At 41.0% G+C, this 116,859-nt stretch overlaps 2 protein-coding genes across 7 annotated transcripts; both read right to left on the bottom strand.

Moving 5' to 3' along the window:
• Positions 1-10,974: 10,974 nt before the first annotated feature.
• On the bottom strand, positions 10,975-64,750 carry Zcchc4 (zinc finger CCHC-type containing 4). 3 transcript variants are annotated; one of them, XM_023564065.2, is made up of 13 exons: positions 64,588-64,750; positions 63,475-63,593; positions 62,196-62,278; positions 45,306-45,581; positions 44,791-44,871; positions 32,300-32,372; positions 28,667-28,817; positions 27,476-27,576; positions 18,299-18,420; positions 17,984-18,059; positions 15,763-15,814; positions 14,821-14,965; positions 10,975-11,482 (listed from the first exon to the last, which is right to left on the bottom strand). In XM_023564065.2, exons 1-13 carry the CDS (start codon positions 64,712-64,714, stop codon positions 11,332-11,334), a joined length of 1,557 nt encoding a protein of 518 aa, XP_023419833.1. In that variant the 5' UTR covers positions 64,715-64,750; the 3' UTR covers positions 10,975-11,331. The 3 variants fall into 3 exon arrangements, with proteins under 3 accessions (XP_023419833.1, XP_063096632.1, XP_063096633.1); XM_063240562.1 differs by lacking the exons at positions 17,984-18,059; positions 18,299-18,420; XM_063240563.1 differs by lacking the exons at positions 62,196-62,278; positions 64,588-64,750.
• An 11,038-nt stretch (positions 64,751-75,788) lies between these two features.
• Positions 75,789-108,658, bottom strand: Pi4k2b (phosphatidylinositol 4-kinase type 2 beta). Of its 4 annotated transcripts, none has more exons than XM_063240718.1 (10): positions 108,203-108,657; positions 103,078-103,217; positions 100,448-100,648; positions 99,618-99,749; positions 97,517-97,670; positions 96,401-96,456; positions 93,385-93,484; positions 91,491-91,624; positions 89,273-89,332; positions 75,789-75,937 (listed from the first exon to the last, which is right to left on the bottom strand). In XM_063240718.1, the coding sequence occupies exons 1-10, from the start codon at positions 108,459-108,461 to the stop codon at positions 75,812-75,814; spliced, it is 1,362 nt and encodes a 453-aa protein (XP_063096788.1). In that variant the 5' UTR covers positions 108,462-108,657; the 3' UTR covers positions 75,789-75,811. The 4 variants fall into 4 exon arrangements, with proteins under 4 accessions (XP_063096788.1, XP_003467444.1, XP_013005446.1 ...); XM_003467396.5 differs by lacking the exon at positions 75,789-75,937 and adding an exon at positions 78,268-80,350 and having other exon boundaries at positions 108,203-108,654; XM_013149992.3 differs by lacking the exons at positions 75,789-75,937; positions 100,448-100,648 and adding an exon at positions 78,268-80,350 and having other exon boundaries at positions 108,203-108,658.
• Between the last annotated feature and the right edge of the window lie 8,201 nt (positions 108,659-116,859).

Here is a 116,859-nt window from a genome sequence, read left to right as displayed (position 1 = left end):
ACTTTCAGAAGTTTAGTTTACAGGCCCAGAGATGCTGTAAACTCCTTAATAGTTATCAGCCCTGGTTGCTCAGCAGAATTAAAAAAAATAAATAATCCTCCTGTCCAGGCCACACCATAGACCAATTAAGAGAATGAATTTTAAAAATGGGACCAAGGTATTTATTTAATCTTTACGAGATTCCAGTTTGCAGCCAAGATAGGGGGTGCTGCTTAAATCTCTACTGACAGAGGCAAATACTGCTTTGATTCTGAATCCCATTTAAATGTACACCTCACAACTTACTGGAAGTAAGAAATGAGGACTGGGGACTCAGGCTGGGTTTACCCTACAGCGGGCTGAACGTTTACAATGTGAGAGGAGGAAGGCTACATAAATGCTTGCGACATGGACTTCCCTAGGCGGCTCCGGCCAGGTGGGGAGCGTGTAAATCAGAACCCATCCGCCGCTCCTTTGTGAAGAGCACACCGGAGTGTGAGCGCATGTTCAGCAGTCCCCGCGGCTCCCATCCTGCGGAGAGAACGCAGCATCCCCGGGATTCTTTCGCTTTCTGTTAGGAGTAAACAGGCGGCAGGACTTGCACCTTTCTGTGACCCGATCTCCCCCCTCTTTGGATCTGGACTCTAAGAAGTCGGTGCGGAAACAGATCCATTGTCTCAGTGACAAATGTTCAAGCAGCTGTTTAGTTCAGGCACTGTCCTTATCTGCAGACTTCATGCTCACCCTACTGCTCAGTCACACTTCTTCCTGCTTTGCTTGACCGTGCTGCAGGTAACTCTTGTGTCCCTTGCCTGTTGGCAGGCAGTGAAAAGTGCCTGGAAATGATCCAAAGTTGCCACAGGAAAGAGCTAATAACACTTAGTGTCACAATCCTTGTTCTTCGTCTGTCCTATAAAGGAGATTTTGGCTTTACCCAGTTTCTTTGCCATCTCCATCCTGAGAAAAATACCGTGTTGTCTATGATGGCCACATTTGTGTTTCTGTGGAACAGAATCAGGAGGGAAGGAGAAGGCCTGAGATCAGACAGCGGTGGTTTTAAAGGAGGGAATTACACACACACACACACACACACACACACACACACACACACACACATATGGAAGAGGGGTGGGCAAACAGAAACTAGACACGTAAGTCCATGCTTTTTCTATCCTCCTCATGTCTGAGGGGAAAAAACAATGCAATAGCTGGCTTTATAGAACAAACTTTTAGCTACTAGGCTGTTTCTATCACAGCTAGCTCACACCAGTTCCTATAGCTTAGTACATTTACCCTCTAACAGTATGGGATTTGCTCTTGGAGGGCCAAGTGGCTCCCAACAGGTTGGGAGGGAGGGGAGAATGTGACAGCATCACACTGGTTCACTGGTTATTCAGGACATGAACTCTTATGGTAAGGATGATGCATTAGAAAGAACTACCGGTGTAAAGATGGCACAAAGACTAGCTAAAGCTGGAGAACAGAGCCCCAAAGTGTTCCCGAGCAGGGCAGGAAGTGATTATTGATTAGGGTAGGGAAATGAGAAGAAAGAGCTGAGACTCTGCGGTAGGGCTGGAGAATTTGTGGTTGGCTGGGGACAGGGCTGGGAATAGTAATGTGTTCCAATGTAGACGTGGAAAGAACCTACCTTGACGGCCATCAGGCAGCTAGAAAGGCAGGCTGAAGGGGGAAAGTTGATCTAAGCAAAGATTTAAGACTCTCATGTGCAGGAAGAAAGGAGTTCTCTGGGATGTGACTGTGTGAGCCACATTCCTATTGCTGGGGCAAAATACCAGGGGAGGTTTATTTTGGTTGACAGTTTCTAGTGGGTTCAGTCCATTTTACCTGGCCCCTCGGCAGAAATGGCACAATGGAAGGCTATGACAGGGAACAGCTGCACAGTCCATGGCAGTGAGGAAAGGAACAAAAAGCAAAAGGAGGAGCAAAGGACAAGAAACACCCTTCCAGGTCATGCTCCCAGTGACCCTCTTCTTCTGACCAGGCTCCAGCTCCAAATACGAGATTTGGTGGGGGGGGACATCTTAGATCTAAACCATTCAGCCCCAAAAAGGCTTGTATTCACTTCATTATGCAATATGCATTTAGTCCATCTCTTAAGAGTCACCAAAATCTTAACAGTTCCAGCATTGCTGAAAAGTCCAGTGTCTCCTCTTAGCTGTGAGCCCCTGTAGAAATCAAACGGAAAATTAAAAACATCCAACCTACAATTCCACAGGGTAAATGTTCCTATTTCAAAAAGGGAGGAAAACAGGGATAAAAACGAATCAGATCAAAGCAAGACCAAAAACCAGCAGGACAAACATTAAACCCTGTAGCTCCATGCCCAGCACCCAGGGCAGGTTTTGTTGAGATGTGAGCTCCAAAAGGCTTAGGCAGTCCAAACCTTATTGCTTTGCTGGTTACATCCTACATGGTCTCTCTCTTGGGTTGGCTCTGCTCAATATCTGCAGTTTTTTTTTCTCAACTGATGTTCCACATTCCAGGCAACTTCTTGGAGTCTCCAGTGAACCCTGGCTTTACTCTCACAGCTTCATGCATTATGCTTTCAGGCACACTGGGAATCTGGATGGAAGCCTCCATGACCCCACAACTCTTGCAAATAGCATATTTGGAAAACCACGTGGACGATGGCGAACTCAAGTGTTAGCCAAGTCCCCTAGGACCATGGCTGCAGCTGCGTCTGAGTGCTTAGATGGCTGAACTCAGGGATGCACTTCCATAGGTAGTTATGAATGAGCAGGAAACCCTGTGATAGGCCAGACCCCACCTATTTCCTGTATAAGTACCACATGCTAACTGCTTGCATCACTAGTCCTGGTGATTTCCTGGTATTCTCTAAAAGAATCTCTCCTGATGTCTTGATGCAAAATGCTTGGCTTCTTCTGAATGTCAATCTTTTCACCAAATATGCTCTGCTTAGCGCCAACTTTACAGGTGCTTTGTTTCTGGCCAAGCTGCAAGTTTTCATATCATTCTGCTCTGCTTTTTGCTCCTGATTCTAACTGCAGACCAAGCTAAAAGCAGCCAGTAGTATCCCTGGTACAGCCTGCATAGTGGAATACCTTGAAATTTCCTCCACTAGATAAACTAGGTTACCATCTTTAAATTTAGCCTTATATAATGTCTTAATACAAGGACAAAAAGTAGACAAATTCTTTGCCAGCATGAAATACACATGGCCTCTAGTCAACTTTCCAATGTAATCATAATTTGCGTTTGAAACATCCTGATCCTGGCCTTTACTTTTCATTCATATTAGCATTCTGGTCTCCTAAGCGCCACCAGAATGACCCATCAAGCTTGACTTACAGTTTCTCTGGATAGTCTTTCTAAATCTTTCCAAACTCCTCCCAAAAATCATTTCCTAAGACTTCTAAATCACATGGTAATTAATGTAGTCACCACAATTGTCTCAATTCTCTGGTACCAATTTTCTATATTAGTCACTTTCCTGTTACTAGGACAAAATACCTGACACCCATAATTTTAAAATGTTTATTTTGACTCATGGTTTTGGTAGCTTCGGTCCATAGTTAGTTGGTTCCAAGGCAGAAATGACGTGGTAGAGGAAATCTGCTGTATCCATAGCAGCCAGGAAGCAGAGAAGGGAAATCTGGGAACAAGAATACACACTTTCTGGTCACATTCCCAGTAAACCTGCCCCTTAAACCAGGTCCTAGTAATGAAAACAAGACTTTTGGGGCAGACTAGACTTAGAACAACAGTGACTACTTCAGCCCATTGAAAGACTTATTCTGAAATTACAGAATAGGTAAAGATATGAGATATGCAAATTATTACACAAAAATGTGATAATTGATGTTAGGACATTTTTTTCTACCATAATTATATTCATTGGGCGCACACACAAAACTTGACTCAATCTGCCAGAAGTAGGAGTGCTGGGGGGTGTAATTCAATAGTAGAGAACTTGCCTAGCATCAGTGAGACCAGATGTTCCATCACTAACACTCAACAAATAAAACAACTGGCACACATAGTCACTACCATGTATATGTATTACCTTATGTACATTAGAAGTGCAGCAGTGGGGAAAACTTCAGGATACGCTGAATCCAGCATCATCAAGTCTTAAGGCTGGCTGCTCCTGTAGCCACTGGAAGACTATCAACAGCAGCTGGAGATGTGTGCTTGCTTCTCAGCAAGAGAATGAGACAAAACTAGGAGACACAAACCTTGAGCTGCATTGTAATTAGACTCACCCCTATCACAAGCCTATAAATCACTGTAAGTCACAGACTTTGATTGGTTTAGGGTGATAAAAAAAACCCTTGTCACGAGTGACAGCATGTAAATCACCCTCTCACTCCCCTCCCATGGTTCATGATAGGCTAATGTTGTGGAATAGTGTTGCTGAAGGAATCACAATGGTCAATATATCAACCCCAAAGACTGAAGGGAATAGCTTTAAATATGACCCATTTTACAAGATGGGAAATGCCCCATCTGGCAAGCTAAGGCTAAATTATATGGATTTATGGTATTTTTGTCTTTGTCCCTGTTGTGGATTAACAACTAATGACTGACATGTAACAGCTGGACTGAATCAGCATGGTTCTGGCTGTGGAAGGCCGGCCTGAGGATTGTTACCAACAGCATAAAGCAGAACTGGGGGGGAAGATGGTGTGCTGTTGATTCTCCTGGAGAAGCTTGTCATGCTGGCTTTCCTGATACCAACGTGGCAGCTCCCACTGTTGAAGGAGCTCAGGTCCTCGCTGTTGCTGAGGATGGCTGCAGTTCTTTTTGGGGGAGCTCGGGTCCTTTCCTTGAGCCTTGCTTCCTGGCTCCAGTGCAGATCCCTCAGCCTGCTGGCACAGATCCTTCATCCCACTGGTGCACTTTATAGCTTCCACCACTGACCTTTGGGCCTTCCCAGAGATCCTTGATACAGACTCGCATGAGACATTGGGTTCTGGGCCCCCAGCTGGACTCATGCAGGACATTGCCATGGGATCCCACTCACCTGGATTCTTTGGGTCTCTAGAGTGTGGACAGACCTCCCACACTCTTGCATTTGACTCTTTGGGTGAATATTATAAAATAATACTATAAATTGTGTGTCCTGTATTAGATCTTTTTCCCTTGTAAACCTAACTACAACATTCCCACAAGCCTTTCCACTGTGTTCTTGGAAAGAAATTCAGAGACCAGGCACTAGGGATATGACCTCGTGGCAGAGCACTTGCTTACAGTGCCCTGGGCCTAACCCTTCCACAATGCAAGAGCTAGGTACAGTGGCACACCCCTGCAATCTCAGCTACTCGGAGGTGAGGCAGCAGGATTATAAATGCAAGGCCAGCCTAGGCACACTGGCAAGACCTAGTCTCAAAACCTACAAAACAAGCTGGGAGGTGTAGGTCAGAGGTAGAACACTTCCCTAGGAAGAGCAAAGGCCTGGATTCAGTTCCCACAAACTAACTGAATGTATACTGACTCATGTTTGAGCTACACAGCCAGGATTCACATGTTTAGGAAAATATATGCAGCAATGTATTAAACATACTAACAACATTATTGTAATTACATGTTAATTAATATGAATTATATACCCTTAGAAAATTAGAAATGATTGGTGTAAGTTGATGTTTACAACATATTTATGAAGAAGTGTTGGTCACAAAACTGTATTTCCAATTCTTTTTTTTTTTGTATCAGGGATCAAACTCATGACTTCACAGTGGCAAGGCAGGTGCTTGTGCCACTGAGCTGTATCCCCAGGCCTCCAATTCCATTTTTGTGAGGCAAATTTTAGCAGAAACCTGCATACCTATTTATGCAAGAGCCCACCACTGAAGGAATAGGGTAGGATTAGAGGTATTTTTAATTTCCTTTGATTTATCTGGCTCTTGTGTTCACAGGCAGCAACCTAGGTTCCTTCTGTCTTTCTTAAGCAAGTAGGTCTGGGCTGACTTCCTTTTGTTTTCCCTGGGGTCCAGGCCTGGTGGGGGAAGGGGAATAGCCCATCCTCTGGGCTTCCTTTCTTAGGGCTCACCCACTGTTCCCCCTCGGCTAGTCTGAAGCATATCAAGCAACTCAGATTTTGAGAATCTGTGGACTCTCCAGCTAATAAGAAAAATTACCTCTAACAGCTTGAGATCTTCTAGCTCACTTCTGGTGCTATTTTCCTCAATCTTGCTGAGTTAACATTTATTCTAAACTGGCTGAAATCAAACAGTGGAGATCTTATCTTCACTTGATTGCAGTGACCTTCTTAGCTGACCCGCAAGTAATTTAACCCATGTCCTAATGTTCCAATTAAAATCACATCAAATAAGTGAAATTAGATTTCCTTTACATTTTGGGGCACTTCCCTTACTTAGGTAGTGCTAGGTGTAATAGGACATTAAGCTTTTGAGGTATAAAGCAGTCTATAAAATGGCCTTCGCACGACTGCGTTGGTATTCAGGAGCACCCACTGCTAGAAAAACCCATCATCTGGGCTACCGGCTTCCTGTTAACTGAGGTCACGTGACATGCGTGCCTCTCTGATGTCACCACGTGCTCAGCACGGTTCTGCGAGCCCCAGTGAGTAGAACCAGTGATGGCCAGGCCTCAGCGGGCGACAGCTTGTAATCTGTACAGGGAAGAATGAGTTCATGGCGCCCTCCTAATACAGTTGGGGAGGGGGGTGTTAAGCACTTTACAGAACTGTAAATGAAAATATGCATATACTTTTATCTTGCCAGCCAAAGGTCTCCCGTGGAAACAAGGACAACATGGCCACTGTGGAGGAAGCAGCAAATCAGCTTTATAAACCGTGGCTTTGTATTTCAAAATTTGTCAGATTTTTCTCAGATGCTCAGTATTTTAGAGATTACTCGGAAGGGGCCAGATATCAATGTAAAGGTTTTTTCCCTTTTTCCCTTTACTGGGCATTGAACCCAGTGCCTTTACTTTGGGACATTCCTAGCCGTTCTTTTAAAATACCATATGAACTTTATTTACTTTTTTATTTAGGTACTAGGGATCAAACTCACAACCTAGCGCTTAGCTGGGCAGGTGCTTATGCCGTTGAGCTAAATCTCCTGCCACCCTAGTCATTCTTTAAAAAAAAAATTTTTTTTTTTCTAATTTTGAAAAATGGTCTTGCTAAGTCACTACATTGCTGAGGCTGGAGTTGAACATGGATTCTCCTGCCTCCGCCTCCCAGAGTGCTGGGATTATCAGTGTGTGCCACCATGCCCAGATCAGGCATTAAGATTTCTTAAAGTTACTCTACAAGCTGAATTTTGTAAGCCTGCAGACTTGCTTCCAAGGCTCCCAATCTTCTCCGGGCACATGGCCACTCAGCTTCCACCTGGGACAGGCCCCCTGTCGCTTCCCACCTTTCCTTCCTTCACTGTCTTGAGGGAGCAGACCAACGCAACTGAACTCCTGGCTCGGGCACACCTATCATCTGCTCTAGAAAACTCCATTCCTTTGTTGGATTTTTATGAAGTACCTACAAGGAACAAGAGATGGAAGAATGGATAAAATGGTACTGACGCTGAGAATCTTAAGTCTTTCAGAGGAATGAGGTCTGTAAATAAAGTCATAAAATACTACATGAATTTAAGTGCTTCAGATGGAAGGAACACAGTTGGCCAGGATCTGAACTCAGGGAATGCTTCCCAGAAAGGAATGGGACCCGGCCACAGCCTGAAGACCCCGAAAGACTTCAGAAAACACCAAGCAGAGGTGTAGTACAGATGAAAAGAATGGGATAAGGCCAAAAGCCTCTGGGAGGCTGAAGCAAGGAGATGGCAAGTTTGAGCTCAGTCTGGGCAACTTAGCAAGACACTGTCTCAAAATAAAAAAAAGGGATGGGAATATAGTTCAGAATGATGGAGTTAATCTCCAGCACCACAAAAATTGGGGGTGGGAATATAGTAAGCCCCAGTAAGTCCCCGGCTTACTTCCACAGCTGTATATAAGACTTACTTTGTTGATTTACAGACAAATCCAACTTAGGTTCTCCCAGAACAAAACTCGTTAAGTTGGGACTCACTGTGCTGAAGAAATACACAAAGTATGGGACTAATCAAGACAAAGAAATCCTGAAATAGGTTCACTGGGGCCTACAAAATACTTTGATCTCACTAAATTTCTCATATAGGCAAGAAGATGCAGGTAATGGTGTACACCTGTAACCCCAGCAATTCACACAAAGGATGCAGTTACCAAAGTGCCTATTTTTAATTTTCTAGGAAGGCAAGATGGATTTAAAGCACAACATCCCTGATGATAACTAAGTCTATTTACTCAATTCTAAAATGTGCTTCTTCTGCACTTCAGTATTCCTAAAATCAGAAAATCTAAAAATTATTTTGTGCAATTAATGAAACTGTTTCTTTTTTCTGCTTGGCAGCTAGCAGCTGTGATAAAATCAATCAACGGTACAATCTTTTTTTTTTTCTTTTTTGGGACAGGGTCTTACTGTGTTGCCTACATGCAACTCCTGAGCTGATGTGTGGTGTCCCAGCTACACGCACCACTGCTCTGCTGGAACCGCAGCCAACTGGGATTGTACTCAGCACCAGTAACGGACTAGAGATGGAGTTTAGAATAAAGACAGGAGGAGGTGGCAGATGGCTACTTTGGAGTAGGGGCCCTGGAAAGGTGAATCTTCTTTGTCGCGTTTCCTTTTATTAGGACTGCTGACCCTTCCCTTTCGTGGGCACCTGGAACTCGCCACCCTCGGGCTGGCCGACTCCGGCTGTCTTTGACTCGAACCCAGGCCCTTCTGTCTTGGGAAGTGTGGGGCAGCTTTAATGTCAGCCATCTAATGCAGAAATACGGTGACCCCAGAGTGAGGATGCGCATCTGTGAATAAATGTACAGGCAGGCCCGTACGTTTATACCCTAAGTGAGAGCTTGTAGGCGGCCGCCCGTTGTCTCCTTTGTGTTTTACTGGAGATGTAAGGGGGTTGCTCACCCTGGGCTTCCATGTTTCTGGCTTCATCCCTGCTGTCCACCCTTCCTGATAAATTCTTACGTTAACTGCTTTCTCACCTTTGTTTTTCTAATCACTGGACTCTTAACTGCAGAAGTAAAAGCTGCTTTTAGTAAGACGCTTTTTAAATCAGATTTTACTGTTACATTTTAGATGTACATAATGATCACATCCATGACATCCATGATCACATCTCGTACCTGTACGTGATGATTCTTCTTTCTCCCCTTCCCCTACCCTCCTCCCTCTTCTCCTCCCCACTTACAAATCTTTGTTTCCACTTTCCCTTATTAGTAAGATTTTCAATTAATTCCTTAGTGAGGCCCTTATTTTATTCCTTCCCTGCCTACTGACACCCTTTCCCTACAACAGGTCCCCTCGGTCTCAGCCTCCCACGTAGCTGCGTCTGCAGGGATGGACTGCCAGGTCCAGATTCAATGGTGCATTTTACGATTGAGGTTATTTTAAAGTTGAAGAATGGAGAGCTGAAATAACCACTGAAGCTGGGTGGGAGGGTAACTGCCGACAACCTCAGCACCACGGGAGGCAGAGACCGGAGGATTGCAAGTTTGATGTCAGTGTGGGCAACTTCGTAATGCAAGAACCCATTTCCAAACTGAAAAACAAATTCAAGGGCTGAGGAATGAAGCCCAGTGCCAGTGAAGACACAGTGGGGCACAGTCCTTGCTCACTGTGTGCAGGGTCCTCGGTTCATCTCAAGCACCACAGAAAGGAAACAAAAACAGTGGCAAAACAACATGTCTGATTTTGAAGTCCTAGAGTTTGTTTCATCTTTGAGGTCACCACTGCCCTACTGGTCTAGGCCATCCTTGAGTATTCTGCATCATTTCCTGGCTTTTATCCAGGCCCCAAAGCTTAATTCATCGTTTTTTTTTTTTTTTTAATTGGTACCAGGGATCGAACTCACGACTGCCTGTTTGCAAGGCAGGCACTTATGCCGCTGAGCTAAATCCCCAGCCCCAATTCATCTTTTGATGCTGCATAGTATACAACACTTCTCTGATTAGTTGGGCCATGTATTCCATATCATGCTATCAAACAGCCCTTGGCTCACCTGAAATTTAAGTACCAGATGGGGTATAGCATTCACAGAGCTCCAGCCCACGCCAAAGACACCTCCACACTGGCTCTACCCAGTTGTTTGGGAACCAAAGAAAGTCACTATGCAAATTTAAGTTATTTACAACTATTCAGTCCTAAGGAGGTCAGACACCGGGCAGAGAAATGGGGACATAACGGGCTTGTTCTGGGAATTCAGGGCTGTGGCCCTGCTAGCTGGCCTCCCCCATGACACAGCAGAGTGAGAACCAGGGTGTCTCATCTGCATCCACCACCTGCAGCTATGACAGTCTTTATCACGACAGTGAAGCGACGGGTCCACCTGGCCAGTGACCAAGCCAAGACCATGCAGCCAGGCCTTTCGGTCAGGAAGGGAATGAGGAGCTGAGTCAGCATCCCACCTTTGTCACCAACTACATTTACAGAGACAAAATGACAGCACGGGGAGAAGACAGCGAAGCAGGTCCTAATTCACAGTGTCTCATCCGACACTGAGGGAGTCTACCCAATCAGAGGACAAGAACTGCAGAAATAAATTTTTAACAGTATAACTGTGGGACTGGGGATTTAGCTCAGTGGCACGGCATTTGCCTGGCAAGCACAAGGTCCTGAGTTCAATCCCTGGCACCCCCCTCAAGTAATAATGTAACTGTAATTTAACCCATATACATATACATACACATGCATATATATTTTTTAGTCTTTTTGAGACAGGGTGTCGCCATGCAGTTCAGGCTAGCCTTGGGCTCACTTTGTAGCCCAGGCTGATCTGAAATTTGCAACGACCTTTCTGCCTCAGCTCCATGAGTGCTGGGATTTCAGCATGTGCCACCCTGTCCAGCTAATCTATATATATATATCTATCTTTAGAGTGTCTTTGTAAAAATTCTTTTCATTGCCTCCAGATTCAAACTAAGAATGATAGACTAGTCTTCAAAAGAGGGGTTTAAAGCACTGTTTAGTATTTAACATATTTTTGTGTTCAATATGAACAAACATCATAGGTTTCCATTTTCATTTTCTTCGACACTGTAAATGGAAGCACGGGGTCTTTTTTTCAGACAAAAAGAGGCCAAAGTAGTAAGGCTGGGAAGACTTGAGGAGGAAAGAGCTGGTGCGCCAGCGGAGGAGGAACAACGCCCAGGCTCTGAGGCAGAGGGGACGATAAACCAGCCAGTGCCACGTATCTATTACTGAGCTCAGGAAGGGGCAGCACCTGTGAAAGCCACTGAGTTTCAGTCCAGTGTGGCACTTGCAGAAAATGGCATCAAAGGCTGCACTATAAATCTTCCTTATTCTCAAGTCACTGGACATTTAAGCGCAGAGATATTGATGGGCTCTTTCCGTCCTCTTCTTTTTCCTTGTAACAGATTATAATTCATGGGTTGTCCTTTAGTGGTCTCCATTTTCATCTTAATACTTTTTCTTTGCTTCTGCTTCTTGACAGCTCTGAAAAACAAGGTGCTAAATTATTTTCTAGAATGAGCATAGTGAATTATGTAATTACGCTGAAGTTTAATTAACTAGCTAACCAAATAAGAAAATAGAAGAAGAAAAACAATTTGTAGTACTGTAAGCATAAATCCTCAGTATCCTAACCATAACAGCAAGGAAATGGAGGCCTGACTAAGCCAAATGCTGGAGAAAAGACATTTCTATAAAAGATGGTTGCTATGGATTTAGAACAAAGTACCTGGGGACAAACACCCCACAGAGGTAAATAGCCACACCAATGTGTTTGTTTTGGGATTTGTTTTCCCTTTTTTGTTGTTGTTTTTTTTTGGGGGGGGGATATACTGCTCAATTAGGCACATCACTCTCCAAACCCCAAGTCACATTTTTTAGGACAGGAATAATACCTGTGACAGCAGAGGTTGTAGGATGAAATAGCACAATAGAAAAACCTGACCACATAGAAAGGGCCCACTTCATAAGCCCAGCAGCTAATTGCCCTTTCTTCTGCAGATCTAGGTCCTGGCAGGTGACACACAGGATGCCCACCTTTTGTGATCCTATTTTCTTGAAGCCTCACTTCAAAATGAAGTCCATACTCTCTAAAATCACTACACCTTCCCTGAACATAAAGAGATTCCTTTTCCTGGTGCTCTCTGAACTAAGTTACAGAGGCGCCGAGCCTGGGAAAGACACTGCTCTGCTCAGCCAGGGGCTCTAGGCGGCGGGTCTTGTCACTGACCCTAACAAGAACCCACCAGCAGGCAGCACAGACGGCAATGGCACACGTGGGCACCTCCCTGGCTTTCCAGGGTCACCTCTCATGTGCAACAAGCTTGTCCTTCTGCTCTGCCCAGGACAGAAGCTGGGAGCCTGTGACCCTCTCATGGACACAGCCTCACTTCCTGCTCACCTGGCACTGTGCGTTAGCCTTGTGAATACAGAAATTGTGACAAGGAGATGGGAGACCAGGCAAACACATCCCCAGCTGTTGAGTTTTTTTGGTTCAGAAAGTGAGGCTTTCTGTATTACTATGATCACCAGGAAGAAAGTGCCCAGGCCAGCTGGATTCCAGAACTCACTTTTAATCGCCCCATTACGCTTGAGTGTAAGTTCCTCAGTTATGCAAAATGCCAACTGTGTAGTAGTCATTCAATAAATACTGGCTATGACTAGTAGTTTCATATAATCATCATGCAGAACTTTATGCAACAACTTTGCATTTTTCTCTACTTAAGATTTTGCATTGTGAACTGGGGTACCTCGTAAAATAAAACTATTAACTTTATACTGTGTTGTGCTTCTTCCTTCTCCAGCTGTTTTGTTAAAGTAGGAAATTTACTGATAAATAATAACTTAGAGAATTTGATAAAGTAAATTACAATCTGTAACAGGAAAGTCAATGAAGCTGTGTATCCCTGTTTACATTTTACTTCTTCGGTTCATCTATTCATAAGCAGGTTCTAAAGTATATGAGATTTCACTAGGGGACACAGTCAACAAAAACGGAAGGAAAATAAACAAAATTTTCCAGAGATAAAGTCTTTGAATTGTGATGCACTGACTGAATACATGTCATTAACTGTTTTATTTTGCCTTGCACTTAAACTGACCTAGGGTTTGTCAGCTACAGTAGGACTTATGTAACTGGTAAAATGATCTTTCACCACAAGAGGGAGCCAGCATCATTCTACTCGGCACCTAAAGGAAAATTACAATGAATGAGAAAAACAAAATAAGACAGCTGTAAAAAGCATGAGATTGAAAGATTTTTCATGGTACGTATGCTAAAATGTTAATTTTTTTTTTTTTACCATTATCAAGAAAAAAAATGGCCAGGTATGGTGGCACATATTTGAAACTCCAGCACTTAAGAGGCTGAGGCAGTATTGTTGTGAATTCCAGGCCAGCCTGGGCTACAAGATGAGCTCCAGGTCAGCCTAAACTGCATAGCAAAAATCTTGTTTCAAAACCAGAAAACCAAAAAACTAAAAAAAATTTTTTAGCCAGGCATGGTGGTGCACGCCTATAATCCTAGCACTCAGGAGGCTGAGGCAGTAGGATTGTTGCAAATTTGAAATCAGCCTGGGCTACAAAGTGAGCTCAAGGCTAGCCTGAAATGTACAGTGAGAGCTTGTCTCAAAAAGACCAAAAAAAAAAATTTTTTTTTAAAGAAAAAAAATACTTTTGCAGGAGCAATTTCATTATAAAAGTATTTTTAAAGCACCGTTAACAGGAATTTAGCAGTCTCTGGAGAGGAAAAATAATACTATTTATATTATCAAACATCCCACTTCTTAAAAGATAATCAACTGGAATTAAAATTGGTAAAATCTGAGCCAGGTGTGTAACACATGCCTGTGATGACAGCACTGTGAGACTGAGGCAGTAAGATCTCAAGTTCAGGACCACCCTGGGCTATGCAGCAAGACGGAATCTCAAAAAGCCAGCAAACGGAACCTGATAAAATCTGATACTGACAGACACTAGGTGACTTCCTCTAAAAAACAAAAACAAAACCAATATGGCACTACCAAAGGTACTGACTATTTGAAAGCAAGGAAGAGGCTATACTCTACAGTGTCACCATGTGTGACTTCAGTTTCCATGTGTCATAAATTCCCCAGAACTGAGGGCTGAGCATGTCACTAACTTATTTCTACTCCAAATGACACTGCAGTTGCAGCAATCCTAGGCCAGGAAGTCTATTAGACTATACGCTAAGTTTTGAAGGTTTTAAGGAATATTTGTAAGATTTTTCATTTAGGGGCTGGGGATCCAGCTTAGCGGCATAAGCGCCTGCCTTGCAAGCGCATGGCCGTGAGTTCGATCCCTGGTACCGATAAAGAAATAAAATAAAATAAAATAAAAACAAAAAAAGATTTTTCATTTAATTGTTTACAATTCCACTTCTACTTTGGATTACTTAGTGTAAGTAATTAACAACAGTGACAGTTTACTAGAAGGCAAAATTCAAATGGCTGGACTTTAATGAAAAAATATTTTTCACTGGCCAAAAAAATAAACATAAGCAAATGAAAAATAATTGTAATTATCAAAAGTTATGAAAGCCTCAAAGACTAATATTAATCTACATTTTTAAAATTACAAATCACTTGATGGTTCAATTTTTTCTCCTAACCTTAATTTCCATGTAATATTAAATCTGGCCATGTGATAATCTGCAAATAATCCCTTCCCCATCTATGTGACAGTGAAAATGACCATTCACTCAGCATGTCTCACTCTCCACGTTCTGTGGACCTTCGTAGATTGATCCATACAAAGCACACAAGGAAAAGTCATTTTATAGCAAATAAAAGAATTCGACTAACTTGCTGGCTTTCTTCGAGATGCCGATGTTAGGGCAAGAACTGCGTTTGTGATCCAGCTCACCACAAATAAAGCAGCCATCATTAGGGCCCTCACACGAGTGATGTGAGACAGCACAGTGATTGCAAAATCTACAGTGGACCCAGGCTGTAAAATAAACATTAGGTTAGAAGTTCATTCAACGCCATTTTTCCTTTTACTAACTTTTAAGGTAGCACACATGGGCTCACGCTTACTTCATACACTGTTTGCCAGGCATAGTGGTGCACACCTGTACTCCCAGCACTTGAGGGGCCGAGGCAGGAGAATCACTAAGAGTTTGAGGCCAGCCTAGGCTACATACTGAGTTCACGGCCTGTCTGGACTGCAGAGTGAGACCATGTCTCAAAAAACAAAACAAACAAACCCTAGAGAAACCAAAAACACTGTGGCTGGCTGGCTTGTATAACTGGTTTTTTGGGGGGGTGGGGGGGGCGGGCTACCAGGAATCCAACTCAGGACCTCACCCTTGCCAAGCAGGCTCCATGTCACTGAGCTGTATCTTCAGCCCGCGTTGCTAGTTCTAATTTTGCTACAGAGACCAAAATAAAGAATTTGGAATCTGATGTAAACCAACTAACTTTGTTCAGTTACAAGGCAACAAATTCAGCCCTTCCTTCCCCAAGACATCACGAGCTGACAGCCACTGTCACAACAGAGGCCGTCAGGGCAGCACAGTGTCCTGTTAACAGTGAAGGCAGAAGTCACCCTGACATAGGGCAGTAGGCCTTCTTATCAAAGACAGAAGGTCCGTGCAGGTAAGTATGAAAACCAGAAAGCAGATGAGCTAATGCAAGGCTATACATTAATTATTTTTCCTTTATAAATGCAAGTAAGTAAAAACCCTATGAAAGAAAACCATCAAACATGTTTTTACAGAATCTTAAACAACTCTTAATACTTACAAGGCTTTACACACTTTTTGCAGAGAAAGCAGTGCTTCCATTTCCTGCCATCCTACAAAAATAATTTTAAATTATGTTTAATTTGTTATTAAAAATCAAGTCCCACAATTAAAAATTAAAATGTCTTATTAAAATCTGTGTAAATTATTCATTCTTATTTCTCCCCTTCCCGAGCTTCACAATTAACTACTTTGATTTTAATTTACTCCTTTCTCCACTCAACTCAAATGCCTCTTTGATGGGCCTCGATTGCTGTAACTGCGAAACGAGAAGATTATCCAAGTGATCTCGAAATGCCGCTCCAGTTCAAGCAGCCCAATACGCACAAGAGACTCAAATGAAAATTTCAAGGGAGTTAATGATTCAGAATTTTATGTCTACACTGCACAACCTTCATGGAATTCAGGTTTGAGAGCTTCGGTAACTTAGAAAAATAGATTACAGTTACCGCTTGAGTCATTTTAAAAGTCAAATAAAACATCTAAAAGAGCGCAAGAATACAGTTCCTGGGACTGAGCATTACACAGACCAGTGAGGAAGTAACCAGGTAAAAAGCAGACACCACCAGCCTGCAAAGTCCCCTTCCTGTCACACCCTTCCCACCGCCTGACACTTATTCCAGCTTATTTATTTTTCCCATCTATGTATAAATAAAGTTTTGTTTTTCCCAATTATATATATTATATATTCTGGGCATACCACAGATTATTCCCCAAATAAATGAAAGCATATAATCAGAAGTGTTACCAGAGTTAAAAACACGTACAAACAGTGCAACTATATAATCATAAAAAATGTGCTTTCTAATATTTACATAAACGTGGCCTTTTCTTTAGAGAATTGTGTGTAAAAGCCAAACTAAACACCACATGCACTCTCTTACTACATTTCATTAAAATAAACAAAGCAACTTAAGGGACATTCTGCCTTCCTGAAAACTGAATAAGAGGTTTATTTGTAATTGTTCAAACTTGGAAGCAAGCAAGATATCCTCCGTAGGTGAACAGGTAAATAAATGGTGACCCAGCCAGACAATGAATATCATAACAAGAATGAGCTATGAAGCCATAAAAAAAGAAGGAGGAACTTTAAATGCCTAAATGAAAGAAGCCAACCTGAAATGAACTCACATATGCTGGGTATTCCAATACATGACATTCCGGAAAAGGAAAAACTACAAGACAGTGAAAAAGATCAGTGTTTGCTAGCAGGTGGAGAGGCAGGAGGGATGAACAGTCAGAGCAGAGTTTTAGAGAACACTGTAAGTGGTACAGCACTACAATGGTGGGTGCAAGTCCTTGTACAGTCATCCATGCTCACAGAATGTGCAACACCAGGAGTGCGTGTGAATGAAAACCAGGGACTTGAGTGTCAGCACGTGACCACGGAGGTCACCAAGCATCACAATGCAGAGCCCAGCATGGTATTCACACAGGGGAGACAAGGGAGGGGGAGGTGGGAAATCTCGGTACCTTCCCTCAACTTCGCTGTGAACTCAAAATGATTTTCTGGGTTTTGTTTTTTTTTAAATTAATTTGTTTTGAGACAGGGTCTCATGATGTAGCCCAGGCTGGCCTCAAACTCACGCAATCCTCTTGCTCAAGCGCTAAGAGTAGTGAGATTATAGGAATGTGCCACCACACCCGGCTCAAATTGTTTTTAAAAATGTTTATGAAAAATAGTGGCTAAATGAATAAATAGATTTGCCCCACACAGTTCTTCTTCATCTGTGAAAACACAGGGAGTAACTGGGTCTGTCTCACCAGGCTATCGTGAGGAGTAAGCTAATCGATGCACAACTCTTGGGAAAGGGCCTAGCACTCACAAAGTGCGTGGCGCATGTTATGAATTTTTACTCCACCGGAACAGTGATGCTATCTAACAGTTCAATGCCTTATTTAAAACACCATAATTTTGCCCTCAATAGGGATATAAATTTAGCACTCATTTAGTGGCTTATTTGAAACACTCCTAATTTTAGCAGTCACAGAGCACCACATGGAAATGAATTCAAGGAACTGTTGATGATGATGAAGGAAGTACTTTAACAAGCTGCTGTACTCTATAATTAGAAATGAAGTACTATTATATTAAAGTATAATTAATGATGGTGATACATATTAACACAAACTGCAACAGAGAGTTTTAAAAAGCAATGACTAGTAAACTAAAATATAACTAATATATTTAAATAAAAATGCACTAGACAAGAAACTTCTACCTTGGATGTACAAGAATTACAATGCTCACAGTGCTGATTTTCAAGAGAAACGTATCGTTGACACAGTGGACAAAATCTAAAGAGGAAAGACAGCAAAATCAGCAACATATACAGTGTTTATTGAGTTTAACAGTACAGTTAAGTTTACAAGACAGTTGTTCCAAAAGCTAGAGGTAATCAGAATTCAATTCAATATAAAATCGTGGACTAAACTTAAAAAGAATAGAACTAAATGACTCAATACTGAGAACACTTTATAGTTAGGTAACGCACACTGGGGGACTTGTGAATTTCTAGGTCTTACTGCGATCTTACCTGTACCCTTCTTCAGTGGGAAGGGTTATTTTGTTGGGAGGAATGTTGGTAAATATACGCACAGGAGACTGCTTTCGACCTGTCTTTCCATGTTTATAAAGTGCATGGTTATCATAATCTACCTAGAAGGTTAAAAAAAAAAAAGCAAAAAGAAAACTTACTCAAGCCATTCACTAAATGCCTTTAATCAATAAATAAATGTAATGGTTAATGTTGAGAAGCTTGATAGCCACCTAGGACATCTGTAATGCACACTTCTGGATGTGTCTGGGTCATAACCTGGAGGGTGACCTCGGGGACTGCATCTGGTCCTCTCTGGCTCTTCCTAGCTAACCCTGCTTCCTAGCTGCCCTCAGGTAAGCAGCTTTTCTCTGCCATGCCCTTCTGTGATGTTTCTGCCTTTGAGCCAGTGAAACTTTAGGAACTGTAGGCCAAAATAAATTCTCCTCTCCTTTAAGTCATCCATGTCAGGATTCTCTCCTAGGAATGAAAAGTGACTAATACAATAAAGAAGCCGATGATACAAGCTAAATCAAAGGATTTAATAAATTCTTAAAAGTAAGAGTTTTCTATTTTATTTTATTGTTATTATTTTTTGCCTTTCTGAGACAGGATGTCACTATGCAGTTCAGGCTGGCCTTGAGCTCACTTCGTAATATAGGCTGGTCTTGAACTCACAATGATCCTTCTGCCTCAGCCTCTCGAGTGCTGGGGAGTTTTCTGTATTAATGAGCAGCCTCGGGGAGGCCTCTATGGCAGTGAAATTTCATTATAAGAAAAATACAAGTTGTTATGATAAATACGTGTTCCAGCTATTAAGGGGACAACTCCAATCTTGTATCCAATACAATAGATTTTGTAAGATACTGTATTATATAGTTAAGAAATTAGATTTTAGGCCAGGCACAATGGTGCATGCCTGTAATCCTAGCTACTCAAGAAGCTGAGACAGAAAATCACCAGTTTGAGGCCAGCCTGAGCAACTTAAGGGGACTCTCTCAAAATAAAAAATAAAAAAAGAGACAGGAATGTAGCTTACACTGTGAATTAACAAACAAACAACCCCAGCATTGTATTGGTAAAAACAAACAAACAAACACACACACACCAGACCCAGGGATCAATGGAACAGAATAGAAGGTCACCAGCCTCTTTGACAAAGGAACCAAACATGTTCACTGGAAGAATGGTAGCCTTTAATAAATAGTGCTGGAAAAATTGGCTCTCCATATGCTGAAAACTAGGACTAGACACATGTCTATCCCCATGCATTAAACTACAGTCAAAATGTAAAGATCTAAACACTAAAACAGAAACACTACATCTGCTGGGACAGAGAGTAAGTAGAACTCTTGAAGACATCCAGGTAGGCAAAGACTTCATGAACAAAACTCCAATCACACAGGAACTATGTGATCTCCTCTTATTAAAAAGTTTTGCACAGCAAAAGAAACCACCAAGAGTGGAGAAAACCCACAGTGGGCAATAATTTTAGCCAGCTGTTCCCAAGACAAAGGACTACTATCCAGAATATGTAAAAAATTTATACAAACTGATCCTCTGCAAAATTTTAAGACCCAATTCAAAACTGGGTATCTGAGATGAACACACATTTCTCAGATGAAGAAATACAAATGGCAAATAAATACATGAAAAAATGTTCAGCATCACTGATCCTTTGAGAGATGCAAATGAAAACAACACTGAGAGTCCACCTCAGCCCAGAAAGAATGGCTATTATCAAGAAATCAACCAGTAACAAACACTGGAGAGAAAACGAACCTTTCTCCACTGTTAGAGGGAGTGCAGACTGGTGCAACCAGTGGTGCAATCAGTACAGAAATTCCTCAAAAACTAGGACTAGAGGTTCCTTTCGACTCAGCTATTCCCCTTATTGGTATCTTTCCACAAGAATTCAAAGTATCATACCACAGAGACATCTGCACAGTTTGTAATAGTTAAAAATCTTAGGAACAACCCTACAGGCCTTTAACTGATGAGTGGATAAAAAGTTTTTTTTTAATACAGTGGAGCATTACTCAGCCATAAAGGATAAAGTTGAGTCATTTATAGCTAAGTGGATGGAGCCTGAGACCATACTCTTAAGTGAAACAAAGCAGACACACATGTGTAAACATCATATTATCTCTCTGGTGTGAAAAACTGAAAGTGTAAATAACACCAAAATGTGAAACAGAAATTCTGAAAGAAATTGTTCAAAAGGATAAGGGAACTAGGGCGACATGAAGGGGAAGGAAGAAAAGGGAAAGAAAAAAATGAGAAAAAGATAAGATGGAAAGAAAGCTTTGTAAATAAGGAAGGAAAAAGGGATGAAAGAAGGGGAGAGGAATGGGAAAAAAGAGGTACAAAGATGTTTCATGTACAGGTACAAACTCCCTATGATAAGAATGATCAATTAGATAAGTATATCTAAATTGTACCAATAAATTTAATTTAAAAAAAGAAAGGAATTTAGGTCAGTAGGGGATGTGTCCAGGTTCAATCCCCAATTCCACCACCAAAAGAAAAAAAAAAAAAGAATTTAGGTGTTACCAGCGTTAAAAAGCCACTCGTGGTGTGGTACACACACCTGAAATCCCAGCACTCAGGAGGCTGAGGCAGGCAGACTGCCATGAGTTTGAAGCCAGCCTGAACTACATAGTATAATCCTGTCTAAAAAAAAAAAAAAAAAAATGCATTAAAAGTAAGCCCTGAGCCATTCCTGTGCGCATGTAAAGCTCCCCAGCCCCACTGCAGCCTCAGGCTGGCTGTCCTCTATCTGCCCTCTCTCATTCAGGAGGAGCACTGGTTTGGGGCCAGGCTGTCGCCCTGCCACTTACTTGTTATGTGACCTTAGGCAAGTTTACAAGTTTCACACCTGTAAGAAGAGGCTGGCCACTCCTACCTTAGCTGCTGGGAAGCTAAGGTGCTAAACGGCACCACGCATGTAAACTGCTGAGTCCAGGGCCTGGGATGGGGTGCAACATGGAGGTGAGGAGAGCACGCCCACTGCAGCTGCTCCTCCATAATGACTATTCCTGCACTCACCTCTTCTCAAGATCCCTACTTCGCAGTCTCAGCAGAGTATCTCTAAAGCTAAAAGCAAGATCTCCATCAGCATCTCCCCCACCTCCGCCGCTGTCCACACACATTCTCAGCTTGGCTTTGGCTCTGCTAGGAGCTAACCTGGTCACTAACCCATCCTTAGATCAGTAATTCCCCAGGTGGACTGGCAACACCAGCCTCACCTGGGATCTGGGAGAAATGCAAGTTCTCCAGCACTGGCAGAGGGCCTAATCAATTAGAAACACTGGGAGCAGGGCCCAGTTAACAAGGCTCCTGGCACACTCAAGTTGGAGAACCACTACTTTAGATCATCCACAAGAGTATCAGGAGCTTTGTGTGGGTCCAATACAGGCAGATCTCAGCTTTCAGATAAGGTGGGATAACACAGTTCTCTTCTGAGGAAGAACATACACAGGAGCTGACAGCACCACTGGCCGGCAAGCTGGCTAATAAGCAAATCACAGAAATGTAAGCACTTGGTGATGAGGGCGAGGCCTTTGGTGGTGGAGCCTCGGTCTCTCCAGGACCCCACCAGTTCCCTGTGAGTGCCTGTCACATTTCCAGGGGAACACACTGAGAAAGGCTGGTTCCTAAGCTTCAGCTGTGAATAAGGAGGGCCAGGGGACGGGTGCACAGCTACAGGAGTTTCCAGCTGGTGGCACAGTGCGCGCAATGCCTGTTCCGGTGTGGAAGCCACGGGCTCCCAGGCAACCCCTATGTAAGGACACTGTCCCAGCCAGAAGGGCTCCTGCCAGACCCCATCTGCACCTTGTGCTCGGTCTCAGTTTAAGAGAGACACTGATAAACCAGGTCATCTCTACTGGAAGTAACGGGAAAGAATGGGATTTCCAGTTGAACAAATTGGGGATGTTTACTCAGAAAAGAGAAGACTTGGAGGAACTGACAGCTTTCCTAACTGGGTGTCAGATGGAATAGAAATTAGACTTATCCCTTATTGCTTCAAAGAACAGAACTAGGACCAATGGTTAGAAGTTAATGGGGAGCATATTTTATCTCAATATGAGAAAATTTTCTAACGATTAGAGCTATTAAATAAATTGAGTTGCCTTGTAAGGCTGTAGGACTCTGCTCACTGAGAGCATGCAAGTGAAGCTTGATGACGGCTTGTCATGAATTTAGCAGAGAGGATTATTACATTGGGAAGTCAGCCCAGGTTACCTCTGTTGCTTTCCAACTTTCAAATTTCTATGAATATATGTTACCTATTAGAGACTAGTAGACAAAAATAGATTTTACTTCAAAATCACCTTAAAATAGTACCTGAAGTAGTTTCCTTTTAAAATGATTTAAATTTCTAATTTTTTTGCTAATGTGCTCCTTTGTGCACTCAAATAACTACATGGACCCTTATTAAGTTCAACAAAGATTTTGAACATAAATTTATGAGTATAAGGAAAACAATTCTTCTCATGAGACTCTTACAAAGATTTTCATATGTTGGAAAATAATATTGTAGAAAGACTTCTAATACATGGAATATTCCATGCAATATAATAGATCACAGATGGAAGAGGGGAGAAGAACAATGTCTTTATGGTTACCCAAGGAGTGGAAGAATGTTATATGTCAGGAAGGTGGCTGATTGCTTCATTTTGCATAACCTAATTGAGATTATTATTATTTTTAAATGTGGATTTGTTGTGCTAATTAACTATAAACATATGGTATGTAAAATGCATGCTGCTAGAGTAAATTAATGTACCTCTAACATACATCCATATTTCATCGCTTCATCCACACAAATAAACCTCCTGTGGAAGTGCTGTAAAGCAAACACAATTTTGCAAATTGCATATCACTGGCGGTAGAGCTGATACACCATTTCCCCATCATTATCCCTGACATTTCACTCACAATGATGATGAGAGGCATTTTCAGATAGAAAATTTCTCCCATGGAACTGATTAATGTGATGAAGTACTGTATAGAAATGAGGGAAAGCACAAAATCTCTGCAATTCCCAACTTTTAATTAGATCTATACACAAACACTTCTGGTAGCACGAGACGGGAACTAGTTACTGGGAAGAACCAAGACATTCAAGTCAGCAAACCTATTTTGTACCTACTATGTTTCGGGCAACGTGCCAGGGCCCACAGGTTAAACAAGACCGAGTACGAGCACCCCACAGCTCTCTCCTGACTGCTTTCTGTTGGATTTCAGTATACAAAAGTCCCCAAGTGCTCCATCAACCAGCATATGCCACATATCCTAGTGACGTTTTATTTACAATTCCCATGTATTTCTTATTTAAAATTTCCGTATCTCTTATCTTCCTTTTCACTCAAAAACCTCTAAATATTCACTACAAAGTTTCAAGAATTTTGGCTGCCATCTTGAATGTACAATGATTTCCCATAAATTCCTGTCCAAATATTTTTCCCTTCTGACCATGGAACTAACCTTGAAGAAGTTTCCTATACAGGCTGATTTTTAAACATGACAGCTCAACAGAAAAGACATCTACTTTTAACATTCCAGACAAGCAGCCCATGTTATGCAGAAGCAAGACGATGGCATGTGTAAGGGAGGAGAGGTGAGAACAGACGCAGTGCCCACGGGACATGAAGGCCACCGCTCCCGGCCGTGCGGTAGACACCACTGCTCAGTCACGTTCCTCGCCACTTGCCCCTGGTAGCTCAATGAAGTCTCCGAGGTCAGCACTAAGAGGGAAACTTCTCTGCCACCACAATCTCCTCTCTGGTTCAAACATTTTGTTTTATAGGGAAGGAAATAAGAGACTGGAAAGATCAAGCAACTTCTCCAACATTAGACAGCTGCTCAAAGGCAGTGGTAGACTCACACAATTCTGACTCTAAATCAGCATTTCATTTCATTACCGCACCTTTCCTCTCTAATCTGGCCTTAATAAAACTCCTGCTTTCCTAAGCCTCTGATAACTACTTTATTCTGTACTTACCAAGTGCTTCATCACCGAAGAGTCTACATAATTTATACTTTATGAAGATCTGCAGCATTTTTGCCTACTTTTTACCTGAAAAGTACTTTCAAAAAAGACATTTCAAGACTTTGTTTTGGTTTTTTACTGCATTATAGATGAGGAGTTTGATGTCAGAGAAAAAAAGCCTAATCAAGGACGATGAGAACAGATCTGTGAAGGAGAAGAGGAGACATTCAAATTTTTCATTTGATGAAGGCTAGCATCAAGGAAAAATGTAGAAACTGAAGTTAAAATAACAAAAGAAGGAAAACAAAGACCTGTTTTATTTTGAAAAATAAAAAAAGCAAGACAAAACTTGTCAAAGGAAGGCAGCAAATACAGTAAGTGTTCAGGTATACGGTTATTATACTCATTTAACAGGTTAAGAGGAGCTTCATCTAGGTTAAATAAGCAACTGAACAGGGTTACACCCAGATCCTTTCCACTCTAGAGTTCAGGCTCTTTTCCATTTAATTTTGTACTTGACACACACAGCACCTACGATGAGCCACACATTGCGCTATTCACTGTCAAAAGCAGCGGGTGCTGCTGGAAGCTGGAACCTTTCACTCAATTAATGCCTTTAGAAGCTGTAAATTATTGCTGCATCACAGCCATCATCTTAATTATTTTTCTTTCATTGCTGGGACAAAATATCTGACACCCAAAATTAGGGAAGAAAAGGGTGATTTAGCTTAAAGTTTGTGGAGGTTTCAATCCATAATCAGCTGGCTCCACAGCAGGAAGGCATGGCAGAGGGCAACACTTCATGGTGGCAGAAGGCAGAAGCAAAAACAACCAGAGCTAAAGAGGCAAAAAGGAGGAGGGCAGAGAGAAGACTCTTTCTGTCTCTTATGTTGTATGTAGGTTATCCACCCTAGGGTGGGTGTAGCACTAACACCCATAATGCCAGCATAGGGGTGAATCAATAACAAACCTAAAAGTCCACAACCGAAAAGCGCCTCCATGACTGCATGAGGCTTTGTGGGGACATCCACACACAAACCATAATAGACATCAATTCTAGAAGAATCCTCCAGATAAGAATCCAGAAAACAGGATGCCCTAAAAGAAGCACCATTTTGAGAGGGTCCACATTGAAGATTAGGTCTGAAGCAGAGCTCCAATCAAAGTTAAAATGACTCACTGCATACTTTTAGATGAAGCCTATTAATATGGCTCATAAGCCATAAAAATGTCCATTAAATTTGAGAAGGTAATCTCAGTTTTGGAAATCTATTTTAACCAAATTATGTAAGCTCTGAGAAAACTACATGCAAAAGAGATGTTTGTTGCAGTGTTCTTCATAGCACCTAAAGGAGAGAAGCAAACTGAAAGGTTCTTGCCGTAGTATAAATTACTATACAATTATGGCAGTGGTCTAACGTGACAGAAGGCCAAAGCAGGAAGGGTTACCACTTCCTCCTCCTTCTTCAGCCCTAATTGCAACTCCCCTTCCTATTTGCATGCAAAGAAAATCCCAGTCAGTTCCTCATACGTCATCAACATCCGCCCCGTGCGCCACTTCCAATCAGAGTCATGTAACCTCCTGCCTCTCCGTATCCGGTCAAGGAGACAGGCCAACCACCACAGGTTGTGTGCTTCTCTCTGCGTCCTCAATAAACCTGATCTTTTCATTTTTTTACTTTTTGCTTCTCTACTGCACCAGAATACTCTAACACAAACTATAGTCCAAAAAGAAGGGAGTAATAAAACAGCCCCCGAGTGAGATAATCTGAAGTTATTAAAAGCATAAGGATTATATGGTATCTTTAAAGAGCTGGGTGCAGTGGAACAAATCTGGCATCTCAGCACTCAGGAGGCTGCGGCAAGACCCCCTGAGTGTGAAGTCACCTAGACCTAGGGAGATCCAGGCCAACATGGACTACATAGAGTATACGGAGCAAGACCATGTCTCAATAAATAAATACATACGTAATAATTCATGTCTCAATAAATACATACATACAGTTATAAAAGTCCTAGAGAAGAAAGAATTCAAAATTGCCTTCTATGATTATAAACAAGCAAAAACTGCTTTTAAAACTGAACAGAAGTGAATACTGTACTTAAAAATTATAATACACGCTGTTTGGGAATTCCCTCCTTTTTGGCAACACTGTTTCTCCGTAAATTTTGAAATAATTTTCATTATGGCACATCCCTTTATAAGGTTAGAAAGATTAGTCTGAGCTGGGTGGCAGTGGAAGATCCCAAATTCAAGCCCTGCCTGGGCCACTTGTGGGATCCTGAACCAAAATTTAAAAAAAAAAAAAAAAAAAAAAAAATTAAAAGGCTGAGAGTGTAGCTCAGTGTGAAGGTTCAACCTGCAGAACACACGCACACACACACACACATACACACACAAGGCAGCAGACTAGACCCAAAGGGCTAGTTTGAAACAAGTAGTGGAAACAGTTACAGTCCTAGGGCTAACAGGCCATAGTCCGGGGCAGCTAATTATACGGAAAATTCAAACAGAAAAGTACCACTACCCAAAGAGGAAGCATTCCAGCCAGCTGGTGACAAGCACAGCAGGACCCAAGGAAAGGAGCGAGCCGAGGGACAGGCAGTGCGAATGTGGACCCTGGCCTGTTCTCACTGACGGCATGGAAACTCCCACAGCTGCGCCACGGGGAGGGGGCGACTCGCTTCAGTGAGTCATCCAGCCTCCTCTGTCACCCCACACCAGGACACCCCTCTTTCAAGTCCCTGGTATCCGCTGAGTGGCACTGAGAAGTACCTACCAGCAACAGCAGGGCGCTTCCACGCTACCTCTAAACAGAGAAAAGTGACACCGAGGTGCCAACCTGGGGCACAGGATCTGCGGCTGACAGAACAGATGAACTGGCTACACCCAGCGGCCTTCAGAACCGCCTTGGGAAGCTTGGTAAAATGTGGTGTGTTTTTTTGAAGTTTTATCCTCTGATTTTGATTTAGTAGGTTTCTTCTGCCGCTCAAAAGTCTGCCTTGGTAAGGAGCCCCCTGAGGGATTACTGACATTTAGTGACCACGCTATGTGAGTATAAGCTTAACATTTAATACAGCTCAAAGGTTCATGAAAGCCAATGGAGAGTATTTACTCAAATATTTACTTAAACAGAATCACTATTTTCCAAACACACCAGAAAACACAATAGTTACTATACCTGGTAATCCAGCATGCAGAAGCTTGGAAAAAACTGACAAATTCTGGCCTCAAAAAAGTAGGGGAAAATCCAGAAAATGGGCATTTCTTGGAGACTGTCACCTAATGGACCATAAGAGAAAACAAAAAGGAAAAGAGTAAGAAATAGATATTTAAGAATAAAAGATAGCTTTAATTGAAAAACTTCTAGTATTGATAAAGTCTCAGTCACCCAATACATTCATCTCACAATTTGACCTTTCCAAAGGCCAATGGAAAGGCTGTTCTGTTTTGCTGTTTTGTTCAGGTTGGCCTTGAACCTGCAGGCATTCTCCTGCCTCAGCCTCCCAAATGCTGGGATGGGCATTACAGGCATACATCACCACACCCAGCAGAAAAGTTCTTTTATACGTACAATAAAATATTGTATTTATCTACTCTGATTAGTGGTCTTAAGAATAGCAAACGGGGGCTGGAGAGATAGCTCGGTGGCATAAGTGCCTGCCTGGCAAGCACGATGAGAAGGGTCATGTTTTAACTTAGGTTTCACTTATATTCTGTTACAAAAACACACTACTTACATAGCCAAATTAATGGAGAAGCTTGATCACATGACTGCTGACACTTTCTTACAATTTACCAATACACAAGCTAGAGGCTGTATCTAAAAAGTGATCACACTGACTAATTACACAGTCACACAACACTCAAAAGTCCTAAGCCACTTTAAACTAAACAATTACCCGCAGCCATTAGGCTGCTCCAGGCTGGTGACCTGCAAGTCACTTCTAGCCCTGACTGGTCTGGCAGAGGTCCACCTTGGTAGGACGTGGTGCGCTGGGCCTGGGATCAGGTGCCCTCAGAGTTCTGGGACAAGACTTCAGGAAGAGGGGAATGTATGTGCTTGGTTTCCTCATCTGCTCAGTACCTAAAAAGCACCCACACATGCAGCCACTCAGCCATTCACAGCACAAATGTTAACAGTTGGTCACTGTTGTTTATAATATGCCACTGTCAAAACAGCCACTCTTTTTAAAAACATATGATGAGGACAATTCAAAGTGTACCACAATAATGAAGTTTGCTTCTCATCAAATAACCTTTTCCCCCCTAAAACATGTACACTCTACCAGTGTCCTGATTCACTGACCTTGGCTAAAGTGACAAGAAACAAATAGACACGTGTTTGTTTTGTCCTTAAATAGTTACACACCTTGGCCTTGACCTTCTTTCCACATACCAATCAACTTCTTGAATGTGACAGCCAAAGGTTCAACCAAGCCACCAAAAGGAGGGTCTGTCACCATAATGACTCCTTCACCTTTATCTTCCTGTAGAAATGCTCTGCACACTTCAAGGGCAGGCTGGAACAGACCGAATGCATTTCTAAGTTAGTACTGGAAGGCCCCTGGAAGGCTGGAGGGCACTAGGAGCTCTGACATCAGTCTGCCTGCAGGGTGCCTCAGTGACACTCAGGGGCCCTCCATGAGCTCTCCCCACGCCCACCCCAGTCGGATTTTATCTTCGGGTTCCCTGATGAGCAGGTTTTAAACTGCAAATTCAAACACCATCACTATCAGACAACTACACATTTCAAATAGTTAAATTAGAAAACTAAATTTAGTAACCTAAAAGAGAGAAACTCATTACCCATGGAAACTATCTAAAGAATTCAATTCAGGTCAACAAATAGGAACAGGGCCAGCGCTAAGCTCCGGGGACACAAGGAAGAATAAGACATGCGTTTTTCCTATCTGGCTTGTGCACCACCATGAGTTCAGCTTAATAATAGCCATAAATTAGCAGTTAAACATTTGCATGCTTTGGGGTATCAGGTAAATGACAGATACATCTGAACATGCAAGTAAGTAAATAAATGAAAACTCACAAATGACAAAGCTTATATCGTCCATGAAATTGTGCTAGTCACACATTTTTCCCAACAGGCTGAAATAAGTATTGTTAGTTAATACTGCAAAATTAACATTAACTAGGGTATTTATCATTTTTCACTTTGGGTGAAGGTAATAGGAGATACACTACCATCCTATCTCCAGTCCAGAAGTAGTTTTCAAGTATCTACAAAAGTAAATCAACACACTATATAAAAGTAACAAGCCGAGCAGGTGGTGCACGCCTGTAATCCCAGCACTCGGGAGGCTGACACATGAGGATCTCCATAAATTCAAGATCAGTCTGTAGTACATAGTAAGACCCTGTCTCAAAAACAAAATAAATGGCACAAGACTTTAATATCTAAAGATATTTTAATAAACCTCTATGTACTCTATAATAAAATACATATTATTCTCCACTAAATCACTTTAAAGAGACCAAACTGATGAGAGGGAAAATTAAGACTTCATGGTCCCTTTCCCTAGGGAAGAGCTCTTATTTCCCTGCTGGTCCCCACCTGCAGCAGAGGCTGCAGCCACAGGGAAAGCCAGTTTTCAGGGCTGCCTCGCACTTCTGTCCTGCCCACCTAAAGGAGAACTGGAGACACAGGTGAGGATTTTCAAACCCTTCAAATTCCTCAGAATTAAAAGCAGGAAAAGAAAATAAACAAGTAAACAACACCTAAACTCTTCACCTCATTTAGAAAACATGAAAGCTGTTTCCAGGTAAGAAGCAATGGTGTGTCAGCTGTTGTGAGCTGCCAAGCCTCCTGGAGGTGGCCGCCGTGGGAAAAGGTGGCTTTCTATGCTGCCAAGTGGGCAGAACGTACCCTGGCACTCACATCAGTTATCGCTGAGGGCACGCGTCCTCCTTACGCAGCCTCCGTGCTCATGTTCACTCCTTTTACTGCTGAGCACAGGACACTTGTTATTACTTAGACTGCCCAAATGATGAGGAGAAAGCCTTGTGTAGGAAACTCCTGCTCTTTAATCCAATGGCCCGAAGCTTGGTGAGGTGCTGAGACTAAATCTCGTTCCCCAAGCACCCCGCACAGCCTCACAGACGCCAGGCAGACAGCAGACGCTCCAACACTGATCAGGAGATGGCAAATCTCCACTGGAAAACTTAACTTTTTAGAGTAGGCAGACAAAGGGCAGATGGATAGTAAAATCATTACAGCATCTTCTGCAGATCAATCTTCATGCTGCAGGATGACTCAGAGACTGCTGCTAAAATACAGCAGAAGGCAAGTCTGGCTAGACAACTATTTTCTTGGGGCAAAGACAAAGTGGGGCTCAGTCTTGGCAGCTTATTCCAATCATTATTTTAGAAACTTAGAAAGTAATTCTATAAACTTTCTAGAAATGGCTACTGCACGTTACTTTTTAAAGAACACAGGCCAATAGGAATTTAAGTGTAATTCTACCCTTGTTTTCATTGTTCAAAATGAAAACAAAATCACGGTACAGTATTAAAAAGCCAACAAACAAAACAAAACAAAAAACCCCACAAAAATCACCAACAACAAAAACATCAACCTCTTCCTCACTCAGCATCAAATACCCCTACTCTCATGACTATGTCCCAGAGCCGGCCTTGTGGTCACATAAAGGTCATGACATCCCCAGGAGTACTCAAACTCCTTGTCCTCGGTCCTGAGGCTAAAAAGAAGCCCAGGCCCCTCCGAGTCAGCACTAGTTCCCTCCCGGTACATTAATCACGCGTCTGCTCTCCTTCTATGTGGGTCCTCTGTGCAGCCATCTACACAACCTGCTCCCTTGACCTCCTGCCCACCGCACTGTCTTAGCGAGAAGCCCTCACTATCACTCTTGAGTGACTTCAGCACCCTGCTTTCCTCCACACTCATCGAGTCACTTCTCAAAACCCAGCGACTACCAGCCACATAAACCCTCTGGGAAGCTGAACTACCACACCTAAGTCTAACTGCTGACAGCTTCAGTTCTTGGTTTTAATGCTACTGTGGCTGGGAAATAGGCACCCCAATGCTAAGTTGATTCTAATGGAAAGAGCACTCTATTTACTAAATCAGAAGACTTATTTTCAATCCCAAGTAATAATGCTTACTTTTCTAGGCTAGCTTGGGTTTCACACTATCTTAACTAATATCTCAAGGACAATGCATATTTAAGCAAATCACAGATTTTTAAAAAACTGATTTGTACAGATACATCCATGAGTAAGGATCAAGCTGTCTTCTCGATAATTTCTACACATTTTTGCCAGCATCTTGGCAGGTGTGATTGCCTGCTCAGTTATGGGTTTTACTTTGTAGTAGGACTAACCAAGAGCTCTAAGAATAAAAATGGTGGCGAATCTTTGGCACATGTTACTTGTTTTTCTTGTAAGACAAAAGACATTAATGCATGAGTTGTCTTTTCTAAACTAAAACCTCAGTATTCAGGTTCAATTGCAGTGTTGGCTCTTTACAACAAATAAGTGGGCTCTGGGTAGCAGTTTGGGCACTCAGTCTCTAAAAGGTCCACTGTCACTGGCCTAGGTGCCAATCAACAGAATAAAGAATAAAGCAAATGTGATATATACACAAAGGAATATTATTCTGCCAAAAAGAAGGACAAAATTTTGTTATCTGCAAGAGAACAGATGGATCTGGAGGTCATCATGTTGAATAAAATAAGCCAGATTCAGAAAGAGAAGTATCACGTGTTCTCACTATTGTGTGGAGTATAAAAAAGACAACATAAAAGCTAAAGGGAGACTGTTAGTAGACAAGAGGAGGGAGGGAAAGGAGAGTGTAAAGGAGAGTGCAGGGCAGCAGACATGATCACTGAAACTCAGTATTTGGTAAAATTAACAGCCACTAATAATAATACAAAAATTATAGTTAAAATGGTAGAAAAACAACAAAGGAGGTACTCTTGAATTTGTTATTTTGTATTAAGAGAAGAAAGATAATGGTCATGATCCTTACCTTTCCATCAAAGAAATGGTGGTTAAACATGTTATAGTGGCAAAAGCTATCCTCCAAATAAAACTGGGAGTACCTGTAAAATAATGTGCCACAGAGTTACTTGCCTGTTAGCCAGAGAGCAAACAAATGTACACTAAACTATATTTAAAACTGTACAACCACACTTTAATATGTTTCAGATTAGTTTTTTGAAATAAATACTTTACAAAAATTTCAAGGAATTTGCAGCAGTAAGTAATGAGTTTAAATGATTTTTCCCAGTTTAGTAAACCAGAGGCAAAACTATAGAGTACTCAGGTATAAACACACATGTTCCTACAGATCAAAAGGCCATTTCAGTGAGTTACTGACAGATTATTATACAATTTGATAATTAAAATATGTCTCTTGTGGTTAATAATTTTAAGGAAAATCCTAAAACAACATTTCTGCTCAATAGCTATTAATTATTTTCTTCGGTGGTTAATTTTAAAAAGTATTTAATGCAAAGTTTTTCTTGTTTAACGCAGATTAGTTTAAAATACGCTTCTCAGTATCAGAGAAAAATAAATATGAGCATCTTATTTTTACTAAATTATTGAATGAGGGTTATTTACTTAGTAAATGAACTATTTTATTCTTCTAACATACTACTTTAAAATGCCATTAGCAGTGAATGAGTACCAGTATTGGATATTAACATTTTATAATTTTTTGCTAATTTACTCAGCAACACTCATACCACATTAGTTTACATTTGTGTATTTGGTTATTTACAAGACTGAGCTTTCTGTATTCCTCAGTTACAGCAGTACTGCCTGCCTGTTTCCCCTATTCAGCTGGCTCTTAATACCTTTCTTGCTGACTTCTGAGTTTTGCACACAACACAGAAACTTCTGTGATCACCACATGGGTAACTCTGGCTACTGTATCAAATAATTAACATATGAACTCCATCACTGTTTCTGGAATTTATAACCCAGTAGAAAGGCTGGAAATCAGGGACACACCCTTATTGACATGGTTTCTTGAACCCAAATCACGTTGGTGGCTCTTCTTGGCTTATAACTGCCACTCTTATCTGTTTCTTTCCCCTATAACTAACTGACCACTCTGGTGTTAAACATAAGACTAATTTTGTCATCAAGGTGCAGCCCGAAACATGGGTCTGTTAGATCCACATTTACTGTTTTTTTTTTTGGGGGGGGGGTACTGAGAATAAAGCTCACGACCTTGCATTTGCAAGTGCTGTGCTGCTGGGCTATGTCCCCAGCTCTCCACATTTATTCCTTAGAATATTTCCATTGATGAATTACTAATTTTACTTTAATGAGTTTTATTATACTAAACAATGAGCACTTAACAGAAAAAAATACAAAAATAAAGCATTACATTTTTAATATTTATTATTAAAAAGCATCAAAATTTTCAACAACTGTTTTTCGGTGTACTAAGTCTAAAAAAGAACGTGTATACAATGAACATACAAGTAGTACTTTATCAAAAAAGTAATCTTTACTTCAATTATCACAGCTAAGGCAGTCTACACACATGACAACAGCACATTCCATACACTAATGTCACTTACACTGACAGCTCTCGGGTTCGGCTTTCCTGGATGTTTTTACAGGACCTACCTGACTATCTCAGTGGTTTGCTGCTTTGTCAGGAGGTTCTTATTATATTTTACATGTGTAGTTAACAGGAACATAAAATACCAATAAAATAATGCATTAAATTCTTAATATGTACTGTGCATTTAGAATAGACACCAACATTCTCATATCAGCTGCATACTTGCTTACAAAACTTAAAAGTAAACCTTAAAATTAATTCCCATACAACCTACAATGAAAATACCGACAGAACTGTACCACAGAAATAAGCTTTGCTTCAACTGTCACCCCCAAGGCAGACGTCACACAACTGCGTGCTGAGTGCACGCGGCTCGCTTACCCTGAAGGCATGTGTGCTTAGCTTTCTTTCCTACGTGGCATTTTTCCCTCTATCTTCTTGTTTTGTCAGGAGCTTCCTACTATACTGTGTAACATACACTTAGCAGGGAAATAATATTATCCATAAAATAAAATATAAAAAAGTAGTAGTGCTTAGAATAGACATCATTTTCACATCAGCTGTTTACTTGCTCACAAAATCTAAAAGATAACATCAAAAATAAAACCAAGGTAAACTACAATGTAAATACAAACAAAATAAGCTTTGCTTCAACTGTCAAACTCAAGGCACATGACAACTGTATGTTCCACGTACAAGTGTCTCTTACACTGATAGCAAGTATGTTTCATTTTCCTGTCCTTCTTTTTAGGGCACAGTAGACATCTTTTTTGTTTTCCTGTTGTCATAGTAGATCTTTGTGATGCTGTGCCTGCCTGTTCACCTGTCAGCTCACAATGCACTTTATCATGTTTTTGTGCAGTTCCCAGAAACATTTTGTTTTTCTTCTGCTATAAATGATCTTGTATGAATTCCAGTCCCGGTCCTCTAAGAAAATCTGCACTTGTTATTTTCTTTGTAAACTATCTATTTGTGCCACACATATTTAGGATCAAGTAAAACATAATCACTGGCTGACTCTATGTTTCAAGGGACATAATAGTTGCTGCATCTATGCCCACCAGACACGGTGGCGCATGCCTGTAATCCCAGAACTCAGGAGGCTGAGGCAGGAGAAGTGCCACAAGTATGAGACCAGCCTGGGCTAAGTAAAGATTTCAAGACCATCCTGAATTACATAGTGAGACTCTGCCTCAAAAAATCTACTTCACCTTTGGTTTTGCTGTTGAAAGTTTCCATCTCAGGCTTCCATTTTGTTGAGGTTTCCCTATTAATATTTCCATCATGGTGAAATGTTGACATCAGCAGCACCAGCTTGGTTTTCTTTGCCATAAACGAGGCCAATGTTATACCCTTCTGAAATCCAAAGACTGTACTGTCCAATTTTGTTTCAAAATTGCAACACTTCATTTGAAATTTCTGCTTTGTTCCTGCTTGTAGTTCCTATGCTTGTCAACCTGTGCTCTTGTTACCAAATGGAAACTGGTAAACCAACTGTCGACTATCACGTCCAATTAATTTGGGAGATGGGAGCAACAAGTCTGTTCACAACATCAATCTCGGTTTATTACACAAATAAGGACCTGATGGCTGAGCTCCAGGATAAATGTCTAAATTGAAAGCTAAGTCTTCCCATTTAGAAGAGCACAAATTTTTTGTCACATTCTGACCCAACACTTTTCCATGAGTCTTCACGCCTGCGATCACCATGAGAAATCCCTGCTAAGTACAGCAGACATGAATGCTTGCAGTTCAGCTAGTGGTAACATAATAAATACATTGTTGAGTATGATCACTGGTATGTACATACCAAGTTTTACTTGTATTTCAGACTCTGTGAATTGTAGCATTCCGTTACAATTTTCAACCCTGAATGGCAGCACTGGCATTCTAACATGTTTCACCCCAGCCAAGACCTTCACTACATTTTTGGACCTCACTCTAACATAGATCATTCCATTTGGTTTTATGGCCATTTTGCAACATTTTAACTAGACAGGTATGTCTTCAGATTGCTGCTTTCTTCCTAATCTGAACCAAGGTCTGCATTCCCTGTGTCTGCATCAGTATTCTTGCCCCACTTCACTGTCACAGGAACTTTGGCTCACATCCAAGTTGTCATCATCATCACAGTTGTTGTCTTCGTTGTCATCATCATCATGCACCCACACCACTCTTCTGTTAGGAAATCATGTATTTTACCATATGTACCATCTTCATCATTCATGCATGAATAATCTGATGATTCACTTTTGATTCCCTCCAAAACTTGCAAATCGGATTTTTTATGAGCCGTTATACTGATTTGGTCTACTTCCACCAGAAAAATTTTTTTAAAAATTTTTCTTTTAACAAACCCTGAAGTAGTGTGGGTCTACTGGACCCTCTGTGATGCTTGGGTAAACATATATAAAACAAGTTACACAGTTATGAGGTGGGGAAAAATTTTGTTTTGCCACTTTTCCACATGTGCATACACCTTACCATTTATGCTAACAAGAGGGTAAACACATAGATTGCTTGCTGTATCCCTCAGGAAAAGGCAAGAGGCAAGAGCCCAGCTGCTATTATGCTAAAGTACAAATTTATAGTAGAAAAGGAAGGAATGGGTCCATTGGACCCAGTCTTTTGTTCCTATTAATATTCAAACATCCCTAGCTCTGCTTATCCTCTGCACTGCACAAGCTCTCTGGTCAAACTCTGGGTTCCTCACTTAGGTACCACCTTGTCTTAAAAAAACCACTTAATCTTTTTAAATGTCTGTTTCTCCATCTATAAAATGGAAAAAGTAATTTCTTATAGGACTTCACAGAATAAATGTAATAATGCATGTAAAGAGCTTTACACAAGGCCAGTGATAAAGCATATACTAAAATGTTAAGTGTCAGCACTACCAATATTACAGAATTGTTTATATTCACCAAAACACAATCGAAATTTATTTCCTCTTGTTCTGTGGAGATGAAAAAGAATGATAAGATGCTGCTTATCATTCGTGTCACAATATCTTTGAATACCATTTAAGATACAGTAGCATATCTCCTGATTTTATAAAATATTAATTTGCACTGAAGAGATAAGCAGAAGTCTTGGATAACTAAAAATATTTAAACTATCTAATATAAATGAATGTTGGAGCCATTGAAGCTAAATACATGTGCAGGGCTGTGGCTAAACTGAGAACGGGATGATGCCTCAAGGGGCAAGACAGGCCACAGCTGAGGCCACCTGGAGACTTTCTCCTAGGACAGTTCCCCTTAATTAGCATCATCTGTTGCTTGGAGCGGTCTTTGAACCCTTCCCAAGATTCTGCTCAGGTTTCCTGCATTTTCCACTCTAACCCCCTTCCTTGTTTGAATGGATACAGGCCACACAGAGACATTGTCCGTCTCAGCCACCAGAGTTAAGAACTCTGTTGAGGGTCTTGGTCCTCGTGGAGCCCTAAAGATCAATTGTAAATGGTAAATGTCAACTACCATTGATAAACAAATATATCTTCCTATTTAACTAAATTTCAAATAAATAATTTTTATTTTTGTTTTTTCAAACCCATTTTATTTTAAAGGGAAAAAACAAAATTTCAAAACACATCAATTGAGGGCAACAATGGCATATACATTGCACATCGTCATCCCTGAATCAGTCAAGACATCCACATTCAATTGTCCAAACAGTACCAGCACAAATTTTTCTCTTCAATGAATTCAGAGAAATCAGTTCAAATGACTAATTTTTAAAAAGTACATCAAAACCAGTACAGCTGTGGGTCAACTATCATTTGAGAGTATTTTGAGCAAAGGAAAATGTTACACCATTTAACATCTTTTTTTTTTTTTTTTTTGAGACAGTGTCTAGCTATGAAGTCCAGGCTGGCCTCTAACTTGTAGCAATCCGTTTGCTTCACCCTTCTCAGTGCTAGATTACAGGCAGGCACCACCATGGTTGTCCCGTTAGTTTAACCTCCAATTGTTTAGTTTCACAAAGACACAAGAGTCATTTTTGAAAATTAAAAATTAAAAAACAAAATCTGTTTTGCATAGAATTCAGCATATTACATCTGCCCAAAACACTAGGCAGCAGTATGCAGGGCCACAAACCACCAAAAACAACAACAAAAAAAAAAACCCAAAAATTTCAGTTCTAAGTTCCCTTCAAATACTAACAAGGGAGCATAATTATTCATATTTTAAATTATGAAAAACACTCAACAGTGCCTTCTTAAAACAAAATTGGCTACAAAGAATTATTCTCTCCATTGAATAAGGCATATGAAACCAATCAGAAAAACACGTACTTGAAAACTGCTCAAAAGGACATTCATTTAATTTGGCCATTCATTCTCTTTAAATCAGAGTCAGTTGTCAAGTGTGAAACTTGCTCTATCCACAGGAAATGTAATCAAATGCTGAATAAAATTAGTTCATAAAATGAACCTAAGAAATTCATTTTTTGATATAACTTTATTTGGATATTAGTTTGCCAAATAGAGTTTCACATCTTCCTTGCTAAAATTAGAGCCTATAGAAGAAATCCATCTTAGCAAATGTTAACTCCATATCGCATACCGCGAAGTGGGTATTTATAGCACATCTGCACAGAGCCCTCAAGCTGAGGCAGTCCTGAAGCTGCCACCTCAGGAGAGACCTTTATTTAACGGGCAATGAGAAAACAACAGCAATGTGCCAAACACACTATGCCACGTAAGAAGTTTTTCCCTGACTTCACTGTGGTCTCTGTGAGAAATCTAAACCAACCACACCAGCCATCATACTGTAAATACAGGCAACAACCCACGTTTACTCTGCCCACTGAGGTTCTCTCAACACTGAAGGGTGAGCTTCTGCAACCCTGACACCCTAAGACCATGCTACCAAAGAAACTGAGTTACGATGTCCTCAAGAAAACACCATCACCATCCACCTTTACCTGCCACAAAGTTTGCAGTTGTGAAAAGAAAGTAAGTCTTCATACACAGCAGTCGCCTGCTATCCACAGGCGATACATTCCCAGAGCCCCAGAAATTAAAGATCTAAAAACAAATGGAAAACCAGCTCATCTTCAAGGACTGGAAGACAATATTAAGATGGCAAAAGTCCCCAAACTAATGTAAAAATTCAGTAAAATTCCTGTAAGAATCTCAGCTGGTTTTTTTTTTTTTTTGTAGAAATTGATAAGCTGATCCTAAAATTCACATGGAAATGCATGAAATCCAGAGCAGCCAAAATGATCTTCAAAAGGAAGGACAAAGCTGTAAGACTCTAAGCTTCCCATTTCAAATTTTACTATAAAGTAACAATAATCAAGGCTACCATAAGGAGAGACACAGAGCAATGAAACAGAATTGAGTCCAGAAATAAACCTTACATTCATGATCATTTGGCTTTCAGTAGAGTACCATGACAATTCAATGGGAAAAAAAGTCCTTTCAATAGGCTAGAGCATAAGATATCCATATTTAAAAGAATTAAGTTGGATTCCTAGATCTCATACACATATAGAAATTAGCTCAAGCCTGGTATGGTGACACACGCCCACAATGCCAGCACTCTGCAGGCTGAATCACAAGTATTGAAAGTTAAGAGTCCTACATGGGCTATTTACGGAGCTCTCAAAACAGAAAATGGAAAGGGCCAGGGACCTTGCTCAGGGCAAAGGCCTTGGATTCAAACCCCAATACCAAAAAAAAAAAAAGAACAAGAAGTTGTTCAAAATAGATCAAAGGTCTAATATAAGACCAAAAATTATAAAACTCTTGGGGAAAAAAAAAAGATGTAAATACTTATAGACTTGGATTAGGCAATCATTTCTTAGATATGACAAATAAAATACATACAACCAAAAGAAAAGAGACAAACTGGATTTCATTAAAAGTGCAAAGATAAAACCATAGAATGGGAGAAAATATTTGCAAATCATGTATCTGACAATATTAAGAAGTCTCTCAATTCAATAGTAAAAGGACAACTATTTAAAACATGGACAAAGAATTGAATAAGTGTTTCTCTAAAAAGGTAAAACACACCAAAAGCACATGAAAAGATGTCCAACTTCATTAGTCACTAGGGAAATCCAAAACAAAACCACAATGACCTATCACGTCAAAAAGACAGACAGTAGTAAGTGTTGACAAGGACATGGAAAAAATTAGACCATTGTCCGTTCATTCCTGGGGGAATACAGCATGGTGGGCCCACTTAAGAAACAGTTTGGCAGTTCCTCAGGAAATGTGGAAGCCCTAACCACCAGCACTTCACAATGTGGCCATTTGGAGACAGGGCTTTCTTTAGACAGATGATTAAAGTAAAATGAGGCTGTGTTAAACGCTTCTCCAATGTGACTGCTATCTTTATAAGATGAAACCCGGACACACACAGACACCAGGGAAGCATGAGCGCGCACACAAAGGATCACAGGCGGAGCCAGTGATCAGCAAGTGAAGGAGAGAGGGCTGAAGAGAACCACACTGCTAACACCTTCATCACACCTCCAGCAGCCAGAACCGTTTCAGCCACACGGCCTTGGAATTCTGTCACAGCAGTCCCAGGAAACTAAGGCAATACTCAAGCGACCTGAAAACATGTCTATTTACATAATCATTGTGAAACTTATACACAAATGCTCACAGCACCACTATTCATAAAAGCCAAAAAGTACAAGTAACCAAATGTCCATCGACTAATGAACACATTGGTCTGCTTTGTATCACTACAATGGCATATCTGAGGCAGCCAACTTCATACAGAGAAAAGGGGTGGTTGGCTCCCAGTTTAGGAGGCCGAGTCCAAATGGAGCAGTGCTGGCTGTGTGTGCAGCGTAAATGAGTGATTACAACTTGAACCAGAAGCAGAAAGAAGATGGGGCAAACTCAGGCTTGGTAACAATGCTCCTGAGAAAACCGTCTCTTCACAGCACATGCCCACTAAGGACCGTCCACGAAGCCCCCCCCTCCTAGCAGTCCACTTCTTCACGGAGCTTCACCCCACGGACCAGCCTTCACCACATGGGCCATTGGGAGACAGCCAAAATCCAGATCATAGCAATGCTCGAAGTCATGGTGTAAGGAAGATGCAAGGCCTTATGCACCCCATAAAAGGACATGAAGGTTAGGCACAGTGGTACATGCCTAATCTCAGCTAGGCAGAAGGCTGAGGCAGAAGGACCACACGTTCAAGGCCAGCCTAGGCAACACAGCAAGACCCTGCCTCAAAAAAATAAAAAATAAAAGGACCAGGGATGTAGCTTAGTGACAGACCGCATGACTACAAGGCCATGAGTTCAATGCCCAGTAATAAAAAAAAAAGTTAAATATTACAGGAATGACGTGTTACAACATGGAGGAACCTTGAAAACATCGTGCAAAGTAAAAGCAGTCACACACAAAAGGGACGTAGTGGAAGATTCCACTTACAGAAAGATCTAGAACAGGCAAATCCATATGAGAAAAAGCAGAAGAGGGTCGCCAAAGGCTGAGGTTAGGGGATTACCGAGCGACTTTCTTTTGAAGGGGTGAAAATGTTCTGGATGGGACCCTGATCATGATTCTACAATTGTGTGAAAATACTGAAAACACACCTTTGTACATGTGAAATATAACTCAATGTAAAATAAAAATCTAGACGGTTTGAGGTGGCAGAATTAAGACCACTTTCCTTTAAAAAATAAAATAGAATAAACCAAAGACTCATACAATTTGGGTCTTTGAAATGACATGATATGGTTTTTTTAGTTTCTTTTGCATGAATCGTTCTACAACTATCTTGAGAAAAGCTCATTCTTAATAAAATCAGAATCATATACATTCAAACAACTTCCACTTTTAAAAAACAACACTGTAATACTGCACTGAAGTGAAAGTCTGGGGGTAGAAATCCGGGCCTCTGACAACCGTCCCCCGCACTGACTGACTCGGCTGTGGACAGCTGGCCCTCCTCTGCAGCCCTCACAGCTCCCCTCAGGGGTGAGGCACCTTCTGCTACCCCATGCAGGTGGCCAGGGGCCAGCAAGAGTGCCGCGTTCGTCAGGCCACAGTGACAGTTGTGAAATGGGCATGCGGCCCTGCCAGGCAACTCAGGGCACTCCCTGCAGTTCTGCCAGGGTGCTCTCAGGATGACCACCTCGTCCCACCAGCAGGCCAGCTGCAACAAGGTGAACTTGGTGCTGCACCTGCCAAGTCCCTGAGAACAAAGCCAGTGCAAGGGAAGGACCAAATGAGAGAAAGATGGAGCCCTAGCAGCACTGTGGAGGCCAGGACGGTGACTGCAGTAAAGCTGGCTGTGCCCCGACTCCAGCAGCGTGAACCAGCGCATTTTTTAAAAAATTTTATTTAAAAGGAAAAAGAGAAAAAACAAAACAAAACAAAGCGGTGTAAGGGTACAAGTAATACAGAACTACAAAAAAAAAAACAGTAAGAAATCACCAGTTAATAGATTACACATTATCATCTTAGAGATAGTTGCTCACGTCACAGTATCAAAGCATGCAATGTGGACATTCAAACAGTGAGACTGCAAACACTTGGAACCAGCACATTCTTCATGTGAATGGATTTCTGGGACTGCAATGAGCTCCTATCCTAAACATGCACTACCTTGGCAACCAAATTTGGGTTTGTTTTGGTTTTGTTTTTTGAGGTCTTTTTTGTGTGTGTTTTGTTTTTTAGACCAGGTCTCATAATGTAACTTAGGCTGGCCTTGATCTCACTACCTTGCCCAGGTTGCCTTGAGCAGGCATGGACAGCACACCCAGCTGGAAGCCAGTTACTGATTCATGGAAAACCTCTGTGGAATGCAGCAGGAGGATAAAGGAAGCAAGAGAGAGACTAAAGAATGAAAAGAGAAATGGACCATATTAGAAACATTTGTGTGCGAGTTTAAAAGCAAAGTTACTTCCTGAAGAGAATTTGTGCAGCCAGACTGCCTGGGCTTGAGCCATGCTTGACCGCTTACCAACTCTGACTCTGGTTATTTTACTTCTTTGTGTCTCAGTTTTCTCACTGGAAAAATGAGGATGCTAACAGTATCTATCTTATAGAGCTATTGTAAGGTATGAGTTAGAACAAGGCTTGATATACAATAAGCACTTAAAAACTACCAGCTACAGATAATCCTGATGTGACAGGAGCCCAAAGTTAAACTTCTACCTCTAAAATAACACGTTTATATTAACAATACACTTCAGGAAAGGAATCCAGGATTTTAAAAAGAAATTGATGTAACCATACAATGGACTACACAGCCAGCCACAAAAGGAAAGAAGGAAGGAAGGAGCCTTAAAAACATTAAGCTAACCAAAAGAAACCAGACCCCTATGCCAGTCCTCAGCGACTGCACTGATGTGGACTGTTCGGAACAGGTAAATCCATGGGAGTGGACAGTGGCTGTCAGAGGGGTGAGTGCAGGTTTTCTTTTCAGTGTGATTGAAATGCTCTGGGAACAGGTAGTGGTGATGGTTACTCAATATGTGAACATGCATCACGATCACTGAAATACACACTCCACTACGGTGAACGTGATGTGAGTTATTTTTCAATTAAAAAAAGAGATTTTTACCCCCCTCAGTACTGGAGACAACCTGGAAAGTACTGAACCCACCTCTACTTATTTGTTTAATCTTGAGCAGGGTCTCACTTAGTTGCCCAGACTAGTTTTCAATGTGTGGTCCTCCTGCCTCAGTCTCCTAAATAGCAGGGAGTACATGTATGTAACATCACACTGTGCCATTTTTTTTTCTTTTTTCTTTTTGGGACAGGGTATTGCTATACAGTGCAGGCTGGCCTTGGACTCACCATGCAGTCTAGGCTGATCTTGAACTCTCAGTGATTCTCCTGTCTCAGCCTCCCGAGTGCTGGGATTGCTGGCATGTGCCAACAAGTCTGACTCTGTGACTTCTGTTTAGTAAGAAACCTCTGTTATCATCTTGCCAAGGCTCACTCCCGTCAAGCAGATGTCAGTTTACAATGTAAGTCTCTTAAAGGGGTGGGTGAGTGCTTCACAGGTCAGGCCTGTTAGTAACCAGTGAGAAAGTGGAGGTAATCTGAGAAATGTAGTTGCTTACATTAGGTAAAATAAAGTTGACTTGGACACATAAAGAAAAATTACAAAAGCTATGTCTTTTAACATGACATTTTACACTTTAAAAAATCTGTCTCCCTAAAAAGGGAGAGAAAGCATACTTAATTTCACAGATTTTCTCCAACAAATGCTGGAATATTAGCCCAATAGACTGTATGAGACCTAAACATAAAAACACACAAAGTCTGATTCCTTGAATACATTCAAAATCGCATAAATGATACAAAGAACACAGGGTCTTACACAGTCACGGTGAACTCCTGGAATTCAAACAACTGGAAACTAGGAAGAATACTGCAGTGCCACAGCAGCACACAGACAGCACCGGAGACATCCACTGTCATAACCCTGAGGGCCACAGTTCTTGCCAGCCAAGTCTCACACGCTCCGGCCAGGTCGTCTGCATGGCCCTCTGCCCAGACCCCTCCGCCTCTGGCCACGGTTTCCCCCTCGGTAGACCCTCCCTTCACTGCAGGCTGCATCCAGGGATGCAATATGCATAGCACTGGTCAAATATATTTTTAAAATGCCTTTCCCACTTTAAAGATTTGATGGTGAAACAAAGTCCTAGAAATTTGACTAAGCATGAGGCAGTTCGGTGATCTCTGAAACTTCGTCCAGTAGAAATCAGTTCATCCTAAAGCTGTAAGTCACAGGCAACTAGATACAGCACCCAGAGAGAAATCAACTGTCTCCCTATTTGAAATACAAAAGATATAAGATCTGTTGTTTATATGAGTAAAAAATTGCTTTAAAACCAATTTGTACTTTTAATTATTAATTAAAATTTATTTAAGTAAGCAGTTAAGAAGAGAAAAACAAAAACAAGGAACAATAAAGAATAATTATTATAGTTTATAAACCTACCGAAAATCAATATCCAGTAAAAGGCTTTTAAGGTTAGACTTCTGGTCACCAGATGTTGTCAACCTGATCAGCTCATGCAACCTAAAGCAATTAGTAAAAGCAAATTTAGTGAAAAGTTACAAATGCATAGACAACAAGCAAACAAACAACAAAACCAATCTGTGTTCTTCTGTGACCTCTGATATTTCAGTGAAATCCCAAAGAGAATTTGGCAGGTGTAACCAAGATTTCAGTTTGTAAATATTTCTAAAAGGGCCACACTTATCTGAAACGGAGAGGTCTAACATCACAGACAATTTATGTATCGAGTCAGAAAGCATCTCCTTTCCTACGCCAGAGAGAAATGTCTTCAATGAATACAGGCTGCAAATCCTGCAGAGAGCGAGCAGCCTTCCCACTTCCTGGGAATTTGCAGCGCTTCTCGCTGTACACTGTGCATAGTAAAAAAACTACTTGACAAAGTCTTTTCACAGTTTAAATAGCACAACAGGAAAAAACTGTTTTACAGAACACACCTTGGTGTGCCAACACACAGTACCCTTCTGAAGCCTAGGGTAGAGAGGAGGCCGACCAAGAATCGACAGGTCCTATCCGCAAACAGGTACTGGGCATTGGTCTTCTTGTTTTCCAGAGGATAAAGGAGCTGGCTGGGCCTTCTTAACTGGGTGACAGAAAGGTCGCCCACAACATGGTGCTCTTGGTGTTCCCCCCATTCGTCTGGTAGCAGCAACTGCTGACAGCTGTGACAGAACCTTCTCTGAGTCAAGGGCAACTGGATGAACCTCAGGTACCTTTAAGACACAATGACACACAGAGGAGGACACTTTAACTTTGTTGTTTTAGCAACAGCATATCTTTGCTATTTTTAGCATCCAAAAAGTAGTTATACTTCCTAAAGGATACTGCATAAAGCAGTAAAGGTAGGAAAAATCTGTAGAATGTTGGCTAGAATTTATGTCTGGCTGTATAACTATAAAGTGGAAGAGAATCAGCAATTTCATAAGAATTGAGATGCTTCAATTTAGTCACTGAATGAAGATCAATATCTGTTTAAAATGTGAATATAATATATTACTCCAACAACTTAGTAGTAATGACAAGTAGTATCACATTTAAATTTATTGACTAATCCATGTGTTCTAACTCTCAAGTGTTAAACAGTCTGGCTCGGTTGAGCAGTCGCCTTAAAATGAGAAATTAAGATCATTCTTCAAGTTCTTATGGCATACTTAGCAAGAAAAATTACCTACTAAAAGGAAAGATGTTTCCACAGAGCTCCTCTGCTCCCAGCCAAACTGACAGAGGCTGACGTAAATTCACCACCAAACTCCAGGACAATATTCAAAGGCGAAACACTATTTTGGACACCTTGCTTGGTGTTTTTAAGTCACCCTGATACTTCATGTTAAAGTCTCTATTTCTCTTTTTTCACTTTATTAGAGAGTTTTTGCTTTTATTTTTTGTTTGTTTGACACAGGTCCCACTACATGGGGATATAGCTCAGTGGGAAGGTCTGGGTTAACTCCAGTGCCACAAAAAAACCCCAAAACTGTTGATTTTGTATGTGTAACATCAGCTATAAAATTGGAGTAAGATTAAAAAAAGAAGAAAAAAAGCAGAGTAAACAGAAAAAAAAAAAACTCATTGACTACAGAGGATCAAATGTCTACTAAATCCCATTTTCTGTTTTGTTTTGTTTTTGTTTGTAGTGCTGGAGACTCAATCATGTGGCTTTCTACTAATGAGCTACATTCCCACCCCTTTAAAGGCACTATCTTGCTATTCCCCCACAGGGGCCTTGAATTTGCAATCTTCTGGCCTTAGTCTCCTAAGTAACTGAGATTCCAGGCGTGCACCACCATCCTCAGCTTAAATCTAAGGACGATGAATAGTGTAATAAAGATTCTCATAGGTTGACAAAAGTCCAAAAATTTCAATGAAAATAAAATTGTGAAATGCAATATAAAAACTGTAGACTTAACAAGGAATCAAGATGAGCATTAGTACTTTTCCTGTCTAAGCACAGTTGTATTTCAAAGCACCAGTGGAGGTGACAAATAAGACACTCTAAGTGCCTATGGCAAGAAATCAGCCACAGGGCCAGTAATTTAAATATTTGTATTTCTATAATGACTGATCTTTAACAACTTAATGCATAACTAGAAAGAAAGAGAAGAGGGATATTAGAAGGAGCCACCTAGTAATTCAAAGTAAGACTCTCAGGAGAGCAAAGGACCCTAAGACATGAAATGCAAGTACGAAGAAGCAACAGATGCATCAGACTGCCAGCATCCAATCACGTATTTATTACTGGTAAGCAAAGAAAGAGTAAAACCTTACCACGCTGATGGCCAAAATCTCAAACCAACTAGAAATGACAGAGGCAGATGATGTAATTAGTAAAGAGAGACAGGGGAACCATATGTGTGGCATACATTTGTAATCCCAGCCACTCCAGAGTCTGAGGCAAGAGGACCCCAAGTTTGAACCCAGTCTGAGTAACTTAAAGCCCTGTCTCAAAATAAAATTACAGCTGCAGACACAGCTCAATGGGGTTGCACAAGGAGGAGGAGGAAGATGAAGAAAAGGAGGAAGATCATGATGAGGAGAAATATCAAGAGCTCAGCCAAGATCCCGATTGTCAATATTGGGAACCTGGCCAAGAGTCCTGATTGTCTTTCTTAAGAATGTGGTACAAAAAATAAAAAACAAAGACCAGTAACTTAGTGTTCCATCAAAGGCTGGGAAGTCAACGTCTCTGGATCGGATTCTTCCACTCCTAAAGCAGTCACTATTTATTAAGTGTATACAGTGATAGGTGGGGCTAGGAACAGATTGTAATTCATCAGAAGACTCAGACTCAAGACAGTGTAGATAGTCTTACGCTTATAAGTATCTTGTCCTGGAGTAGAATCTTGAAATGACTTAAGAAGGCGTAGAGAATCGAGAATCCCATGCTTAGAAGAGTCAATGGGAAATCTCAGATGGGTGATGCCAATAATCCCAATCCTTCCTTTTATCCCATAGGGAACTGCGCAAAATCAGCCACTGTGAATCTGTGGTCCCCAACAGAGAAGCTCTATGAGGATGAGGACGACGACAAGAAGGAGAAGCATAGACCTGTGAAGTAAGACATGGAGAGCTGGGGTAGAGACCACTGACAGATTACGTGCTTACACAAGGCCTTGGGTCAATCCTCAGCAAGACAGGAACATGTGGGAGGGAAAATATGCAAGAAAAAGATGGCCCACAAACCTATAAAGATTTTTCTTTTGTTTGAGAGGAAAGGCACCACAGGCGGGACTAAGAGCAGTTTAGAGACTACCAAAAAAGAAGATCAGTAAACCTGAAGCCATCTCAAGTGCAATGCAAGGCCTGGACATGCATGAATGCAGTTCCTCCAGCGGGGCAGAGGGACAGAAAAGCTTGACTATATAATGGAGAAATTTTTCACAATTACATCTAAAGATCCAAAAAGCTCAGAAACACAAGCACAAGAAATATGAGGGGAAACCAGACACATTATAAAGCTTTTCAAAATCAATAATAAACAGAAAATCTGAGCTGGGTATGGTAGCAGCACCTGGAATCTCAGCACTTGGGGGGCTAAGGCTGGACGATTACCACAAACTCTGAGCTCCACCAAGATTGTCTCAAAAAAAAATAAAGAAAAAAAAATCCAACCTTATGTACAAAGGAACAAAGGGAAGACTGAGGTTAGGTTTCCTACTGAAAACAATACAAAAAGAAACAGCAGAGCAATACCACGTCTGCATTATTCTCCCAGCAATCTGAAAAGGGGTGGACACTTCCCGACGCACTAAAGGATGACAGCATTACCCACTACCAAAGACAGAACAGGGCAAACATTTACGAGAAAACTATACCTTTACATACCTCATAAACACAAACTAAGCAGTAAAACAAAACCAGCAACACATTAAAAATAAAGTACTGGGCCATGTCCAAGTACAATCTATCTTAGGAGTGCAGGCTGCTTTAATGACTCAGTTCAACCAATGGGTTCACTATATTAATAATTTTAAAGTAATCATCCTACCTGATGCAGAAAAAAAGGTGATACAGATCCTTAGAACACAGGACTCCTCTTATAAACGGACTAAGAGAAATCCGTGGCTAGCAGCATACTGGTGAAAGACTGTCCCCTAAATAGTGACAAAGCAACAAGGTTTACTTGTGCTGTCTCAATATCAACTAGGCACCGAGCCAGCTTAGTAAGATGAGATAAAGAAATAAAAGGCATAGATTGGAAAGGAAACATTAAAACTTCTCTAGTCACAGGCAACATGATCACGTACAGATAAAGTCCTAATCCTGGAAATCTTCAAAAAGAGCTGCTGGAACTAACCGTAAACTTATTGTGATTTTAAGATTTATTTTAAAAATCAATATGCCAAACCAACTGTATTGTTGTTATACACTAGCAACAATCAGAAACCAAAATTTAAAAAGAACTCAGGACCTTGCATTTGTCAAACAGGCAGCTATGCCATTGAGCTATACTCCCAGGCAAAGAACAAGATTTGAAATACCATCAAAATATACGAAATACTTAAGAGCTGGGCATAGACGTGTATGCTTGAATTCTAGCACTTAAGTAGCTGAAGGCACAAGGATTGCAAGCAGCTTAGCAACTTAGTGAGACTCTGTCTCAAAATAAAAAATAAAGTGCTAGGGATGTAGCTCCGTGTAAAGGCCCTGAGTTCAATCTGACAGCCCACCTATAGTGCTATATCCAAGAGAGGAAGATTTTAATGAACTAAAAAATCCCAAATTTTTTAAACACAAGTTTTCATACTGATACAAAAATCAACTGCAAGGCCTAGTGGTGCACACCTGTAACCCTATCCACTCAGGAGACTGAGGAGGAGGAGCATGTGTTTTGCCTCAGCTTGAGTGACCTGATAAAGCTCTGACTCAAGATTTTTAAAAATGTTTAAAAGGCTGGGGATGTATCTCAGTTCGAGGCCCTGGTTCAATCCCAAGTACTATGAAAACAGAAAACCCCACCCCTGACCACAGGTGCCTCCCACTACCCAACCTGCCTCTAACCACCGCCAACCCACTGTCAACGTCTCCAGGAACCTGCCCATCTGGGACAGTGCACATAGCGGACTCATAGTAGCCATATCCTGGCTTTGATTTAAATTTTTATGAATAATAAGACTTCTGTACAAGAAATAGAAACTGCTTTGAAGTTCTACCAAAAAGGAGATGAATGAAGAAACTACAGCCAAGGGGCTATTAGTAAGGAACAAATAAGTCCATTTAGCCACAGACAAGTGTGGAGATTACAGTCACATCACACAAAGCAAGTAAGTACCCTGAAAAAAAGGGTAAGAAAGAGAAGACAGGAACCAGTGTAGACATAGTGATTTCTCAAGTTTTAGAGCCATGGGTCAGAAGATATGAAACTTCAAGTAAAAGGCATATTCCAACCCTGAAAACAGACAGTAAACTGGACTTCTGGAAGAACATGGTGGTTAGATAGCAGCAGTTATGGAGGCTCTCTGAGATACCTCACTTAGAGTCCAGGAATGGTGCAGTGCAAGGAGGCCTAAGAAAGGGGAGATACACCCTGCCACCCAGGAATGAACTAAGCTAAGAGAAACCAACTGGAAATCTAATCCTGGTGCTATAACAGATAAAATCTCAGCACAGAAGCTAGAACCTGTGCCACTGGAAGCCGCAATTGGAATTTCCTGCTGCTGCTGCATCCAAATCTGCAGGGCAGGAAGAGAGACACTCAAAAGCTCTGAGAGCGGGAATCTGCGAACAGAGTTGACAGCGGGACTGGCCAGGAGCCCTACATCAACTTGTGGTGAGTGAGCAGAACGGGGACCCTTTCATAGAGCAGGAGGCTCCAGCAAACGACATACTGGGACCGGGCAGACTTGCCGGAACAGGGCACAGCAGTGACTTCAGTCACATATTGCCCTCTCAAGCGGGATTGGTGGGGAGTGCCTGGCCTTCGTGACGCTGCTGATTAAGATCCAGTAGGCTAGCCCAAACCAGGTCCCAGTGCCTGGAAGTGCACCCTAGTGGTGAAGCCTTCAGTAGGTTGATCTGGAGGGGCGGGCCCAGCAGAGGCTGCCTAGGTCTTTGTCTCCCTAGTACACTGCAGTGGGCAGGAACACCTAGCCAGCACAATTCAAACAAACTATAACAGAAAAAGAGAAAAAAATTGCCTCCTACATTCACTTGTATGGAAGGAACAAAAAGTATGGGAAGAGGAAGCAACAAGAAAGGATCCTCAGTCCCCAATCCTGAGAACACTGATCCAGGAAAGGGAAACGCAAGGAAGACAGAAAACATGCAATATCAGACACAGCACCAATAGACATAAAGCGCTATCTCCAGAGCCTCATAGATGAGTTCAAAAATGAAGTATTTAATGAAATAAAGCAAGATATAAGTAGAATAGTTAGAGAAATGCTAAGCACTGCCGAGGAAAAACAGATGGTGGAATGGAAGAACAGAAAAAAAGGGGAGAATTGTTTGATGGAGAAAATAGAGAACACATAGAATACATGAAGCAGGTTCAAAGAGATTACCAGGAAACTAAAAACTCTATCGAAAGCTGGCATAACAGCTTGAAAGAAACTAAGGATAGATTATCTGAACTGGAGGGCAGATTTGTAATATGGCGCATGAAATGAAAAACTTCTTAAAAATAACAAAGAAACAAACAGCAATAATACAAAGGCTAGAAGATGATAAGAGGATCTATAACTTAAGAACATAAAAGAAGAAGTAGGGGCACAAACAAGTGGATTACAAAAGCTACTCACAGAAATAATCCAGGAGAATTTCCCTAATTTAGCAAAAGGTAAAGATACTCAGATGTATGAGGCATACAGGACCCCAGACACATACAACCAAAACAGAGCTACACCCAGGCATATAATAATCAAAATTCCAGAAATACAATATAAGAACAGAATACTAAAAGCTGTCAGAAACAAGAAACAGATCACTTACAAGGAAACACCCATCAGAATTACAACAGACTTCTCGGCACAAACCATCAAATCACGAAGAACGTGGGGGGAAATAATTCGAGCTTTGAATGATAATAATATCTAGCCAAGATTGATATATCCTGCACAACTGTCTCTAGAAATTGATGGAAAAACAAGGTGCTTCCAGGATAAAGAGGAACTAGGGGAATTTGCAACTACCAATTCAACTCTACAGAGAATACTGCAGGATATTCTAAAAAAAAAAAAATACCAAGATTCCAGAAACAGTAGCAGAGAGGCCACAATGAATGGAGCAGAAAGCAAAATGAAGAAGACAAACTGACAACTAATGACAGAAAAAGAGCTCAACAGAAATGAGGCAGAGAAAGTTGGATGGTAGGAATAGTTATTTTGGAGAAAATAAGACATCATAATAGCTACTGATGATTTAATATCATCTTGTTTTGAAGTCCCATCAAGCTTTTGTTCTTCTGTCTCCATCATTCTTAACATGTTGTATGTTACTGGATTTTATTTTATGTGATAATATAAACAAAAACTTTTATAGACAAGATCACACAGAAACCATTGTTTATTTTCTGTTAGTTGATTCTAAATACCCTCTAATACTGTCATTCTCTTGAATGGTTTTACATTGTCTTGATATGTTTGGTGCTACAGTATACAAAGTTATCCACAAAGATTTTAAGGAAAGAGACACTATGGTAACTACTTTTATGTCGTGATTATCTTGTGGTGAAACACTATTTTGCTTAAATGGTTATGCTTTGACCTGCGCTGTTTTGTTGTTATGCCCTCTTTTATCTCAGTCTCCTTTTTTTAAATTATTTATTTTACTTTTATCTTTTTAATTAAGGGAAAAATAAAAAAAAGCAGGATACACTATAGTAACCCACTTTGATTTCCTATTAACTTGATTTGAAACCCTGTATAGCCCTCACCATCTTGCTTTGACTGATTTTCCTCTATTCTGCTTTGCTTGATAGTACCAAGTTCAAAAGTATAGGCAACAACTGTAAACAAATGAATAAGATTCATTATGACGCCCATTCTGGTTGACTATTATCTTCTTTTAAAGTCCTGTAATGTCTCCAATGTTTTGGTTTTATTCTTTACTGTTTTGTTCAATTTTATTATAACTGATGATGTAGGAAATTCTTTTTAAGATAGCAAGAGGCATTATGGTAACCATTGTTGATCACCTAGTATTTTGTTTTTATATTATCTACTATGTCCATCCTTTTGATTTGACTGACTCTGTTCTGTTATGTCACATTTGATTTTACTCTCTTCAAAAACAAGTAGTAAGAACTGTGGGAGTAATAAAACCCAAAATGTGTCATTATCATTGTACAAAAGAAAGGAAAAGAAAGTGCTCTAAAGAATACAACTGCATATATATTTAAGTGTATAAGATAGATAACCACATTACTGAGTTTTGTTGGATCATTGAACAAAACTGTTTGCAGTCTCACTGTTTCAAAGTCCACTTTACATGCTTTAATTTTTGTAACTTGAACAACTATTTCTAAGAATATGTAATCTATTAACTGGTGATTTCCTATTGTTTATTTTTTCTGAAATTCTGTGTAACTTGTACCCTTTTTCTGTTATTTTTTTCTCCTTAAATAAAAAAAGAGAAACAGTAAACTAAAATCAGACAGTGATTATAAAGAAGAAAAAATGCTAAGTCCATCATTTCTCACCTTTTAGATAAAAAAGACTTAAGTGTGGGAAAGAAAGTTACAAAGGCAACACTAGAACAAAAACAGAGGAAAAGCACATGGAAAAAGGAAACGTATAGTGAAAGGGAAAAAAAAGTAGCAAAAAAATAAAGCATAAAATAATATAGCAGAGCCAAGGTCAAGCATATCTTACATCCACAGTGAAAGGAGCTGAACATCCATTAAAAGACAGCCTGGCAGATTGAATCACAAAGCAACACCCGGACACCCTATTTCATCACAGCCAAGATCCTGTCACCTTCAGTGTGCAGCTTCCCCAGGCATGACTGCTAACTGCTGTCACCCAGAGGTTCTGGCAGGGCTTGACTGTGCCCAGGCACAAATCTGTTGCAAGCTCCTAATGCATACTGTCTTGGAGGAATACAGACAGCTATGTTAGGTAGAAATAGAGTGGGCAGTCAGACAGGCCTGGGCCCTCGAGGGCGGCAGTTAGGGGATGAGAACACATTCCAACTGTGGCTGGAGGCACGTCCACTAAAGGCCAGGCCTCAGGATAAAGATGGAATGACCAGGCCTGCAGGCCTCCCAAGGGAGAAGCAGTACACTATCCGGCATCACCTGCTCCAGTAATCTAGACTAGATGGACATCAGTCACCCAGGTGGAGGACCAGGACCTCCCGACTCATCTCTTCAAAAATAAGGTCCTTATTCTTTCCATGTACACTTGCCACATGACTTGCTTTCCCACTGGATCAACATTACCTAGGCAGCTGTACTTGTAATCTTACTGGTTCATCACACTTTTGTCTCATGTTGCACCCACCTCACGATTTTGTATCTAGCTCATGACTTTGCTCTGGGTAGGGTCTGTGGCAACCCACTTAGGACCTTTCTGTCTCTCAGGACTGTCTTTCTCTCAATAACATCTCCCGCTCTTAACCTCCATTGTTCTTTAGAATTCATTTTTCAATTTTGGGAAACACAAACTTGGCGTACCTGACAGCTAGCAAGTTGGGCTTACATCTATTTCCCCTATATCATTTGGAGGTCCTATGTCAGGATCGGGGGACAATTCACTGCCATTGCCCAGGGCTCAGTACTCAAACACTCAGCACACACGCAAGGAGGCACAGCACTGCCAGGCGGGTCATGCATTTGATTATCAGAAGTAAACAGTTTTGTGGAAGGAAGACCACAATAATCATAGGCTTTAAAACCCTAAAAAGGCAGACCCCACTGAAACCGCAGTGTGGATCAAAAGGATCGTGCGAAGTGCCACAAGCTAGAGATGAAAGATGCCAAATCAGTAGGCAGAAAGGACGAGAGTTCAAAGCAAGGGTGTGTGGTGGGTGACTTGCCCACCATCAGGACCAAAGTCTAATTGCTTTTAAAGGGTGAAAAAGAACACTGTCAAATGAGCCTCCAGACACCTGATGTGTCTTCGGGCTTTACTTCCTTTTAAGTACTGTATTTCAAAACTGTCCTTCAGAAAGCTTTATTGTTTATTAACCTTTTCTTGACAAAGATAAAGGGGTCCTATGCATATTTTTCACTTCAAAAATCACTATGACTCAACTGTACTCCTTTAAATTTAGTAGTCAGACACAAAGCTTTTCATTTTGGTAGAAAGAGCTCAAGAAGCATTAAGGGTTCTACGGTACACCCTGCTTATTCCTATTTCCTGCACATACCCTAGGGGGACAGGAAATTCATTCTGCTGCATGGCTCAGCTTGATTCACAAATTGCAGGCTAGCATTTTGAAATGTCATTTTTATTGATCTCCATTTGATGTTTCATTTGCCTTTCTTGGAATACACAAATTATGTTTATGGCATTTCTCTAATAGCAGACCTTGAAAATCTAAGTTTAAATGAGCTTGGAAAAAAACATAACCAAATGAAATATCAGCTAAACAACATTATCTGGATGTACATAAATTACCACTGATTTTAGCATTCAAATTTATCTTCCTTGAGACTCCTTAGGTCACAATAAGGGTGAAAACATCTACATAAGAGAAGATTAACACCTTTCAGAGCGTAACAGGCAGCTAAAACCTATAAGGAAAAGCAAATTGCAAGGAGAGAATGTAAATCTGCCAACTGAACACCTATGAAACATAAAGCATGGTTCAAAGAGGGAGATTAGAAAAATGAGTATCAAAGCCCATTCTGTAAACTGGGAACTGCAGTGCTGCCAATCCCATGATAAAAACTGAGGACAAAGTTAATTTATCTTGCTAGCTACTAACGTTCCTTTCTGACAATTTCAAAAATAAATTAGTCAGTGAAAAGCAAGAACTACTCTATAATACAGGATGAAGTTTGCTTTACAGAATAGATATGAAATAAGTTTAAATGCAGTTTAATATTTTCAAATCAGCAGTACTTCAATACAACTGTCTTAGTTACTTTTCTTGCTGAGACAAAACACCTGGCACCCTAAGTTAAAGGGAGAAAGGTTTATTTAGCTTACAGTTTGTGGAGGTTTCAGCCCATTGTTGGCTGGCTACAAGGCTGGGCAGCACAAGGCACAGGGATGACAGTTCATGGAGGTGGAAGACAGCAAAAACAAAAAGAGAGAGTGAGACAAGCCTCTTTCTGTTCCTTACATAGTATCTAGTCTACAGGCTTAAGGCGGTGCCAATCTAATCAGTGGACTGATCCAGCAATCACCCACCCTTAATCCCAGTGTTGGACCATGAATCAATCACAAACTCTAGATTCAGCCACCTATGAAAAGCCTGCCTCCCCACAACTGTGTGAGGCTTTGGGGAGACATCTATATATAAACTGTAACATCAGCTAACCTTTAATACAGCTAACTTATAAATGAGCTGTACAAAATTAAACTTCCCACAATTTAGGAAGCGATTACAATCTCGAATAAGAGTACATCATTCTTAGACTCATTTATTTATGTTTTGTTTTTGTTTTTTTGAGACTGGGTCTTGCTACGTCATTCAGGCTGGCCTTGAACTCACTATATACCTCAGGCTGGCCTTGAACTCACAGTGATCCACCTGCCTCAGCCTCCTAAGTGCTGGATTTATAGGTCTGTGCTATCATGCCCAGCCTTAGATGGATTTATACAGAAGAATAATTTCTTTTTTTTTTAATTTTTTTAAAATTTTATTTAAGTAGAAAAAGAAAAGAAAAAAAAGCAGAGAAAGGGTACAAGTTATACAGATTTACAGAAAAAAATAAACAGTAGGAAATCACTAGTTAATGGATTACATTTTGTCATCTCAGAAACAATTGTTCAAGTTACAAAATTAAAGCTTAAAGTGGACATTCCAACAGTGAGACTACAAACAGTTCTGTTCAATGATCCAACAAAACTCAGTAATATCATTATCTATCTTATACACTTAAAAATACATGCAGTTATATTGTTTAGAGCACTTTCTTTTCCTCTCTTTTGTACAATGACAATTACACATTTTGGGTTTTGTTGCTCCCACAGTTCTTATTACTTTTTTTGCAAGAGAGTAGAACCAAATGTGACATAACAGAACAGTCAGTCAAATCAAAAGGGTGGATGTAATAGATAATGTAAAAGCATAATACTAGGTGATCAACAATGGTTACCATAATGCCTCCCGCTATCTCTAATAGAATTGCCTATATCATTAGTTATAATAAAATTGAACAAAACAGTAAAGAACAAAACCAGCAAAACCAAAACATTGGAGACATTATAGGTCTTCAAAAGTAGGTAACAGTCAACCAGAATGGGCGTCATAATAAATCCTACTATCTTCACAGCTGTTGCCTAAACTTTCGAACCTGGTACTATCAAGCAAAACAGAATAGAGGAACATCAGTCAAAACAAGATGGTGAGAGCAATACAGGGCTTTAAATCAAGATAATGGAAAGTCAAAGTGGGTTGCTATAATATATCCTGCTATTTTTTAACTTATTTTTCCCTTAATTAAAAGGATAAAAAAAGTAAATAATAAAATAGAGATTGAGATAAAAGAGGGCATAACAGCAAATCAGCGCAGATCAAAACATAACCATTTAAGCAAAATAGTGTTTCACCACAAGATTATCGCGACATAAAAGTCGTTACCATATTGTCTCTTTCCTTGAAATCTTTGAGCATAACTTTGTATACTGTAGCATCAAATATATCAAAACAATGTAAAACCATTCAAGAGAATGACAGTATTACAGGGTATTTAGAATCAACTAACAGAAAATAAACAATGGTTTCTGTATAATCTCCTTGTCTATAAAAGGTTTTGCTTATAGTTTCATATAGAATAAAATCCAATAAGATACCACCTGTTTAGACCAATGGAGACAGAAGAACAAAAGCTTGATGAGACTTCAAAACAAGATGATACTAAATCAGTATTACCTCTTAAGACATCATTTTCTCCAAAATAGCTGTTCCTATCATCCAATCTTCTCTGCCTCATTTCTGTTGAGCTCTTTTGCTGTCATTAGTTGTCAGTTTGTCTTCTTCATTTTGTTTTCTGCTCCATTCATTGTGGCCTCTCTGCCGCTACTTCTGGATTCTTCGTATTTTTCTTTTTTAGAATATCTTGCAGTATTCTCTATAGAGTTGAATTGGTGGTTGCATATTCCCCTAGTTCCTCTTTATCCTGGAAGCACCTTGTTTTTCCATCAATTTCCAGGGATAGTTGTGCAGGATATATCAATCTTGGCTGGAGGTTGTTATTTTTCAAAGCTTGCATTATTTCCCCCCACACTCTTCGTGATTTGATGGTTTGTGCCGAGAAGTCTGCTGTAATTCTGATGGGTGTTCCCTTGTAAGTGATCTGTTTCTTGTCTCTGATGGCTTTTAGTATTCTGTTCTTGTATTGGATTTCTGGAATTTTAATTATTATATGCCTGGGTATTGCTCTGTTTGGGTTGTAGGTGGCTGGGGTCCTGTATACTTCATACAACTGAGTATCTTTACCTTTTGCTAAATTAGGAAAATTCTCCTGGATTATTTCTGTGAGTAGCTTTTGTAGTTCATTTGTTTATGTCCCTACTTCTCCTTTTATGTTCTCAATTCTTAAGTTATAGACCCTCTTATCATCTTCTAGTCTTTGTATTATTGCTGTTTCTTTGTTATTTTTAAGAAGTTTTTCATTTCATGCTCCCATATTACAAATCTGCCCTCCACTTCAGATAATCTGTCCTTAGTTTCTTTCAAGCTGTTATGCCAGTTTTCAATAGACTTTTTAGTTTCCTGGTATTCTCTTTGAATCTGCTTCACATATTCTATGCTTTCTCTATTTTCTCCATTAAACAATTCTCCCCTCTTTTTCTGTTCTTCCATTCCACCATCTGTTTTTTAGGTCGTGCTCAATTCACATTAATTCCCCTTTCGCTATTTCTCGTGGTTACGTGAACTTCCCCACAGTGAGCAGATGTATTAGGCACTAAAGCTAAGCGGGAATCCAGTTCTGTTAAGAAAAGCCTCTTCCTCAGGGGGCTTCAAGATCCACGAATCTCAGGGTCTAGGGACCCCTTTGCTGTTCTCCAACAGCCCGAGCAACAAAAGGAATTGCCAGTGAACTGAAAATATAGTTAGGTGGGCACAGTGGCACAGCTGCATCCCCGCACGCTGGGAGGCTGAGGTAGGAGGACTGGAAGTTTGCACCCAGCCCCAAGGACTTACTGACTTAACAGTGATGAGAGGTGGCTCAGTACAGAAGCTCTGGGCTCAGCACCCAGTGCCACCAAGGAAAAAAAAACAGAAAAAGAAGAAAGAAAATCCACTTGTGATCAGCAGCCCTGAATGGGGACTTCTCAAACAGCCTCTTGTAGGACAGAGGACCATGCCTATGACACAAAAGTGCCAAGGTTTCTCTTGATGAAGAGTTAGATTTCTGACTCAACTCCAAGATACCTAACAAGACACTTTAACAGCAGATTTTTAGCCAGGCATGATGGTGCATGCCTGTAATCCTAGTATTCAGGGAGGCTGAGGCAGGAAGGTCACTGGGAGTTCAAGACTAGCCTATACTACATAGTGAGACCTTGTCTCAAAGACAAAAACAAAAATGCAGATTTTAAAAAAACAGATGGTTTCAACTTTAAACATTTTTTTGGTTTACTATTTCCAGAATGAAGCATTACAGAACATGTTCATGACACTGGATTTGGCAATGCATTCTTAGCTATGATACCAAAAGTATGAGCAACAAAAAAAAACTGATAAATCAGATCTCATTAAAAGTCTCTTATCATCAAAGAAAGTAAAAAGACAACTTACAAAATGGGAGAAAATACATGCAAATCACAAATCTCATAAGTATATAAAATTCAGAACCCATAAAGGATTCCTGAGACTCAACCCAAAGTGCCACAACCCAGTTAACAGTAAACAAATGACTCGAACATATCCTTTCAAAGAAGATAAACACATGAAAAGAGGAGCACCATTTGATAACTTGGACCAAAAATATCAAAACCTCAGTCTGATGCCATTCTAGGCTACACAATGAGACCCTGTCTCAAAAACAAACAAACAAACCACAACATGCCACGTCAAACGTACTGGGACATATATCATAGAAACAACAGAGCCCACGCTGGGGAGGTGCTGGTAAAACTCTTATACCCTGATGACAGGAATATTAAATGGTGCGGACACTGTGGGGAAGTCTGGCAGCTCCTTAAAAAACTGAACAGCCAGAAGTGGTGGCACACATCTGCAGTCCCAGCACTTGGGAGGCTCAGGGGCAGGAGGGTCACTGTGAGGTCCAGGCCAGGCCGAATTACACAGTGAGACCCTGTGTCAAAAAACAAAAACAAACAAACAAACAAACAAGCAAAAAACTTGTAACTCACACTGTATATCATGACATATACTTAAAAAAAACTAAAAATTAAAAAGGAACTCACTAAATATAGAATCACAATATGACCAAGCTGTGGGAGACAACTCCAGTGTCTCCCTTTGAATCCAAGACAATTACTGTGACTTTGAATATTTGCAGACTCATTTCCCTATACTGATATATAAAAAGGTGGCTAGGGTGTTTCCTTCTCTTCAATTAACTCTGAGCATGGCAAACAAGGCTAGCGCAGGTGCTAATGTGCGGAAATCTATAGCCATCACAGATGTGAGAGAACTCCAGTGACTCCCTTTGGATCCAAAACAATTGCTGTGACTTTGATTACTCGGGGTCTCATTTCCTTATACTGACATGTGAAAGGCTGGCTAGGATATTTTTCCTTCTCTCTTCAATTGGCTCTAAGCATTGCAAATAAGGCTAGCTGAGGTGTTAATGTGCAAAGTCTAGCCATCAGACAGTCCTGTTTCCTCGCATGGTGCTCTCCACAGTCAGAATTGAGCTGGCAAGATGTAGAGCAAATAGCTTTGGGAATGTCAACTGGACAGGAGCCTCAAGGTAAAAGGCTATGACTCCCCAGGGCACAAGTTTGCATATCAAAAACCGAAGCAATAGTCCCCCAAAACAATTCCACTGCTACCTTAATTAGGTTATGCAAACTGATCCTTCTGCATATCTTTATCTCTGCAAATTACAGAGAAGCCATTCTTGCACCTGGTCAGCCAGCTCAAGTTACTCAGTAATCCCTCCTCCCCCACATCCTGTCACTCACCTCTGAGCTACCCCCCTTTCTACACACGAGAATAAATGCTGGGAGAGGCCTAGGATCCAGGCCTTTGTCCACATGTCCTCACGGGAAACGGACTGAGGACCCCTTGGCTGCCCGTAACTTGGAGTATGCCTTTGCCTTTGTGTTTTTATTCTCACCGTGGATTGCACTGGTGGTGGTAGATTGGAATTTACTGGCTGGGATTCCAATAATGTCTCGATGGGATTACAAATATAACTTTTTGGATTGTGAGGAAGACTAGAAAGAGGATTACAATACTCGGGTGACTGAACTCGATTTTTGGGTTTACAATACCAAGCAATGAAGGGTCTGCCTATAAAAATTGAAAACACAGCTATTTGTATGCTAATCTTCAATGTATCGCTCCAACAATCATAGGTGAAAACTACTTGAGTGCCAGCCAACAGATGAACACATAAAAAATTGGAAACAGAGCCAGAGCTGGCATATGCCTATAATCCCAGCATTCAGGAGGCTGAGGCAGGAAGGCTGTGTGAGCTAAAGGTCAACATGGGTTACATAGTGGTACTGTGGCTCAAAACAAACAAAACAAAAACAAGTACATATGCAATGGAAAATATTACCCAGCCCTTAAAAGAAAGACCCTCATATGAGGGTCTACCCTCACATGCTACAGCATGGATGAGCCTTTAAAATACTATGCTAAATGAAAGAAGCCAAACACAAAAGCATAACCATTGTGCGATCCCTCTTATATGAGGTACCTAGAACAGTCAAATTCATAGCAATTAAAAGTACAGTTAGAAGTTACCAGGGTCTGGGGAAGATATGATGGATAAGGAGTTACTGCTTAAAGGTGGCAATTTCTGCTCGAAGTGATAAAAACCTTTGGGAAATAGTGATGATGGTTGTCCAATTCTGTGAATTATTGCCACTGAATCATACACTTAAAAATGATAAAAATGGGGAGCTTTATGTTACATATATTCTACACAATAAAAATATGCAAATAGGCAAAGTAAATATATAGGAATAAGAAAAAAAAGCCCAAAGATTACAGCTAAAATAAAGGAACAGAAAAAAAAAAATTAAAAAAAAAAACTGCAGCTAAAATAATACAGAGAAACACCAGCCTATCTGTACCTTTCCACACACTGCAGCCGAGAGAGGGGAGGCCGACATCTCTGGTTGTGAGATTCCCGTGCAGCGAGTCTGGCTCCTGACAACTGCAAGAGTACAAATCTCGCTTAACAAACTATCAAATTTGCTACTGATCTAAAAAACCTGGTAGCACATATGATATCAAAAAGCAAGAAATTCCAGCAGTTTAATATCCTGAATAAGCATTCATGGCACTGAGCGACACAGCACTCCAGCACAGTGATTTTAACCAGGGTGGAGAGCAGTGCTGAAGGCGCTGTTTAACAATAAATCCAGGGGCTGGGGGTTTAGCTCAGCAGCATAAGCACCTGCCTTGAAAGCAGACAGTCCTGAGTTCGATCCCTGGTACCGATAAAAAGGAAAAAGACCAAAAAAACCCAAAAAACAATAAATCCAACAAAACTGAAAATTCTGCAGTCAAAGCTTTCAGAAACTTGAACCAGAACTTGGTCCAAAAAGAGACCATGCTCGTAACTATATTTGGGCGCCTTCATTGGTCATCTGGGAGTTATACAAAGGATATTCAATACAAATGTCCTGAACAGCATTTTTCTAGCATTTCCTGGAATGATCATGACCTTCATCAGTGATGGTGAACCCATGGCATGTGTGCCGTGGCGGGGTGTTCGTTCTTGCAAGCTCTGAATGGTTTACCGTCACTGAGCACAGACATTTCTGGGAGGAATCTATGCAATGCTAGCAACCAGATGTTGCCAATTCATAAACGGTACTTTCTACCCCCAAATTCATATTTACAGTTTAACCCTCAGTGATGGTACAGGTGAAGGGAGCATCCCTAACCCAAAACACTTACATTTTCATTAGGGATGCTCAATCAGTGAAGTCTATGTAAACAGTCCACATCCTGGGGTAATAAATCTCAATTTAGAGTAGGGCCCTTGAAAAGTAATTAGGTCATTCAGATCAACAGCACCCTTGTGAACAGAATTAGTACACTTGGCTTGGGTGAGGTCCTTCTTTGACTTTCTTAGGTTTTCCCCCCTATCTCCTTCCTGGTCTCCTGTTGTGAGCAAGAACGGTTACCCAATATTAACATGTCAGTCTTAAGAATACAGTAAGATATCAATAATCTGATTCAATTGGGCGTTATTAATCACAGTCTCCCAACTAAAAAACATAGTATCTCTATCTCTTTTAAGAGACTTATCTGATGTAATAGTTAAACATTACATCATTACATATTTTTATTATTCTTGATAAAACTGATTCACATTAAAAATGTATACAAAAACTGTCATACCTTTTCATCTTCCCACTGAAAAAAATTACAATCTTTTCTATCTCTACAGGCTGAACAGGCATAAAACTTCCGTGTTTCTTCCTTGCCTTGGTTCACCTTTACAAACAGAAGGGTAGGACCTAGTTCCAGAATACGAAAAAAAACATGACAAACAATAGCAATCTGCATCAAGTTGTTAGCTTTCAGTACTTTAAATAAAAATTGGGTAGGCTTTATGCACAACTTATAATAATACATTTTTTTCCTCAGTCACAACATTCAAGTACTACTTAGAAATCATTTTTTTAAAAAAAGTGGTCGGGCTGGGGATTTACCTCAGCGGCATAAGCACTTGCCTTGCAAGCAGGCGGTCGTGAGTTCGATCCCCGATACCGATTAAAAAAAAAAAAAGTGGTCTCCCCTGAAAGGAAACAGTATAGCTGTCCACACTGAATGTTACAAGTCTGAGTTTACCAACTCCGACAATGAATGCAATCATTATGTACTGCAAACATACAGAGTACTAATAAAACTTTCAAACAAAAATCTGAAAAACGAAAAACTTAAGTCCTGCCATCCCCATCTGCAGCATCTCTAGCAGTTATTCTTTCAGGAAAACTTGAACTTTTACAACTGGCCACATCTTCTCTCTACAAGTTAAAGAAATGCTGGGTCTGATTTGCAGGCAAAAAATTCTATCATCCTCTCTACTTAAAAAGACAATAAAGATAACAAATCAACACATGAAATCCCCAATTACTTGTCACCAGGCATTTTTCAACACCATGCATCCCCTCCCCCTATCCCGCTGCCCCTTCCCTGCAGACAAAACCCCAAGAGCAGGAACTTCTCAGGTTTCTGAGAGAAGGTGAAAAAACGTGCTGAAAAAGCGCTGCTTTTTTATGCACCACAAACGGTTGGGAAGAGAAGCAGAGGAAAATCTGTTCCAGGGAAAAAGTCCTAAAAGCCCATGAACCAGGGAAGGATCAGGGATTTAGCTCAGCGGTTCCTCGTCAGCGCGAGGTCATGAGTTCCATCCGCGGTGCCAAAAACAAAACAAAACAAAGCAAAACACCCCTAAGACACTTCCCATACAACCCACAATTGTGGCGCCAGCCCCTGACGCCGACTCACCGTGAGGGCAAAGCGGGGCGGGCGCAGCAGGATCCGAAAGGAGCACCACCTTCACTCCCGAGCCCCCCAGCCTTCCCGCGACGGGCTCTGCATCCATAGAGTCCTGCGCGTCTACGGGGGCTGCCATCTTTCCGCCACCTTCCCAAAAGCCTCAGTCCGAACCAAAGAGGCGAAGGAAGAGGGCCGCCGCGAGCCGCAGCCCCACAGCGCCCCCGCGCGGCTGGGAGGAGCCTCGAGCCGCAGCAGTACAGGCCTCCAACCCAATGCAGTCCTGTCGGTCCCTGAGCATGGCCTTAAGCGGTCTCTAGCCATAAGACTCCTGGATAGACCTGTACTAAGAGATCCCTTCCATCTGCCTAACCTGCAGTATTTGCACATACTCTTTATTTTCCCAAAAGACCAATGTCAGCATATGAGATGACTCTTTGGAAGAAAGGATTGGTCAGGTGAGAGGTTCAAACCAGACAAATACCTGAATAACTAGAATAGCTAAAATAGTTGAAACAGGTACCACAGCTGTGCATGGTAGAACCCTCTGCTTTTACGCAGTCACGGTGTCATCTTGTAACTCTTGGGCAATGTTTATAGTTGTACATTATCATTGGATTTATACATGTGTCACTGTGTATCAGTGATATAATGGTCTACAGTGCTCGGCAAATACCAAAGAATGTACAATTCTCATAACTTCCAGTTTAAACTGAGTTCGGCAAGGTTGCAGGATAGGGGACAAACATACAAAAATCAGTCACATTCCTACAGGCTAGCAATGATCACATGGACAATAAAGTTTAAAAGCTAGGGGCTGGGGATTTAGCTCAGCGGCATAAGTATCTGCCTTGCAAGCAGGCAGTCGTGAGTTCGATCTCCGGGACCGATAAAAATGAAAAAGACAAAAAAAAAGTTTAAAAGCAATAAAGACTGGTGGAATAAATAAAACAGGTATAAAATCTAACACAACATTCACTGGCCATACTGTGATCATTAGTTGGAAGAAAACATAGTAAAGACATTGCTTTAGTGTAATTCTTATCAAATACTCAACTAGCTGTACATAATACAGAGAATATTGTCCTGAATGTTACATGAAAAGGCAGGAGAATAACTAAAACAATTTTGAAGGAGAGTAATAAAGTGGGAGAATCAATCTATCCAGTTTCAGGGTTTACAGCTATAGGGATCAAGTTTGTTGTGTTACCGTGACTGCCACAGGATGGCACTCAGGACCAGGATTCACTGTATTTTTTCATCACTTCTCAAACATGCACGAAGAGGACTTTCAGAACTGCTTCAGAAAATGACAAGAGCCATGGGATAAGTGATTTGAAGGGGGGGGTATTGTGAAGGAATAATAGCAATGTGTCATTTACTGTAATCATTATTTTTAATTCAAGCATTCAGCATCTCTTGTATACACAGCTGCAGGCATTTGTATAATTGTGGATGAACTGGTCAGTTCTTTTCACAGTACTTGAAAATTGATGATGCACATACAAATTTCTTTTGTTTTTTATTTTATTTTTTGTACTGGGAATCAAACACAGGACCTTACACTTGCTGAGGCAGGTGCTGTGCCACTGAGCCGTATCTCCGGCTATTTTTGGTTTTTCGAGACAAGTTTTTGGTACATATTCATGGTGAGCTTGAACTCACTGCATAGTCCAGGTTGGCCTCAAACTCGAATTTGCAGCAATCTTTTTGCCTCAGCCTCCTGAGCCCTGGGTTTACAGGCAAGCACCACTGTTCCCAGTGACACATGCAAATAGAACCCAACACCTTACTAAACTACACTAGCTGGGAGCGATGATGGCGCTCTTCCATTCACATTCAGGTGACAGCTGTACTCATGTCTAGCACGCTCGCTGTGCCAGCTGTGTCTTCGATGAAATGCACACATGTCCACGTGGTCCAGCACGACTTTGCGGAGCATGTTATGTGCACTCCTACATCATTTGAGCTAGCGAGTGTCCTGGACCCATACATATGATATTTGGGGGACTCTGATGTTAAGACTTACTTGCCCATTTATTTTTTAATTTTTTAAAAAATTGGCTTACAGGTGCTGATTTGTCTTCTACAAAAGACTCGTCTATAAAATTTGCCATTGAGTCCATGGAAACACAGCACCAGAAAGAGTTACAGAATTTTTTTCTCTTTTAAGTATTGCTGACTCTGCCAGCCATCTCTGTAAGTGGTGGAAACCAGCTGGACCTGTAAGTTCTGCAGCCCAGAAGGACGCGAGGCTGGGGCACTCCTCCATGCAGCAGTAGCCCAGCACCTGCAAGGGCCTGAGTTCAACCACTGGCACGAAACACAAACACCACAAAAGGTGGGTGAAATAAATGAATGGGCACCGTGCAGTGAGGAAGAAAAAGGAATGACAGCTGCATGCACGACTGTAACCCCAGCGCTCAGGAGGCTGAGAGAAAGAGGATCACCGTGAGTTCAGGGCCAGCCAGGCCAACACTGTGAACACAGGATCAGCCTCAACTACAGAGTGAGACCTTGTCTTACCCTCACTCCCAAAATGTAAGTCTGTTTTCTGAGGGATAAATTTGAGGAGAAAAGTTCTCTCCTGCCTTTCTTCCTTCCCTCCTTTCTCTTTCCTTCTTTCAGCAAAATCTTACTGTGTAGCTTAGTTTGGCTTTGAAAGTGTGATCCTCCTGCCTCAGCCTCCCAAGTACTGGATTTACAGATGTGTGCCACCACACGCAAAACCAAGTGTCTTTTGAAATCATCAGTCCCCCAAATCTCAAGCCAGAAGAGCATCTTGTAGTGGATTCCTGTTCATCTTCCCTGGCCTCTGGGGCCAGGACCCCAGTTTTCCTCAGGGAAGCCGACCTACCCCAATTTCTGACGGTGCTGTTTGAAAGGGACCATTTAGACCAGGGACTGCTGGGGTCCAGACAGGGATATGGCATCCTCCCTGCACAGCCTGGGGAGACGCTGACTCGGTCGGATGTCAGCTGCACCCTGCCAAGTGCAGGAGGGGTTCAACTCGAGTCTCTGGCTGGGCTCAGTCTGTGTCCAATAGTTTGCTGAGCCGGGTCCTCTCCTGGAGAAATCTGCTCAGCCTCATCTGTCCCAGCCTCCTGGCCCAGCAGAGCAGCCGGGCCGGGCTTTCTCCGACGATGGCGTCTGCAGGGAGCTGCAGGAACAGGATGCAAACCAGGGAGGGCCGGCAGGGACCCGGGAGCTACACCAAAATGTTGTCAGGCTGCCTGCTTCTAAAAGCAGCTTACCAATAAACATTACTGGGTTCGGCTCGATCGCCCCTCCTGGAGTTGGATTCCAGGGTCTCCTAGTCTTCAGCGAAGAACTGAATGAAACGAACAAAAACCGCAGTGCCAGAGTTTGAAAAAGTGGAGTGAGGGAGAAACTAGCTTTGCAGAGAGAACTTGGGCAGAGTCCGGGGTAAAACAAAACAAAACAAAACAAAACAAAAAACACCCTGAAGAGAGCAGGACAGACGCTGGGGAGGAGAGCCCCGAGAGCTAGTTTCTCTGGGCACCTGGTTATTTTCATACTGCCCACGTGTTAGGGTAACATCCCCAGAGCGTCTGCACAAAGGTCCTGAGCGGCGGTGCCAGGACCCCGTGTCTCCGGCTGGCTGACGTCAGGTCCCGGCCACCTTGTTGGCAATTTGCTGGAGTTCTCGCGAGAACTCCGTTTGACCGGAGGGGGGTTTTTAGGAACTGTTCTGCGCATGTGTCGGGATCCTGCACTTTACAGGTCACGCCTACTACCCCAGCCAGATTTGCCGCACCCTAATCTCCTATATCAGAAGCTCTGTGAGCCCTTTAGAATTGATAATTTTCTTTTTCTTATCTGCACAGCACTGGCACAGAATAGATAATTAATGTGCATTTGATTAAATGACGACTAGAATCAGAATATCTGAGCTGGCAAAGACCACTGAGTCATTTCAGCAGAAGACTATAGAAAGGGCCCGGCTGCCTTCTGGGGTCCTCTCGGAAATGGCTGGAGCTGTTTTGGCTGTCACAGTGACAGAGCGGCACTTCAGGTACTTGCTGAGTGCTGAAGGACAAGTAATGAGGACAGTCACCCACGGTGTCCCACACGCTTTTGGAGCCTGGACCTTTATGTAGATGTAGAACCTGTTGGTAATTACTGGAGCCTAGAATCTAAATTGCCAGAAGGTCAAGGCCCAGCTGGGGGCAGTACAGGTTGAACTGGCTGGGCTCCAGCCATGTGTGTTGTCGCTGTGGGGCCAGGGCTGGAAAGCAGTGGGGGCCCCCAGTGGCTCTTCTCCTGGAGATGGCAGAGGCCCCAGGAAGCAAGTCCCAGAACACACCTGTCCTCTTCAGGAAATCCTCATTCCAGTCACGATGCTGTTACTCATGAGCAGGGCAGGAGGCCAAGCCTGGAGGCAGAGAACTTTATTTCCTTTCTTTCTTTTTTTCTTTCTTTTTCTTTTCTTGAGACAGAGTCTCACTACATAGTTCAGGCTAGCCTTACAATCACGCTGTTCCTCAGATTGGCCTCGAACTCATGTAACTTTCCTGCCTCAGCTTCCTAAGTGCTGGGATCACAAATACGTACCATCATGCCTGGCCAGAGTGAATATTTTGAGCAAAAATCTAATCCATCTCAGTAATTCCACCTAACTACTGTATCCTAATGCAGCCCTGATTTTAAAGTGTCCTGTATAAAGAAAAATTCAGTTTTGCCTTGCATTACTTAAATCTAAATGTATTCTATATAAAAAAGTCTAGGACTTTGACACTGACTTTATTAACTTAATTATAATTTAACCAGGTGTAGTCATGTCTTAGGATTCACACAGAAAATATGCATTTTAAGGAACTGTCCCCTTATTTGCAACACATTTATTTTATTTGAAATTAGCTGTTCATGTCGATTATATTAACTATGAATTTCATTTCAAGGGAGCCAAGGAAATTTGCGAAGTACTTCTGATAAAGAGGGCCTTGCACCCATCAGGTCACCCAGTGTCACCCAATGTGGAGATCGGAGGAGTTGAGTTAAAGTCCTCTCTGTACCTGCTGAGTGCAAATCTTGTGACCTCAGGAAGTAGTCCAAGGCCTATAAGCCTCTGTCCAGGATACTGTGGGGTAAATACACCAATCTCTTCCAGGTTGCATTGGGAATGAAATGACCCCTCCTGCGAGACACTCAGGATCCTAGCAGGGGACAGGTAATACTCAGGTGGGATGTTGAGGGATTTCTCATAGCGGATTTAGAATCCTCCAGCCTCAGCCTCCTGAGTGCTGGAATTGCAGGCGTGTTGCATCAGGTCCAGGGTTGTTTTTTTTTTTTTTTTTTTTTTTGTCTTTTTGAGATAGGGTTTCACTATGCAGTTAAAGTTGACCTTGAACTTGAATTCATTTTATAACCCAAACTGACCTCAAACTCAGTGATCCTCCTGCCTCAGCCTCCCAAGTGCTGGGATTACGGGTGTGTGCTGCCACATCTGGCTTTAGAGTTCTTATTTTATGTCAGCAATTGTTAGAATTACCACGGAGATGCCTATAATACCCAAAGCAGTCTACAGCAGCTGGGAGATAAACACTCCAAGCTCACTCTGCTCCTTGGGCCTCAGATCTTCCTCTGCTAGCATCTCCCATGGGAGAAGGTAACCAGAAGAGAAAGGTGGGGGTGACCAGTCCCCATGGAGATGATCTTGAGAACACAAAGCATGGGGAGAGGGGAGAGTGGGACTGGAGGAACAAACTGCAGGATGGAGAATGCTTTAACACACTCCGGGACACACTAAATAACAGCCCATGCACATGTGTGTGTATATGACTCGGGCACCTGCACATGTGCTGGCAGCTTGGTTCCCCTGTCCCAGTCCGCAGCAGCCTCCGCTGCAGTCCAGATTGTTGCATTTGGATCCTAAGGATTTTCCTTCAGCAGTTCCACCAAATTTCTGCGTCAATGATGACTCATTCCCAGCTGCAGACTGGAGATTAACTAACTTGTTTTTTGAGACAGAGTACAGCTACCATGTCGTTCAGGCTGGCCTTCACATGCCTCAGTTTCTCCAGTGCTAGGATTACAGGGGTGCACCTGGCTTTTGAAATTTAAAAGTAACAATAGCTGTCTTGAGGACGTTAAGCAGAAACTGTCCCCCGGGAAAGGAAGAGTTCGGTAGGAAGAGATTCAGGGTGTTACTTGTGTGTCCTTGGAGATTCAGTGTGACTGGATGTTCAGTTGTTCAGAAGCTAAGTGAGGACAGTTGCCACCCTGGCTTAAACCAGTGCTTTGGTTTGAATATAGTTCCTGATTACCTTTAAGTACTGCAATTTAAAACAACCACTTGCAGGGTAGAATGGCTTTCTGGAATGGTCCCCAAACCACACTGAGAAAAAAGGCAGTGTTGTGTACCCGGAAGTCCAGCAGCAGCACCTGGTTAGACCAGTTCCAGCTGCCACCAGCCGCCTAGATATTTACACAACTTTCCCTGCTCCGGGCTGGGTAAAGCTGCCCCACCCCACCCCCACGCTTCTGCAGGCCTCCGTGGGTTTGGAAACCTTGACTGTTGGGCTCAAATTATGTAACCAGATCTTGTGGAACAATCGGGTTCCTGGAAGTCAAGGAAAAATAGACACATCTTTTTGCTTGCAGAGATTAGCTGCTGCTTTTTGAAATCATATGTTTTCCATTTTCAGATCTAAGAAAACCCACAAGGCACCTTGGAGAAACACTACCCACCGACTGCCAGGCTAGCATTTCAAGGGCTGCACCCAGGCGCCAAGGTCCTGAACAAACACCTTTTGAAAAGTCACTTTGTTTCCCAGAGGTAGGTGTGGACAAACTACTTTCCAATGACTGCAGGTCCCAATCCCAGGTTAAACATGTGTCACAAAAGAGAAAACTTTAGAGTAGCCTTATGATTCCAAATTGTCACCTTGTCCCAAGAGAGATTATAGCAAACCCAAAAATCCACGTGCTCATCTCCCCTTTATGGCTGCCTTGTACCATCATTTCAAACCTCAAATCCTAACGTACTGTTAATATACTGAAAGGGCTGCTCTGGGGGAAAAGTATGTACCAAAAGGCATTTGTAGCACATTTAGCACAAAATGTGCCTGTACTTCATTTCCTACTTAGTACCAGTCTCATATTAGGCATTTGTTCTGTGAAGAAACTGCCTTGAGAGACTGAAGTGTTTGCTAGGTCCCTGTTCCCAAAACTTCAACTCAAAAAAGAACTCTACATGCTTTCCCCTTTTGTTGATAAACAATATTTAGTGTTTTGAAACTGTAATAGCTAAATTGATCAGCATTGCCATTCTATAGGCTACCAAAAGCTTTACAGATTCATGCTCTCATCAGGATTCTTTGCATAGATTCTTAAGCAGGTTAAAACTTGCCTACTAGATAAAGTGATGCTGTCTTGCTGCCTGCTTGCATCAATCCAAGGCCACTTACCATGAGGAGATCAAGTGAGGAGCACTGCGTAAAAGCAAAATAGCTCTCATCAGTGAGTGAGAGCTCATGAAATTAGCAGACAAAAGTCTTTTGGTAGCAAATTATGTATTTTGTTTTCCTGAGATTTTATGCTGTTAACATCATTCATAAAAACTTCTTTTGATATTTATTTGAAGCATGTAAACCATAGCAATACTGCAACCAAATTAGTAAATATGCTTGATGAAAATGAAAAAATTCTACTATCAACCTATAGGAATTAAACGGCATGATACTGGCATAAAAACAGAAACAGAATAGCCCAGAAATAAGTCCACATCTTCACAATTAATAGATTTTGACAAAGATGTGAAGAACCCACAATGGGGAAATAAATGGTTCTGGGAATGCTGAATACCCATATGCAGAAGAATGAAAGTAGATGCTTGCCTTATACTATACATAAAAATCAAGTCAAAGCGAATTAAAGATTAATGTAAAATGTGAAACTACTAGATGAAAACAGAGGAAATGTTCCACGACATTGATCAGGTCAGTAGGTTTGTTTTTTGGATAACCCCCAAACCACAGGCACATTCTTGGCAGACTAAAGCTTCTGCACAACAATAGAAACACTCGACAAAGTGAAAGGTAGCCTATAGAATGGGACAATATATTTGCAAACATGTATCTATGATATGTAGGATGCTCAAACAACTCAATAGTAAATAATCAAGTAAAGTGATTAAAAAATGGAAAGACGACCTAGACAGGCATTTCTCAAAAGATGACATACAAATGGCCAAGAGTAAATGTTCAAGATCACCAATCATTAGGGAAATGCAAATTCAAACCATGATGAGATTTCACCCCATTACTGTTGAGGTGGCAACTATCCAAAAGATGAGAGCAATAACAAGAGCTCATGAGGATGGGCAGGAAGGGAACCTCTGTACACTCTGGTGGAAATAGGAGTGAGTATAGCCATGATGGTAACTGTATCGGGGTCTCCAAAGGATAGCGGATCTGCCGTGTTGATGGAGCAGCCTCATCCTTGGGTACCTACCCAGAGGAAATGAGATCAGCTACACTCCCATGTTCACTGCAGCAGTATTCACAATTGCCAAGACACGGAATCAGGACACACTATGACTTGACTGCTTGTCCAATCTGAAACTCATCTTGTGATTTGTCATTGGAAGAGTGTTAAGATATGGGGCTTTCAGACCTAATTAGGTTACATGACATCAGGAGGGGGGGGGGGGCTTCACCCGTATTAGTGTCCTTATGAGAAAACAGCAGAAAGACCTGAGCCAGCATGCCTGTTGCCACACAACAGCCTGCTCTGCCCCAGGCCTCTGAAGATCTCCTTATCAGACAGGGCGACCTCACCTGCCTTGAAGTTCTCAGCCTTCAGACCCTTGAGCCCCCAAACCTCTATGCATTGTAAGTTTGTGGCATTCAGCTATAGTAACAAAAAGGGCAACACAAGGTGTACAAAGTATTCTGCAGTTTTAAAAAGGAAGGAAAGTCTGTCATCTCTGGTAACAGATGAACCTGGAGGGCATCACGGTCAGTAAAATATGCCAGATACAGAAGGACAAGTACCATTGGCCGCCATCAGTTCCTTCCCTGTTTGCAAACATGTTCCATACCGACTGTCTACCACATTTGGATATGTGGAGTATGAAAGAGTCAAACTCATAAAAACCAGAGTGCAATGGTGCTTGCCAAAGGGTGGAGTGGGGAGATTTGAAAGTGTCAGTCAAAGGACACACAACTTCGGTTAGGAGGAATAAGTTCACGATTTCTATTATATATCATGGTAACTCATCAATGTATTTGTATATTAAATAACATATTATAAAACTGATAATAGATTTTCTACTCTTACCATAAAAAGACGTGCAGTATAGGGTATGCTAAACAGCTTGACTTGGAAATCAACACTGTATACATATACCAAATCATAGTGCACACTGTAAGTGTAAAGACAATCAAGATACCAGTCATCATCACCTTAGTCATCAGAAAGGAGCTATATCAGAGAAGTTCACTGATGAAGGTGAGATAAATATAAAGTTTTCAAAGATGGGGGCAGATAATCAAATTCTGCAGAGGAGAGAACATTTTTAAGTATTTGTGAACAAGTATTTGCTGCCCCGACCATCTGGCTCCTTTGGAATTTCTCAACCATGATGTATTCTTCAGTAGAATTTAAGTATCACTTCTCTAACTTCTAATGTAAATGCCATGTGAAATACACAGCATCATCAATGAAATATTCCTACCAAAAATACTTAAGCTTAACGTATTCAAGGTTTTAGCTCTCATTTCCAGTTTACAGGAAATACAAAAGTCCAAGCTGAACACCGAGTGGAAATTAGATGCGAGTGAGGGGTATTCCAAATATAAATGTCAATGGAAAAGTGAAGGAACTCTTCCAGATTAAAAGATGTAACAAATGTGATGGAAAAATCTTGATTGGACCTCAACTTATAAAAAAATCTAGCAGTAAAATACATTTTTAGTAAATAGGAGCAAGTTGAGTGTAGTCTAAGTATCAGAAAATTGGATGTTTTGGTCAGTTTTCTGGGGAGAACTGATGTTGGGAGATAGAACGGCTTCTTTCTCTTTCATCACCACCCCTCTAACTGGGGCTTCCTCACAGCATGGTGGACTTCGGGTATTTGAACTTCTGACTTCCCAGGACGAAAGCAGAAGCCACTGGGCTTCCACTAAGGCTAATGACAAAACTGGCACAGCTTTACTTTTACCACATTCCATTGGTTCAATCAAGCTGTGAAGCCTGCTCAGGTAGAAGGGAGGGGAAGACGGTTGGAATGGAACATGTTTGCCAAGAGGGAAGGAACTGTGGCGGCCATTTTGGAGACCATCTCCTCTGTAACCCTAAAGAGCAGATAAACACTTGAGGGGGGGAATGAAAGCCTCATCTTCCACAAGAGAAGTGCTGATATGGAAAAATGCTTCTGTAATAAATGAGAAAAATACGGACAGCTCAATTAGACCCGTGAACAGTATTAAAGAATAAATTCATGAGTTATACCCACATTTTACTGATTTTTATGTTTCTACCACTTTTGGGGGGATCTTGCACATAATTGGGACCAATGTGTTGAACTCAACAAATGATTGTACCTCTGATACAAACTGATATTCAGGAGTGGAAATTTTAGGAAATAAAAAGGGGCCACAGCAAATTCCTGTATCCGCCATAATTGAGAAGTGAGCTGCTCTGGTTCACAGTGTGGAATAGAACTGTGAGTCCAGTAATCAGCAAGCGATTTATCTCCAGAGTAACAATACTGTAGTTATTTTACTAATTCAGGTTCCAAAGTTTCCACACTTACTAGGAAGAAAGGCTTTTCCCAACTTCCCTGAGAAAATATTAACATGCAGGTGAATCTGGTTACATGATCTCCTTCTCCCGTGGTGCAGAGCCAGCACCACGAAGGTGGCTGGGTGGCGGCTGGTGACCCGAAGGTGCTTCGAGCCCTCATATTCTGGGTGGTGCTGTGGGCATAACTGTGCCATGCACACGTGGGACAGGAAATTAAAATGTGCAAAAAGATAATTAACCCCTACAGGGGCTGTGGAACGCTAGCTCCTTCCTCTCCCTCTTTTGCTTTCTGTCCATGAGTGAGTGTTTTGCTCTCCTGCAGGCCACAGGGGCAAAGCAGTTAGGTCAGCGAGACCTCAAAAACCGCGAGGTCCAATTACCACTTCAGATGTTTAGAGTAATGAAGAGCTGACTAACACGGATCTGTCTGGGAAAAACAATTTCTCTTGGTTTCTAGGTAAAGATTTTATTTTTCTTTCTTCCTGTTGAGACAGAGCTTTGCTGTGTAATCCAGGGAAGTCTTGATGCGGCCCCCAAACTGCAGTTCTCCTCTCTTTGCCTTCCTGCCCTGGCCAGGCTCTGCAGTATAACACTGAAAAAAAGAAAAACGAAGCAAAACGGTGAGAGCAGGTGTCCTGCCTATCTTCTACACCTCACAGGGAAGGCAGCTGAAGGCCCCAAAGAGGCCCACATGGCATTAAGGCTGTGTGCCAGCATAGTTGAGAAAACAGAAGGCGCTGGGGCTGTCGCCCAGCGGTAGAGCATGCGGATTAGCACAGACGAGACCCTGGATTCAATCCCAGCACTACCAAAAAACGTAAAGATAAAAAAGGGTCATTATCTTAGATTAGCTGGGTAGGCCCAATATCATCACCAGTCTTTTTGTTTTTGTCTTTTTTGAGTCAGGGTCTCACTATGCAGTTCAGGCTGGCCTTGAACTCACTTTGTAGCCCAGGCTGGCCCTGAACTCACAACTATCCTCCTGCCTCAGCCTCCCAAATACTAAGATACCAGCGTTCTTAAGAGTATAGTAGGTAGAAGCCAGGTGTGGTGGTACGTGCCTGTGATCTCAGCACTCTTAAGAGGTCAAGGCAGAGGGATCATAGGTTCGAATCCAGCCTGGGTGACTCAGTGAGACCCTGCCTCAAAAAATAAAAACTAAAGCATGGCTGGAGATACAGGTCATTGCCAAGGCCCTGAGTACAATTCCCATATTCCCTCCACCACATACACACACACACACACACACACACACACACACACGCTCACGTGCATGCACACAATGCAGAAAAGGAAGGTGAAAGAGGGAGACAGGCAAGGAATTGAGAGGCTTAAAAGGTGAGACAGTGAGTCGTGTCGGGCCTCAGAAGGAACCCAGTCCTGCTGACGCTTTGATTGCACCTCACGGAAGCCTGCGTCAAGGCTTCTGAGCTGTGGACTCCACAGTAATACCTCTGGCGGGCTTGAGAGGGCTTGAGACCACTAAGCGTGTGACAGCAGAGTACGGACAGCCTCGGTGCTTTTGACACACAGTATTTTTCCTGCCAGGTTTTTGTGGTATGTGGTCTTTGTGCTCTTGTATTCTAGTTTATTTCTAAGATTTCTGATATTTCCTCCGCTGCCTGCTCTCACTGTATTTGTTTCTGTTGCTTACTCATCTCAGGGATAGCTTTTTGCATTTTGATGCTGCTGTTCTTAGGGTCTAACATTTTAAAAACTCCTTCAGGTGTTGTTCAGTCCGTCGCAGCCCCTTTTCATTTTTGAGACAGGGTTTGCTGAGTCGCTAAGTGGCCCAGGTTGGGCTCGAACTTGTGAACTTTCAACCTCACTTAAACGTGTTTTAAAATACTGGTTTGGGACAGGGATGGCAGTGTGCACCTACAGTCTACCTCTGGAGCTGAGGCAGGAGAATCACTGGAACCCAGGAGTTTGAGACCAGCACTACAGAACCTCCTTAAAACAAAGTTAGTCAGTTATTAGATTGTTTCCCTAAACCTCATCAGGACTTTTCTGGGATGCCTCTTTCTGTGGCCGTGCTATGCAGACTGCTGCCTGCCTGGCCGCGGCACCATGTAAGAGGCCGTCATGTCCGGGAGGGATTCCTGTCCTTACCTCAAGCTTTGCTTGCTGTGTGGGAGGCCAGGGTGCTCTGGACAGCTGCTGAGCCTGTGGCTCCTCCTGGGCAGCCCCTGTGGAGCACCCTGGCCAGCCACCTGTTCCGCACTGTCACTGCCTGGCTGCTTTCGCAGCTGTTTCCCTCGGTGCCTCTGTCAGTGTCTGAGTTGCTCCTGCCTGGCAGGGCCGTGCTATTCCGCAGACCCCTGTCCCCTTCCTGGCCATGGTGGTCACCCTGAGGACCAGACACCTCACACCCTTTGCAGGGCCCTTCTACCAATGGCCATCTGGATGCTGGACAGCCCTCTCCAGCTTGGGAGAGGTTTTCTGATTTTTGTTTTGTTCTGGTTGGTTTTTGACGCAGGGTCTCACTGTGGAGCCCAGGCTGGCCTTGAACTCTCAGTGATCCTGCTGCCTCAGTCCTGAGTGCTGGGATTACAGGTGGTGTCGCCCTGCCTCAAAAAAGAATACGGGGCAAGGGGGATGTGATCAGCTGTGCAAAGCTTGTCTAACATTGTGAGGACCTGGTTCTACCCTCAGCATCACCAAAAAAATCCCAAACAAACAAGCAAGCCTCCAAAATTGTGAATAAAATTATTTTCAAGTCTACAGAAAACCATGTTTATAATTAAATAAAAGCAAAATATCTACAATCAAAAGCTTTCCAGTTAAATATACCTTTTGAAATTACAGAGTTAAACTATACCACTAATATCCAAAGTAAGAAAAATGATAGTTCTCCAACATTTAAAAACAAACACATTTACAAACATTCTACCTATTCAATATACATACATAAAACAAAAATTTAGCTTTAAGACAATGATTTTTATTATGTTTAGTCTACCATGTTTGACAATATAAATATACTCATTGGAAAAACAATACTTAAATAAGAATTAAGTTGATGAAAGTTTACAAAACACAGCCAAGGTACTCGACTTGTAATCTTAAATATCTCTACTTTTCAAGCATGGTCAGACACTTAAAAAATTCTCACACTAACTTTAGCATATAAAACAGTAGCAGTTTACTACATTTTCTATTATAAAAATTAATATAGTAATTCTCAAAAATACTGAAAAAAACTATTATCAAAGTCATACCCACATTACAACTTACTTCTTTTCTTTGAGAATACATCTTTGAAAGGCACATTTTAATCACAAATATTTACTGAAGGGTAACAGGTTGAGTGTTGAATTTCTAGTCAAGTTTCCATTCTCTCCCCGAGAACTAATGGAGGGTGGGAAAAGGTGGAAAACAGATTTCCAGTGACTCCCTGAGGGCAGCCGCCAGAGACTCAGATCCCGGGCTGGCTGCCCCATGTTCCTGTCATACAAAAATAACTCATTCAGAAATCTCCACGTAAACTCACAAGACAAAAGGCCAAGCCTACCAAGGGCCTGCCCAGTTTAGTCTGAGTATTGATGCTACTGGTTTTGAGACTGAAGAACAGATAAAAGGTTTTCTTCTCAGAAGCTCATCTTCATAGTTGGCGCATCTCAACTTAATAACGCATGACTTCACAGCACTACAAATTCCAAGAATGTGAGACATATTGGTATTCAAAAGAAGGTACAAAATTAAATTTCAAAATCAAACAGAACTGATTTTATGGTCCTCTCTCATTTTTCCCTCAAATTGGGCTAATAATCTAACATTGTTTCTTACAATTTCGAGTACATTTTTATGCATTTACAAACACAGGACCCCAAAATGAAATCTAATATATACTTTGAGGCACTTTTCAGTGAAGTTTAATACTAAAGTACTAAATTGAACAAGATCATTATTTTGAAGTAGTAACTACTCAATTACTTGATCCTATACAAGAAATAAAAAGGACTATTTAAGGATTTTTTTTTTTAATTTGAAAATACTGATGATCTACCTCAATTTTATATTATTCCCCTCAGGAAAATGAGTGCTTCCATTTTTTTTTTTTTAAAGAAAAGGAGGAATGTCTTTAGATTTTATTTACTAAAACAAGATAAAAAAAATTATAAAATAGAATTATGGTCATTTGTCACTTAACAAAATATAATTTTCAGATCCCCAATAATGACCATATAGGTTCTCTTATTCCAGTTCTAACATAGCAGCTTATAAAATTAAGGCAACTTGAATTTGCTTTAGTCTTTCCTACAGTTCTATTGACTCTTCTGTGGGAGGAGCAGAGTAACTTCAGACCCAGCCACTCTCAAAGGCCTTTTGTAATGCAATGTAAAAAGAGTCAAAATGAACACTCTCTCCAATCTTTAAAAAATACATAAAATGTTACTGTTTTCTTTTTTTTTTTTTTATCTTTCTCATTTTTATGGATCAAACTCATGACCGCCTGCTTGCAAGGCAGGTGCTTATGCCGCTGAGCTAAATCCCCAGCCCCAATGTTACTGTTTTCAAAGTCAACAACTATATTTTTCCATTTGGAATTCTACAGTAATGGCAGTTCTAGCATGAATATACAATGAGGTGTATTCTTCTAAACCAACAACAACAACCTATACAATTTTCTACAAAAATACAATAGAAGAGATATATCATTTCTTCCCTGAAATGGAATTTAATATTTGGTTAAAAAACTGTAAACTTTTGATTACATTCAAAAGGAAACTTTTTTTAAAGACTTCAATGACTTGAGCTGTTGACAGCAGGAGCAGATGTAAATAGAATATTTTAACAACCAATGCTGCCGCCGACTGTCTTACATCTACTACCAGGAGGAGAAAAAGGGCTTCCTGCAGTGGATGGTCTGGGTGAAAGTGCTGGTCAGGTGGAGGAGGCGGCCCTGCCCGCGCCCCTGGCTGCGCTCCACGTTCACGCAGGGCATCTGCACCAGCTGCATAGGGCTCTTTCCGTCTCGCAGCGCCTGGGTGAGGTTTAAGATCTACAGGAGGAAGAGGGAGTTCTAGTAATTAAAAGAAACAGTCTCACTTCACTAACATTATTTTATTCATTGTAGTTTTTGTTTCAGCCACTAACACAACAGAGATTTCAATAAGAAATGGCTGTAAGTATTATATGGGTGTAGCTATGTTTATCTACACACACAAATGCAGGAAATTAGAGCTGAATAACTTTACAAAATTGGTAACTTCAAAAATATCCTAGAATGCTCCTAGATGCAAAGAAAGGAAGTTTCTGCATATTCCATTCGACAGAGAAACAAATACTGGTTTAAACTTTGCCTTATCCACTTTAGGCAGGAGACCCCCACACGGCCACCCCACTGGGTAAGTGGGCCTGACCTGTTTGCAGTCTTCCAGGTGCACGTGTGCAAGCCCTGCACCCGGGACCAGTCCTATCTTCAGTTCTGCGAAATAAGACCACAGTTCTTTCCCCACATTTGATACTGTTAGTATTATCTTTTGCATGTTTCCTGTCTAATTCTCTGTTCAGGACAAGAGCCTGGAAAGGACCCCTGGGAAGAGCACAGCACCCCAGACCTAGCAACACACTCAGCAAATGAACTTTCTGCACACCTACGCAGCTGTACTTGTGCCAGGAAGGTGACTGCTATGCACGTGAATAAACTCTTGCCTTCATTTTACCAGAGAGGTGGCCCATAAACACGAGGAAGTGAGCAACAGCAAACACAGGAAGGCTAAGAGTGCCTGGGGAACCCCAGGGGAGCTTAGAGAATTTGGGAAGGAACCCATTACAAGTAAAATTTAATTGAACATTTTACTCTTAAATAGAAAAAATAAAACCAGAAAAAAGTAAAATTTATGAATTTCGTGTTCAAAGACATTCTTAGAATTTTTACTTTTGAGCATACAAATAAGGTTCTGAAACAGCTCACAGCCTGGTCCACTTTTTGTTCAGATAAAACTTTGGTAATTTTTTTCTTGCATATTGGGAAAAACTTTGTTACGTACATTAGATATATAGCTATCTCCTTCAGCTACTTAAAAATATCTATGCTCCACATACTATGTATCTTACTGGTTCTAATAAAGACAAATTCATAATGATAAGCATGAAATTTCAACATAAAGCCATTAATACACTTTGTAATATTTGAACTATAAGGTATAGATTCTGTAAGATTTAGAATATTTAACGTATCAGGGACATAAATCTTCAGTAGCAATAGCAGTTATAGAGATTATGTTTTAGGGCCTTTTTATATCCTCTTAAAATAGTCTAGGTTGGCTGTATTTGGATAACAAGAAAAAAGAGCTAAAGAAATTTAAGTTTCAAGGACTGTTTGTACAATGAAGGTAAAATGTGATGCAGCGAGGCTAAGCATTAAATGTTCTGGCCAGTTTCCTCTCTGGATTTTAAAAATCCTATCCTAAAAATGTTAATCTAAATATGTCATTTTAAGTAACACCTAATATTTTTCTGACTAAAAACAATACATGCTTGTCACAGAGAAGTTGGAAGGCAGAAATGTACAAGAAATGAAAGTTGCTGTACAGGATTATCAATTTCTAAATACATAATCACAAGACTTCACCCTACACTGGCTGCACTGTCTGTCTGGGAGTTGAGAAGAAACATTTACCAAGCGCTCACAAGGTGAGGGAGGAGAGGGGCTGATTAGGAGTGGAAGCCCTGGGAGCCCCAGGGAACTCGCATTCTACAAACAAATTGCCACAGCAACAAGTGACTGCAAAGGAGTCACAAGTACCGTCACTGCGGGGAACCCCACGTCCTGCCCACCCCACGCTCAGCTCTTCACTCTGCCTGTGACATGTTTAAACCAGAGAAGATCATTTCACAAATGCACAGGGCAGACACTGAAGGCACCAGGAGACGTGGAAGTCACTCTGACAGCTCAATGGGCAATCTCGGGTGTGGGTAAGGCACAAGGCACCAACACGTGGACTCTCCCCACAGACAGCTTTGCCTTAGAGCAGCTCACCGGTCCTAGACTGCAGAGGGCAGAACTGCTGGACTGCACACACAAAATTACGGAGGGTATAGTCTACTGTATGGGCAACCTTAGGGTGTTATTCAAGAGAAATTTAGTCAATATGCAGATTTAAAATGACATTTCTGAGCAATGTGCAGCAGGGGTATGTTACTTGGGAAGGCTACACACGCAGCACTCCCTGGGAGGTAGACGGCGGGCAGGAGACTGAGCTGGAGCTGATCTGGTCAAGGGGCAGGGCATCCAAGAAGCAGAGCGGCGCAGGCAGCACTGCTCTAGGGGAAGCGGCAGGATGGAGACGACAGCCAGGGACAGGGCTGCAGCTACACGTGAGGGGCTTGGCTGGCTAAGATGGGAGCCTGGCACCCTGCCTGGGCACCAGCACAAGTCCCCTGGACCTTGCGTCAGAGAGAGCTGGAGCTGGAGGCAAGGGTGCTGCTTGAAGCATGTCAGTAGCGCCAGAGAGGAGACGGCCAGGGTGCCAGGCCCAGCAGGCGGACAGTGTCACAGGTTTGCCACCCTTCACTTCACAGTGTAGCACGTGACCTACTTCAGCCTTGGGAGCCGAGGTTCTTCCACATAAGATGAGATTACTGTGGAGAGTTCTTATGAAGGTAAGCGGTACCAAATAGGAAAATCTCCACGGACCAGGTACTCAGGAAGTGCTCAGGGCTTACTGCAGTTTGCTTCCACATCACTACTGAATCTGCAAGTGAGCTTCTGGTTTATCAATTAATAAATACAGGTTCACTGTTTTCATAAAAAATTTATTATTTCTACCCTTTTTCAGATCATGTGGAAAATCCTTCATATTTTCCATGAAGTAAACATAATCTGAGGGCTGATACTCCTAGCAGGCATAGGTAGAACATTGAATGAATTTTACTGAACTTGACTAAGATCTACTGATATTTTTGTGTTTCATTTTTTTTTTTCTGGTACCAGGGATCGAACTCACGACTGCGTGCTAGCAAGGCAGCTTATGCTGCTGAGCTAAATCCCCAGCCCCCTACTGGTATTTTTAAAAAATTCAAAATATACTTTAACTTTCATAAATCTATTCAGTCCTAATTCTGAGAAATACCTTTGCATCAGTCCAGGATACATCTTTATGTAAGAATTAGAGCAAGTTACTGTTTATGTGTGTAAAACTGCTACAAACTAGGACAACAGGCTTGCTATACATAGCATAAATCAGAAAGCTAATAAACAAAACTGGAGGGGGAGAGGATTCAAAGGACACTTATAAGTTATAGAAATAATAAGGTATTTTGACTTAAAGGAATGCCTGAAATAATGATTCTGCTGTTTGGAATAGACAATGCTATTTTTAAAATTTGTTACTAAACCTCTGTTTTATAAGTACTGCTGATTCATTTATACGTTTATTTACTTATTATGGTACTGGGGATAGAACCCAAGGCTGTGTGCATGCTAGACAAGTGCTCTATCACTCAGCTACATCCCTAGCCCTTGATTTCATTTTATTTATTTATTTTTGGTTTTTTGAGACAGGGTCTCACTATGCAGTTCAGGTTGGCCTTCAATTCACTTTGTAGCCTAGGCTGGCCTCAAACTTACAGCAGTCCTCTTGCCTCAGCTTCCTGAGTAATGGCATTACAGGCACGCAGCACCACGCCCAGCTTAATTTATTTTAGAATGCAGAATAATACTTGATTTTTAAAAAAGCCCCCCAAAACAAACAAACCTCTACCAACGACAAAGAGCTAGAAGCAGAGAGCTATATAAATATGTACATGGGAGTTCCAGGAGAACATGGCAGACAGATAACAGCAGCCACGGAGCTCTCTGACATTGCCAGCTTAGAATCCAGGAATGATGCGGTGTGAGGAGTCCTAAGCAAGGGGCTATATACCCTGCCGACCCAAGAACGAACTAAGCTGAGAGAAACTAACTAGAAATGCAATCGCCATGCTATAACAGGAACAGATAAAATCTCAGTGTGGAAGCTGGAACCTGTGCCACTGGAAGCCGTGATTTGAATTTCCTGCTGCCGCTGCTGCGTCCCAATCGGCACAGCAGGGAGACAGACACGCAAAAGCTCTGAGAGCAGGAATCGGTGAACCAAACGGAGTTGAGAGCAGGACTGGCAGGGAGCCCTGCATCGACCTGCGGTGAGTGAGAGGAATGGGGACCCTTTCATAGACTAGGAGGCTCCAACAGAGGACATTCTGGGACTGGGCAGACTAGCTGGAACAGGATGCTGCAGCAACTTTAGTCGCAAATTCTCCTCTCAAGCAGGATTGGTGGGGAGTGCTTGGCCTGGGTGACACCACGGACTAAGACCCAGTAGGCTGGCCCAAACCAGGTTCCAGCGCCTGGTGGTGCACACTAGCAGTGAAGCCTTCACTACGTTGACCTAGAGGGACGGGCCCAGCAGAGGCTGCCCAGGTCTGTGTCTCCCTAGTACACTGCAGTGGGCGGGAACACCTAGCTGGCAGATTCAAACAAACTGTAACTGACAAAGAGAAAAAAAACTGGGCCTCCTATATACGCTTGTACAGAAGGAACAAAAAGTATGGAAAGAGGAAGCAACTTCTAAGGGTCCTCAGTCCCCAATCCTGAGAACACTGATCCAGGAAAGGGAAATGCAAAGGAAGACAGAAAACATGCAATATCAGACACGGCACCAATAGACATAAAGCTCTATCTCCAAAGCCTCAGAGACTAGTTAAAAAATGAAGTATTTAATGAAATAAAGCAAGATATAAGTAGAATAGTTAAGAGAAATGTTAAGCACTGCCCAAGAAAAAACAGATGGTGGAATGGAAGAACAGAAAAAAAGGGGAGAATTGTTTGATGGAGAAAATAGAGAAAACATAGAATACGTGAAGCAGGTTCAAAGAGATTACCAGGAAACTAAAAACTCTATTGAAAGCTGGCATAACAGCTTGAAAGAAACTAAGGATAGATTATCTGAACTGGAGGACAGATTTTTAAAGTGGGAACATGAAATGAAAAACTTAAAAATAACAAGGAAACAAACAGCAATAATACAAGGGCTAGAAGATGTTAAGAGGATCTATAACTTAAAAATTAAGAACATAAAAGAAGAAGTAGGGACACAAACAAATGGATTACAAAAGCTATTCACAGAAATAATCCAGGAGAATTTCCCTAATTTAGCAAAAGGTAAAGATACTCAGATGTATGAGGCATACAGGACCCCAGCCACCTACAACCCAAACAGAGCTATATCCAGGCATATAATAATCAAAATTCCAGAAATACAATATAAGAACAGAATATTAAAGGCCGTCAGAGACAAAAAACAGATCACTTACAAGGAACACCCATCAGAATTACAACAGACTTCTCGGCACAAACCATCAAATCACAAAGAGCATGGGGGGAAATAATTCAAGCTTTGAAAGATAATAACCTCCAGCCAAGATTGATATATCCTGCACAACTGTCTCTAGAAATTGATGGAAAAACAAGGTGCTTCCAGGATAAAGAGGAACTAGAGGAATTTGCAACCACCAATTCAACACTACAGAGAATACTGCAGGACATTCTAAAAAAAGAAAAATATCAAGATTCCAGAAACAGTAGCAGAGAGGCCACAATGAATGGAGCAGAAAGCAAAATGAAGAAGACAAACTGACAACTAATGACAGAAAAAGAGCTCAACAGAAATGAGGCAGAGAAAGTTGGATGGTAGGAATAGTTATTCTGGAGAAAATAAGACATCATAATAGCTACTGATGATTTAATATCATCTTGTTTTGAAGTCCCATCAAGCTTTTGTTCTTCTGTCTCCATCATTCTTAACATGTTGTATGTTACTGGATTTTATTTTATGTGATAATATAAACAAAAACTTTTATAGACAAGGAGATTATACAGAAACCATTGTCCATTTTCTGTTAGTTGATTCTAAATACCCTGTAATACTGTCATTCTCTTAAACGGTTTTACATTGCTTGATATGTTTGATGCTACAGTATACAAAGTTATACTCAAAGATTTCAAGGAAAGAGACACTATGGTAACTACTATTATGTCGTGATTATCTTGTGGTGAAACACTATTTTGCTTAAATGGTTATGTTTTGACCTGCGCTGTTTTGTTGTTATGCCCTCTTCTATCTCAATCTCCTTTTTTATTATTTACTTTTTCATTTTTATCCTTTTAATTAAGGGAAAAATAAAAAATAGCAGGATATATTATAGTAACCCAGTTTGATTTCCTATTAACTTGATTTGAAACCCTGTATTGCCCTCACCATCTTGTTTTGACTGATTTTCCTCTATTATGTTTTGCTCGATAGTACCAAGTTCGAAAGTATAGGCAACAACTATGAAGACAATAAGATTCATTATGACACCCATTCTGGTTGACTATTATCTTCTTTTGAAGTCCTCTAATGTCTCCAATGTTTTGGTTTTATTGGTTTTGTTCTTTACTGTTTTGTTCAATTTTATTATAACTGATGATATAGGCAATTCTTTTTAAGATAGCAAGAGGCATTATGGTAATGATTGTTGATCCCCTATTATTTTGTTTTTACATTATCTATTATGTCCATCCTTTTGATTTGACTGACTCTGTCCTGTTATGTCACATTTGGTTTTACTCTCTTCAAAAACAAGTAGTAAGAACTGTGGGAATAATAAAACCTAAAATGTATAATTGTCATTGTACAAAAGAGAGGAAAAGAAAGAGCTCTAAAGGACATAACTGCATGTATATTTAAGTGTATAAGATAGATAACCATATTACTGAGTTTTGTTGGATCACTGAACAGAACTATTTACAGTCTCACTGTTTGAATGTCCACTCTATATGCTTTAATTTTGTAACTTGAACAACTATTTCTAAGATGACAATATGTATGTAATCTATTAACTAGTGATTTCCTACTGTTTATATTTTTTGAAATTCTCTATAACTTGTACCCTTTTTCTGTTTTTTTTTCTTTTTTCTCCTTAAAATTTAAAAAAATATGTACATGGTCAGGATATATATATTATATATACATATATGTATATATAATATATATATAATTTTTTTGTTACCAGTAAGTTCAAAATCAAATCAAAATTAAAAAAATAAAACCAAATAAAACCAAATCATCCTCCCTATGATATAACCAAGATACCATCACTTCACTTGCTTTTCTCCCCAGATCTTGAGCCTGTCACTTTATATTACATGAATTTTTATAATCTCTGAACTCCTTCGTGAATGACACAGAATGTGAACAAATGAACCTGAAGACATCAGAGACCCATGGCTATGCCTCTGTGACCATGTGCAGAGCTAAAATAATGGTTCCCAAGCCACTAATTCTTCATTTCAGTTCAAGTTTTTCATATGTTAACTTTATTTTTTATTTTTTTGTCTTTTTATTGGTACCGGGGATCGAACTCACGACTGCCTGCTTGCAAGGCAGGAGCTTATGCCGCTGAGCTAAATCCCCAGCCCCCATATGCTAACTTTAACCCACAAATAAAGCTTACAAAATTATTCATGACATTTATTCACTTAAAGTAACCTCCCTATGATTATGACAGGTGCGTGTGTACAGGGCAAAAGCATAGCACACAGAGGGCTGGCTCTATTTGCAGTCTCAGGCACCCACTCACGTCTGGGAACAGATCCCAGAGAACAAAGGAGGCCACTAGTTACCTTTAGGGACAAGAACCAGAAAGAGAGTGTGGCTACATCAAGTTAACTTGTTTCAAGCAAGAAAAGATCACACTGGGGCACAGTTCTCTCTGCCAGAGAATGCAGCTCAGACACTCTGGGTGGTAACACTGCTGGCATCGATCGCCTGACCCTTTATGCCCTCCGCACTAGGCTCTCTGCTCCTGTCTTCTCTACCAGGCAAATCTGCGCCTGCTCTCCAGCCTCGCCTCCTGTAGCCATGCTCAAGCTCTGTGGATCAGGGACCTCTTTGCTGAGATAAAAACCCTAGCTCCCCAGCAACCAAAAGGCACATACAGAATTTTATACACAGTTCCAGGGAGTGCACACAGGGACAAGGTCTTCTTTAATGTTCCTAACTGTTCTAGCCCTTCCTGTGTGAAATCCATATTCTGCTTTTTATGGCCCATCGATGCTGGCTCTATCGTGCTAGTTGTGCTAGTAAATATTTGATGAATTAATGAACTTCTGATTTAATTCTGTTTACTCATTAAAGTTATATAATACAATAATCAGGGCAAAGGCTATATTCATCTTCTTGGCTGCAAGTGTTGTGGCAAGCAGCTACTTAAATGAAATGTATGTATTAGGAAAAGCACACTAATTGGGAAGTCAGGAAAAGCCAATGTTAACAGGATAATTTATTTTCCTTTCAAGTCTTGCTTTTGGAATGGAGTGGAAGATACAGAGGTCCCTGCGAGCCAGCTCAGCTTCAGGTCCGAGACAACAGACCTAACACCCTGTGTCTCTCATTAGAGGCGAGCGGGGAGGGTCAGAGGACTGAGTTATAATTAGAGCTCCCTCATGGCCAATTAGCGCTCAGTCCTGGTGACACAGTTATTTGCAGAGGGCTCTAGTGAAGACAAATATGTTCTGCAAGGAGAATGACCACCCGGCAACAGAACTTGGTACTGAACTGTCATGGCAAGGGGATCTGAAGAAGTAGAAGGCAGCACGGCTCAGGACAGCAGGAACCAAAACAGGGCTGAACAATGTGGGGCGTGGGGGGGGGTGCGGGCGGCACCTCATCAGTAACACACAAGGTCCCAGACACTAATGCAGGGTTGGGCAGAGCTTGGTGATGCCGAGCAAGTCCCCGGATGAGCCCCAGCATCACGTAGCTCAGGACATAACAAGGGAAAGATGTGGATTCAACTGACTTCATTTCTCATCAACTGAGAGCCTCTGACTGAGCAGAATGCGGACACTGACTGTTTTGGGAATGTGTTTGTCTTAGTCATGAAAGAAGTGACCTACCTGGCCTCTCATGACAGACATCTGACTTTCAAAAGTGGCTTTATCAAAGTTTTTGTCAGTCTATACAGAAAAGAAAAGAAATAAATGCAATATTACTTATAATGCCAAAAATCAAAATCCATAAAACACAAAATTGGTAAGTAAACAAATTCCTTTTTGTAACAAGCCCGTTAGAAAGCTCTCCTATCCAAACATTTAAAATTGTCTGCTTAAAGAAAGTCTTTCCTAACTGTTAACAAGAAGACAGTATTTTTATCAGATGTATCTTTGACAAATGAGCTCGGCATATTTTGTTTTTTCATTTTTGGTAGTACCAAGGACTGAATCCAGGGCCTTTACTCTGAGCTACATTCCCAACCCTTCTTTCACTTTTAAAAATTTTTGAGATGGGGTCTCACTCGGTTACATGAGCAGGCTCTCACTTAGGACCCCCTGCCTCCACCTCCCAAGGTGGTGGGATCACAGGTGTGTACCACCATTCCCCTTAGTTCAGGTTTTTTTTTTTTTTTTTTTTTAAAGTAATAGCAGACCACCATCTCATACTGTATTGTAATTTATATGGTAATTTTGCAAAAATTTAACTTGAATGAAACAACTCCTGCCGTGAACGGTGGCACACACTTGCAGTCCCAGCTCTCTGGTAGCTCAGTGAGACTGGATCTTTGTTTTTCCTAATTAGATTTTATTGGTACATTTTAGATACACACAGTGATCACATTCATCACGAGCATTTATACCTGCACACGATATTACTTTTTTTTTCTTCCCCACTCCCCTGCTTATCCTTCCTTCCCCTTTACAACAGCTTTGCTCCCATGTTTTTCTTCTCATTTCTTTTTTACTTCCCTCTTCTTTCCTTCTAGTCTCTCCTCACTCTTGTTCCCCTCCCCATTTGAACATTTCCTTCCTAGTTCACAATATCTATTAAACACTTTGGTCCTTATTTATACTTTCAGTTTCAGTGAGACCCTATCTCAAAACGAAAGATAAAAAGGGCTGGGGTGTAGCTTAGTATTGCAAAGACAACAGCAATAACGGCAAAAACAATTTCTCAATTTTGGTACAGTCTCATTTGAAGGGACACTCATGGTAAATTAAACTACAAATTTATGCTCTTGTAAAGTAAACCTGAAAATCCTCTGTTAAGTCACAGCCTACTGCCAGCAGCTATATGAGAAAATCTCTTTGTGAGATATAATCCACTTTCTGTAATAACAAAAACTCAACATTTAGCCAGGCATGGTGGTACAGGCCTAATAATCCCAGCCCTTTCAGAGATTGAGATGAATGACGGTAACAATTTAGAGACTCTCTTTGAATGAATGAATGAATGACTAAATGGGACTGGGGGTGGAGTTCAGTGTGAAGGCCTGGGTTCAATCCCCAGTGCTCCATAGGAAGAACAAAGGAAATCAAAATTAAACACAAATAACGCTGTTGTAAGACACACGTGTTTGCATTCTAAATGTGGGCAATGAACTTGAACCTTCTCAGCACTAATTTCATCCACAGTAAAACTGAAATGACCACCGCAGAGCTGTTGTAGGTGTTGAGTTAAAAATATGACACCATCATGGTGCTAGCTACGGACTGAAGGCCCGAGCTTCCTGGAAACCATCCGAGAGTCTCTTCCAGGCCTCCATGTGTGGAGCGGAGGTCCTGCCGCTGGAGGGCCCATGCATACGGTGAGAACCCTGAGAAGAGGCCTGAGAGTCTCTCAGTACACAAGAGGATGCAATGGAGCTGAAGTCAACAGTCTGTAGCCTAGACCAGGGCCTGAACATACTGGCACCTGATCTTGGACTCAAGTCCCCAGCAGGAGAATGAAACCCAATCTACATACAGTACTTAAGTACTTAACATTCATTCAACATTTTTTTTTTCTTTTTTTGAGAGATAGGATCTTGCTACGCTGTCTAGCCTTGAGCTGAACTATGTAACCCACACTGGCCTGACACTCAAAATCCTTCTGCCTCAGCCTCCCGAGTTTTAAGATTACAGATATGGAGCACCATGTCCAGCTTCCCGTTTAAAATTTAATGTGGAGATGCAGCGCAGTGGTATAGTACTTGCCTGGCATGCACAGGGCCTTGAAATTGACCACCAGCACTGCATAAATAAAATGATACACAAAAACTAAAAATAAAGTATAATATGGAAAACAAAACAATGTGCAACTTCCTCCAAACCAAAACGCTGTCATTATATATTTATTTACCTTAAAAAGTTCATAAAGATCTTCACACAAATCTTGCACGAAGTTCATGTCAGAAATACATGGTAGAATCAAATTTTTTATTTCTTCAGAAAAAGGAACTTTTGCTTGAGGAAGCCAAGCCCAGTAAAATGGATCTAATAGGAAAAAATATTCTTTTAATTGGTGGCGAGAAATGATTTTTTCAGACTCCCATTCATCTTGCTTCTTTCCCACAATTCCTAGGTTGTCCCAAGCAAAGCTCAGGTGAGAGTAGGTTCTGGAGCACAAATACCTTTGCAACCCAAATGATTTAGATTGCAAATGTGAACAGCCAATTCAGATCCAAAGAACAGTGACCTCCTACTGAAGTCACACTTCTGAGTTTTAGATAGTAGAGAATCAGAATTTGATAATGAATTTATTTCTAATAGCTGTATCTCAAAAATACCTAACTCTATCCTGCTCAGGAGTTTAGAAATTGATGGGTTCCCAAGATTCATTCACAGTCCCAGTCAGGGGAGCTCTCCTGGTCCTCTACAGCTACAAACTGTCCACAATGCAGGCAGTTTTTATAGATGTCCTAAAATTTTATATCAATAGAAAGTAAATATCTGATGTTAAGAAATAAATAAAACTCTATGCTGGGTCACTAAGTTGCCAAGGCTGGGCTCAAATTTGTGATCCTTCTGCCTCAGCTTCCTAGAGTGCTGTCGCCGTACCTGGCTAACAGTAGAGTAGATACAAACATTATTTTTAAAATTTATTACATATATATATATATATATATATATATATATATATATATATATATTTCTTTTCTTTTTTCTTGGTACTGGGAATCAAACTTATGACCTCATGCTTGCCAGGTAGATGCCATGCCACTGGATAGCCCCAGCGCTTTTTTACATACATCTTAAACTATTAAAAAAAAACAGTATAATGAGCTCACACATCCAAATTCCCTAATTTGTTTTTTTGTTTGTTTTTTGTGACTGGGTCTCATTCTATTTCAGGCTGACCTTGAACTCACTTTGTAGCACAGACTGGCCTCAAGTTTGCAAGGATCTTCCTGCCTCAGCCTCCTGAGTGCTGGGATTATCAAGCATGTGCCACTAGGCCTGGCTAATTTTCTAACTGAATTATTAACAAATTTTTAAAACATTTTGCTTTACCTTCATTCCTTGGTTCCGACCTCTACAAGTATTTCAAGGTAAATTCTAGATATCACTTCATTTCACTTTAGGCACAGACAAGTTTTTTTTTTTTAAAATTATGAGAACTCTATACAAAACATTATAGTCATGAATATTAAATTCAAAATAAGAGGGACAATTTAAGCAAAATAAAAATGTTGCCGGGTTTGTAATCTGGGAGGCTGAGACGGGAAGACTGCCGAGAGTGGAGGCCAGCCTGGGCTACAAAGTATGTTCAAGGCCAGCCTGAACTGTATAATGTCATTTTGTCTCAAGAAGCCAAAAAAGAAAAAAAAAAAAGAAGTCTAAAACTGACTCAAAATGCAGAACACCTCATCCCTAACCATACAGGAGACGGATAAAACAAATGAAGCACTACAGTACTCACTGAAAGGGATGGTGGGTGTTTGTGTGGAGGTGCTTAGGTCTGAGTTTTTCTATAAGCAAATAGTAGCCAAAACATTAAACCCAGCTCTTTACAAAGTTGCCCAGCCCATTCTCCAAGGCTAACACAGCCTAGGAATCATGACCAAATGGGCCCTCTCCCCTATGTAAGTAGAAACACACAGCAAAACTAATGGATCTTGAATTCCTGGTGCCCAGAACTGAGCTCCAGTGAATGGCTCCACTTCATCCAGTTTCCCTGCTATCTGGGGATCTATTCCCTTCCTATTTTGAAAAAGAAGCAATTATCGACTCTCCAGAAAGATCTCAATACTCACATGCTCTCCACTCATCAGGATGTTTAAAGGGAAACGCTAGCCCATTATCAATTGCAGCTATTTTAATAAGCAATTCTTTATCATCAATCCAGTTGGATTCCTGAAGAGGAAAAAAATGATCTGTTGATCAAATAACCTATATAAATATTTTCAAAGAATAAATTAGTTACAATAATTATTCAGATTTAAAGATAAACTTTCTCTTAAAATCTCCTAAAAGTTATGCTGTCAGAAAGTATACAAATTTACCTAGGAGAAGAAATGACCATATTAAAAACCAATATGAATTTCATAATTACTATTCTAAAAATTTGACATGTTTTTCAATAAAAGTTTCAATCTTTGGTCTGTTAAGAGAATTTGAAAACTAGGAAGCTTTTAAAAATGCTAATTCATTGCCAGATGCATCCCTTAAATGTATGATATTTGCAAAATATTATTGAGTTTTGGGCCAGGGATACAGCTCAGCAGCACAAGCACCTGTCTGGCAAGTGCAAGGTCCTGAGTTCGATTCTCAGTACCTCCTCCAAAAAGTGAGTTTTTAAGATAACAACTTAAAATTACCCTGAATAGATCTAGTCTTTGCTGGAGTCCCACAGAAATATAAAGTGCTGCTGGATGAGGTGGTGCATGCCTGTAATGCCAGCACTTGGGCGCGTGAGGCAGGAGGATTGCTACAAATTGGAGGCCGGCCTGGAATACACAGTGAGTTCAAGGCCAGTTTGAACTCTGAACTACATAGCAAGACCCTCTTGCAAAAAACCAAACAAACAAACAAAAAAAGAAATACAAAGTGTTTCTAAATAAAACTCCCCCAAAGGCTGTAAATAAAAGTAATACAGTAGTAAAAGGAACCTCAAGATGGTCTTGGTTATAGAACAGAGGCAAGTCCTAATTCCTGCATTCTTCCATAACAGAAACAAAGAGCTCAAGAGGAAGACAAAGAATATGTCTGATTATCTGAAGTCTAAGTGGCCCAGATCAAATGGCAAAAGTTAAAAAGGTAGAACTGCTACGAAGATTCTGATGGTATGTGTCAGGTTTCTTTGTTTCCTTTTGTTTATACCAAATATCTGACCCTCAATAAAAATGCACAAAACAGAGCAAAAGAATTGTGTTCAGCAAAATCTATTTGCTGAAGATACATCAGTAAAATAAATTCAAGTGCTACTACAAACATGGATACTCCTTTGTGTATTTTAAGCCTATTTCTGCTACAACTGCTATTTATTTTTATTCTGATCATTCTTTTTTATGTCCAATTATATTGAGGTAAACTTTACACACAACCAACATTATTATAACTTTGACAAACATGAAATGTGCTCCTCTGCAGTCCAACCTTCCCTCCACTCCCCAGACCTGCATTTCTTAGACTTTCACACAAAAGGGAACATACAGTATGTTCCCTTGATATGTAGCTTTTTAAACTCAGCATAGTTTTAAGACTCATTCAAGTTACTGTGTGTATCGTTTGTTCCTTTTTATTGGTAAGTACTGTGAATACATATTTTTTAACTTCCTGCATAAACACTTAAAAATACAAACACTTTAAAATGATGCAATAGCTTTAAGTAATAACCTAAGAACACAGACAAATCATTCAAAATTTTCTCAAATGTAGAAATCATTTTAAACTTTCAAAGCTATTTTAAAAATATGCCTTATACAAATATGTAAAATTTGAACTTGGGTACTCAAAGCTGATATTATGAATCTAAAATCTGTAATTCTGACAGTGTTAAGGATCTAGTCAATCTATTATGTAAGTTAAAACCAGCTTACAAGTATTACAAGTACATTTGGTTCCATGGATATGAGTCACAAGTTAAACACATGTTCCATTTTATTGGGTAATATTGGATTACTTAATACTGAATCACAAAATTCAGAAGAAAGTTAATTAACAAAATAAAAAAATGTCACCAAAAATATCAGGCGCCTCATGCAAAACAAAAGCAAAGTAAACTGTGATGCTACAAATTTACCAAACTTTCAGAAGTACTGGGCAGGGCTGGCATATCCCTGTGCTATTCTAATAAAATACAAAATATAAAGCTGCCCAGAGATGATAAAAAATAGAATCAATAAATACAATGAGATGGACATGGCGGTGTACCCCATAATCCCAGCACTCAGCAGGCGGATGCAGGAGGACTGGCCAGTTTGAGGCCAGGCTGAGCTACCCAGTCAGTTCAAGGCCAGGCTGAACTGCAAAGTGAGACCCTGTCTCAAAAAACAAAATAAAATAAAACAAGGAAAAACAGAAAGAGAAGAAGAAAAAGGAGGAGCAGGAAGGAGAGAGGAAAGGGGAGGAAGAGGAACAGGAGGAAGAGAAACCAGAAGTGCAATGAAAAGAGGGATGGAAAGAAAAAGAATAAGAAAAATAGACAAACTGAGTTAAAAACTAGATATCCACTCTAAACAAAGGAGAAAATTTCTTGAAGAGTAACTTTCTATGATATATGTACACCCATGTTTATACCACATAATTTGTAATAGCCAGATCTTGGAAACAACATAAATGCCCATCCGCTGAGGAACGGATAAAAAAAGATGTGCTATTTTTTACAACAGAGTACTAGTCAGCCATAAAGAAGGATAAACTGAAGGTAAATGGATGCAACTTGAGAACATACTCATTGGTGAAATAAACAAGATATACATACATGTAACCATCGCACTGTTTCACTAGTGTAAAAGTAACAGCATATATATATGCATATATATGTATATAAAAAGTTAAGATATACTATTCATTTCTCTGAGTTCAATGAAGAGAAAGATTTGTGCTCATATTGTTCAGTCAACTGTAAGCAGATATCTTGTGCTCTGGGTGACTGATTTGGGGATGACAATGTGCAATGTATGTACCATTGTTGCCCCGATTGATGTGTTTTCTTGGTTTTTGTCCTCCTTTTTCTTGTTATCCTTGGAATAAAATAGATTTTGAAAAAAAAGAAATCTCTTTTATAAACTGAATATACACATATTTTCTTAGTTTCAATTTCCTTACCTCATTATCAATTTTCTTGTTTTCATATTTGACTAACCAATTATCATTTCCTCTGTCTTTGAAAAGAAACAAACAAAAACAACCTGTTAGTTCATTTTTAGTGACATAGCCTAAGATCAAGGGGAGAATTAGTCAGCTACTTTCTGACTTTTTGAGACTTCCATTGTTTTTCTGTAGTATATTTACCATAGTAAAGGCTCCAAATGAACACAAATGAACTAAAAACCCCGTAAATGTTAGTTAACAGTTATTACAGTTAACAAACACAAGCACAGTAGGTACAACATTTATTACATGTGGGTGTCTGGGCCAGACGCTGCTGTCAGTGGGAACCCCTTCGGTCCTCACGCCACCCTGTGAGGTGGGCACAGCGGAGGAAGGAAAAGCATCCGTCCCTACTGCCAGGCAAATTTCCAGGAGGCACTGAATACTCTAGACCGTACGGTGAGTGAAATTTCAACCCAAGGAACACGTTAATTAAGGCCAATCCAGAAAATTACATGAAGCCTTCTCAGAAAATATAAATGAGAAAACCTTTGGGCTCAAGGGTCTCACACTTGAGAGTGCAGCAGGATCACCCTGGGCACCTGAAGACACACGCCGGGCCCCACTTGCACTTTCTGCATCAGTGGTGTAGGGTGCCTCTGGGATCAAAAACTACTGCTTTGGACCCTTACAGTGCAGAGCCAATGAAAAGTTTAATGCACTTAGGAACTACACTAATAGTCACATGTGTCAAAATAAGCGTCCAGAGCAATTTACATGATCAAGTTTTAATTTTTCATTTATTTTTTGGTACAGAGAATTATACTCAGGACCTGATGATTTTTTATACTATGGAGTTAATATTTCCAGTGTCTAGCTTTGTCCTGCTCCTAGGAATCGGAGATTCTCCCTTGGGGACAGGAACTGATCTCTCAGATCTGGGAAGGAGTCCACTCTGAGTCAGAAGCCCATAGGGCAGGGTTAACCCTGTCCAGAAGTTAGGTCTACAGCCAGACAGGTGGAAAAAGTGGCTGTCAGACTTCTACATGAAAATTTTATGGCTTTGATTTGGATAGCAAAGATCTAGTTTGAAAGCCAAGATTGGAGTGAACAAGTAGAGAATTTCAGTACCTGTATTTCTGATGATGTAATCCAAAACAACTAATCTTTCAAACTGTGACTGAAACTGTTTTCTAATATTCTCAGGCAAAGGATCAGCTTCAAATTTCCTAAGCCAATATTCAGCCTCCTTGTAACCTTCAACAAATAACTGAAAGGAACCAATCTATAATTTTAAGAACTAGAGTTAGAAAAGAAAGTACAAGAACAAAGGGATTAATTTTTAAATTTCACAGCAGTACTGTCACAAAATGTTACATAAACACAATAATATAAACAGAAGTCAACACTCGTTTAGATAAGTCACATTTATCAAGAAGACTACTTTGACACACTAATTTTAAATAATCACATGAACAATACATAGCAAATGAAAAATAACCCTAGACTTTGAAGGAACATAGCAGTTATTTTAGGATAATTAAAAAAGAGAATAAACATGTGTCTTCAAGGTGACATTCATAACAAGGATCCTGCTTTCTAAAAATATTCATTAAAATGAATTTAGGCAGGTCAAATTGTATATCTATCCTGGTTATTTCATAATAGCACAATTTTATCTTACTGAAGAAACATTTCAGTTTTCTTTTTTACAACATCAAAAGAATTTAACTCAAAACAGAATGGATTCTTTGACCACACAGATGAAAGACTTCCCAATACATTTGCATGAACTATTCAATTAATTATAACCTTTATAGTATCTTTAAGAAAAGGTCTTTCTTTCAAGATGAGTCCATTTATGAGTTAATACTGAGCAATGCATTAAAGATACAAATCTAAGTTTCAACAGCAGACAACAGACACCCTGTGTTGCCTCACAAATGCAAACAAAGCACCACAAAGAAAATCAATTTCTTGGGGGCTGGGGATTTAGGTCAGCGGCATAAGAGCCTGCCTTGCAAGCAGGCAGTCGTGAGTTCGATCCCCGGTACCGATAAAAAGGAAAAAGACAAAAAAAAAAAAAAAAAAAAAAAAAAAAAGAAAATCAATTTCTCCTTCCAACAGTTTATATTCTTTTGGGCATGAAATTTTTAACAATTTCCTAGAGGTTTTCTTTAAAGTATTTATAATTAATTACTTTATTCTTCTATAATCAACATGAATTTCAGCATATCCAAGGAAGAATAGGCCTTGTAAAAATTTTCCATACTTCCTTCCTGCTGACTATAATTTTGAAAAAAAGTTACATTAACCATTAATTTCTATTCAATTTTATATATAACAAAAACAAAACAACAAAATCGTAGGTCAGATACAGTTTTGAAAATAAGTCCCAGAGATTTTTCTAGAATGCCTTTCTCATTGGCCCTTCTTATCCTTGCTTAGCTTGCTGTTAACCAACCTTCAGATTTATTTAAAGGTGGCAAGAAGCCTGGGCAACTTAGTGAGGCCCTGTCTCAAAAAGAAAATGGGCAAGGGATGTAGCTCAGTAGTAAAGCATCTGCCCAGCATGCTTGATGCCCTGGGTTCAATTCCCAGTGCCACCGAATAAATAAATAGATGTCAAAGTCTGATATGTAGTATGTAAACTCCACCACTACACCGTCTGTTCATCCTTTACTACATGCCAATTACTGACACGAATTTCTTAAGTTAACCTTCACTGCAAGCTAGGAGGCACTGTGTGTCACCCCCTTGTCATACAAAGTGGGGTTTACAGAGTAAGGACCTTGTCCAGGGTCTGGGATCCAACCAGGCTGGGCGTGGCCCCCACCTGGGTCCGACTCTAGACCTGTGTTTTCACCATTGTGTTGTGTTGCCCTCACTGCCAGGTCTTCTTTTGGATACACTCCTGGCATCTCCAAACTCAGTTAGGCTTGTTTCATTTTGTTTGTTTTATGGTACTAAGGATTAAAACCAGAGCTTCCCACATTAAGTCCTCTACCATGAAGCTATACACCCAGCCCTAGGCATCCCTTTAGCCTCTGAGCGCTCCCTGCTTGCATCCTATCAACAGCTTTGAGATGGCTTGGAAATTGCTTGCTTATTGTAAGCTTCTCGGTTTCTTCTCACTTCCGTATTCACGGCTCACAGCACGATGCCTCGCTTAGAGCGCTCAGGTCCCCACACGCTCAGCTGCACCCCAAGCAGAGCTTCACAGGCGGCTCACCTTGGGAGGAAGTCCTATCCGATGAAACTTTCTGCCTACTTTTGGCACTTTCTCTAAGGCGTACTTTTTGCCTTTTGCTTTTGCACGGTCAATTGCATTGTAGTTAAATGTCTCACTGACGAGCCAAACCACCTAGAAACACAGTTTAAAAAAATGGTTAGAATTGCATTATAGAATTTCTATTCACATACACTAGCAAATTCATCTAATGCTGTAAACAGCAAAGTTCAACCCTGTAATAATCCCAGACGATCTAAAATAGAAAGGCCAGAGGATTGCAAAGTGCTATAAAGTGGAACATATTTCTTTTTGAGAGAGGTATAAAAAATTTTTCAGGAGAAAAATTTTTTTTAAAATACAGAATTAGTAATGGATATTTTTGAGAAAGACTTTTAAAAGGATGCATTCAAGTAAAAACGTAACTTTTTTTTTTTTGCCACTGGGAATTGAACTCAGGCCATCCTTGACTAGAGTGAAACCATGTCTCACACACACACACACACACACACAAATCATAAAAAGCTCAAAAAGGAAATAGTAATCTTGTGAGCACATTAGTTCTCTACGCCTTCCCTGGGGCTGGTAGGTCCCTAATCACCTTCTGCTTTCTATTACTGCCTCCTGTAAGCGTTATCCAATCTCACAGGAGGAAGACTGGTTCCTTCAACTACTTTGTGAATCTACACCAGGTTCAGTTTATTAGTTGCTTCTGATTATTGGGGTACCAAAAAGAGACCCAACTTCAGATGTATCATTAGAAGATAAAGTACTCACAGGTGAGCAGCCTGTAAATTAGAAACACTACTTGACGAAAACGAATTCCCTTTTACCTTTGTTTTTGGTACAATGCCCAGATGAAGCTTTTTATCTACCACGTAGGCACCAGCTTCGGAAAGGAATCCCTGGTTAGAGAGCAGGCAGCCTCTGCCAAAGCAGCAGGGACAGCAGACCTTGTGGACATACTTGGTCCACTTTGGATTCAGTTGACCATAAGGCTCTTCTGATTTGGGTTTAAACACCCCAATAATTTTCTGTGGGGAAAAACAGAACCCTTACTAGACTATATACACATTTAGTCAATGTGCATCTTATTAGACTACATACACACTTTATTAGACTACAAACATGAAGGAATATGTACGCATACATACAATGTATATAAGAAGTAGTAATCCACAAAATACACTCTGATAATTTGCTACCCCCTCCTCCTCATTTAGGCATAACTCTTAAGCACTAAGAGATTTGGTTCCCATCACATTTTTACACTCATTCTCAATCAACAACCTAAAATAATATTTAGAGTCAGTACTTTGCAAACTGCTGGGACAGCTTGGGATTAAAAGAAGCTAAGGACAAAACTTCACGCCATCCAAGCCATCAGCTTTCTAACTCTGATTTCACTTGTTTTAGTATTACTGGACCTCAGTTAAAAATGTTCATCATAGTAGGTCACACTGTGTTATCACTCGGTGTCTGCTAAAGATCAGAATTAGAGTTTACTGTGTACTTCCCCTGCTGCGGTGCACTTTATAAATAGGCTGCATTTCCTGTACTCAGAACAGTACCTGAGATGCCGCAGGCACCAAGTATTTGTTACATAAACTAATAAATCCAATGATAAAAAGTTCTCTAAAACACAGGTGATGGTAATTTGATACACCTTACCTCTGTGTGGTCAGATTCTCCTATGCTAAAATTTCTCCAGTTATATTTTTCATGAGCTGATTTGAAATAAATTCTCTCCTACTAAATAGAAATTTGCTAATGGATATCTAAAAGTCCCTATAATTGTTGGTAATGATCTGATAAATTATATTAAGTTTATTTATTTATTTATTTATTGAGACAGGGTCTTGCTATATAGTTCAGGCTGGCTTTGAACTCACTTTGCAGCCCAGGTTGTCCCCGAACATGCAAGGATCCTCCTGCCTAAGCCTCCCAAGTGCTGGGATTACAGGCATGCACCACCATGCCTGGTTTATTCATGTTACATTTAGAGCCTGAATTATCCTTAGACAAGAAATAAAACCAACATAATTTTAAATATATGATTTTTTGTATCAACAAGCTCTAAATAACAAAAAATCAATAAGAACTGATAAATCAAGCTTAAGGTTGGGATGTAGTTCAGTGATAAGCATTTGCCTAGCATGCACAAGGCAAAAACCAAACAAACAAATAGACACACACATACAAAAGGAAAGAAAGATAAGCAGTCTAGAATAAAGATGGAAAGATTACCAGGCGTAGTGGTCCACCTCTGTAATTCTAGCACTGGGGAGGCTGAGGCAGGAAGAATGCCATGAGTTCCAGGCCAGCCTGGGCTACATAGTGAATTCAAGGCCAGCCTGGACTACAGAGTGATACCCTGTCTAAAAAAGCAAAAAACAAACAACAAGAACAAAAAGATGGAGCAACTGATGTTATCTTCAAATACATTTATTTTTTAACAGGGTCTAGCTAAGTTTCCCAGGCTGACGGTTACAAGCTTTTGGGATCAAGTGATCCTCCTGCCTCAGCCTCCTAAGGCACCCCTGCACCCAGATATCTATTAATATATTTAAATTTTAAAGAAAAGAGTATGCTTTAAAATTACTTTTAAAATATAAGTTCAATCTTTGCAAGAAAAAAATTGAGTGAAGCTTCTTCTCCCTCAAAAAAGAAATTGGTTCTTTACCATCATTCAGAAAGCTTTTAGAAAAGAACATATTTTTGAAAGATTCTGGCTTAAGTGGAAGAAAGTGTCATATCAATTTCTCTTTTCTACTCTACAATCACATTTTAGTACATTTCACTTTATTACAATCCAATCCTTTAAATTGTAAGCTTCCTAACATCTTTTCCTTAATACAATGTCACAGAAAATATTCCTAGGGTGAAATGTATGTTTGGGGCAAAAGTCAAATGTTTAGAAATTACCTGAAACAGGTTTTCAAAGTTTAAATTTCTACTGAGCCTGGCTAATACAGTTTTGTTATTGTTACCTTTTTGAGACAGGGTTTCACTATGCGGTTCAGGTTGGCCTTGAACTCACTATATAGCCCCGGCTGGCCTTGAACTTGTGGTGATTCACCTGCCTTAGCCTCCCAAGTATTGCAATTACAGGCATGTACAACCACACCCAGCCACGTGCGTGGCTAATATAGTACCAAGTTTCTACAGGGTAAGGACTTATTATATTTACATTATTATATTTATACACTCAACAAACCTACAGTTGAATGTGGGCATTTAGTAAATGCTCAAACTAAATATAAAATATTAAAATAGTGACCTATAATTTAAAATGATTAGTCTTAGTTCAATATGGTAGAATGCTTTAGTACAAAAAAAAATGGCCCTAATATTAGAAAAGGAACAATCAGATTAAAAGAAATCTTCAGAAACAGTAGGAATTCAGTTTAAATTTGTGTTTCTAAAATTTCAGCAATACACAGTAGATCTGTGAAATTCTCACCTTCTTAGGATCCTTCACAAAGTAACTTCCACTCGACCCTTGAGAGATTCTCTCTGGAAACACTCCAAGTTCTATGGCTTGCTCTGCTTTTGCTATAATTTCAGCAAACTCTGGATCATCCAAGAACGAATTGGAAGTTACTGCATTAGGAAAAAGAATGCTCACTACACGGACCACCACGTGTACAGAGTAGGTCACTGGCTTTAGGACAGTAAGGCAGAGAAGAATGCAGTCAAGCATTACCTGCTGTGCTCTGACCCTCCTCCTGACACCAATCCCACTTCTCTTTAAGTTCTAAAAATGACAAGTGGGGGGGGAGTTCACTATTTCTTAAAACAAATCACAGAGACCTCTCATTGCTGCTCGTCTCCAGTGAGTGTGTCGCCCTTCTTATAAGGTCAGCCCTAACTCTAGTGTTGTCTCCAATTCTGCCTTTACCATACTTTCCTCCCCTCCCCTCCTGTCCTCTCCTCTCCTCTCCTTTTCCCTCCTCTCTTCTCCTTCATTAACACCGATGACTTTAGATCTGAAGCCTGGACTTCTGCCCTGAACTCCAGACTATAGTACTTACTGTCTCTACAGATCAAACTTTACAACCTCCAGCTCGGTCTTGACTCTCACCCACCCTTCTGGAGGCATCATGTTCTTTTTCCCTGTTCTAGCTGTTGGCAAGTTGAAATCTTCCAGGTTAGGGCAAAAACCTTTATAATCTATCCCTGCGCTCACACTGAAAACCCTTCACATCTGGGACAGTTAAGTTGGACGGTCCACTTGCTTGGCATGTGATCTGCCTTGGGGATCAGGAAAGCACCCTTCTGGGCGTATCTGAGTGGCTCCCAAAGGCGTGGCAAGGTGCTGTGGATGCCGGTCCCTGGCCTCTTGCTTCGGGCACTGTCCCCTGCTCTACTTCCTGGCCGCCATGGGTTGAGCAGCTTTTTCATCCAGGCCTTCCTCCCATGCCATTTCTGCCTTTGAGCCAGCTGACCACAGACAGAACTTGCCAAAACTATGAGCCAAATACACCTGTTCACATTTTAATTTGGAAGATATTTCAATGCTATTATCGGTGTTATGAAAATTCGTACTTTCCTTAACTTGAAAATAAAACCATTACTAATTTTTAAAAGATTGTACTGAGGAAAAAATACTATTAAAAGGGCAATTAGGCATATTTAATTTATTCTAAAGAATAATCCAAATACTTAATAAACTAATATGCTCATTCTAAATCATTCTTACCTATCCCTTGAAAGTCTTTAAAACAAACAGAAATTGCCTTTTTTTGTTAACTTGGAAGAAGGACCAGTATTTAGTGGGTACTTATGGACGTATTTATTTCAACAGATGTAAGTTCTGGTCTCATTCAAGCTCTCTTAGCGCTCCCTCTTTAACGTTTTCCGTGGAAGTCCTGGGCCTGAACCCCACCCAGGCCCTTGCTCTGAGGTTCATCCCCAGCTCTTTCTGTTTTGAGTCAGAGTCTAAGTTGCCCAGGCTGGCCCTGAACTTGGGTCTTCCTGCCTCACCCTCCCCAGGAGCTGGGATTACAGGCGTGCACCCCCACATCTGTAGACTCCTCACTCTTCACAAGATGTCCAGCTCACTCTCTGAACCCTGTGGGTACCATGAATACTCCTAACATAAGCTAATGCCTCAATTCTTCATCCTGCACACCTACAACACTAACAATATGTTCCAAGTCTCAGTAAGACAGAAATCTTTGTTTTCTGATATATCTCATGTGCCTAGACTAGAGCCTGGCACATGTGGGCCCTCAATAAATTTGCTGGAAAAATTAACAAACTATCCCTTGGATCACACTTAAGGGCCACTGCTGGTCCTTTACAAAGCAGAAACTGAAAATGGATTAAAAGAACCCAGTATTAGCTTTTTATATTCACTTGAATGTAAGTATACACGGGGATTTTTATCAGTGTTCATCGAACCTGTCCTCCCGTGAGGATTAGAAGTACATCTTACACATCTTTACATCTTATACAAAACCAGAACACTTGCTAGAAAAAAGTAAGTGCTAACAAGGTGGGTGCCACAGTGCTATTCATCCTTCAGGTCACAGGGTGGATGCCACACCCTTTGCCAAAGCCTCCCTGGCTCCCATACCAGGACACGGTTCCATACCTCAAGGAGCACTCAGTTTTCCCCAAAAGAAGACACACAGGGTCTGTACTTCCTTCACCGAGCTGTAAAGCTATGTGGGGACAGCAGCTCTGTGGAATTAATCTCTTTTAGAGAGATATTGTTCAGCATGGAGTCTCTTCGAAAGAATATCTGATAGGCTATCCTTTATCAGTTCTCTTTTGATTCAAACAATCAGTTTATTTTCATTTTATAAACAGAATTGGGTTCTCTTGCGTTACTGTTCGGTCATGTAAAAAGTCAAACTTGAGGGCTGCCTATTCCAAGTAACTGTGTGTATTATGTGGGTTCTTATTCTACTCTCCACCTTAGTTTACTATGCTTACTTCCCATGCTCGTGTTCCTCGTTTTAAAATCATTTTATTTTGTTCACATTTATAAGCCATCATGAACCACTAAGTGACTTGTAAATACACATTTTCTATTTCGGTTGCTTTGCATCAATTTGAACACTGTTCCCCATTAGGCTGTATAAGAGAAGACATGCGTTCAAAGTTCGGTCATTTCACTCCTCCTGCTTTGAGTGGGAATAAAAAATAGTACTTGTTTCAATATACAGGAAGCACATTGAACTATGCCCACCACATACCTACTGCTATATAGGTATTATCTATTATAATCTTTATTACCATCCAATTTAATGATTAAAATAACTATAACAAGGAATGCCAGAACTCTTACTTTGACTCTGATCTAACAATTTGCACTACAGTTTATGTTATTTCTAGACTGTTGAACGCCTTGTGAAAATAACAGCCATATGACATTCTTCTATTGGCTAAGTATGTCATGCTTCTATGTAAATAAAATAGTTAAGCATCATAAATGATGTTAATATTGACCTGAGACAAGAATGTCTTGGAAATAAAATTTGATGGTAAAAGACAAAGGAAGTAAAACATAACAAAAAAAAACACATAAAACATAAAACAAAAAAAACCTAAAGCTAAGTGTGGAGGCACACGCTGTAATTCCAGCTCTCAGAAGGCTGAGGCAGGAGGATTCATTGTGTTTGAGATCAGCCTGGGCTACAAAGTGAGCTCAAGGCCAGCTTCAACTGCATAGTGAGACCCTGACTCAAAAAGACCAAAAAAAAAAAAAAAAAATCCAGTTAAGTTAATCATATTGTTTTTAGAAATGACTTCTAAAGATTTCTGAGCAGTTTTTATAGCTCAATACTATTTGAAAATCCCATTGAAACAAAACTGTGATAATATTCAAAAGTGGAAATAATGCAGGACATAAAGAAAGAAGACCTAGTTTCAGATCTGGTTTCAGTGTAGTCTTACCACTTCCTGGGTATTTGACTTGGGCAAACCACTTACCTCTGAAGTTTTAGGAACTGCCAGTTCTAAAACTATTCTATTAATTTTCAGTTCTCACAACAAGAGAGAACGACAACTAGCTTGCTGTGGTGTTGTGAGAATTAATGAAAAACAATCTTATCAAACTCTTAGTTACTACCACTGAGAAGGCAGGGATTCTTTTTAATAATTAAGTTGCATTCTAATTATTATACTCATGTTCACTTTGATCTTTATTATTTGCTTACAAAAAAAACCATTTTCACACGACAAACATGCTTTAGGTTTTACTAAAATAGTAACTTTGGAGTAGAAAATGGTAAGCTAGCCATAAGGATTTTAACTACTTCCCAGACTGGATTCTAGGTAATATATGTGCAAACTGACCAACTGCTAGGTAAATGAAGCACTGTTTGTGTTCCAACTTCAAGTTTGTTTGTTCTAATTAGTGTTGCACTGCAAATAGCACATGTAATTAGCTAACGTTTTAAGGGCAGCAGACATCCCTGCCAGAGGCATTTTCTAAGGTTCAACAGTAAGAGAGCACTCTCTCTCTCCAAGGTCTTGCTATGTGGTTCAGGCCAGCATCGAGTTCACTATGTAACCCAGGCTGGCCTCCAATTTGTGGCAATCCTCCTGCCTCAGACCCCTGAGCAGTGTGATTACAGGCATTCACCACCATGCCAAATCAGACTGCTCTCTGTAGGTCTTCTCTGATTTAGTTCAGAATATTTATGTTGGACTAGAAGACTAACTAGAACTTGAGTGATTATTCTATCCAAAATGCTTTAAACTAGTAAAGGCACATTTGCCAAGCAGGCACTTAGAGCCGCTGAACTAAACCCCCGGCCCCTCATTAAAAAAAAAAAAAAATGCTACTTTCTGAGGTTTTTCTTTAAACTATCACGTGGAGTGGTACTCCAGACAAGGCGTGCACGCCTTCTATAAATGCAAATAGGTGTTAACACTATTTCCAAACAGGCCTGTCTGTCGGTAGCTGGACTTTTATGTATCAGTTTGCTCATTTTCCACCAAATTAACCCAACTTCATACACCAAAAAAACTTAAGTTCAAGTCAAACATTGAGGCCTTCAACAGCATGCCTACATTTAACTAACCTCAACAGCGTTTCAATTATCCTCGCTTTCAGAGGCCATCAGTGCTGCTGTTAAGAGTGAAAATGAAGTGTGTTTTCTTAACGTCTTAGCTTCAGTACAGAAGCTACTCAAAAACTTTGCAAGAGAGATTGCAGAAACAGGAATTCAACTGCCTCTGCTCTCTGGCTAGAGTCATAATAACATTTGGTAGGAAAGGGTTTGGAGTGAACGGTCCTGCCCTTCAACTCTCTACTGTCAACTCGCATCGCAGGGAACTTTTTGGACAGTTTAGAGTTCTCAATTCGGAACTCAAGTCCAAACTTGAGCAAAAAATTTACGTCATCTGGCAGCTTTAAGCTTTCTACAGAGTCCGACTCCAGTGCGGACTCACTATGGGGACAGGACTAAAGCATCCTCTGAGTTAACCACAACTGCTGGCCAGAGGCGAGCCGGCCTACGGCCACCAATCAGAAGAGATGACAGCAAGCCGAGCGCCCGCGGCCAGCCACTCTCGGGCCGGCTACGCGTGGGACAAGGGCCCCCGGGACGCGCCCGAAGGAGCACTCGCACCTGAGATCGCAGAGCGGCTCCGGTCCGAGTCCACGTCCAGAATCCGGGAGTCCCCGCACGCGAGCAGCGGTTCCTCGTCGCCGGCCTCGTCCTGGCCCCGCGCCGCCTCCTGCAGCCTCACGGCGCCACCCGGCGCGGCTCTCCGCGGGTGGGCCCCGGCGGCGCGCGGCAGCAGCGGCTCCCGCTCCTCGTCGTCCTCCTCTTCGGGGCTCCCGCTGCCCGCGGACGCCCGCCCGCCGCACTCACAGGGCTCCGCCATGGGCGCCCCTCGCTTCCCGAGGCCGGAGCACAGCGGTCAGCAGCTGCCGGGGTCCGACCTCCGCATCGCGGGGAACGCGAGCCGCTCAGCAGCCCCGAGGCGGTCTCCCCAGCTCCCGGGCCACCTCGGCGCCTGCCCCGCGATCGCCCAGCGATTGCCCCGCCCGGCCCGGCCCGGCGTGCCCCACCCCACTCCACCTCTACCCTCTACGGGGCGCTAACTTGGCGCCTGCGCAGAGGCGTTGGGCAGGGGGCCAAAGCCCGCGAGACGGGGAAGAGGCGGGGCGCGTGGGGGCGGAGCGAGGGGCGGAGCACGTGGGCGGGGCGCGGGAGGGGGCGGGGCGCGGGAGGGGGCGGGGCGCGCACTTACCCCTGAGGGCTCAGAAGGCGCGCTGCACACCTGCTGCTGGTTGGTGCAGTGCCAGACTGCGACTCACGTCCCCGGAGGTGTCTCCTTGGGCTACAGAATTCCTTGAGTTTACTGCGGAAGGTCATGTAGGTTTATTTGAATGACTAATAGAGTATTTGTTTCTTCCACTAGACGTCTTGATTCCGGCATTCTTGTCAACAGTAGTTTTTTTGAATTATCTGCCATAAGTTTACCAGTGTTGCAAATCTTTTCAAAAAGCCGTATCTTAGTTTCATTTATTTTCTCTTTCTAGTTCATTGATCTTTGCTCTTTATTACTCACGCGGTGTTTGATTTCTTTTTCTTTTCTTGGTTGCTTAGAGATTATTGATGGAGGACCTTTGACTTAAATTTATCCACTTAAAGCTATTAGTTGACCTCCTATCATTGCTTTGGCTGCATTCTACTGCTTTTGATATGATGAACACTTTCAGTCAGCTAAGACAGTTTTTAACTTCTCGATTTTTTTCTTCCACTCATTCGTTTGAGGTGTGTTAATTTCCACTTATTTCAAGGCCTTTCTGCTTCTCTAGATATTCTCATCTGAATCTGTTGCACACAAAGAAGGTACTCTTAACATTTCCATCCTGTGAAATGTATTAAGATTCATTTTGCAGCCCAGATATTCCTTACCTGGTGAATACTCCATGTACATTTTAAATAGAGGATGCCTTCTGCAATCCAGAGGTTATATAACTGTCAGTTCTATAAAGATCAGTTTACACCATCTCCATTCTTTCTGGAGTGAAATGAAACTTCAATGTTGTTTTGTGTTTCTTTAATGGCCAGACATATTGAACATTTTTTCTTGTATTTATTGTCCATTTGTATTTCTTCTTCTGACAAGTGACTGTCCATTTCGGTTGCCTGTTTTGTAAATTGTGTCTTTTATTTTGGGGATTCTAATTGTTTTGAATTCTTCATGCACTCCAGATATTATTCCTCTACCCAAGGAACAGCTAGCAATTTTTTTTTCCTATTTTCTGGATTATCACTTCACTCCATGGGTTGTTTTCTTTGCTCTGCAGAAACTTTCCAACTTAATGTCATCTCGTGTGCAATTCTGGTTTTGTTCAGAAAATCCTTGTTTTGTGCTTTCAAGAGTTTTATTTATTTTATCTTCTAACAGATTAAATGTTTTAATATTTAGATCTTTGATCCATTTTCACTTTAGTTTAGTACATGTTTAGAGATATGGTCCAGATCAGTGACAGCAAAACTTTTAGAGACTTAATTCCCAAATTGCAATCTGAAACCCACTTATTTATGGCAAAGTGCCAATACTACACTTAAACTTGAATGTTCAGCTGCTGGGGCAACGCTGGGGTGACTTGGCTTGTGTCTCAACAGAAAGGGCTCTGTGTGCTCACTGTGACATGTGTACCATAGGTTCACCTCTCCTGGTCTAGATTCAATCTTCTGCATGTGGATAGCCAATTTTCCCAAAGTCACTTGTTCAGAGGCCCTCTTATCTACAGTGTAAGCTTTTGGTCCCTTTGTCAAAGATCAGGTAGTGCTTGGAGTTGTTTCTCCATCATCTGTTCTTCTCCATTGATCCATACACATATGGATCACATATGTGAGGGTTTTTTTTTTTTTTGCCAATATCATGCTGTTTCTTGTAGTTTGGAATTATGATTCCTCCTGCCTGCTCTTGTTACCCAGGATTGTTTTTATTATTCTAGGTCTTTTCCAGTTCCATGTGAATTTTAGGATTGTTTGGTTCTGTGAGGAGTGCTATTGGTATTTTGATTGGGATTGTGTTAAATCTTTGTATCAGTTTTGAAAGTGTGGCCATTTTAACTATATAGTTACATCTGAATGCCAGAATCATGGAATGAATTATGTGACCAGAATCATGGAAATAGTCAATTTTATAATCTGAGGCACCACTGTATTAGTTCTGTTTATCCAGAAACGGGGACATTTTTTAATGTCTGCTTCAATTTTCTTTTGTAGAACACTGTATTTTTCACTGTAGAGTTCTTTCACTTCCTTGGTAGGTTAATTTCTAGGTATTTAACTTTTATTAATGCTATTGTGGAAAGATATTGTTTCCCTAACTTTTTTCTCAGTGATTTTATCATTGTATACAGGAACACTACTGATTTTCCGTGTTGGCTTTGTATCTTGCTATGGTGCTGAATTTGGTTATTCAAGGAGTTTTTTGGGTCTTCTATGTAGAGGATCATATCATATGCAAATAATATTTTGACTTCTTCGTTTCCTATACTTATCCCTTTTATTTCTTTTGCTTGCCTGATTGCTCTGATGACGTATGGGAGAATGTATTAACAGTAGTAGTGATAGCAGACATCCTTGTCTTGTTCCCGAAATAATTTTGTTATTTTTTGTTTTTTGAGACAGGGTCTCACTCTGTAGTCTAGATCAGTCTTGAATTTACTGTTTAGCCCATGCAAGCATTAACCTTGCAGCAGTCGTGCTGCTTCAGCCTCCCAAGTGCAGGAATTTTAGATTATTCTTGATTTCACAGGGAAAACTTTCAGCTTCTCCCCACTTAACATGATGTTGGCTATTGATTTGTCATAAATGTCTTTTATCAGATTGAAATAAGGTCCTTCTATTTTCAGGTCTGTATTTTAAGGTCTTGTATTTTCAGGTTTTTTTTTAAAAATCATGAATGGATGTTGGATTTTGTTAGTTTTTGGGGGGCAACAATTGAGATAATCATCTGGTTTTTGTCCTTGCCTTTGGTTATGTGAAATACTACATTGATCGATTTGTATATGATGAACAACCCCTGCATCCCAGGGATGGATGAATCCTTGGTCATGATGTATAATCTTTTCAATGATTTGTTGCATCCTATCTTAGTTACTTCACTTGTCACTGAGACACAATACCTGACACCTCTGACTTTAAGGACGAAAAGTTTATTTGGGCTCCCCAGCCCCTTGGGCTCATAGTTTGTAGCTTCAAGAAAGGGCAGCACTGCAGAGGTGCGTGGCAGAGGAGAAACAGCTCCTGCCATGGCAGCAGGAAGTGGAAGAATGATCTAGGGAGGAAGCAGGAGGCACTCTCCCAGGCCGTGGCCCCAGTTACTCACCTTCTCCAGCCACACTGATGAGTATCAACCCTCAAGATCCAATCACTTCCCAAGAGCCACGAAGCTTTAGGGGGGGAGATTTAGACATAACCCATAACACACCCTTTTACCAGGATCTTGTTGGGAATTTTTGCATCAGTATTTATTAAGGAGATTCGCCTGTTGCTCTCTTTTTTGGTTGGGTTCTTTCATGGTTTTGGAATCAGGGCATTGATAGCTTCCCAAAATGACTTTGTTCCCTTTTGATTTCATTAGAGTTCAAGGAATAATGGTGTTAGATCTTCCCTAAAGTTCTTGTAGAAATCAAGAGCGAACCCATCAGAACCTGGGTTTTACTTAGTAGTAGTCTCTTTTCTTTCTTTCTTTTTTTTTGTACTGGGGATCAAACTCACAACCTTGTGCTTTCCAGGCAGGTGCTTTGCCACTGTGCTGTATCCCAGCCAGTAGTAATTTTTTTTTAGATTACTGCTTCAGTATCATTACCTGATGTGGGATTATTTAGGTTTCTTACGCTTTCTTGCTTCAGCTTTGGACATTCATATATATCTAGGAATCTATTTCCTCTGAATTTTCCACTTTACTAGAGTACAGGTTCTCATAGTTGATAATAACCTGAATTTCAGCAGACTTTTTCATTTCTAATTGCATTGATTTGGGTCTTTTCTTTCCTTCAAAAAAGGCTTTTTAAAACACTTACCAAAACAACAACAGAGCTTACCAAAGTATTAATAATGGTACTGTAACTCATCTCAATGTGCCTTACTTTTTACTTGGAGTTTAGAAAATAGAAACATTAGCATTTCTGTATGCCTTCGGCAATACAATATTTTTGTTAAAATGATTTTAACTTGTCATGAATGTTATGTGTTTTTGTCAAAACCTTAGAACTACATATTTCTCTCATTCAATATATGAAAACATCTACTATTTAAGTAAATGGGCAATGTCAGTCTCCATTACCCACTCATTATCTTCATTATCAAACCAAATTATCAGCTGAAGTAGACTCTTTTCAACTCATATGAACATGTTAAAATGTATTGGATGTGTCAGGCTGTGAATGTAGTTTAGCAGCAGAACACTTGCCTAGTGTGGCACTGGGTTAATATTTATATTTATGAGCATCTCAGATTTGAACTCATAAGTTTTCCACCTTTAGTTATTCTTACTAATACTGTCTAGATAGACATCAGTCTCCTAGCTGGAGGACCAGGAACTCCTGACTCACATCTTCAAAAAAGGTCCTTTTTTTTTTCTGTGTATATTTGCTAAATTACTTATTTCCCCATTGGATCAACATTACCTAAGCAGCTATACTTGTAATCTTACTGGTTGATCACAGTTTTATCCCACATTTTATTCTTCTTTTGACTGTGTAGCCACCTCATGATTTTGCTCTATAAAAGTTCCTTTGAGAACTAGGCTCATCAGGTCCCTTCCTGTGTTGCTTAGGAGGTGTCTTTCCCTCAATAAAATTTCCTACTGTTAACCTCCATTGGTCCTTAGAATTCATTTTTTGATTGTGGGAAAAATGAACTTGACATATTAGATATCTAGCAGGTTGAGAATTACATTTATTTCCTCCATAATTACTTTATGTTGAGACTTCTTTGGGTTAAGAGATAATCCTTATTTGCATTCAAAATGTAAATACAAATCACAGGAAAACCAGACACCTCTGGCCCCTCAGGCACAAGTGGATGCTTCTACTATCACAGCCTGAGGCAGCCCTCCCTAGCCCTTTGGATCCTGAGAGTGAGCCTTCTAAGCCAGCTGTACCTGAAGCCTCTACTGGGTTATATCCATCCTTCGCTGATTTTGTTCAAGCCCTCAAGGACAGTATCCGTTATGAGAAGTAAATGGCCAATATGGGACTATCCATGTCCATGTGTCCTTTTCTCTGTGACTTCAAACAGGTCAAACAAGATCTGGGAGAGCTTTCAGATGACCATAATAAGTACATTGAGGTCTTCAGGGGACTTACTCAGACTTATGCACTGAACTGGAAAGATGCAAATCAAACATTGACCTCTAATGAGAGACAAGCAGCACTAAAAGCTGCTATTACATTTACAGATGACTATTATATTGTTCATTTTAGAAGGCTGGAAGATACATAGCCAGGGGAACATCTGGTTCCTAATGTGTTGGGAGCCGCAGCCCCGAGCCCGGTCGCCTCACTTGGCGGACGTGAGGCCTGTAGTAAAGAGTGAGGCCTGAGGTAGATTACCCCTCCCATCGAATATGTTAGTTTCCTGCTTACCACGTAAACAACCCGCTCAACAATATAGTCTGCCTGGCAACTGATGATGTTAGCCAATCAGCTTGCCTTGCTTACTTTAACATGATTGGACACTGTACCCGTATATATACCGGTGCCACCCCTGGGCGGAAGTAGAAGCCAGATAGAAGCCCGGAAGTAGAAGCCCAAAAGGAGCCGCGGAGAGCGGACCGGTAGAGGCTTTGGGGCAGACTGAAGCACAAAAGGAGCCGCGGGGAGCGGACCAGAGGAGGCTTCAGCTGGGAGAACCCAGGGCAGGCTGTACGGAGAAGGAAAATAAAAAGAAAAGGTTGTCCACTACCAGACTTTGTCGTGTGTCCTTCCTGCCGGCCGGGAGCGGACATCGACACTAATGGAGGCCAAGAGTCCCTATACAAGATCCTACTGGCCTATCAACTAGACGGGAGACTGGATTATGAAATATCTTCAGACAGGTATTCTCAAAGGTCTGAGAAGCACTAGAGCTAAGCCCTTTAATTATTTTAAATAGTCAACTATTCATCAGGATAAAGATGAGAACCCCTCTGCCTTTTTAGATCATTTAAAAGAGACATTGATGAAATATATATCCCTGACTCCGGCTCCTGATTTGATAGAAGGACAGATTATTCTTAAAGACAAGCTTATTATTCAGTCAGCCTGAGATATAGAAAAAGCTACAAAAGATGGTTTTTGTTCAGATAGGTACTTGATACTTTAGTGAGAATTGCCTCCTCAGTTTTTATAATCAAGACCAAGTGGAGAAAACAAAGAGACCAAGAGAAAACGGCTGCCTTGATGTGGCCTCAAAAAGAATAGACCCGAGTCTGATTCTCAGTGATCCCAGAAAAGCAGGACAATTAAACTCACCTGCTATCACTGTGGAACGCCAGGCCACTTTAGGAAGGACTCGGATAAGAACTGTTCTGCCAAGAGGCCCTCTGAGACATGCCCTGATTGCAAACGTGACCACTGGAAGTCAGACTGGAGGTCCCAGGGTCAGACTTATCTTACCAGTTGGTCCAGCAAGACTGAAGGGCCCACGGACAGTCTCCACACTCTCCCTTGGGCTGCACTTTCGTCTTCAGGGAGAATCCCCAGTTATCGTGACTACAGAGGGGCCAGAAGCCAGCCTACTGCTACACTGGCATGGTCTCTCAGCCCGCCCTCCTTTTCAGCTCTGGCCTCCCTTCCAGCCATCATACTTCAGGGAAAGGAGTCATCAGAGAGGAGGCAACTTGTTATTTCTCACACCCCGTAGGCTGTAACTGGGATGGTTTCTCTTCCCTCATTCCTTTTTAATTCCCTCCTTCCCTCATTTCCTTCCTAGGGAGAGAGCTTGTTTGAATATCGTAACATACACACACTCGGGTCAAGTATTCTGTCTGCCTGCCTTGTGGTGACGGAAATACATCCTGAAGTATGTGTAACTACAGGTAAAATAGGTAGAGAGAGCATTAAGAGTTGCCCCGGTCCAAATAAAAAATCCTATTATTTTTCCTCATCAGTGACAATATCTTTTTTTTTGTCTTTTTCGTTTTTATCGGTACCAAGGATCGAACTCACAACCGCCTGCTTGCAAGGCAGGTGCTTATGCTGCTGAGCTAAATCCCCAGCCCTGGAATTACAGGCTTTTGTCACCTTTGGATAGCAGGCTATGGTGAAATCACACAACCCCTCTATCAGCCTATAAAGGCAGCTAACCATACTTTAACCTGGAAACCTAATTCCCAAACTTCATTCCAGGGCACTCCTAAATGTCCCAACACTGAGCCTACCAGCAAGACTCTAACCATTGCAAGCTGTATGTTGATAAAAAGCAGGGCATGGTCTTGGGAGTACTTACACAGGATCAAGGACCTGATCAATAACCTGGAGGGTATCTAAGTCATGAATTAGACACTGTAGCAAAGGGATGTTCTGCAGGCCTTAGAGTTGTGGCTGCCATAGCTCTCCTGTACTGGAAGAATCCACGCTGATTTAGGCAAAGATCTCACTGGATATATACTCACAATGGGTCAGGACTTATTTATTCCAAAGGGAGTCTATGGCTATTAGGTAACCGACTTCTTAAATACCAGGATCTACTGTTAGAAGGACCAGCCATTCAAATAAAGACATATTCATCCTTAAACCCTGCCACCTTTCTACCAGAGGAGAAGAAATTCAAGCTGACAGACGTGACTGCAAACAGGCAATTCTCCTTATGTATGCAGCCAGAGAAGGCATGTTAGTGGCAGCCCTTCCTGACCCTGACTTGACCCTTTTCTGTAATAACAGCTCCTTCATGGAAAATGAGACAAGAAAGGCAGGGTAAGCAGTAGAGACTCCACATCAGACACTTGAAAGTTCCTCACTTGCCCCTGAGACTAGTTCCCAGCTAGCAGAACTCAGATCTAAAAAGGCCTTTCCAAGTCAGTGAAGGACAGAAAGTCAATATTTATACTGATAATGATTGTATGTGGTTAACTTCAACTGTAGGACAACTTAATAGAAAGGCCCTCTTATGTTAGAAACAAAGAAATCACTCCTATTCTCAGTGGCTTAACTCTGCTAACTACATGGGATGGATTCCCCTTTCATAAAGCGACCAGACCCCATGCCAAGAACCAGAACACACACTGCAAGGTCGACGTGAGGGGTTTTAATCAAAGGAAGCAGAAG

This window comes from Cavia porcellus, unplaced genomic scaffold (genome assembly GCF_034190915.1).
Source record: "Cavia porcellus strain 051 isolate PalLab524CR breed Dunkin Hartley unplaced genomic scaffold, mCavPor4.1 scaffold_30, whole genome shotgun sequence".
Lineage (NCBI taxonomy): Eukaryota > Metazoa > Chordata > Mammalia > Rodentia > Caviidae > Cavia > Cavia porcellus.
Note: the sequence above shows the minus strand (reverse complement) of the source record. Positions and strands in the feature narration are given on the sequence as shown.

Excerpts from the sequence above, each read along its gene's own strand:
- Pi4k2b (XM_003467396.5), bottom strand. The coding sequence starts at position 108,461 with ATGGCGGAGCCCTGTGAGTGCGGCGGGCGGGCGTCCGCGGGCAGCGGG. Across the intron at positions 99,750-100,447 it reads GCATTGTACCAAAAACAAAG|GTGGTTTGGCTCGTCAGTGA; the intron begins GTAAAAGGGAAT and ends CTGTGTTTCTAG. Across the intron at positions 96,457-97,516 it reads TTACATCATCAGAAATACAG|ACAGAGGAAATGATAATTGG; the intron begins GTACTGAAATTC and ends TTCTTTTCAAAG.
- Zcchc4 (XM_023564065.2), bottom strand. The coding sequence starts at position 64,714 with ATGGCAGCCCCCGTAGACGCGCAGGACTCTATGGATGCAGAGCCCGTC. Across the intron at positions 18,421-27,475 it reads TCTGCATGCTGGATTACCAG|GTAGATTATGATAACCATGC; the intron begins GTATAGTAACTA and ends TTAACCTTCTAG. Across the intron at positions 11,483-14,820 it reads ATCTCGAAGAAAGCCAGCAA|AGCTGTCAAGAAGCAGAAGC; the intron begins GTTAGTCGAATT and ends CTTGTTTTTCAG.